The 132,600-nt window shown below is 31.7% G+C and overlaps 4 protein-coding genes and 1 pseudogene across 6 annotated transcripts; 2 read left to right on the plus strand and 3 right to left on the minus strand.

The window, feature by feature from the left end:
* Positions 1–1,476: 1,476 nt before the first annotated feature.
* LOC134705492 (uncharacterized) lies at positions 1,477–3,432 on the plus strand (annotated as a pseudogene).
* A 4,632-nt stretch (positions 3,433–8,064) lies between these two features.
* On the minus strand, positions 8,065–53,619 carry LOC134708233 (high affinity copper uptake protein 1-like). 3 transcript variants are annotated; one of them, XM_063568616.1, is made up of 6 exons: positions 53,521–53,619; positions 36,602–36,829; positions 17,770–17,836; positions 15,507–15,693; positions 14,413–14,457; positions 8,065–12,543 (listed from the first exon to the last, which is right to left on the minus strand). In XM_063568616.1, the coding sequence occupies exons 1-6, from the start codon at positions 53,605–53,607 to the stop codon at positions 12,342–12,344; spliced, it is 816 nt and encodes a 271-aa protein (XP_063424686.1). In that variant the 5' UTR covers positions 53,608–53,619; the 3' UTR covers positions 8,065–12,341. The 3 variants fall into 3 exon arrangements, with proteins under 3 accessions (XP_063424686.1, XP_063424685.1, XP_063424688.1); XM_063568615.1 differs by lacking the exon at positions 14,413–14,457 and adding an exon at positions 14,743–14,808; XM_063568618.1 differs by lacking the exon at positions 14,413–14,457.
* Positions 53,620–54,050: 431 nt separating this feature from the next.
* On the plus strand, positions 54,051–89,450 carry LOC134708234 (FK506-binding protein 15-like). The gene is made up of 31 exons (XM_063568619.1): positions 54,051–54,195; positions 55,005–55,102; positions 55,456–55,522; positions 56,485–56,554; positions 57,169–57,243; positions 57,597–57,695; positions 58,243–58,398; positions 58,628–58,696; positions 59,544–59,687; positions 60,537–60,671; positions 61,459–61,593; positions 62,180–62,357; positions 63,624–63,691; positions 64,421–64,493; positions 65,126–65,155; positions 69,610–69,722; positions 70,265–70,369; positions 72,892–72,986; positions 73,255–73,357; positions 73,818–73,989; positions 74,295–74,431; positions 74,814–74,897; positions 75,648–75,719; positions 79,337–79,489; positions 80,224–80,316; positions 80,971–81,168; positions 81,506–81,613; positions 82,324–82,561; positions 83,109–83,577; positions 83,917–84,028; positions 87,823–89,450. The coding sequence occupies exons 1-31, from the start codon at positions 54,143–54,145 to the stop codon at positions 87,898–87,900; spliced, it is 3,780 nt and encodes a 1,259-aa protein (XP_063424689.1). The 5' UTR covers positions 54,051–54,142; the 3' UTR covers positions 87,901–89,450.
* Positions 89,451–96,054: 6,604 nt separating this feature from the next.
* On the minus strand, positions 96,055–119,505 carry LOC134706071 (uncharacterized). The gene is made up of 17 exons (XM_063564781.1): positions 119,366–119,505; positions 117,781–117,955; positions 116,705–116,783; positions 116,004–116,165; positions 114,273–114,476; positions 113,457–113,563; positions 112,268–112,399; positions 110,131–110,224; positions 109,794–109,810; positions 103,377–103,516; positions 101,958–102,132; positions 101,589–101,664; positions 100,564–100,725; positions 98,266–98,472; positions 97,288–97,403; positions 96,743–96,871; positions 96,055–96,170 (listed from the first exon to the last, which is right to left on the minus strand). The coding sequence occupies exons 1-17, from the start codon at positions 119,458–119,460 to the stop codon at positions 96,069–96,071; spliced, it is 2,172 nt and encodes a 723-aa protein (XP_063420851.1). The 5' UTR covers positions 119,461–119,505; the 3' UTR covers positions 96,055–96,068.
* A 6,873-nt stretch (positions 119,506–126,378) lies between these two features.
* Positions 126,379–129,517, minus strand: LOC134708235 (actin, adductor muscle). Its single transcript, XM_063568620.1, has 2 exons — positions 129,219–129,517; positions 126,379–127,562 (listed from the first exon to the last, which is right to left on the minus strand). Exons 1-2 carry the CDS (start codon positions 129,342–129,344, stop codon positions 126,558–126,560), a joined length of 1,131 nt encoding a protein of 376 aa, XP_063424690.1. The 5' UTR covers positions 129,345–129,517; the 3' UTR covers positions 126,379–126,557.
* Positions 129,518–132,600: the final 3,083 nt, after the last annotated feature.

A 132,600-nucleotide genomic window follows, 5' to 3' on the forward strand; every position in this document is an offset into this window, starting at 1 on the left:
CATTCGATTGCTAAAAAAGCATGCAAAATACTCATGTAATACATTTTTTTTTCTAGTATCTTAAAATTACGTTATATATATATAAAAAAATAATCTTTTTCAACTGTGCACTTTATTGTAGAAGCTGCATGTGACATCATGAATGTTACATTTCATTTTGAAATAAACATGATAAAGGTTAATTTCAGTATTACATCGATATTGCTGTAAGCCAATTAAAGAGCGTATTATAATGAAACATACATGTATAAATAGAGAATAATACATGGCAAAATCCGTATCATATGTCGTATCATCCCGAGACATCAATATCAGCCCGAGGGCCTTAAGGCACGAGGGATGATATTGGTCGAGGGTGATACGGCATGTTTTATGTTATATGAACTGTTTTCTGATCCATAGCACTGGGTTACCTTCAGTTCTGCTTTTGTCTTGTTTCAAAGCTTTAAAATAACTGCTCAATTATTTATACGAAGCACCTAGGTTACCTTACAATCTGTTGTTTTGAAAATATTTTGTTTATTATTGTATTATTGAGTGTTTTGTATTTTTTATAGTTGCATTTAGTGTGCCAAACAAATTGTTGTAAAAACTTGATGTTCGTGACGTTACATACCAAACAATGACGTCATTCAAAAAATTGACCTATTTTTAGAAAAAAAAATCTTTTAATATTTTTATTTTTTTTTATTTTTTTTTTTTTAAAAGAAAAAAAATTCTTAAGCAAAAAAAAAACCCTAAAAAAATGACTTAAGTTTAAAAGAAAAAAAGAAAAAAAAAGGTATGCGATACGGGTTTTACCATGCGATACGGGTATGCGATACGGGTTTAGCCATGCGATACGGGGTATGCGATACAGGGTAGGTAAAAAAGAACTGGAAAAAAGAACCTTTATTAGATATACAAAATAGCTGTATTTTGTACTAAATATATGATAAATGTAAATATATGGAGATATAAAACAAAACACCAGTTATTCCTAGTTAACGAAAATGATTTTTTTTTAATATAAAAAAAGAAGATATTGAATGATTGTCAATGAGACATCTCTCTACCAGGGACCAAATGACATAGAAGTATAAGCATAGCTGCAATTATTTTGGGCACTCCTTATTACAGATTCTTGGTTGTTTGGCGGTCGATTCAAACCTAATTTTTTTCGGATTCAATATTGAATTGTTTGGACTATATAGAATTCGAAGATAAGGATACATCTACAAAAAAAACACACACATATATATAATATATATACGGAAATTTGTGTCTAGATCATATATTAAACGTAGGAAAAATAACTGTTAAAATAGCGGGTGCAAAACGGGTGGGTACCCCCACGTTAGACATTTTTCTGTAATGTTTATGTTGAAAAAGAGGATAAACAAAAGTAAACCACCTTATGCATCTGAATATTATTGTCATTATAATGGTGAAGATATTTTTAAATGTAAATTGACGTGACACGTTTGTCCTACCATACAAAATATTTAGAATACTACTGACCTACATTTGTTTTAGGTACGCATTCAAACTTTATCATTACATTCTATTGTCCTTGAGGTCTTTTTTATACAGATTTGTGCTACAAACGTATATTTGGATAATATTAAATGGTATTTAGAAAGCAATGAACGATTTAAACTTGAATATTATTCATATGCAGTACAATTTGTATGGAGGGCCATTTCGCATATTTCATACTGGATGTAAAGATCTGTAAACGCTAGGATTTAAACAGGATTATATATAAATCGTTGAATATACATATATAGGCAGTCAATCGAATAAACAAACATTTCATCAGTTTTCCATTAACCATACAGATCACTTTATGGTAAAAAAAAATATGCAATTAAAATTTTATTTGTCATGTAAAATTCATGTATAATTCATGTAAAGACCTACCAAAATGCTTGCATATAGATATAGTAAGATGTGGTGTGAGTGCCAATGAGACAACTCTCCATCCAAATAACAATTTATAAAAGTAAACCATAATAGGTCAATGTACGGCCTTCAACAAGGAGCATTGGCTCACACCAAACAACAAGCTATAAAGGGCCCCAAAATTACTAGTGTAAAACCATTCAAACGGGAAAACCAACGGTCTAATCTATATAAAAAAACACATGTTTATATTAATGTATGTGTCCGCCCGTGCTTGTCGGTACAACTTCAAATTTAAAAGTGGAAATCGTGGCAATAGTTTAATTTAGTCAACAAAATATATGCAGACGTCGGCATATGTTCTGATACTTTTTAATGTATATTTTTTATGTTCAATGCTATTGTTGACCGTTACAATTTCACCAGTACACTCCCTGGTACTGTCAAATCTTCCAATTGGCAATAGCAATTATTTGAAAACAGTACCGACATCCCTTATTTGACGCAGCAATCAATTAAAAATCAAATGCAAGTTGGCGACAGCTTTATAATATTGTGTCTGCATGTTCAACATGTTCAAGGGTAACGAAATTAGCTGTTTCTTACCCCATTTTTGTACTTTGTATACAGGAAAAAATTCAACATATGATTTTCAAAAACCATATGATTTGTATATGTTCAAAAACAAGTTTCAATGTGTTTTCAAACGTATATAAAAAAAAAACATGTAGTTAAAACGCATGGTTGTCGTGTTGAAAAGCCTGCGGTAAATGCAGTTGAAATTAACAACTTCGTGTTCTTATTCTACAGAAAGCATTATTATTTAGAAATTTAATAATTTTTGCTTCAGGAAAATTGAGGATGAGTGGAAGTCCAAGTTATGATGATGCACATGATCCTAAATACGGTGACCCCTATAAGGTTTCAATGGTGATTGCAGATGAAAACACTCTAAAAGGTTATGGCAAAATTGTAACAGATTATGAAAAGACAGAAGTTGAAATTACCCCCTGGCCTGTGAGTGGATGGCGGAAGCTATACCCTGGAACTGGTACTATGGCTGGAATAATGGGCGGTGAATTTGTTTACCAGTGGAAAGGTGACATTTGCATAGCCACTGACAATGAGGACAACGATCATTACGTCACTGGTCGTCTGCCAGCAGACATGTCTTTCGATAATCGGACACATGTACTAGTAAGAGAAGTTAATTACCATCCAGATAGTGGTCAAGTATTTTTTCCTCGGGACAAAGATCCGTTTGTTGCCTTATTGGCACTACCTGGGGATGATATCAAGCCAGAAAATCTTATTGCATTTTATTTTGATGGATCATTCGGAGTACAGATCCATGCCAATATATGGCACCAGCAGATCTACCCAGTGAAGGATCGATCTGTGTTCCTAGGGAAACAAGGATCTGTTCACGCATGTGTTAATATGGATACTGCTGAAGAGTGGGGCAAATATTTGTTAGTTCCACTTGGACCAGCGTCTTGACTTAGCGTGCATTTATTTTCTTGTGTTAATAAATTTAAACAAGAGATCAAATGCTTAAATGTCTAGCCTGTATTACTGATCATTGAATTTATGATGAAATTTAAGTCTGTAACATGAAGGCATTTCTACAATATCACATAGACTTAACATCATCAATGTTCTATGATGTTCTATGATAATGAAGTCATGGTCAGACTAACGAGGCCAGACAGCCATGTACACCTTACAATTAAATCATTTCATACACCAAATATAGTCGACCTATTGCTAATAGTATCTGATTAAATACAAAGTTACTAAAACAACTTTATATCATTGACAAATAAACCATAAAATGAGGTCAAGGTAAGATAATACCTATCTGACAGACATCTTCACCTTACAATTGCCCTATTAACCAAACATAACTGACCTATTAATGACTTTTTATAGCTGACTATGCGGTATGGGCTTTGCTCATTATTGTCAGAAGGCCGTACGGTGACCTATAGTTGTTAATGTCTGTCATTTTTGGTCTTTTGTGGATAGTTGTCTCATTGGCAATCATACCTAATCTTCTTTTTTATATTACTATTTGGTATACCAATAAAAACACAAAAGCCTAACATTCACCAATGATCCATGAAAAAAAGGTTAAGGTCAGATGATACGGATTAGACCAACATGTACACTTGACATTCATTTCATACATAATAGTTGACCTCTAGCTTAAAGAACTTGAAAATAGACAACACACAAAACTTAACATTGACCAATAGACTATAAAAAAGAGGTCAAAGCGAGATAAATCCTGCAAGACTGACATGTATTCCTTGCAACCATTCCATACACCACATAATTTATAGTTGACACACTGCTTAAAGTATCTGAAAAACGGACTAAATCGAAGAATTTTAAACTTGATCACTGTAACAACCATATATGAACTTACAACCATAACTTGGGATCTGACTCACTACAGACAATCATAACTTTGGATATGACTTGCTACAGACATGAACTTACAACCATAACTTGGGATCTGACTCACTACAGACATGAACTTACAAACATAACTTGGGATCTGACTCGCTACAGACATGAACTTACAAACATAACTTGGGATATGACTCACTACAGACAATCATAACTTTGGATATGACTTGCTACAGACATGAACTTACAACCATAACTTGGGATCTGACTCACTACAGACATGAACTTACAATCATAACTTGGGATATGACTCGCTACAGACATGAACTTACAAACATAACTTGGGATATGACTTGCTACAGACATGAACTTACAATCATAACTTGGGATATGACTTGCAACAGAGATGAACTTACAAACATAACTTGGGATATGACTCGCTACAGACATGAACTTACAATCATAACTTGGGATCTGACTCACTACATACATGAACTTACAAACATAACTTGGGATATGACTCGCTACAGACATGAACTTACAACCATAACTTGGGATCTGACTCACTACAGACATGACCTTACAATCATAACTTGGGATTTGACTCGCTACAGACATGAACTTACAATCATAACTTGGGATCTGATTAACTACAGACATGAACTTACAAACATAACTTGGGATATGACTTGCTACAGACATGAACTTACAATCATAACTTGGGATATGACTTGCTACAGACATGAACTTACAAACATAACTTGGGATATGACTCGCTACAGACATGAACTTACAATCATAACTTGGGATATGACTTGCTACAGACATGAACTTACAATCATAACCTGGGATCTGGCTCACTACAGACATGAACTTACAATCATAACTTGGGATTTGACTCGCTACAGACATGAACTTACAATCATAACTTGGGATCTGGCTCACTACAGACATGAACTTACAATCATAACTTGGGATATGACTCGCTACAGACATGAACTTACAATCATAACTTGGGATCTGATTCACTACAGACATGACCTTACAATCATAATCACTACAGACATGACCTTACAATCATAACTTGGGATCTGATTCACTACAGACATGAACTTACAATCATAACTTGGGATCTGATTCACTACAGACATGACCTTACAATCATAATCACTACAGACATGAACTTACAAACATAACTTGGGATATGACTTGCTACAGACATGAACTTACAAACATAACTTGGGATATGACTTGCTACAGAGATGAACTTACAAACATAACTTGGGATATGACTCGCTACAGACATGAACTTACAATCATAACTTGGGATCTGACTCACTACATACATGAACTTACAAACATAACTTGGGATATGACTCGCTACAGACATGAACTTACAACCAAAACTTGGGATCTGACGACTCACTACAGACATGACCTTACAATCATAACTTGGGATTTGACTCGCTACAGACATGAACTTACAATCATAACTTGGGATCTGATTAACTACAGACATGAACTTACAATCATAACTTGGGATATGACTTGCTACATACATGAACTTACAAACATTACTTGGGATATAACTTGCTACAGACATGAACGTACAATCATAACTTGGGATCTGATTAACTACAGACATGAACTTACAATCATAACTTGGGATTTGACTCGCTACAGACATGAACTTACAATCATAACTTGGGATATGACTCACAACAGACATTACCTTACAATCATAACTTGGGATCTGATTCACTACAGACATGAACTTACAATCATAACTTGGGATATGACTCGCTACAGACATGAACTTACAATCATAACCTGGGATCTGGCTCACTACAGACATGAACTTACAATCATAACTTGGGATTTGACTCGCTACAGACATGAACTTACAATCATAACTTGGGATCTGGCTCACTACAGACATGAACTTACAATCATAACTTGGGATATGACTCGCTACAGACATGAACTTACAATCATAACTTGGGATCTGATTCACTACAGACATGACCTTACAATCATAATCACTACAGACATGACCTTACAATCATAACTTGGGATCTGATTCACTACAGACATGAACTTACAATCATAACTTGGGATATGACTGGCTACAGACATGAACTTACAATCAAACTTCTGATCTGGCTCACTAGACATGAACTTACAATCATAACTTGGGATCTGACTTGCTACAGACATGAACTTACAATCATAACTTGGGATATGACTCGCTACAGACATGAACTTACAATCATAATTTGGGATATGAATCGCTACAGACATGAACTTACAATCATAACTTGGGATCTGGCTTACTACAGACATGAACTGACAAGCATAACTTTGGATATGACTCGCTACAGACATGAACTTACAATTATAACTTTGGATATGACTCGCTACAGACATGAACTTACAATCATAACTTTGGATCTGATTCACTAAGATCATGAAGAATATTAATTGTACAAGGACCTAATGCTATTAGATACTATTAGAAACTATTAATGGTGACAGAGATATGTCTTGCCTTTTTGTAATTTTGATAATGCAAATGTTGAGATAAAAAAAAAAAGAATATTTTATCATGTTAGTAATGCAAATATTCAGAGTCAATGAACCATGACTGACAGAACATGGCTGAACAATCTCCCTGAAAATGAGATGTGCCAATGCCAATACAACTGCATACCATATACCATTGACTTATCAAAAGGGGTTCACTTTCAACAAACTAAACACAAACATTAACTTGTAAACTGTAAAAGTTTCAAAGTCAATGAACCATGATGAGGGGGTGGGGCCTTTTAATATCTACGGAAAAATGACTTGCAAATGCCAATAAATTAGCATACCAAAATGTTGCCATAAAAAAGCTTTTCGTTATAAAAGAGAACTACATCTGAAAATCACTGATACACATACTTGGTTTTTTTTCCATCTGTTTTAAAGAAATGACATGCTAATCTTGACATCAGTATGGAAGCCTTTTTTGTAAATATTGATGTATTCTGTACTGGTATTATGGAACTACATAAAATTTGTGACAAGGTGGTTTTTTTTTGCATTTTACTCAGCCATACTAAAAATGGATTGTGTGCAGACTGGTTTCACCCTCCATCTGTTAATATGTTGTCTTGATGCAAAAACTTGTTGCATTTTAGGTCTTTTTCAAGTTTGTCCTTCAAAGCCAATCGAGACTGGTTAAGTTTGAGAGCAGATACATTATATAAACCACTTGCACATTAATGAAGACAATAATTTGATCTCTGTATGTATTTTGTTGTTTCATTGCTGTCTCATTAAAATATTATCTTAGTGTGTTTTTGTTGTGTCTTTTTTGGTAGTTTGTGAACGAACACATACTATTCTCAACGGACCGTGGAAATGGAGTCAAAACTTTAATTTGGCCATTAATAAGAAGGATCATATATTAAAAGCATTTGTACTGAGTTTCGATTTGATTGGACTTCAACTTCATTAAGAAATACCTTGACTAAGACAAACCAACTTACTCACAGACCAAAAAAACATAATACCTTAAATTGGAAAAAAACGCTACTTTACAGCACACATGTACACACATTGGAATTTTCTCATCATAGAACACATTTGATTTTTAAATATGCTTTTCATGATTTCTTTTTAATTGTATTTGATTGTCTAATCTTTTTGAATCAACCAGTGAGTATATTTTATTGAGACAATTAAAAAGAGAATTCATTCATGTAAAATAATTAAACAATATAAACTGAAAATATATATTTATTTAAATCAACAAATTTCTCAGTGAGAATATATCTCCTTCAGTTTTGTAGCCAGAAACTGTCTTACAAATTTCTACATTGCCAGAGCATTTTTGTTTGTCAAGCGTTCTGTTTGTTGACTTTTCAAAAGTTTTCTGGCCCTTAAGACATAAAAAAAAATTGTTGGTTAAGAATGTCTAAATATATCAAATATGTTAAATAAACTACCTGATTACATGCAGAATATATTTCATCATTGTATCATTTTATTTTTAACAAATTGTAGGCTTTATTTATTCATGATATATAGCAAAAAAGAGGGACATGCTGTTGACACATATCATTTATCTATATGGAATAGTTTGTTCCATTTATAGATTGCTATATATTTATATACAGTGAATATTCATAGACCAACATGAGGTGTTGTAAGACAGACCACAAATAAGCCAAATAATGGATCTACCCAAAATATGTTATATCAATTATCTCCCCTTCAATAACCCTGAGACAAATTGTAGATTTTGATTGGTTAATACAAGGGAGATAATTTACTCTATCCCATGGCAAATACTCTATTACTCTTCACAGAGTTGCTTGATCAAGTGTACACTTTATATAAAATACTGATGGTTGGTATGTGTAAGTAATCATAGTTTATTACTTTAAATTTGAAAATTAATAGACAGTAATATCAGAACATTCAGCATAATAAATTAAATATCTGAGAGGATGATGGAGCACCTTGCTACCCCTCAGAAAGACATTGGCAACCTTGGCTTTACCTCTTTATCGATGTTTGTCAGTAATGTACAAACCATTTCTACTAGCTATGATTCATTAAAAAGTATTTTATTTGTGGATAATAGCACCAACATATAGATACCAAAGTATTAGTACATCACACAAAACACAGGTTCTATTATTTATAAACAGTTTCAATATCTAATTTAGTTTTAAATGTTAAAACACACAATAATATATTTGATTTTTCAGGTCCATAGTAGATGTGTAGTTCTATACATAAACCTGTCTTTTTAAGTGTCTAATCTGAAAATATCACTAACAGATTAGACAACATGAAAGAAAATGGAACAATCTTGGTCCTAAATGCCCTTAAAAGCAAATGTCAGTTGACAGTAGAATACCAAATTTAGATTGTAAATTTTCAGAACTGTAAATGCCACAAAAGTAGGTGTCTCTTCTTCACCTGTTAATCGATTTAGTTTGAGGATTAAATACACCTTTTAATGGTTGATAAATATGCTCCTTTTACAATTTGCTAGGATATTTTTTTGTTCCATCCCTTTTTACCTAATTTTGAAAATGAGATATTTTAATACACAAGGTTGTGTATGTGTTAAGGAGGAATTTCATGCCAGCATTTCACATGATAATAATATGATATGTTAAAATATATTTTGTTTTCAACTATCATTCAATAACCTTTTTTTTTTAATTTGAACCATATAAACTATAATAAATTATATAAAATATACATGTATGCATCCTTCTAAATACTACTCAACTCCACAAAGTAAGTTCATACATGTAAGAACCTTACACATAAAATGAAAATACTGGTATCTTCATTGGACACATACATACTGAAGAAAAATCTAATGTTCACCGAAAAAAAATGATTTAAAAAATATGATAGAACATTGTATTTTATTAACAACATTTATACATGTACTGTAAATTCAGAAATAACTGTGATATTCTTAATAATGTTAGCGATCCAACAGAATGAGCATTGTGTTTATAGAAACTCCTCATTCTATTTTCTGTTCAAGTTTTTCAATCATTGCTCTAAATATTTTAATTGCCTGTCTGTAAATTTAACTGGTTGGGAAACCAGTGTCTAGGAAAATCATCTGCCTTGCATATTGTAGAATTTTTTTGCATGAAAAATCCTCCCTATTGTAGTGGTGATAAAATTGAAAATAATTGTACCTATAGATTTGAATTAATGAGACCACACACGTCATCAATGCCATAAATATTTTTGTTTGGTAACATTAAGAAAAGCATACACAAACTCATTTCTGAAAATATAGTACAATTTATACTATGTGTTGATATATTTTTAATACATTGATATAAAAATAATTATCTCTTCTGATGTAAAACTAATTTTCTATCAACAAAATATAAGACAAAATTTGTGACCTTGTAGCTGGACTATCACAGCCAAAAAAAATATATACCATAAACAAACAGATAAAATAAATCAATGGATGATTTCTTAATATTCTGTTATTACACTTAAATTTTCAAATTATTATTCGACTACTGATATAAAAAAAGACAAATTTATAACAAATAGCATTGCCTTTACAAAGTATAAGTCCATACAGCCATTGAAGCATTAATAGGGACAATTACTAAGGAGGTTGTCCGGTGGAAAGTTATGGTAGTTTGAGGACCTGGGTACAGCTATGCTCAATAAAGATTTATCATATACAGATTCAGGAAATTCAAAACAAAATTTTGTGCTTTATTTTTTATACTTTTTAGGATGGTTATTTAATTTTATTTTAGTATGCATAGAGACATTTGAATGTTAAACTACCGGTGGGTGTTTTACTTTTAATTCTGAACAAATGTAACTGTTACAAAAAAAATATATCTAATTCTACATTAAATCATTTAGTATTTGTTAATGAATTTTCCAACTGATAAATGGAAAAACCTAGGGGGAAAACAAACTAAAAATACAAATGCTTAAAATTGAATTAAAGATTAAAATGAAGACAGAAAATGTATAATTTTGTTAAAAATTGCTAATAAATATCATTTATAGCTTCAGAAGAGGTGATCATCTCCACAACACTTCCATAGGCGGATCCATGGGGGGCCCTGGGCCCCCCATTTTGTGGGAAAAAATTTGTTTGATTATATAGGGAATCATTGAAGCATGACTGGAGTGGGCCCCCTCTTAGGTCAGTCAGGGGGCCCCCCTTAGGAAAAGTTCTGGATCCGCCACTGAGTCTTCAGACAGCTAGTGGTATCCATCTATTATTATCATATTATCATGAAGGCTCAAACTAATATTTTGCAATGAAGGAACCTTTATGGTCAATCTCCCATACCAATTATCATTCTAATCCTCACATAAAAAACATAATGGATATTCACCAACAAAGTGAAACATTCTTTCCACTGATAACAATTCACAATAAAATATTGTGTCCCTTAATACAATAATCAATAGTAATACAATTTACCAAATTTTCCATATTACTACTGGACTCAACATATTCTATACAATTGTATATGCAACCACAAACAACCTAACAAATTAATCAAATATATATAATATATGAATATGATATGAATGAAATGAAAATTCAATGGCACAAAAGATATAAAATGGTCGGATAATGAAAAATTTATTGCTGCTAGATATATTGGCACTGTAAAGAATTTTACATATTTTAATCATTAGATGAGAAAAAACTTGGCCCCTTTTCATAAAATATATATAGTGAATGTCACCCTTCTTCAAATGGTTTAAAACTGACATGTCAATGTGGTTCTTATAAACAATCTAAAATTTCTTCTTTTAAAGATAATTAGCAGCTATTAAGAAAACTACTTTTTTTTTTTGACTCAAAATGATTATTTTTATAAAGACATGTCCATAAAAATCGCAAACACAGTAAAAACTCATGTTAAAATTCTCAGTCAATGTACATCAATAGCATACTTTATGAAATTGTTCACAAATATAATCTTCATGTTTATCAATATATAAAATCTATCATACAAAAAAATCACAGAAATTTGCAACCAACAAAATAATTTGTTATATATTAGTTAAATACTGAATAAAACTCAACATATATTTTTGAAATATATCACAAAAATGTAACAAACATGATTTTATTAACAGTATGTTTCCCGTACTTAGAAACATTTTGACAGTATGGGTGATCTCCCTTCACCAATTTACTGAGGGATGATAGTATGTAACAAACTGGTAATGTTTGCAGACAGTAATATGGACCAATGTGAACCAATTCATAAGCAAAGTTCCCAAACTTTGTCATGATTTATAAATAAAGTGATTTGTTTAAAATCATTCTTTTTTGTAGCTTGCTAAAAACCTTAAAATGAAGGTCATTTGTCCCTCTTGTCACCTTGACGGAAACACCTACTTATTTTTGCATGTGTAAATTGGCTAAAGGTTTACAACTGGCATCATTATTTTTCAAGTAATATATGCTATAATCTTTCATTATATATAACCAGGTATTAATAATGTGATTTGTGTTAATGACAGTGTTCGTTGACGTCGACAACAACTGCTCGTTTCCATCCAAACATGAAATAACCTGCCCCAGCTCCTAAGATGACCGCTACACACAACCATACATTGTAGGTCATAAAAGCCAACATAAGGCAATAGCTGATAAACACTTGTACTACATGAAGGATCGTCTGTATGAAGTGGGAGGAACTTATTATTTGTTGCCTACAAACAGAAAACAAATTATGTACAAAATGTAAAAAATTGATAATATGCAAATATCTCAAATTACCAGTATCATATGCATTATTTAGATGATTTCCTAACAAAATCAACATTTTATGAAGAAGAAAATGTACCAAGCTCAAACATTATTCCTAATTTCGAAATCAAAGTCCAAAACATTGTATCATCTTAAAAAGTGTTTTGGGGTGTTATGGAATGAACGTTGATCCACCCATCATTATTGAATTATTTCTCCAAAAAAACATTCTGACAGATGCAATATGTGAAGAGGAAAGATATCTATCAACACAATTTTCATTCAGTGCAAATATTTATTTTCATGACAAGCAGATAAGTGTGATGCAAAAAGTACAACTCTTTGCACAGAATCTCAATCAAACAATGCAATGCCAAGGTTTTTCGAAAATCAAATAATACCAATCTTAATGCACAAGTAATGCATTTAAAAAAAATATATCTGTATTTACTTGAAAAGTGAATTGTATGCTGTCATGCTGCAATCATTACGACAGAATCTAAGTTTAATAGCAAGATTTTCATTGTGATTTGACTGTATAGTTAAAATAGCTAAAAGAAGATGTGGAAAAATTGCAAGTAAATATTAACATCCCCTGATGATTAACAAGTTTGTAGAAATTGAAAAATTGGAAACAAAATAAAGTTTTACAGTATATAATTATATTAAATCCTAAATTATGTAATAAATGATCAAATGCACACCAAACATTTTGTGTCTCTTTTCAGGGATTACATTATAAAGTTAGTATATTAATTTATGCTGCATACATTATTATGTTAAATGCAATAAATATACATGTAGTTTGTTACTGGTTATATATGTTAATAACACATGCAAAATTATTTAAACTCACAGACCAAACAGATTGTTACTATAGAGACAATAACACTGTTAACCATTTTTCTTGCAACTAATAAGATCATTTTTTTTGGAACTATCTAGTTCTGCCCAGAGCTAAACAATTATTTAATAAGGAAATCATTTTTGCTAGAATAGAACAGGTTTTTGCAGGCCAATTTACTTTTATCTTGAAGAACATAAGTTCAATCCAATTTATCTTGGTCTCTACACTTTATATTTTTAAAACATGTAAAACTTTTTATAAATTAAACAGAATTGATCACTTTCAAGAAAATTGGTTAACAGATGTATGTTTTTTAATTTGGTTACAACGATTAATAATAACATGCTTTGTTAGTATGAACAAACACCATGTTTAAGATAGTACCAACATACACCATGCTAAAGTTAGTAGTATACCCCAACATTTATAAGCATGCTACTCAATCCAAGAGCAACTGTAATGTAGTAAGATTTTGTATCTATAGAACTTTTACAGGTAAAACCTCTTCCATCTTTTTGAGAACCTGTTATTTCCATAAGAAAAGTTGCTTGTAATTATTATAAGTCTTCTTCTTCTTATCATTCGCCTTTACAGTTTTTATTATTATAAGTTACCAAGCAAACAAAATTGAAAATATACCACTTTTGACTATAAACAAATGGAAATTTAAAATTGAGGGTAGTATTAAATACATGGTTTTTGTATATCAAAATTGATATTAATACCAGTAAAATAAATTAATCATTGTTTTTTAAACCCTCTACATTTGTAATCAAATCTTCAAACAAAAGATAGAAGCAATTAACGAAAGAAAAAAATCACATTGTAAGTTTCAGCTTATAATTCATTAAATTAGAAGCTATTCATGAAAAAGTTCTATAAATACACAATGTCAAAATCAACACTAAAAAGTAAAGTAAAAGGGAGTTAACTCAAACAAAAATAAAACTTTATATGACTGGTTACAACATTTCTGACAGTTTACCTTGCTATCTCCTTTGTATGATATATATTTCCAGAACATTCAAGTCTTTCAAAAAAAAAAATGTAACATTATCAACTCGTTTAATTTTATAGAAATGTATAAGTTAATACATTTAAAGAAAAAAATACATCATTATCAATAATATTTGTTTTAGTAGAAGTGTAGTGTAAAATTCATTTAAAAAAAAAATATATACAAAATAATAAACCCTTAAATTTGCTTAAGCATCAATCTGATTACTACTACATTTTGTACTATAACTAGCTTAGCATCAAAGCGTAATTTATTTTGGCTTCCACACATGCTAAATGAAAATTGTGAAAGAAATACCCGTTTATTTTATCTTGTGTAAATTTACGATACTCAATGCCATCAGCAAGTTTTTCAACTGTTTGCCTGTCAATATGTATCAAATCAAATTTTAACTTCTTCATAATACAATAAAGATATTTATAAGGAATATAATGTATTTTTTGTAAAAGTGATCTGGTTTTATCCAAATATTAACTCAAGAACCATTGTAAATTAGATAGGTTAAAAATGTATAAAACCCCATGCTTTCCATGCAGTTATCCATCTTTTCAAACACCCACAAGATGACTTATATCTGAATAAATATACCATTAAACCTTCTTAATCAACACTATAATTAATAAGGACCCAAGCTTACATTTACCATATTAAAAACATTTTTATAAAAGAAATATAAAGTCTGGTGGGAACGGATAAATCGCTATCATAAACATATGACCTAAAACAACAAATTTAGGAGTATAATTTGGGAAATAATCAATCTACATCATTTTAAAACTACATAAGTTTTATAGCAGTGGAAATTGTGATCTGAATTTTGTTTGTTTATTTTCTTAATTTAGATTTGTTTGAAAAAAGTAAACAGTTGGTTTTTTTCAAATTTGCGGCAGATTTGAAATTGTTTATCTTGCTATAGTCTGTACAAGAACTATTAAGAAAATAATCAAAAACATGTGTGAGAGATTTCTATTTTTTCATAATAGGTAAGGGAAGTAACCCCAACATACTTCTCCATAGTAAGGGAGATAACAAATGGCAAGGGAGATAATTTATACACCTACCCATTAGATTTTGCTGACTGTGGATCTATGACCATTGTATCTGTTGATGTATGAGTATATTTTGAGATGGTAGCTTCACTGTGATAGTTTGGTGTCAATGCCTTTCGTAGGAGATGTTCTCTAAAAACTTTCAATCCTTCATAGATTAGCGCTAGGATGAATATGACTATGCAAGCACCAACCATTTCTGAAAAATACAATCAATGACATAAGATTAATATATTTTTCTTCATGTTTAGTGTATAAAAAAGTTGAAATGAATGTATCTTTTTAACTTGAAGATCTGTATTCAAATAAAAATTGGAATGTCTTTGCCAATTTGTGGGGGAAATTAAAAGGCACTAATATGATAGCCTCATCTTATAATACATGTAATTGGGATGATTTCTGCAATCAGGAACATTATAAATCTCTAATTGACAGTCGATAATATCCATTTGATGATTAAACATGTATTTTAGTATATGTACCATGTGTACTGGTAGTTCTCACTGGGAATAGATTGTCTATTAGCAAACAATTTTCTATTGATGTATTTTTTTCAAATTTGTTTCTAGTCAAGTTCTTTATTTCTATTGGTATGTGATAATTGAAAATACAAAAATGAAAAACCAAAATAATGGTATAACAGTAATTACATCTTATAAAACAATGATTATTAGTATTCATTTAAAGACTTTTTTCCAACATAAAATAATCATTATTTGACAACACCTGTCTACAGTTTACATTGTATTACATAGAATAGAATTCAGTTTATAGGTATTTTCTGAGCTGATCAAGATTCTTGGGGTATATCTAAAATAAAGCATGAAGACTTTATCAAATTTTATAATAACAGATAAGCTTAACAACTCTATTGCAAAAAAAAATGTATTAAAACTGTTGAATCCCTTATATTGTCTAATTTCAATGGGCCAAACTCTACATGTATTATTCAACCCTAACCAAACTTATACTTAATCTACAAATAACTTCAAATAACATGATTTCAGATAATGTCTTTACATAAAGTCAGCACAATTATATCTCAACCTAATAAGAAAAGATAGAGCAGAACATTGAAACTCAATAACTTAAAAAAAAAAAAAGTGAGGGTCTATATCTGGACAGAAACATACGGTAACATATCCATGATCTGTAAATCTCATATACTTATCCCATTACATTTGCATAACATATTCATGTACGTGAATAAATGTTTTAGGGAAAAGTAGGAGAATTCAAAAGTGACTGATGTGATAACAATCACAGACATGTCAAGCTTTGTTCATAGTGGACCATAAAACAATGCTATAAATGTTAATATTTCCTATTTTCAAATAGAGCAGTCCAAAGCAGGAGTCCACTAAAGTTATACATGTAGTATGTTTTTGCTACTGATTAATTGATTGGTGCTTGCTTAATGTCCATTAGCAATTTTCACATGTTTTTACTATTGCTTGATATTGATTAATATTTTAATGTTTTTAATATTGTGAAGGGGGTAGGAGGGGTCCTGATCCCCGACTTAAGGGCATACGATACAGTTACAGGGAAGGTAGTGACGTTGCTAACATAATTTGTTATTTTCGCGACGTCAAACTGTGACATATCGGGAAAAGATGCATTTTTCGACTGATTTTTATCATTCAAACTGATTTAATTTGAAAACGAGTTCATGGACCCCTATTTTTTAAAACGGCATTTTGTTTCATTTTGGAGGGAGATTATGTGACCTAAACTTCGTAAAACTGTAAATAGAGGATTTTTTTTAATTTTGATAAACATGCAGTAAAAAATGACGTTTGTTCCTCAATTCATGAACATTTGATAAATAGGAGTTATTTACATATTTTTTTATGATATTTATAAAATACAGAAATTACCGATTATTTAACAAAAAAACAATTTGTGTTTATCTTTTATGACAAAAAGTTATGTCTTTCTTTCGAAAAAGAAATTACGGCATCAAATCTGATATTCGAGCAAATATACAAAATTTCGACCTCATTTTACTAAAAAAGTAGCACATGAAGGTATATTTTTTATTACATATTTGATTTAATCAGGTAAAAAATAACCTATATACAATTTTTTTCATGAACTTGTAAATACAGGATCAAAACTGTATCGTATGCCCTTAAAAACACGAAATCCTGAGGTTCCGAAATTCAATGATCCCGAAATCCTGAAATTAAAAACACCCGATCCCGGAGTCCTGATATAGGGCCTATACCCCTGTATTGTGGATATTTTAAGAAAGATATCTCTTTAATCTCACCTCCTGCTGAAGATACTAGAGCCTCTTTAAACAGAACATATTCACATGTCCCTGTGTGGAAATACATCTGAAAATAAACCATCAGTATTTAATAACCAGAAACTTAACAGCAAATTTAAACAGTAAAAGTATTGCTTGGTTGGTGTTTTAGACCATTTTAAGCACTATTGGTTATAATAAGAAAGCTAATTTATTTAGGGTGGTGGAAGCACTTGTTCCAACAGAGAACTGCCACCTCATGTAGGAAAATTAACAATCTGAGTGGATAAAGAATTTAGTTGAGTGCATTAAATTGCCATATGCAGTATTTGAATTCACAACCTCAGTGTTGGCAGGCTTGTGGTACAGTAGTATACATGTAGTAAGACTTCTTAGACCACAAGGTCAAAAAGACCCCTTTATATTTTTTTACAAGCTTGAAGTATAAATATGTTCAGTGTTGTTTTTTTATAGATTTTAACGTAACATAGTTATTGTCAATTACACAAATAATTTCATGTTATAGTATAATCAATACAATAAAAGCATAACAGCTTGTAATTTGATGAATATTTGCCCCTCATTAGACTATAAATTTCAGGCAGCTTAACATGTTCTTTTCACAATCATATTCCCAGAAATTATATTCTTTAATTAACACATTAACTTTTAATTAAAACAAGAATGTGTCCCAAGAATATGGATCTGCACTATCATTTTCTATGTTCAGTGGACCATGAAAATGGGATTAAATCTCTAATTTGGCATTAAAATTAGAAAGATCATATCATAGGGAACATGTTTACTAAGTTTCAAATTGATTGGACTTCAACTTCATCAAAAACTACCTCAACCAAAAACTTTCACCTGAAGTGGGACAAATGGACGGACGAACGGACGGTACGACGAACGGACAGACGGACAAAAGGAAGGACGCACAGACCAGAAAACATAATGCCCATAAGTGGGGCATAATAAATCAAAATTATGTGTCTATGTTTCATTTGAAACCTGAAGCCATTTACTAAAATAGGAAATAAATTAAATCTACTCATAATGAAAACATTTAATATAAATACAGAAATTATTGCAAAGTTTTCATTAAAATGCAAATAATGTAACTAGGTGAGTTTCGCAATAATAAGAAGTAGCATTTTGTTATCTGATAAAGGTATAGGAAGATGTTGTATGAGTGCCAATGAGACAACTGTCCATCCAAATAACAATTTATAAAAGTAAACAATTATAGGTCAAGGTACGGCCTTCAACACAGAGCCTTGGCTCACACAGAACAACAAGCTGTAAAGGGCTCCAAATTTACAAGTGTAAAACCATTCAAACCGGAATATATTACCAATGGTCTAATTAAGAAATAATTCATGGGGGCTTGAATATATCGTTATTTTACCATGGGTTGGCCCTTTAAGACAAATATTTTACCCTGAGCGATAGCGAGGGGTAAAATATCGGCATAAAGGGACAACCCGTGGTAAAATCTAGATATATTCAAGCCCCCATGAATTATTTCGATTCTAATAGGACAAATATGGCATTTTTTTTGGAACGAAGCGCTCTAGGTGGAGGCCATTTTTTGCCGTTCCCATAAATTAACGCACTTTTAGATTGGCGTAAAAGAACAGAGCAAACAGAATAAGTGACATGCTCAAACTATTCACAAAACTTATTTATATACATTTGGATGAATTTTAATGATAACTTATATATTTGTTCTATGCATATAAAAAACTAGAGGCTCTAAAGAGCCTGTGTCGCTCACCTTGGTCTATGTGCATATTAAACAAAGGACACAAATGGATTCATGACAAAATTTTATTTTGGTGATGGTGATGTGTTTGAAGTTCTTACTTTACTGAACGTTCTTGCTTCTTACAATTATATCTATAATGAACCTTGCCCATTAGTAACAGAGAAAAATATTTGGTAAAAATTTACATAAATTTACCAAATTAATGAAAATTGTTAAAAATTGACTATAAAGGGCAATAACTCCTTAAGGGGTCAATTGACCATTTAGGTCATGTGGACTTATTTGTAGATCTTACTTTGCTGAACATTATTGCTCTTTACAGTTTATCTCTATCTATAATAGTATTCAAGATAATAACCAAAAACGGCAAAATTTCTTTAAAAATTACCAATTGGAGGGCAGCAAGCCAACAACCGATTGTCCAATTCATCTGAAAATTTCAGGGCAGATAGATATTGACCTGATAAACATTTTTATCACTGTCAAATTTCCTCAAAATGCTTTGGTTTTTGAGTTATAAGCCAAAAACTGCATTTTACCCCTATGTTCTATTTTTAGCCGTGGCGGCCATCTTGGTTGGTTGACCAGGTCACGTCACACATTTTTTAAACTAGATACCCCAAAGATGATTGTGGCCAAGTTTGGATTAATTTGGCTCAGTAGTTTCAGAGGAGAAGATTTTTGTAAAAGATTACTTAGATTTATGAAAAATGGTTAAAAATTGACTATAAAGGGCAATAACTCCTAAAGGGGTCAACTGACCATTTCGGTCATGTTGACTTATTTGTAAATCTAACTTTGCTGAACATTATTACTGTTTACAGTTTATCTCTATCTATAATAGTATTCAAGATAATAACCAAAAACAGCAAAATTTCCTCAAAATTACCAATTCAGGGGCAGCAACCCAACAACAGGTTAACCGATTCATCTGAAACTTTCAGGGCAGATAGATCTTGACCTGATTAACATTTTTATCCCATGTCAGATTTCCTCTAAATGCTTTGGTTTTTGAGTTATAAGCCAAAAACTGCATTTTACCCCTATGTTCTATTTTTAGCCGTGGCGGCCATCTTGGTTGGATGACCGGGTCACGCCACACATTTTTTAAACTAGATACCCAAATGATGATTGTGGCCAAGTTTGGTTTGATTTGGCCCAGTAGTTTCAGAGGAGAAGATTTTTGTAAAAGCTAACGCCGGACGCCGGACGCCGGACGCCGGACGCCAAGTGTAAGAAAAGCTCACCTGGCCCTTTGGGCCAGGTGAGCTAAAAATGGGTTTATATCACATTTTAGCATCGTTTGTTAACGTTTCCTTGTTTTTATGATTTTCGGTATCAAAAGCGTGTATTTTCCCGTAAAATGCTTAAATTATAACGTCATCATTCTATGACGTCGGGTACTTCATTCATAAAAAAACATATGACGTGGGAGTACAATCGGAACAGCCAATGCAATATATTCATATTTTACCACGGGTGTGTACTCAAAGCGTTTGAAGGACGTCATGTTAGAATTATCTATCTAAAATACGAGAAACAAGAAACATGTATAAATTACATAAACAAAACGACAACTACTGTACATCTCAGTTACAAATATCTATATGGAGATGTTCTTGATATCATAATCATGATAATAATTCATCTCCCATTTTAGTCCATTCTTCAAAAATCGCAATAATAATTGAATGTGATTAATTCAGAATTCAAAGTATTGAAACATTCACAATTAGAATAACATGTGAATAATAGATAAGAGGCTATTTGTACAAATAAGACAGCAACTCCACAAAATTTCCAAAGCAGGTGCGGATATTGTGGGGTGTCCCGGGGGTTGGAACCCCCACTTTTTTTGGACGATCAATGCATTTGAATGGGGACATGTAGTTGGATCACCCCCCTTTGTCCTGGGTTAGGATCACCCCCCCCCCCCCCCCCCCCTTTAAAAATGGCTGGATCCGCCCCTGAAAAGACAGCTACATGTGTATTCTTTACCAATCAGAACCCCCCAATGAGACCCCCATCCATGTCAATTTCTAGGTATCATTCAAACTCTAGAAAAAGTACAAAAGTATATAAATTTAACAGATGATCTAAGATCTGTTACCAATGCCAAACAAGTTGATAGATGGTAAAACATTTAAATGATATAATTAAAAGTAATCACTCACAGGGTTCATGAACGAGGACAGACAGTCAGGGACATGTTGTGGCGGGGTTAAACATCGTTTATTAAAACCTCAAATAATGTTATTTTAACACATTACATCAATAAATCATGCATTTCATGTAATATTTATAATAAATTAATATTTGGCTTATTTATACTACAGAATTTTACTTTCAAACAAAAGATTGAACTTATTAGGTACTGTACAAAGTAAGACATCAATCAACATTTTTACTGTTGAATTTACATATATAGTAACACTTTGGGAGGATTCAAGGTAAATATAAGAATGATCAATGTGTTTGAGGACACAAGTGTCCATGCTCAATCTTTGAAATGTCTTAACTTCCCATGCTCAATCTTTGAAATGTCTTAACTTCCCATGCTCAATCTTTGAAATGTCTTAACTTCCCATGCTCAATCTTTGAAATGTCTTAACTTTAAGGAGTATAACTTAAAACAATAAATTACTCACTGCCCAAATTCAAACACTGTCTGCAATTTTTTTCTTAGCTTTGTGTATGAGTTTTATAAAATTTGGATGTAGAAAACACAAGTTAGAGTGCAGAAACCAAAATGGGACTGCGAAAAAACAGATGGAAGGATGACAAGGGCAACAAATCTTTTATTATGATATTATTGCACTCTTGACAGTTGAAAATATTTATAGAAGTATATATAGCAAAAAAGTCACCACATTACTTTCAAACTACATGCATATAGTCTTAGTTGTTTTATTGTTCAGATATTTATAGATTATCGTTGATCATCTCAACAAGATTGATTTTCTCGCTTGAGCCGGTACGGATGACCAATGATAATCTCTTTATCGCTATTTTACCTATGACGACCTTGGCAATTTCATGTCAATTTCATCAGCAACGCCACATGCCTCCTTAGTTTCTAGTGATAATTTTTCAACTCAAGCAAGTAGCATGATATGAAAAATTATCACAAAAAAAGATCAAAGGAAAAATGCACAAAATAGCGATAATTTATGGTATCGATGACTTTATCCATCTCAGTTCAAAATCAATCATATCCTAGCTGAACAAAGAAGTGTTTGATCTGGTATGAGTAACAGAATTGTTATATGACTAGTGTCAATGATCCAAAACAATGTACATTACACATACATTTCCCCTCCTCTCTTTGAACACAATATTTTAAAACATAAACCTAATGTAAAATGAGCAGATTTCGTGTTATCGTGATTGACAATCATGTATGAAGTTGTTACAATAAAATTTAACACCTTGTTATTAGGCTTTAGTTTACATGTTTTTTTTTAATGCAATACTTGTCAGTAAGTCCAGGAGCTAGTCTATGTCATTCACTTGTAACATATGACAAGGGTTTAAAATTGTTGCCGGTTTGTGAAAGTTTAGAGTGCAACCACACACAGGATTGCTCTATACAAACAAATATTACCAAAATCCCACTCCTGATAAAAAAGACTTTAGGCAAAAGTAAAGTCAGGCTACATGACAGATGTAGAATTTGTGTTCTTGTAACAACTCAACATTATAAAGCTGCAGACCAAAAATAAATCATTCCCTTTCATAGGTGCCATGAAAACATTGAAAAACAAAAATGTGTCCCCAGTACACGAATGCCCCACTCGCAATATTGTTTTCTATGTTTAGTGGACCCTGACATTAGGGTAAAAACTCTAATTTGGCATTAAAATTAGAAAGATCATATCATAGGGAACATGTGTACTAAGTTTGAAGTCGGTTGGACTTCAACTTCATCAAAAACTACCTTGACCAAAAACTTTAACCTGAAGCGGGACAGACGGACGAACGGACGCACAGACCAGAAAACATAATGCCCCTCTACTATCGTAGGTGGGGCATAAAAATTCATTTGAATAGATGAACCAATGGACAGAGTCAAGTTCAGGTTACTAAGCCGCCTTCCACTTTTGGGGAGAAAAGTATAGATAGAATCAGAGGCTAATCGAACGGAATGAACACAACACTCATAAGAAATCAACACACACCACTATTTATATAACGTAACTAATGACACAGAAATTTGTCTCCCTTGCAAAAGTTGCAAATAATTTTGATATCAGCAGTGTTTTCCATTCGCCATTTAAGCCGGGTGTGCCGACCACCTTCTTTTCAAAGCCGACCACCTTTCCATTTCAGGAGGTGGTCGGCTTTTTTTTCAAATTCCGGATTTTTTTTCGGTTCCGCACCGTAAAATTTTAAATACTAATCGCGCCTTGAAGTTTGTTTTTCAATGACAAAAATGGCGGATCGTCAAATTTCAATGTTTTCTTTTATTAATCGGGAGAATGGAAAGGCAGATGACGATGGTGCTAAGGAAAATTCTAAGCCATATAATTCATCTAAAACGGATAGTTGAATTGAAATTGTTGAAATTAAAAAAAAAAGTATCAAAACAACAGAAAAGGCACACAGGCGATCGCGAAGATAAACAGGTTGGGAACAATCTCAAAATGGGGGATATCCCTAAAATTAGGGACTGTCCATCAGGCAATGGGTCATATAACTGTTTAAGAAAAGATAAAGAAAAAATTAGATTTATTATCTTAAAAGGGGGAAATCGTTTTATTTGATACAACTTTTCTAAAAGATTGTCCATAACACAGGCACATGTTTCTATCCATTGGAAGACCCACTATCAACGTCTCTTTGAATGTACCCCTCTTTAAAGAGATATTCATTACATTGAGAGGTTACCCCTCATCTGTTTCTCTTTAAATGTACCCCTCATAAAAGGGATAGTCATTACATTGAAAGATTACCCCTCATATGAGGGTCGGTGATAAATATGAACAGGACTTTAAAATGTATAATCGTCATAGAAGGATAATACTGTTCTGTGTGCCAAAAACAGGACAGAAACTTGGTTGGATAGGCCATGCATTAGCAGACTTCGTAGGAAGAGGAAGTCCTGCCAAAGCCATTATGATCTGCTATTCGAGATGCACAACACTAATTTGTCAAATCCTTTAATGAAAGGCTAGCAGTGATAGCAGAAGAATGGTTTAATTCCATTAAATGTGAATACAATTCTTATCCTTCTATTTGTGACCCCAACCCACAGTAAAAATCAACCCGGTTGAAAATATTAAAAAAAAATCAACCGGTTGCAAGTATTTTTTCAAAACACCCACCTTACCTTAGTGAAACCAGATGCTCCGCAGGGCTTAGCTTTATACGACCGCAGAGGTTGAACCCTGAACGGTTGGGGCAAGTATGGACACAACATTCAAGCTGGATTCAGCTCTAAATTTGGATTGTGATTAAATAGTTGACACAGCATAGGTTTCTGACACAGAATGAATGTGTTCTTAAAATAACTTAATTTTTTTGTTTTCTCTTAGAGCAATTCACTATGCTGTTGAATATTAATCCTCTCAAAAAAATGATTGAAGAAATTTTCTTTTTATTTATGAAATTTCAAATGAGAAAAATTGAACCCAATTTTTTTAATCACATCCCCCTTTCCCTTATTCCAAAACTAATCTCAATTAAAATTTCTAATGGAGTTTGCAACACTAACTACTCATTTAAATACATCATAAAATATTAAGATGTAAAAAAAACTGCTTGTTATCACTGAATGGTAAAGATTATTTTAATTTATCAGTTGGTAGTAAAAAGTGAATATACATTGTATATTGTATATAACAAAGATTTAAGTTGATTCTGGACAAAGAAAGATAACTCCAATTAAAAAAAATCTTGCTATTGCACAATATTGTGCAATTAGATATTTCTTGCTTACTATTCTGGACAAAGAAAGATAACTCTAATTTTTTTTTTTTAGCTATTTCACAATATTGTGCAATTAGAAATTTCTTGCCATTGCGCAATACTGTGCAATTGAAAAGACTTGCTATTGCACAATACTTAATATAATAATTTTAGATCCTGATTTGGACCAACTTGAAAACTGGGCCCATAATCAAAAATCTAAGTACATGTTTGGATTCAGCATATCAAAGAACCCCAAGATTTCAATTTTTGTTAAAATCAAACTAAGTTTAATTTTGGACCCTTTGGACTTTAATGTAGACCAATTTGAAAACAGGACCAACCAGATGCTCCGCAGGGCGTAGCTTTATACGACCGCAGAGGTTGAACCCTGAACGGTTGGGGCAAGTATAGACACAACATTCAAGCTGGATTCAGCTCTAAATTTGGATTGTGATTAAATAGTTGACACAGCATAGGTTTCTGACACAGAATGAATGTATTCAAATGAACTTAAAATTTTTGTTTTCTCTTAGAGCAATTCACTATGCTGTTGAATATTAATCCTCTCAAAAAAATGTTTGAAGAATTTTTCTTTTTATTTATGAAATTTCAAATGAGAAAAATTGAACCCAATTTTTTATTCACATCCCCCCTTATTCCAAAACTAATTTCAATTAAAATATTCTAATGAAGTTTGCAACAATTACTACTCATTTAAATACATCATAGAATATTAAGATGTAAAAAAACTGCTTGTTATCACTGAATGGTAAAGATTATTTAAATTTATCAGTTGGTAGAAAAAGTGAATATACATTGTATATTGTATATAACAAAGATTTAAGTTGATTCTGGACAAAGAAAGATAACTCCAATTAAAAAATATTCTTGCTATTGCACAATATTGTGAAATTAGATATTTCTTGCTTACTATACTGGACAAAGAAAGATAACTCTTAATTAAAAAAAAATTTGCTATTTCACAATATTGTGAAATTAGATATTTCTTGCCATTGCACAATACTGTGCAATTGAAAAGACTTGCTATTGCACAATACTTAATATAATAATTTAAGATCCTGATTTGGACCAACTTGAAAACTGGGCCCATAATCAAAAATCTAAGTACATGTTTAGATTCAGCATATCAAAGAGGCCCAAGAATTTAATTTTTGTTAAAATCAAACTTAGTTTAATTTTGGACCCTTTGCACTTTAATTTAGACCAATTTTAAAACTGGACCAAAAATTAAGAATCTACATACACAGTTAGATTTGGCATATCAAAGAACCCCAATTATTCAATTTTTGATGAAATCAAACAATGTTTAATTTTGGACCTCGATTTGGGCCAAATTGAAAACTGGGCCAATAATCAAAAATCTAAGTACATTTTTAGATTCAGCATATCAAAGAACCCCAAGGTTTCAATTTTTGTTAAAATCAAACTAAGTTTAATTTTGGACCCTTTGTACCTTAATGTAGACCAATTTGAAAACGGGACCAAAAATTAAGAATCTACATACACAGTTAGATTCGGCATATTAAAGAACCCCAATTATTCAATTTTGATGAAATCAAACAAAGTTTAATTTTGGACCCTTTGGGCCCCTTTTTCCTTAACTGTTGGGACCAAAACTCCCAAAATCAATACAAACCTTCCTTTTATAGTCATAAACCTTGTGTTTAAATTTCATAGATTTCTATTTACTTATACTAACGCGATGGTGCGAAAACCAAGAAAAATGCTTATTTGGGTCCCTTTTTGGGCCCTAATTCCTAAACTGTTGGGACCGAAACTCCCAAAATCAATACCAACCTTCCTTTTGTGGTCATAAACATTGTGTTTAAATTTCATTGATTTCTATTTACTTTAACTAAAGTTATTGTGCGAAAACCAAGAATAATGCTTATTTGGGCCCTTTTTTGGCCCCTAATTCCTAAACTGTTGAAACCAAAACTCCCAAAATCAATCCCAACATTTCTTTTGTAGTCATAAACCTTGTGTCAAAATTTCATAGATTTCTATTAACTTAAACTAAAGTTATAGTGCGAAAACCAAGAAAATGCTTATTTGACCCCTTTTTGGCCCCTAATTCCTAAAATGTTGGGACCAAAACTCCCAAAATCAATACCAGCCTTCCTTTTATGGTCATAAACCTTGTGTTAAAATTTCATAGATTTCTATTCACTTTTACTAAAGTTAGAGTGCGAAAACTAAAAGTATTCGGACGACGACGACGACGACGCCAACGTGATAGCAATATACGACGAAAATTTTTTCAAAATTTGCGGTCGTATAAAAAGGAGAACACTGTATCAGGTTCAAAGCTGTTGAATTATTCAAAATGCAAAGAAAAAGCAGGATCAAATAATGTGATTTGTTTGTGTGTCATTTTTTAAATTTGTTTATCACATAGAGCATTACATCACCTACTAAAAGACAATTCAAATTTGGTGTGACATAAATAATCCAAAGAAAAAAAGCAGGATCAAATAATGTGTGTCATATTTAAGTATCTAGTGCATTAAATCACAGACAACTGTCAAAATTGTACTGGTATGCATTAAAAGTATGAAAATGATTTCAAGTTCAAATAATAGACTGTTGTACATTGTATATATATATATGCATTGTCATGCTTATTATTTGACACACTTTACAAAAGTGAAGTCATGAGGCAAAACATTAATAAAGGAGTTTTTAAGATTTAAAGATATTTTATTACCTTTCAATATATATGTCATACCAATCATGGCTTGTTTAACAATTAAATCTAAGTGCAGAAAGGTTCGCAAAAAAATCAATATATATATTAAAAGCAAGTGGGTTTTTTTTCTGAAGAAAACTTTCATGTAATAAATTTAACTTCTTGCAAAATATCAAAATTAGGATGGGACCATTAAAGCTTGGGGTACATGCACCTTGCAATATACAAAGAAAGAATCTGTAGTTAAAAAGGTATACTCTCTAAAGTTGAAAATGAGGGCAAAGTCTTTTTAATATAGGGAGGCCTTATTCAAGCAATAAGAAAAACAGTGATATATCATTTTTAAATTCCCAACTGAACAATGATCCCAAATATCCGATTTTTTATAATCAACGTCACAGTTTTGATGAGCAAAAATTGGACCAATGTTATACTAAAATTAGAAAATATTTTATGGAATGAATATTACTGACCAAAATGTAGCTACATGTACTTACATTTTTGAATTAGTTATAGATAGTTGTACTGACCAGATATAAATTACTTCTAAAGTATCGCCTTTGAAAATACCTCTGAAGTAACATAAAATGTTTGGAATAATTAACATTCTAATTAAAATAGTACACACAAATGTGTGTCAACAACCTGTAGGTCTGATATGCACTTCTATCATTATGAATATATTCACAATTAATGGATAGGGAACCATTTATTGCATTAAGATGTAAAAACTAAATAAAATAAGACTATAATATTACATACTTTCACAATTTAATGATAATATATCACTATGTACCTTCTCACTTTAGGTCACAAAGTTTTTGACAAACATTTAGAGAATGTACTGAAATACCAAAACTATATACGAAGGTGTAATATTAATGTAAATTCAGAAATTATTATGAGGTTTTTATAAATTCGAATAATGCGACTATAGGGTGTGTATTGCAATAATAAGAAACCACATTCTGTTTTGAATTCATTTCACATATGTGTATGAGAATTTTCCCTGCAAGCATGCTAAGGCATGATCAATCTCCAAGTTTTTTTCTAGGCATGCAACTTCACCAAAGTTGTAATCAAACCTGCCACCTTCCCCATTGAACCATAAGCAACCAACAATCAATCAATCAATCCCTTATTTCTAGGGGATTAATCATTATACCCCATGGGGTGTTGACCTGAATCTGGAACTTTTCAATTAAAAGCTGAATAGTCATCCAAGCAAACTTTCAATTGAAATAAACAGTATGACATTAAATCATATATTCTTAGTCAAAACCATTTCATATATGTATCAGATGCATTAGGTCCTTTGCTTTTAAGGTGGTACCTAACACTACAGGGAGATAACTCTGTAAAGTCAGCTAAACGTTTTAATTACGTTGCGTTGTAAAGGGAATATTAAGCTTCTCAATGATCAAAATTTGTGTTTGTCAAACTGCTATATAACCAGTGTAATTTTTCTGACAAAACGGTTGGTTCAAAGTTTTTGAAATTTTTATATGTTTGTTTGAGGGTCAAAGTAAATACGTTGTCAAAATTTTATGAAAATTAAACGAGGCAAATTAATTTTAGTGAAAGTGTTGGGTACCACCTTAAGTGCATAAAATTCCCAATGGTGATATTGGAAAGTTAGCAGGAATGTTATCTTTATTTCAATACATAATAACTTGCTTAATATCTCTAGTTGAAATCAAAATTGAGCAGATCAAATGTTGCCAAAAAAATTGTTGTGGTGGCCTCTACATGTCTTTGTTTAACCTTATCATTGGGTTAATGTCTAATATGGGCAAACACAGGCTGTTGTTTGATCTATGGCTGGGTTGTTGTCTCTTTGACACATTTCCATTCTCAATTTTACTCAACTGAAGCACCTTAAATAGTATATATTCATGAATATTTTAAGTTTGATGTAAATAAAATATAAGTGATAACCCATTTTGTGCCTTCAAGGTATTTTGACATACTGACATACATCAAATGTATTTCAATATCCTGGTCTACAAACATTTCAGGAGGAAATGACAGGTACCTCCACTATTCTTGATATGGTCATATTATATACATGTATAATTAATCAAGGCAATTTTGAAAAGAAAACATTTCTTTCAAAGTCAAACTTTCAGTTATCAAAACAAACATACAGGCCCTTCCTGACTCAGTGACTGAATATTTATTTTCGGAAGATAGAGATAATTAAATTGAAATTAATTAGTTCCCACATTTGTATTTGATTAGATAGATTGACTAATTGTTGTTTGCGTTAAGTCCAGCGGCATTTTGGATTACAATTTAAATATACAATTCTAATGCCCTCTAATGGTATTCCGGACGACTTTAGGAACTCTACCCTAATTTGGATCTAGACAAACACTAATCTATAAATGTACTTGTTTATCTCAATTTTCATCCTTCAAAGCTTATTTGCTTAATTTTAGATACAATTCTATTTGTTGAGTTAATCTTGATTGTCGACTTCACTTTGAATGGGATAATCTTAAAAGTGACGAGGGGATGTTTACAATAAGGGTAATGCCATTCCGCCAAATTACTACTTATATAAACACATAATTCTAACATCTATATCATTGTACTATCTCAAATATTTTAAAATGTCACTGAAACATTTAATTTATTTTGCAACTTTAAACAGAAAAGGTATTTAATCATTCCAAAGGTTCTTTAATTTGTTTTATATATAAAGAAGATAATCACAGCTTGTCTTTTGACATTTAGAAAATGTTAAGGGATTTATTCAATCTAGCAATTATTTTTAAATGTTGGGGAAGGGGGAGGGGGGGAATAATAAATGATTGTAAAGTTTGAATCACCTTAATTTTAAGCTCTGATAATGATATAAATTTTTCCTTGATACTGATAGAATGAAAAAAAATATGCTTATAGATTGCATTGAATGCATTTCCAAAAAGAAGGTCACTCAATCAAAAATAATAGTTTTAGTGAATTATTTGTATGTGATAGAAACCTGTCTACAAAGGTTAAACTTCACCAAAATAATTGTATCAAATTTTTGTAATTTTTCTTGGCTTATTTAGATTTACAAAAAATGTAAATATTATATAATATGATTGAACTTTTTCATGGATATTCTAGTCTTTCCCATTTTGTTGTCGAGAGCCTTTTGTATGTTATACTACATGTATACAGGTGGTGTAGCTCATTGTAGAACATGGACCTATAATTGTTTATATCAACTTTCTTTGGTCTTTCTAAAGAATAAAATTTGTGGATAGTTGTTTCATTGATCAGGCCAGTAGCCAGGAATTCAGGAATTTCCAAGGGGTGGGGTGTTGTTGGACTCACAAACTCGACTTTAACAGTCACAATTCGAACAGAAAATTGACTTTAACAGTGCTTATTTGTTTTCAAGGGGGGGGTCGTCCAGGCTACGGGTATGTTGGTTCTTATACCACTTGTACGTCTCTTTATCATATAAAACTATAGAAATATTTGGAATTTAAATTTCAAAACTAGCATTTAATTTTTTGTATTGGTATTCTGAACAATCCCTGAAGAACTCTATGAATGTGGCATTAAATCATATATTCTTAGTCAAAACCATTTCATATATGTATCAGAAGCATTAGGTCCTTTGCTTTTAAGTGCATAAAATTCCCAATGGTGATATTGGAAAGTTAGCAGGAATGTTATCTTTATTTCAATACATAATAACTTGCTTAATATCTCTAGTTAAAATCAAAATTGAGCCGATCAAATCATTCAAATGTTGCCAAAAAAATTGTTGTGGTGGCCTCTTAATGTCTTTGTTTAACCTTATCATTGGGTTAATGTCTAATATGGGCAAACACAGGCTGTTGTCTGATCTATGGCCAGGTTGTTGTCTCTTTGACACATTTCCATTCTCAATTTTACTCAACTGAAGCACCTTAAATAGTGTTCATGAATATTTTAAGTTTGATGTTATAAATAAAATGTAAGTAATAACCCATTTTGTGCCTTCAAGGTATTTTGACATACTGACATACATCAAATGTATTTCAATATCCTGGTCTACAAACATTTCAGGAGGAAATGACAGGTACCTCACTATTCTTGATATGGACATATTATATATAATTAATCAAGGCAATTTTGAAAAGAAAACATTTCTTTCAAAGTCAAACTTTCAGTTATCAAAACAAACATACAGGCCCTTCCTGACTCAGTGACTGAATATTTATTTTCGGAAGATAGAGATAATTAAATTGAAATTAATTAGTTCCCACATTTGTATTTGATTAGATAGATTGACTAATTGTTGTTTGCGTTAAGTCCAGCGGCATTTTGGATTACAATTTAAATATACAATTCTAATGCCCTCTAATGGTATTCCGGACGACTTTAGGAACTCTACCCTAATTTGGATCTAGACAATTTAATGTAACACTAATCTATAAATGTACTTGTTTATCTCAATTTTCATCCTTCAAAGCTTATTTGCTTAACTTTAGATACAATTCTATTTGTTGAGTTAATCTTGATTGTCGACTTCACTTTGAATGGGATAATCTTAAAAGTGACGAGGGGATGTTTACAATAAGGGTAATACCATACCGCCAAATTACTACTTATATAAACACATAATTCTAACATCTATATCATTGTACTATCTCAAATATTTTAAAATGTCACTGAAACATTCAATTTATTTGTAACTTTAAACAGAAAAGGTATTTTATCATTCCAAAGGGTCTTTAATTGTTTTATATATACAGAAGATTATCACAGCTTTTCTTTTGACATCTAGAAAATGTTAAGGGAATAAAGAATTATTTAAACTTGCAAATAGTTTCTGTCTTTCTGTCTGAGTTTTATTTGGGGGGGGGGGGGATTATAGATGATCGTAAAGTTTAAATTACATGTTCCTGAATTTAGCTTTGATAGACCAAAACAAAAATATGCTTAATATAGACTGCAATAAATGCATTTAAGGTGGTACCCAACATTTGAACTAAAATTAATTTGGCTCGTTTAATTTTCTTAAAATTTTGACTAAGTATTTATTTTGACCCTTTGACAAAAATATAAAAATTTAAAAAAAATTTGAACCAACCGTTTAATCAGAAAAATTACACTGGTTATATAGCAGTTTGACAAAAACATATTGTGATCATTGAGAAGCTTAATATTCCCTTAACAATATAACGTCATTAAAACGTTCTGCTGATTTTACAGAGTTATCTCCCTGTAGTGTTAGGTACCACCTTAAAAAAAGAATGTCACTAAAGCAAAATGAAAAGTTCAAAGTGACTTATTTGTATATATATGACTGAAATTAAACTTGCCTACAATCTTAGGTTAAACTTCAGGAAAATAATTGTATCAAATTTTTGTAATTTTACTTGGCTTTTCTTTTCCAGATCTACAGAAAATGTAAATATTATGATTGATTTTTTCTGGGATATTCTAATCTCTTGAAAGGTGAAAATATATTGTATTATTTCACATTTTGTTATCAAGAGCCTTTTGAAGGTAAACAGGTGTAGCTCATTGTTGGAAGGTAGAACACCAGGACCTATAAATGTTTACATCAACTTTATTTGGGTTTTTTTGTGGATGGTTGTCTCATTGATTCTGATACCAAATCTCTTTATTTATATATAAATACATGTATCAGCACAAATATTTTTCTTTAAGAAAATTTGGAATTGATATTTTCTTACTATCTCTTAAGTTTTTGTTTTGATTTTAACAGTTCTGACAATCCAAGAACTCTATGAAAGGTAAATGAAGTTTTTGCTGTTTACAGAATTATTAGCAAAAAACACAAGGGATTTAATTCTTAAATTACTATTATCAAACAAGGAATTAAGGTTCTCATGAAACTGACATTCAATAGATCCAAAACACTCCAATAAAATATAAATTTACATCATAATTTGTTTCTTATTTTCACATTTTCTCCACTTGTACGTCACATTACAGTATACAGACTCGAATACAAATGAACAAACATAGAATCAAACAATATACTTAAGTGGGGTGGTGATCTATAAACAAGTTCTTAAGTGACTTAATACAACTAAAGGAAGATATACCTTCATCAATGACTTTAATCTGAAAACACACACCTTACAACGAATCTAAAAGTTCATAAACTTCCTGACAAGGACACTTTTAATTTGACTTCATCTATTTTTAAAGAGTTTTCATTATGAACTGAATTTAAACTGTAACAAACTGACAATACAAGGTTATACAGTTATACCTTCCCATGCATTAAAACTTTACAACAAGAGAATGCTATTTTATGTATAAACATATAACAGTCATCTGTATAACAAAAGCAAGATTCAAATGTGATGTTTTACCAGTATAACTATCACCATTTTTATTATATATTCAATTCAAATTATACTATCATTGTTATCATTTGATTAAAAGTATTTAAATTTAGTTCACATTCTACCCATTATTACTGTATTTTCCAGACTATTAGTCTAAGGGGAGATTAAGAAGAAGGAACAATCTTTTCTGAAAATGCGACATTATCAAAAATTTCTCCAACTTTTGTAGATCTCATTTTAGTGTTAAATTTGTACATTTGTATTTCAAGGAAGCATAATCAAGTACTATGATAAAGTTAATTTGTGTAGATATATATTATCATTTTTTATACTGTACATGTTCTTCATTTAGAAAAAAAATAACAGATTGAATTGTATCCCTTGTAGGAGTCTAGAAATGTTTTGGTCCAGTTAAATATTTTATGATCAAGTTATGTAACGTTAGAAACAAGGAGAAGAATAAGGAGAACAGCTATGATCAAGTCCAACAGGGAGATCGCGATCGAGGGAGAATAAAATACTGTTTTTGCTTTTTTTCCCCAATAGAAATAGACTTCTGTGGATTCACTTATTTTCATTAAGGAAAAGGTACATGTTCATGGATATTTAATTTCATGTTTTCACCGAAGTCTGCATACAAGCCAAAGAAAATTTGATATTCATTGAACACTTAAATTGTAGTTAACCTGTACCCATGAAACCCATGAAAACTAGTATCCAACTAATAATAATGACTCCACAGTATATGTAGTTTTTGTCTTCACTTCCCTGAACAGTTGTTACACTAATGTATTGTATCTATAAGAACATTTATTTTCAGGTAACTTTGAATTTTTATGTTCTGAACCTAAATCCCTATTGTTCTTAATTTCTATATTGTCTATTGAAATATTGTTATCTGCCAAAATTATACAACAAATACATTTCAAAAACATGTACAAAGGTTGATTAAATAATTTATGGACCTGATGTAGCAATCGTTACTTTTCAAACAGTCATCATAGAAGGCCCAATACTCTTTGCTACAATTTGAAGTACAAAAATGTATATCTTTTCATAGTATAATTTAAACATTTTAATATCAATAACAAAAGTCCCTGATGCACAAAAAACAAAAATTCACTATTTAAATTTAGGTTAACAAATTACATATGTTGACCCATATTTATTCACCACAGTACTCAAGTAGCATGACCCTTTTCAGGTCAATGTCAACCTTGATTATAACTCAGCAACAATGACCTAGATTTCAATTCTACCCTGAATGTCTATATCATTCTTTAACTTTCTTTTTATCTCTTATTTACATATTACATCAATAAGCCATTATGTATGTTTAAGTACATAAGGATAGACACATGGCATACAATGCTAGATCACTGGAATTGCAGGGCTTTTTAATGACAACTAACCTTCATGCACATTTTTTAAATCATCATGTATTAATTGATGCCCTTTTTTCTAAAAAATAATTCATTATATCAATTGCAAGTAATTATATATATAACAACTATTTCATTGAAAATAATAGATCTGAATTTGAAACTCAAGAAATGGTAAGAGGAGTTACTTTTAGACAAAGACAAGTACATGGAGGTACTATCTACTGATTATACATGAAATACCTGCCAATGCACAATAAGAAAGGAACAGCCCATCAGGCAAAATTTTAGGTCCACAAGAACTCTCTTATTTATGAGATATTGCCTTCTTAAAAAATAATACAACCAACATCAAATTTTAAAAGATATATCACAATAGTAAGGACTGTACAGCCAAGCTTTGATAGGATAACTGGCTATTCTAGTTACATTTGTAAATATGGGTCTAAAACACCTTTTCAGAGAGGGGTTTAAACTCACAACTCACAAATGCTACATGTAGCTTGCTATCACATAAAACAACTCAATGGCTTACTTTTGAGACAGGACATGATAACCAATACATATGGTGCATATTTTTTCACAATCAGCCAACTTATCTACATCATGTAACTATGTCAAGAGCCTGTAACAGTGGTTGTTGTTGATTCATATCTGTCATATTTGTAAATCATAAATTGTTTTGTCATGAATTTTTCTCAATTGAATTGTCAATCATACCAGATTTACTTACTTTTATAAACATTTACAACAAGGGAGATAATTCACTTACCATCATTCCCATCATGCCATCACCACATTTTGTAGTATTCATGTGCATATCCATGCCCATATTATGATTCATGCCACCCATATTATGGTCCATGCCACCACCCATATTATGATTCATGCCACTGTGATCCATGCCACTATGATCCATCTCAGTGGTTCCCATATGGGTCATATGATTCATGTGCCCTGAATGATTCATATTCATCTTACTTATTGTGAATGAAGAAATCTGAAAAAAAAAGAAAGAACAGTAAAAAAAAGAGTTTGTTTGTAATCAATTTCTATTTCAATATCAAAATTGAGAATGGACATGGGGAAAGGGACATCAACCCGACAATAGAGCAGGAAACTGCTGAAGGCCACCAAATGGTCTCTTAAGTTTCTTTTTTTATCATTTACTAATGTACCATTAGCCTTATTTCAAATTTGTTCCCTAAAGCACCAACACTTAATTCTATATAATTGTGTTTTCAACAGGCCCAACTTTATCATCAAACTTTTCTTATTCGTGATTATTTAAAAATTCTAGGCCTTAACAGATCAATTTTATTTTTTTTAAACTAATTTACTATTACGTGAGAAATTGCTACAACTGTGCACTATGGTACATAAAATTGAGAATGGAAATGGGGAATATGTCAAAGAGACAACAGCCAAAGGCCAACAATGGGTCATCAATACAGCAAGAAAATCTTGCACCCAGAGGTGTGCTTCAGCTGGCCCCTAAACAAAAATGTATACTAGTCCACCTTTTTTTCAAACAAGGAAGTTTATCTTTTTACAATAAGGTATACCTGCTGGTAATTATGGAATCAATTTTCATTTGATGAACCATTCTGGTACATTTTTTAGACAAAGTCCTAATTTTTTATCGGACGTAACCTTACCAGAGAATGTTTGGTGGTATCACTTTCTTTCCAATAATATTTTCACTGATTTATATTTATCATGGATACAGTCATCAACACGAGTTTAAAATATTATCTAATTGTTATATATATGAACCTTTATCAAGTGGAAACACTTCATACATAGTAATAAAATTAGAAAAGAATTAGATGATATTTTAATCTTGTCATGCTTGTGTTGATTTCTCTGTTGATGACATAATAAATTAAATTTATAAAGATTTCTGAACCTTGAAATATGATCATCTATAGAATTTGTAAACTTGCATTGTATTTTTGCATTTAAATAAGTAAATAAGGATGTCAATTTCATCATAACTCAATTCATGTGAAAAATATGGGCATACAAATTGTAATGAAGCCATTTTTTCTTTAAAAAAAAGGTAGTTTTCTCGATTTTCTAGCCACATATCCTCATTTTATAACCTTTTACATGTTTTACATTGTTCCTTTTCAGTTGCATCATTTGACCGATAAGTTAAAAACAAAACAAATCTATCAAGACAAGTTTTATCACTTATACAGTCAATTCTAGGATTGCATGTTAAGGTGGTACCCAACACTTTCACTAAAATTAATTTGGCTCGTTTAATTTTCCTAAAATTTTAACAAAGTATTTACTTTGAGCCTTAAACAAAAATATAAAAAATTTAAAAAATTTGAACCAAGCGTTTTATCAGAAAAATTACACTGGTTATATAGCAGTTTGACAAACACCAATTTTGATCATTTAGAAGCTTTATATTGCCTTCACAACGCAACGTCATTAAAACGTTCTGCTGATATTACAGAGTTATCTCCCTGTAGTGTTAGGTACCACCTTAAGTTGGTAATTAACTTCAGCTTCCTTGTAAAAGGTCCAGCTGGATGTAGCCTAGTGGCACATCCATAATACATATCTTCTCATTGCACCTTGCAGTATATATATTATAAAGCAAATAGAATACCAGATAAATAAATGTAGCTTTAATTTCCTTATAATGTGAGAAGTCTTTCCAATATATCTAGCTATTTTCATTTCAACAATAATTGGTAAATCTGTGTCCATGTCATTAAGATGAAAAACATAATAATCGAAAGTAAAAAAAACATTACTGTAGCAGGTTGCCTTGACATTTATAATATTTTATTGCATCATTTACGTAAGACATTTAAAATGTACCAAATATTTGCAAGCTTTAACAAACTGTATGCGCTAGCATGAAGTTATAAACCAGGATGTATTCAATAAAGAAAGGATCATATGAAGAAAACATGATATACAATAATAATATACTTTAATTTCTTAGTAAGGTACCCAGAGGAGCATATACATGTTACATTATCTTAATCACTAAAATATGGAATATATATAAGAATGGCTTTTCCAGAGATGCTGCATTGGGTTGTCATTATTTTTTTTAAATCAGCTGAAGTAAAATATGGATAATATAAGTAAAGTATGTAAACCAACTATAAAACTACCACCTCCCTAAAGTAAAAGAAGACAACGGTCAGATCAACAAAGCATAGCACTATATATACTTTATTTAGTTATTTTACTATGACTTGAGAATAAGATAATTTATGTATCATTTTATCATATTAATTCAAAGTCTGCATGTTATATATAACATGTGTAGCTTAATGTCCAAATCCTGCAAACTTTAGATTTGTAAAATTTAAGATATTCAGATGAAATTCAAAACAATTGTTAACAACTTTCAGCAACTAATTGTTGGAATTAACATTAACTGGGTTAGATCTAAAATTCAATGAAAACAATTCAAAATTTTCATCCTTTTAGTAAAATCTTGATTTCATACAAAGAGATTTTTTTTCTAAAAACAAATCACTTACAAATTTTATTTAAATGAAAACCTTATAGTCACATCTCACTTGCTATAACAGAAGTTTTTATGTATATCCTGTATCTGTGAGAACATCAATCAATTGTTGGTGAAAAAAGTTATATTTTTTCCGTACAATCCCCTATCCCACCACGAATCCTGGATAATTACCTGGTAAAGACAATTATATTTTATCCTGAACTATGATTTAAGGGAGCTTCTCTGCATCTTGTATTTTACAATGTTTCCTACTATTTGGGTCCTGTTGACCATTATTTTAAAGGTGTATTTCATGTTATAATGATTAATGGCATTAAATTATATCATACGTCATTCAGATAATTGCAACATTTTTTTTCTGTTTAAAAACAAATAATTTACACTTGCTAGTATGTGGGAAAGGTAAAACAAAATTAATAGACCACTTTCGAGTTCATCCGTCACCGGCAAAAACTCGTCAATTATACACGCCTTTATGACGTCATTTACCAGATAGAGGGGCTCGCCTGTATCCCTGCACTATTTACGTTCATCAAGCGTCTTAGTGATCGTCTTTGTGCAGGATAAACTAGAAATAATGGTTGCTCTGTAGGTACTTACTGACATTTCCCTAATGACAGCAGTGTTGATTGTCAATTTTGAGAATTCAATTTGCCGAATAATTCATACAATATAGAATTATAGTTTTCCAACCACTCGCTCAACATTGCAAGGAAGTGACGACGCCCCTAAACGCACAAATGACGATGATAAAGGCGCGTATAATTGACGAGTTTTTTCCGGTGACGGATGAACTCGAAAGTGGTCTATTATCACTTGAAAGAAAAATGCACATGGATTTTGTTAACTTGTTCTGAAAAAAAAAAAAAAAAATATTTTAACATGAAAACATTAAACAAAACAAACTATTCTAAGTTTTAAAAGAATGAAAGTTTAAAATGTAAAGGGTGATAAAATATTCATTAGATTATAAGTGTTGTTTTTACTTTAGCTACTTCAATTACATATTCAACATTGATCAAGGAAACATCTTCATATTTCTTGTAAAGTCACTTAGTGTATGTGCAGTTTCATGCATTACCATATTTTACTTTGGAGGATTAATATGATTATCTTTTTTTAATGCACCCTATGTCAGTGAGTATTCATTTAAATGCATAATTTATAAGTTCAAGCTTAAGTTACTTGAAATTTGCCTTCGATAACAGAAAGGAATACAAAAATAGTGGGTTTTTTTTCATACTTATACCATTAAAGACAATGTTAGGTTATTAATTTTCTTTCATTGAAAGAAAGTAAGCAGTTTGCAAGGTTATTTTATGCAAAACTTCACTTTTTCCCAAAAAATACATGCAAAAATGTTCTTATTTACATTGGGTACCTATTGATTGATTAAAACATATTTGCAAAATCGGCAGATCACGTCCTCACATGGACCTTGACAGAACACATGTACTAAAACAAAAACAACCTTAATATTAACCTCTATTGTGTTCATAATTTAAATTTATTGAAGGTTTAATTTTATTTAAATAGGAAAGCTAAATCATGTTTCATATGAAGGGATATATATAATCTTTTTATAAAGTTAGATAAAAGTGTGATTACATGTACCTATTTACCTACATGTAACAAGAATTATACACAAAAATATATAGAAATCAAATTTTCTGACAGTTGATTGACTTGTGAATAATACAATATATATATACATGTATGTATAAGACCAAGAAATTCACATCACAATTAAATACATTGTAGTTTGGTCTAAAAAGAAAATGTTTTTAAAACAATTTTTTGTCCTGAAGGCTAAAGAAAGTCGTCAATCAATAAAATTACACGTATCTGATAAATTACTTTTACCGAAATTAAGGTTGAACAAATATGTTACCATATATTTCATATAATGATATAGTATTTTGCAGTTCAGTGAACCAACAAAAATTACCGAGAATAGAACAAGATCCATAATAATAAGAGTACAACTATTGTTTAAATATCACAAATATCATTTTCAATAAAAAAAAAAGTATGTGAAAAAAAACATCTTTTTCAAAAATTATAAACATTTTAAAACAAATAAAACAGACAGAAGGTAAGTTAAAGGAGATGATAATAAAATGACAAACCTGTTGTTATCAGAGATTACATGAAACTAATACTTCAACATTTACCTGAAACAAATTATCGACAGGTGACGATCACCTTGTTATATAAAAAGGACAGAGTTATCTACCCTATCTACTATGTATATTACTGAATGTTATTGGCTGACCAGTAACAAACTCATCATATGATATCATTTTATTTCATTTCTTTAACTGATAAACCTGAGTTACCTCATGCCTCTTCAAATAGTAAAGCCTTCCTAAACATGCTAATTATAAACACCAAATGTATAAGGATGGTTTGGAATAATGTCAACCAGAAAATGGCTATTGTAAAGGAGCTTTGATACAGCAAAAAATCTGAAATTTTGGTTAAAGTTTTACAGGATTAATATTTCTTTCATTAATATTAATAGAAAATATTTTGAAAAGATTCTGCTGTGTTTAAAAGATCATGACACAGATTTTACACCAATACCCTTCTATTAATATATTTAATAAACTTGGCAGCCATTCCAAATGTCATTGGCAAGTCAAATTGGTCCGAGTACATGGTTATCGTCCTTTGATTTTTGTTGTTAACAAATATAGTCCCTAGTGTGGACAGTGTGTTGCTTGCCAATTTTTTTTATACCCCTTCTAAATGTATTAATTCATGCGTTTTTTTCTCAAATAGCAAGAAGGGGGATGAAATTACACTGTAAAAAAATTGATGGGTCATGAATTTTAAAGTAAAGTAGAGTAGTGATTTGGTTCAGCTGGAAAAGGTTAAAAATTAGAAGCTGTCAAAATATTTTAAAACCCCTGTAACATAGAATTGACCATATTTTGAGTCAGAGCTGATGAAGTTTTCTATAATTTTGATACAATTTGTCCCAAAAGTAGTACACCACACTGGAAAAATATCATTGAGAAAGCGCAGATTGTTTTTTTTTTTTTTTCATTTTTTGTCTATATGCACTACAAATTCAAATAACTGTGTACTACATTGTACAACCAATTGGTTTGGTCCAGTTGTGTGATATGCATTACTAAACAAAATTACCAGTAAAATTTGTAATTTTGTCAAAATCATATGTATATTTACATGTATATTATCCTGTCAAAAATAGTCTGGACCAGGTTATAAGAATGGTTTTCTTGGTTTTCTTTAATAATTTAAAAACCAGTGAAAAAAAAATTATACCAGTATATATAAGGTGAGAATCTATATATATATCTTTATTCTCAATAAACCATATACATAGGTATAGAGAAGACATGCAATTATGTACAATATTTACAACAAGACAGAGCAAACAAAATAGTTGCTAATGAAATATCTGAAGTCCATTTTAGCCAGGAGCACATACACCTGTGTTAATAATCTTTATGAATTTACATAATTTAATCAATACTGATTTGTTTTTTGAAGACATAATCTCTTTGTATTTGACAATATTTGCATTTTGTAAATAATAATGTGACAGATAATGTTTCCTGTTTTCTATAAAGTATTTACATTCTAATATATAATGCATTTCATCACCAATATCATTTTTATTACATAGAAGACACATTCTATTGTTTCTGACTATATTGTTCCATCTACCCTGTTCAATAGGGAGCTTGTGATTTGTGGTCCTAAATCTACACAAATCAATAGACAGTTTGTTCCCAAGAATTTCAAAATAATCTTCTTTTCCAAAAAAATCTTTAAAAAGTTTGTAATTTAGTGCTTTTGGTGAGTTTTCTAGTAAAGAATGCCAGACTTGTACATACTGATCTTTAAGTCTAAGTTTGATGAATGAAACTAACCACTTGCAATTTATAAAAGATTGCGTTTCCCATACATTTGGGATACCACATTCGTTCAGAATAGTCTTTATTCTGTTTAACCATGAAAAATTCACATTGTCATTAATAGACATGTGATAACACAATTTATATAAAATATATGATAGTTTTGTCTCTTTACCAGAGTTTAATCTTCCCCAAAATGAAATCAATCTAGTTTTTATGTCCAAGTCTATAGGATATCTTCCAAGCTCCCCATAAATCATATAAGAGGGTGTAGATGTTTTCAGACTTAATAACAATTTACAAAATTTTAGATGTACCCTTTCAATCATGTCGTTATTGCCAACACCCCATACTTCACAACCGTACAGTAGTATTGGCTTTACCATTTTATCAAATAAATCTAGCTGGCTATATATAGAAAGATTATGTAGACGACCTAGTCTTAACACTTCGTAAAGACCCTTGGTAGCTTTTTCTACATTAAACTGTTTTGTTTTATTAAAATTGCCTGTTCTTGTTAGAACTATTCCTAAGTAGTTAAATTCATCAACAATATCAAGTTTGTTGCCATTAAATAAAAATTGAAAATCACATGATGGTCGTCTCCTTGAAAAAACCACGACCTTTGTTTTATCAACATTAACTTTAAGTTTCCATACATCTGTGTAATCTTGGAAACAATCTAAAAGTTTTTGGAGTTCAGTTTCTGATTCGGCCATCAAAACAGTATCATCAGCGTACAGAATGATAAAAAGTTTTAAAAAAATATCAAGTTTTTCCTCAAGCTCTTTTGACACTGATTTAAGGCCCTCAAGGTTACAGTTTTGCAAAAAAGAATCAAGATCATTTAAAAATAAAGAAAAAAGAAAAGGCGATAAATTTTCGCCTTGTCTAACCCCGTTACTACATGGGAAGAAATCAGATAAGGCATTGTTATATGAAATACATGACTTTGTACCTTGATACATATTTACAATCACATTATACATACATCCATTCATATTATTTAAAAGCATTTTGTACCATAGTGCATCTCGCCATATCGTGTCAAAAGCCTTTTCGAAATCGACGAATGCACAAAATAGTTTTTTCTTTTTTAACTTTAAAATTTCAAACAATGTATGAATCACAAATAAATTATCGGTGGTTGAATAACCCTTTCTAAAACCACATTGGTTTTCGTTTAAAATCCTGAATTCTTCAGAGAAAAGATTTAGTCTCTCGCATAAAATTGCGGTAAAAAGTTTCCCCATACAACTTAAAATGGTAATTGGTCTAAAATTTTTGGGGTCCAACTTGCTACCTTTATTTTTATAAACAGGCTTAATGTAACCAACTAGCCAACTGTCTGGTATAATACCAGTGCGAAATATAACGTTAAATAATTTTTCGTATAATTCAATGAATAAACTAGCTGTAGACTTGATATATTCGTTTATTATACGATCATCCCCAAATGCTTTATCATTTTTCAGGTTTTTGATGCCCTTAAGAATTTCGTCTTTAGAAATTCCTCTGTTTAAATTTTCATTAAGCCTATCGACATCATTCGGGTTTAGAGTTGGAATATTTGTATTTTCTTCAATTTCTCATACACACTATTTCCAGTTCGTTTTAAAAATTATTTTGATAAAGGAAAGATTTCAAACTTTTCATTTACAATATACTTAAACAAATATTTGAAATGGTTATATAGAAATTTTAGGTCTTACAAAAACACATAGAAGGTTATATTTTCCCTAGTATTTTTAGAACTACTTACATGACTTACATGTAATTTATCTTTCCAAATAAATATAGAAGAAAAATGTTAAATTTTGAGCTCTTTTTGAAAGGTTGGATATTAATAATAACTAAAAGAAATTTGACTCACCAAAATTTATTTATATAGATAATTATATTCTGGAAAACAATTATAAGTTTTAAATTCTTTTTTATTAAGTTACAAATTGTTTCCTGTACTTTTATTAAGTGATCAAAAATATCATATATTAAAATCATTTAAAAATAGTTATGGGTATGAAAACACAAATGTGCCTAACAGTGTAAATTCAACCTTTGGTAGACGTCACATGATTAATATGATGCTAAATACATAAATGACTAAAATGTGATCAATTAGAACTTACAACTAATGAATGAGGGAAATAAGTAGAGAATGATGATTGAACATTCATTATACAAGTGCTTTGAAAACAAAGGTTTTTTTTAAATACATGTATGTATATAGAATAGTTGTGCATAATTTGATTATTGTCCTGGCACCAATTGAAAACGAACATCTGCATCCTTTATTCATTCACTATCGTTTCATTTTTGAACTGACTAATGTTAAATTGTCAGACCTATAATGGGTTTTTTTTACAAATTGTGATTGGGATGGATAGTTGTCATGGTTGTCTCATTGCAATTGGTTCTCATACATGTCCCACATCTACTTGATATATTTATGATGTACAAAATGTATATTTGTACCGGTATATATATTTGCATTTTGTTTAGATTTATTTTCAAAAGTCATATGAAACAAGATTCTGGTGATATTAATGTTAATTAGGAAATCATTTCAAAAATATACGTGCAGTTTCAAGCATAACCCTATTTTATTTTGATGAATATGATTATCTTTAATTTGTAAAATGCATTCTGAGTGTCTACAAAAGTACCAGTCTGACATCTAGACGGATTAAGACATCCCTAATAATAAGTCTCTACCTGTACTGTATATCATAAAATTCAAATCATGTTGCTTAAAACTAGAGGCTCTAAAGAGCCTGTGTCGCTCACCTTGGTACATTTGTATATGTGAATATTCAACAAAGGACACAGATGGATTCGTGACAAAATTGTGTTTTGATGATGGTGATTTGTTTGTAGATCTAACTTTACTGAACATTCTTGCTGCGTACATATATCCCCATCTATAATGATTGGCCCAGTAGTTTCAGTTAAAAGTGTTAGTAAAAATTTACAAATTTTATGAAAATTGTTAAAAATTGACTATCGATTCGTCTGAAATTTTCAGGGCAGATAGATCTTGACCTGATAAACAATTTAACCCATGCCAGTTTTGCTCTTAATGCTTTTGTTTTTGAGTTATAAGCCAAAAACTGCATTTTATCCCATGTTCTATTTTTAGCCATGGCAGCCATCTTGGTAGGTTGACCAGGTCAACGGACACAATTTTTAAACTAGATACCCCAATGATGATTGTGGCCAAGTTTGGTTTAATATGGCGCAGTCGTTTCAGAGGAGAAGATTTTTGTAAAAGATAACTAAGATTTACGAAAAATGGTTAAAAATTGACTATAAAGGGCAATAACTCCTAAAGGGGTCATTTGACCATTTCGGTAATGTTGACTTATTTGTAAATCTTATTTTGCTGAACATTATTGCTGTTTACAGTTTATCTCTATCTATAATATTTTTCAAGATAATAACCAAAAACAGCAAAATTTCCTTAAAATTACCAATTTAGGGGTAGCAACCCAACAACAGGTTGTTCGATTCATCTGAAATTTTCAGGGCAGATAGATCTTGACCTGATAAACAATTTTACCCCCATGTCAGAATTGCTCTAAATGCTTTGGTTTTTGAGTTATAAGCCAAAAACTGCATTTTACCCCTATGTTCTATTTTTAGCCATGGCGGCCATCTTGGTAGGTTTACCGGGTCACCGGACACAATTTTTAAACTAGATACCCCAATGATGATTGTGGCCAAGTTTGGTTTAATATGGCGCAGTAGTTTCAGAGGAGAAGATTTTTGTAAAAGATAACTAAGATTTGCGAAAAATGGTTAAAAATTGACTATAAAGGGCAATAACTCCTAAAGGGGTCATTTGACCATTTCGGTAATGTTGACTTATTTGTAAATCTTATTTTGCTGAACATTATTGCTGTTTACAGTTTATCTCTATCTATAATATTTTTCAAGATAATAACCAAAAACAGCAAAATTTCCTTAAAATTACCAATTTAGGGGTAGCAACCCAACAACAGGTTGTTCGATTCATCTGAAATTTTCAGGGCAGATAGAACTTGACCTGATAAACAATTTTACCCCATGTCAGAATTGCTCTAAATGCTTTGGTTTTTGAGTTATAAGCCAAAAACTGCATTTTACCCCTATGTTCTATTTTTAGCCATGGCGGCCATCTTGGTTGGTTGACCGGGTCACCGGACACAATTTTTAAACTAGATACCCCAATGATGATTGTGGCCAAGTTTGGTTTAATTTGGCCTAGTAGTTTCAGAGGAGAAGATTTTTGTAAAAGTTAACGCCGGACGCAGGACGACGACGACGACGGACGACGACGACAGACGCCGGACGCAAAGTGATGAGAAAAGCTCACTTGGCCCTTCGGGCCAGGTGAGCTAAAAAGGTGATTTATCATTTAAATGTTAAGGATAACACTGTAAATACATTTTTTTATAAGAACAAGTCACTTTCAAATTCTCTAAAATTACAGAAAGAAGTACAAAAAAAACCCTTTTCTTCCTCTATACTTTTAAAATTATCAGCTTTAGTAATTCATTTGTTGTCATTCTCCTTTTTAACACCAATTGCAGTTTGTAAAATCTATAAAAATTAAACTGCAAGTCAAGCATATATCTTATTTACATTGGGTACCATTTTATTGATTAAGAAATATTTGCAAAATCGGCAGATCACGTCCTCACATAGACCTTGACAGGACATGTGTACTTAAAACAAAATACAATCTTAATTTTAACCTCTATTGTGTTCTAAATTTAAATGAATAAAGGTTTTATTTAAATAGGAAAGCTAAATCACGTTTTATGTAAGGGGATACATATGACAAGATATATATATATTATCTATTTTATCAAAACAAAATAAATTTCAATATAAAATTATTAACATACAATAAAAACAATGATAGGAATAACATGTAAAAGAGAGACTTAAGATACCAAATGGACACTAAAGTGGAAAATAAACTGACAACCCCATAGTTAAGAAAGACAAAAAAACAAAAACAATATACAAAACACAATAAAGAACACTAAACACTGAGCAACATGAACCCAACCAAAAACTGGGGGTATTCTCATGTACTCCAAAACAGTCAGCTGATTAACTTTCAAATACATTTTAACAGAATAAGGATAAAACAAATACAACCTGATGATAAAAAGTCATGCTGTCAGACACTGCTTTATTCTAATACATTGTATATATATATACACAAAAGTGTATCACAAAGATTGGTAGTTCAACTTAAAAGAAAATTTTATACAGCAACACAAAACAACATTACGTAGGAAGACAAAATATTGTGCAAGATCCAGTAAAGGTTCCAATACAGAAACATAAAATTAATATTTTATCTTTCTTTAAACGTTTAAATTTGAGGGCCAATGAATAGTCTTCTATATGTACAATTAAATGTTGACGAAAAGCCCTTCCGTCGTATCAAAATATACAAGGCCTTGTTTTTTTGACGCGTTTCTGTCGTATCAAAACATACTAGGCCTTGTATTTTTGACGCGTTTCTGTAGTATCAAAATATACTAGGCCTTGTATTTTTGACGCGTTTCTGTCGTATCAAAACATACTAGGCCTTGTATTTTTGACGCGTTTCTGTCGTATCAAAACATACTAGGCCTTGTATTTTTGATGCGTTTCTGTCGTATCAAAACATACTAGGCCTTGTATTTTTGACGAGTTTCTGTCGTATCAAAACATACTAGGCCTTGCATTTTTGATGAGTTTTCTTTTTCCAACTTTTTAAAATTCTGAAATTGTTGTTCATCCCCTAAAATACTGCTAACACTGTTATCCCAGTTAGTTTTAATAATTTAAGATATTTACTTTAAAAATATTTTTTTTAAATGATTCGCTGAGAGCAGCCTGATACGACAGCAGTGGTTGAACCCTGAACAGTTAGGGCAAATTTGGTCACAATTCAAGCTTGATACTGTCTGAATTTGGATTGTGATCAAATATTTGACATAATATAGTTTTTTGGACACAAAGATCTTTCAAATCTAATCTATTGCGCAATACTGCATTTGTACTGTGCAATTGAAAATTTCTTCTTTAAAAATTTTTGAATTTTTTTTTTAAATCCCTTATACAAATTGTAAACAAAAAAATCCCCCCCCCCAACTTATTGACACCCCCCCCCCCCCATGAGCAATAATCCTAGCATTTCCTTTGTAGTATGGAGCCCTGTAGTACAATTTCTGAGAGATCCATACAATAGACTCCAACTTCTCTTAAACTGAATTTTAATGTGCATATTGTTATGCGTTTAATTTACTTTTCTACATTGGCTAGCGGTATAGGGGGAGGGTTGAGATCTCACAAACATGTTTAACCCAGCCGCATTTTTGCACCTGTCCCAAGTCAGGAGCCTCTGGCCTTTGTTAGTCTTGTATTATTTTAATTTTGGTTTCTTGTGTACAATTTGGAAATTAGTATAGCGTTCATTATCACTGAACTAGTATATATTTGTTCAGGGGCCAGCTGATGGACGCCTCCAAGTGCGGGAATTTCTAGTTACATTGAAGACCTGTTGGTGACTTTCTGCTGTTGTTTTTGTCTATGGTAGGGTTGTTGTCTCTTTGACACATTCCCCATTTCCATTCTCAATTTTAATTACACACAAGTTTTAGTCTGGAAAATAGAAAATGCTTCTTTTTGGACCGTAATTCCTAAACTGTTGGCCCCATAATCCCTAAAATGAATCCCAACCTTCTACTTGTGGTTTTACACATTGTGGCACAATATCACAGCAATTAAAATACTTATACACAATTTATTATCCTGAAACTAGAAAAATGCTGTTTTTTGGCCCCTTTAGGCCCCTAATTCCTAAACAGTTGGCACCACCATCCCAAAATTTTATTCCCTAAAACTGAAGAAACCAATGTGTTTTTGCAGACGACAACGACATCATACCATTATTGGGTCCGAATAAAAAATTGTGGTCGAATAAAAATACACACAATATAATGTAATTAATTATTGAACATCAGTAAAGTAATCAAATTTACCAATAACCATTTTTTCATGAACCCAATTGACCGTGTAGAAATATAAAAGGAAATTTGAAGGACAGGTTTAAACATTTCATTTCTTTCAGATGATATTATAAATTAGAAATTATGGAGCAGTACAATGCAGGAAAAGGCACCCAATCTGTCAAGTGTACCAGAAATAGTGATAAATTGTGCAAACTAATTCATGTAATTAAAGTTGTCATTTAACTTCAGGAAACCAAAAGTCAATCAGGCTGTTGTTTGTTTTTTGCGCTTAGTAACAATTTGATGAGTCAAGTATTTCATTATACTTGTTATAATGTATAAATCAGGCTGTTAGTCTTCTTGTTTGAATTCTTTTACATTTGTCATTCTGGGGCTTTTTATAGCTGACTATGACATGAATGCAGTATGTGTTTTGCTCATTATTGAAGACTGTAAGGTGACCTATAGATGTAAACTTTATGGAATTTGGTCTCTATTGTAGAGTTGCCTCGTTGACAATTTGCAATCAAATCATTCTTATTAACTTAATTAAAATGCATGTACCTACATTTTTTATGCATGTACATTATATTGGTGGACTAATTACCTTTTTAATAGATTAGTGAATTCATAATTCATGTATGTTTGTATTATATATAAAAAAAGAAGATGTGGTATGATTGCCATTTTAATAAGACAACTCTCCAAAAGAGACAAAATGACAAACTCACAGAAATTAACAACTATAGGTCACTGTACGTCCTTCAACAATGAGCAAAGCCTATACCGAATAGTCAGCTACTTTGTATAAAGGCCCCTACACCACAGGCACTTGTCTCAAAAAAAAAATTCCTATATACCTTAATATGACACAAGGTACATGTACTTAACTAATTTTTTTGAAAAATGACACCCAGTCCCGAATTCCTGTTATTTTTTTATTTCTCGGTTGTCAAACCTACTTAAACTTAATATGCCGTAAATCTAAATTGATTAATCTACACAATGGTATATGACACGACTATCATTGTTGTCGGGATCATTAGTAGCAGGCCTGAGAAGTCGGTCAACGGGACGTTTTTTTGCCATCGTCTCAAACTTTGGCAACACCCAGTCTGCATGTAATTTTATACTGGCCCATGGTTTCTCATTGGTCAATTGTCTGGCTAAAGATAAATGTGGGAAATTTTGGTCAATTTATAACTCTACATCAGTGTCGTTGTGTACACGTGTGTTTCATAACAAACTTATTTGGATTTGTTTCACATAATCTGTAAAGAATTTACAATAAAGATAATAATTCATAGTCAGAGAGAAGCTGACAGTTTTTATTTTAATATTTTTTTATAATAATTCAATCACTGCGGGCTGTGTGTTGCCAAAGTTTGAGACGAATGCAAAAAAACGTCCCGTTGACCGAATACAATGTACATGTAATTACAAATGTCATTAAATTAGTATGATTGGTGTATAAAATTGTTTATGAATCAAAGTTTTCAAGTTGTATTTGATTTTATACTACAAACATGTACATATGGCACGGGACATACTACATGTACTATATACTACATTAATATTCCCATGATGTATTGAATGTATTAAAGTAACAATACCATAACAAAACCAGAGACACAATTTACTGTTACATTCATATATCTAATTGGTTCCCGACACAACCTAGCATTCCAGCAATAATCGCCAACGAAACAATATCATTTTTGTTATTTTTATGTTTTCAATATTATACAGGTTGACAGCCCCTCATTTGAGTAATCATTTCATAGTGCTAAAAACAATATTTTCTAAAAATGGGTCTTTTTAGTTAAAATGGCACCACTTTATAGAAAAAGGAACAACTTCTTCCAAAGAACTATATTTTTATTATGGATTTTGAAAAAGTTAGCAGCCTTGAAAATAGTCAAATTTTCTGATTTTTCATAGGCTTGTATCTTCTCAGTAAATCAAGATAGGGATAATCATCTTTCAGAAAATATGCTGCATTTTTCATGAATATGTGCCATTTTACGAAAAAAGACTCAGTTTAGAAAAAAATGTTTTTTAGCACTACCAAATGATTACTCAAATGAGGGATTGTTACTCATTTGAGTAACAGTTCCCCATTTGGTGGGTTGTGCCCAACCTGTTATAGTAGCAGCTAGCAAGTGCCAACCAATAACATTTTGGAGGGCATGGTACATATATGTATGTATCCCTAGCTGAGGAACCATAGTTCTTTAGTCTGCAAATAGTCAAGACCTGTATATTATTATAGTGTGCAGGTTAAAATAAGGCAGTGTCTGCGCGTACCCGCATGCGGGTACGAATAGTCAAATTGCCGTTCTAGGCTGCGCGTACCCACATCCGGTTTTCTAATGAAATGCCATTGGATCGGGTATAAAACGTGAAATATCTACGGAAATTATCGATTATATGGGAATATATCTTGTAGAACGAGTGAAGAGTATTAAAAATAATATTTTCAAATTGTATTTATTAAACTAATGATACATAATAAACATTGCACAATGATGGAAAATGAAACTGTACAGTCCCTGTAAGAGAAAAAACACGATAAAAATTAATACAAAAAAATAAGGATTATAAATTTTTAATGCAAATTTAAAGAATAAAATTATTATAAATTAAAACTGATTTATGATATATGATATTTTAAAATAATCTTTTAGTAAAATGTAAAACAGAAACTAAAATTTTTAAATATATAAAACAAACTACTAAAAATAAAGCTTGAGTTTATAAAAATTTAAATTTAAAGAAGCAAGTAATAATGAATAAACGTGTACGTAGGCTGGCAACATTTGAAATGTGCAGCCGGGTTGTGCCAAAATAATCATATTTGATATGTAAATTTTGTTCCAAATCTTAATTAGTTACATGAATCTTTTATAATTGGTTTAAATTGATATTATTACTTGCTTCTTTAATTTTTATAAACTCAAGCTTTAATTTTAGTAGTTTTATTTTACTTTTTTCTTTTAAGGGACTGTACAGTTTCATTTTCCATCATTGTTCATTTAATTTTGCAATATTTATTATGATGCATCATTGTTTAATAAATACAATTTGAAAATATTATTTTTTCATATTCTTCACTCGTTCTACACGAAATCCCCATATTATCGATAATTTTCGTATATATTTCACGTTTCATTCTCGATTCGATGGCATTTTATTAGAAAACCGGATGTGGGTATGCGCAGCCTGGAACGACAATTTGACTATTCGTACCCACATGCGGGTACGCGCAGACACTGCCTTAAAATAAATTATGACTTACATGAAAGTCTAATCCTGAATAAATCAAAATTGACAGTACAATAACTGGACAGGCAATTTTTAAAACAATTTTTTTCAGCTTAAACATAGATCTTGATTCTAGAAATAATACAAATTAAGTCTTACAAAAAGTACCTGAAGTTGTTTTCTCTACAAAGTTTTATCAACCCGGACCCTAGTAAGAAGAAGTTCTGAGGGCTGCTAAAAATCAGAAAGGTTAAAATTTGCTTGTTAGGAAACACGAACTCTTCATTGAGAATTTGAACTGTTTATTTCCTGATTCGGATCTACACAATAGTTTTACCAACATCCAAAACACTACATGTCAATTATGCAACATATGTTCCAAAAGTGCAACAGGTGACATAAACAACTAACCTCAACCAGTTTCGTACTTTTAGTGTAGTTTTTATTGAATATGTGGGTTGAAAACAACTTTTATTCCATCGTATTGTTCTAATCAATATAAAAAAAATATCTTTTTATTCCTGTTGTTCTTTCGAAAATTAAATACGAAAACAATTGTAAACACCTGTCTTTACTCGGTCTCATATGACTTCCGGGAGGGCAGTTCCAAAAAATTATATTTTTATGTTTTCTAAATAATTGTTCAGTAATGCATCATGTTTTTCAGTGCTGAAGATGACGATCAAGATTTTGTGTCAGGAGGGTCTAAGTTAGTTGAATGTATAAAATATATGTACATATGAATGCAACAAAAAGAAGAACATGTCGAATGACTACAGTGTATGAGTCTAGGAAAAAAGACAGTTCGGCCGTGGTTTATTCAACCGTTGTCATTTCGGCCATTTAATAAAAGTAAAAGCAAATGAGGCAACTTCCGACAAGAGACCATGTGACAAATACAGTTCGGCCTTCAACAATGAGCAAAACACCCTATAGGGGGTTGCTGTCAGCTGAAATTCGCAGTGGTTATCGGTCAAAATAATCTAAACTATCAACCACATTCACTCGTGATGTAGTTTTTCACATTTCATTCATAAATCGCCAAAAGAAAAACCGCAACTGACTTACCTTTTAAAGTGATTGCACTGTGATAATCCTGACCTTTCAATGGAAAGATCCGAAAGTCAAGAGGATTGTTTCAAATCATGAGTGTTAAGTTATGTACATGTATTTCCCATTACTGTGTATTGCTATCTTAAAACAGACTTATAAGTCTTTAGCCTTCACGCCCTTCAGTCGCCTGATAACATGAGCCCTGATTACACATCTGATTCTTAATTCATATTTGGTCAGTAGGCAGTATATGCTCTGACCCTAACAAACATGTACATGTAGCTAAATGCTGTATGCTACATGTAAGCTAAAAATTGAAAATGAAAAAATCCTGCTTGGTGTAGGAATGAACATATTGACTCCAATTTATTCTAGATGTACAAGACCAATCATAGAGTCTAAATATTTTATTTCACAGTTTGCAATATAAAACTTTGAATATGTAATTACTATTTTTTTTTTCAGATCAAGGTTAGCTAATTTATTTGGTATAGATAAGCAGAGTTCCCAAGGTGGTAATGAATCATTAACTTATACAGCACCTAAACAGCCAAGGCCAAAAGGTATTCAGATGTTTACATTTTAGCAAAGTTTTGCTTGGTCAATTTCTTTTTTGCCAACTCTTTGCAAAAGCTATATTTATTCAGCACTCTAAATTATCAACATGCAATTGACATGATTAAATTCAAAAAAACATAAAACTCTGATTAAAACAGGGTTGCTAAAACGTTTGCAAACATGTTTATGTTTAAGGTAAAAACAAATCGCTTTAAAAAAACAGGATCTCAAAATCTTATCAAACTACAAACTCAACAACTTTAATTAATAAGAATGTTGAGGTAAGCTTTCCTTATTAAAAGGGATTCCCTTACAAGTCTGATTTTATCTTAATGCATTTATGCACTATGTTTTTCAGAACCAGCACCACAAACTGATGGGGCACCTGGTGTTTTGTTTGCATCTGCAGTAAATGCTTATAAATAGTGAGTATAGTCATTCTTAACTGCCATATAGGACATAGGCAGCAAATGTTTGGTGTTATAAATAGTACCTTTTTTGCTGAATATAATTTTCTGTTATATTTTAAATGTTAAATTTGAGAGTCCAGTAAAAAGTTGAACTAAATGAGAATTAAAAATATAAAAAAGGTTTTCAGTTTTCATGATGAGATAATTTTCTTATTCACTTTTAGTGATACATGAGCTGTAATTTCTTTATATAATCACATTAAGTGTACAGTCATGACAGTTGGTAAAGTGAATAAATCTAGTGAAAACAATATCATGAATAGTATACACTATACAACTTGAAACATCACATAAGATTCCCAGCTATAACATATATGACACTTTTCATCCTTTGCAATATGAAAATATGTTCTGTAGTATAATATCAAAAATGAAATAGTTTTTATATGATATTAAAGTTTTAAATACTGTGGATTTATTTATTTTTTGTGGGTGCACTTTTTCATGGATTGATGTGAAATTAAAGCCTAAAATTAATTTAGAATTTCAATCATTTGCATTTTATTTATATATGTAGCTCAAAATTATCATAAGGTAAATAAAATCACAGGTTTTGAAATTCACTGTTCTACAAATGCAATCTGCTTTAAAATCCATGATCCCTTACAGTTTTTACAATAATGCTAGCATTTGAAACATGTGAGAATATTTGTCATGTGATGTTTCAAAATTTAGTGTCATCTTACATGACTTACCTCAAACATAACATCCAATAAAATTTAAGTATGATATATACAAGCTGAAACCCTGCCTATCTTGATTGCCATGCCTGAGCAAACTTTGATACAAGCAAAGAAAGCAAGCCAAACAAAGATTTGTCTTGCTAGTATTAATGTGAAAGCTGTAATTAAGAATTTATATGAATCCCATTCAAAAAAGTATATTTATTTAAAAAACTTTATACATTTGATTTTCAGTGTTGATGGGAAGTATGCTTCACAAGGTAAACTGGGAGCTGCAATACTGGCTAACCATACATCACTGGACGTAAGAATTAAAATCAATAGCTTTTGTTTACAGCACCTTTTTAGTATACACCTTATCACTATTTGTCTGCTATTACTGGATATCACACAAGTTCCCATAAAATTTTTTGACTTCATAAAACAAAATATCTGACGCCACAATGGAAAAGTGATTGTTGTATGCGTCAAAAGTTCAAGTGGCCGGGTCAGCCGGAATTAGCGATAAGGTGTATTGTATACTGGGTAAATTGGAATACATATATTGTCTTTTGAATATTGTAACTCCTTATACAGATAAATAGAGACAACAATCCACTAGAGTCAAATAATACAAATAGATGATCAGAGTATGGTCCAAACAATGAGCAAAAAGTATACTGTAAAGTTAACAATTGAAGGTCATTACATGACAAAATATGAAATAATTTATAAAACGAGAAAGCCAATGGCTTTATTTATGACAAAACTGTTACAGTAACAATACTTTTCTTTTGTGACAGTTTCTTTAATCTGACTTTGCTTTGGGTTGAATAATTTTTGCTTCTGATGAACCATTTAGCTCAAATAACAATAATCATTTAAGCCAAATCATTTTAAGTGTGTTTTGTAATTGAATTCTTGTTGTCTAATTTTCAGTACAGGATTTTGTTGTATGTATCCAAGCAACAGCAGGTGACCAATGCTAAAATAACAACAGCATTCACATTTACCGTAAGTAATTCAAACAGTTATTAGTTTGAAACCATTTTAATCAAAGTGTTAATCATGTTCTATCAAGGGTATTTTAGGTTTACCCTGCTCCTCTGATTATATACCTTATGACAATTATAAAATTGTTGCTATAGATTTCAGTAAGGCCACGCAAACTTAATACATTGTTTGTGGGATTCCCATGTGTTGTAAATAATTTGGTGTGACCTAAAGATTATGTTGGATAAATTTTCTCTATGCCAAATTCAAATTTGGCACATACATTTTTGTTAAAAAGAAACAATATTTGTAACAGGTACATTATTGTTATATAAATGCATTTAACATATAAATAAGGAAATCTTTATTTGCAGGTCCAGCCAAATAACTATGCAATTATATATGATGATAGTAGACTGACATGGTCCTTAAATTTTGATTCTGAACAAAATGTACAACTGTTTGCTAAAAATGTAAGTACTTAGTATATATGTGATTTATAGAATTAAGATATTTTGTCCCAATATTTTACTCTATATTTTACATTGTAACATAGAAAGATTAAATCTGAAATTAATCTTAACAAACATGTGGTTGAAATTTGAATATAATTATAGAAATTGTTGATCTTTCCTGTTAAAACAGTCAGGATTCTACTTTGTCAAAATTATCTCCCCATTACACCAGCTAATTTTGAAACCTGATAATTTTATTCACATGGCACCATTACAATCCATATATGTCAATTGTATCTAATAGCTATTGAGCAACTTTTCTACAGTTAATCAACTCAAAAACAATTGTCAGATCAGTTGTCATAGGTAAGAATAAGAGGGCATTTGAAGAATTGCTCATTTCAATGAAAAATTTGACTTTCTCGCCAGTTAAACTACAGATGTGCTGTAGTAACATTATACATTATTGCTATTTTCATAAATCTGTGTATGTCTTTCTTACCTTTCTTTCTTAAAATTCAGTGTACAATGTAATAGACTTATAGATTTTCCTTTTTATTTTCAGGTTGCTCTTGCTAAAGCACTGAGTGCTGGATCTGCCCTGGAAACTGTTATTTCCCAAGACTTGAATGTAGGAGAAGGTAGTATCAGTGTAGAGACTGGTTCATCGGTAGAGGTCAAATATACAGGCTGGTTACTTACCAACAATACTTTTGGACAGGTGCGTAGTTATTTATTTATGTTTTATATTTAACTGTGTTCAAGAGGACCCCTTTGAAATAAGTATATTGGTGAAAGCTTTTGGAAGCTTTAAAGTTTGAAGTAGGTGTAAAATATTTTAGTGACAGTTGCTGTAGGTTTTTTTCAGATTTAATGTCCAACAACTGTCATTGTATGTTGTATTAGAAGATATAGAATTCTTATTTCTACTTTTCTCTCTGTTTTTTCAGGAATTTGACAGTAATGCCAAGTCAGATAAAATGTTTCGTTTCAAGACTGGGAATGGAAAAGTTATTAAGGTAAAGAACATACTGGTATTTTAATCATAGAAAACAGAGCAATATATGTATGTCAGCTTGTTCAAAATTAAATAGCGAGACTTTGCTATGGAAAGTGATGTGAAAAAAGTGGGGAGGGGGGGGGGGGGGGGGGAATCCAAAGGGGCCAATAAAAAAACACAAGTCTATAAAAACCACTCAATTTCCAAATGCAGAAATCAGTCCTGAAAGCCTTGCCCAGAGAGAAGATTTAGAAAACTTGGACCATATAAAAAAACTAGGAAGGTGAATTCAGGTGCCCTGACAGGTCAGTCATGAATCATTATTATGATATACATGATTCTATGATAGTTATCAAAGGTACCAGGATTATAATTTAGTACGCCAGACGTAGTTTCGTCTTCATAAGACTCATCAGTGACGCTCATATCAAAATAGTTATAAAGCCAAACAAGTACAAAGTTGAAGAGCATTGAGGATCCAAAATTCCAAAAAAGTTGTGCTAAATACGGCTAAGTAAATCTATGCCTGGGATAAGAAAACCTTAGTTTTTCGAAAAATTCAAGGTTTTGTAAACAGGAAATTTATAAAGATGATAGACATTATATTCTAATAAACATGATAATATTTTTCTAAACATGAAATTAAGGTAAACATGATATTATTAAACATGATATTCTAAAAAAAATACCATTCAACAAACATATTATCTTGATAAATAGGATAGTCTGATACACTTTTCATATGATTATACACCATATATGTGATTTAGGTTACATTTTATATTGCAGTATTAAATTGTTTCATCATTTTCTGATATGCTTCTTATTGTCTTTAAAGATAATTTTCATTGTATTAATTATTACAGGGTTGGGACACAGGTGTTGTTGGTATGAAGAAAGGAACTAAGAGAATTCTAGTTGTCCCCCCTTCTCTTGGATATGGTAGCAAAGGAGCAGGAAGTAAAATACCACCTAATTCTACACTTATATTTGAAATCACCATTATGAGGGTAAGTTTCAAAATATGTTTCTATATATGAAACTAAGTTGAAAAGGTTTTGTTTATGATCACTTTGTTGTTGCTAGAATGTGAACTTTAGTGATCCCGACACAAGAAATTTTGCAGGGTGTATTGAGTTGTTTATTTTTTACCTGTCTGTATGTCATCTCTTTTAATTGATTATTACCAGGAATAGTGCTTTTGTATTTAGTCAAATCCATATTAGATTTGTATAAAGATTTCCTCAAAATGTGTTTGATAATCATAAAAATCTAAAATGGAGACCATTTGTCAGTAGGGAGAATGCTATAGTAATTCTTGTCTCAAGGAGAAGGCCTGAACTTAGCAGATTCTCTTCAAATTTGCATGAAGGTGTTCACTCATTTAAAAATCCACAACTTATATCCAATATATATATTATCAGACAGTTTAAATGGTTTATCATTTATTCAGATGGGGAACTTTTAAAAATATATGATAACAGAAAAAAAGGAAATATTAATTATTTCAGGAACCCCAATCATTTGGTAGACAATAGAAAAACAGCACTATAAGTGCTTCCTTTTTATGTTGGGAGGCAACACTACTGATACTTTTATTTTGAGAAGCATTGAGTGTTTGGAAATTGTTTTAACTTTTCATGGTTTTTTTTACTTTTTTTCCTGAGTTCTATCATTATGATGATATAAAGAGGGACATTTATTTATAATTTCTAATTATTCAACAAGATTGTATATATAATAGATCTGCCAAAGGATAACAGAAGATAAACATATATACAAATATAGTACATTATCATTGATGATATACAAACATTTTTTTTTTTTAATATTAAATAATTAATGATTTTTAATTTCAGATCAAAGGAGCTAAAGGGACATCACCTAGTCCTTCTCCTGTCCCAGATTCTACACATAGCCATGTTGATGATCAGGAGGAGCATACTGTTAAAGAAAGAACAAAATCCATCTCAGATCAGATGTCGGGTACATCGGTTAGTATACAAATAGAAATGGCTAAATTCTAGTAAGATTTGTAAAACAAAACCAATTGATATGAATTTTAAACATCAGTGAAACTGGCTGAAAATATTTGATGTTTTCTTCCATTTGGCACAATAATTTCTTTTTTTATGCCCCACCTACGATAGTAGAGGGGCATTATGTTTTCTGGTCTGTGGCTCTGTTCGTTCGTCTGTCCGTTCGTTCGTCTGCAGAGGTTAAAGTTTTTGGTCAAGGTAGTTTTTGATGAAGATGAAGTCCAATCAACTTGAAACTTAGTACACTTGTTGCTTAAGATATGATCTTTCTAATTTTAAAGCCAAATTAGACTTTTGTCCCCAATTTCATGGTCAACTGAACATATAAAATGAAAGTGGGATTTTCAGGTTAAAGTTTTTGGTCAAGGTAGTTTTTGATGAAGCTGAAGTCCTATCAACTTGAAACTTAGTACACTTGATGCTTATGATATGATATTTCTAATTTTAAAGTCATATTAGACTTTTGACCCCAATTTCACGGTCCATGGAACATGGAAAATGATACTTTGGACACATTCTTAACTCTTTACACTCCAATACAATGTTTAAACCATTATGAATCTAGTAGCACTAATATGCTATTGGAATTTATTGAAAAACTTTTTCAACCATTTGAAATAATCACTTTCCTGTTTGACCCTGGCATTTAAATTTTTATTTGAAATACATTTTACAGATAAGTTTGACCACTTGAATTAATAATAAACACATTTAATTTTTACATTTTTTCTCCACCCTTTAGACTAGTAAATCTGGGAAAGCCAGACTGATATCTAAGATGGCTAAGATGGGTCAGCCCATATTACCAATGATGGGAGGGGCCACACCTGTAGAGGTTGAGGATGACAGTGGAGAGGAGGAGGAGGAAGGGTCTATTGTAAGTACAAATTACAATTAGGATATTGTTGAGATTCCTAGTAGAAATGAGGTTGTTAAAAAAAAATTCAAACTCTTGGTCTGGTTGTTGTCTCTATGACACATTCCGCATTTCCATTCTCAATTTTATTTTTATATTTTGATATTGAGTTGGTAAAGTATCATTCCTTGGTATATTCTCCCCTGGCACCCACACAAACACAAAGTAATTAATTAACTGCTTGATTAATAGTTGATGCTGTAATAGCCAGCTGCCAATATTACAGCTGCATTGTACTTATAAATGAACAAAGTTTAAATTACATGTAAACCAAGTATGGAATAACAATCATGAAAAACTTTAGAGCAAAAACTGCATTAGAAGCATAACATGCATTATAAAAGCAAGGACAATTGATTTTCTGGCCAATGAGGCAAATTTCCATCAGAGCTCAATTGAATTGAATTTCAGCAATTACAAGTCACAGATAGAATGATTTATTATTACTACAGTAAAAAAATACTACAGTAAAACAGTTTCAAAACTAATTCTAGGAATAATGTCTTAATTTTTTTTTAAGTCAAAAATGAAATAAAATATATTTTAGGAACCCCAATCCCCACAGCCTATAGCAGAAAGTCCACCACAACATCATGCTACCAAACCAAAGTTTACAAAACCAAAGCCTGTCCATGCTCATCCATCACAGCCCATGGTACAGACAATGCCTCAACAATATATACAACAACAGCAACCAGGGATGTCCCAACCAGCATTTGTTCAGAGTAAGTCCCCATTTCATACAAAAACAAGAGAATTCTTTGAAAATAATTCCAGGAATCTGTTATAAATATTTTGAATTGGTGTTAAAAGAGTTTACATTTTTTATGCCCCATTTATGGGCATTATGTTTTCTGGTGTGGGCATTCATCCTTCTGTTCGTTTGTTCGTCCTTTCATTCGTTCGTCTGTTTGTCCTTCTGTCCCGCTCCAGGTTAAAGTTTTTAGTCGAGGTAGTTTTTGATGAAGTTGGAAGTCCAATCAACTTGAAACTTAGTACACATCTTCCCTTTGATATGATCTTTCTAATGTTAATGCCATATTAGAGATTTCCCCCTCATTTTCAGGTTCCACTGAACATAATAAATGATAGTGCAGAAGGGGCAACAATTTTTATACCCCCGCTTTAAAAAAGGGGGGGTATACTGTTTTATTATACCCCCCTTTTTATACCCCCACTTTAAATATACCCCCGCTTTAAAAAAGGGGGGTATACTGTTTTACCTCTGTCTGTCCGTCCGTCAGTCAGTCCGTCCCATGAATATTTTTCATCGCATTTTTCTCAGGAACTACAATACAAGGATTTCTGAAATTTGGTTTCAGGGTTTATCTAAGTCAGCTATACTGTGTGATGCGTTTTCAGATTGATCACTTGAAAACTTCCTGTTTACCGAACACTTGTATGATTTTACACATGATAGCCAAGTTGAAAATTTTTGTCACACTTTTCTCAGGAACTACAATACAATAATTTCTGAAATTTGGTTTCAGGATTTATATAAGTCAGCTATACTGTGTGATGCCTTTTCAGATTCATCACTCAACAACTTCCTGTTTACCGAACACTTGCCTATTTTTACACTATTTATATTATCCACTTGCGGCGGGGGTATCATCAGTGAGAAGTAGCTCGCAGTTTCACTTGTTGTTTATTTTGTCATTCCAGAGTTATTGGATTTTAACTGTTATAGCAAGATATCTCATATTGATCACAAATTGAGAATGCTTTGGTCAATTTGTTAAAATCTTTAACCTGTTTTGGATGGATAAAGGTACCCCCTTTTATTTTTTGTTAAGTTTATGATTTGTCTTCTCAGAGTCACAAGAATTAAACTGTCAAATATGTATGATAAGATTGATATACATGAAACTGAAGACTTTTTTGGAGTTGGATTTTAAAAGTTTTCCAATTTGTCATTTCATAGTTTTTTGGGACATTACAAATCTGTGTTTTATATTTCTCTTTAATTGTTTATAATGTAATATTTCAAGATTTACCAGTAGCCCAGCAGCTAGCAGTATATCAGCCTCAACAAGGATTTACACAGCCTCAAATGCAGGTTAGTTAATTATACATGTAGTAATATCATTCTCTGATTGAAAATATGACTCATATATAAAAATATCAGCAATGCAATTTATAAGTAAAAATCATGAATGTGCTGCACAAGGGAGTGAGGCACCATCAGAAATTCGCAGAAAATTTACTTTCATAATATTTACTTGAACACAATGTGAAATATAAGCAAAAGAGATTGGGTTCAAAGGATAAAGATATTGCAATATTCTAGGTAAAAGTGAGCTTAGAATTTAAACATTTGACAAAATTTTCTATTAGATTGTTTGCAAACTTCATGAAATCAAATATTCACTGAATCCTCAATTCTTGAAATTTGGGTACCATGAAAATAAGTAAATCCACAATATAATATGTGTGATTGTCAAATAAGGTTGCATTATAAAGCAAAACAAAAATTTTAATTATAGACCAAGAAAAGATTTTCAACAGATGATAGAAAAATGTTTATGCCCCACCTACAATAGTAGAGGAGCATTATGTTTTCTGTTCTGTGGGTTTGTTCGTCCATCTGTTCGTTCACCTCGCTTCAGGTCAAAGTTTTTGATCAAGGTAGTTTTTGATAAAGTTGAAGTCCAATCAACTTGAATCTTAGTACACATGTTCCCTATGATATGATCTTTCTAATTTTAATGCCAAATTAGAGTTTTTACCCCAATTCATGGTCCACTGAATGTCAGTTGTGTGATTCTGATTATCTTGTGTTTTACAGCCACAAGCTTCAATGGGTCAGTTCCCAGCAGGCCAGCCACCAATGTATAATCCTCAATTTCAACAACAACCAGGTATTACTGTTAATGCATTTATAGTCGCTTGAGTTTCTTAAATCTCAAAGTATGAAATAAATCCAATTTCTAGTAACTCCGATCTATTCTGATCTGTTATCAATAAACAAAGTTGAATAATTTGTGGTGTGCAGAATGTTAAATTCATAATTATCAACATGACTCATTGGCAATCATACCACATCTTCTATATTATATGTCTTGATGAAGAACAATGTTTATAACTATTTGTCATCAAATACTATGGTTTTAGTAAATTGGAATTTGGTACTGAACAAAAGTATATGATTTTATTTCGTTGATACTTTGCTAATTACAAATCATTTGAAAATTTCATTTTTCCTATTTATAGTTTGATTTTTTTGTTGTCAACAATTAGACGTACTATTGTAATATAAGAATGACATCACTTTTAGTCTTTGTTGATACAATGTACAAGAAAACAACCACAAAGTAAAAGGTCTTTTGATATTTTTATAGTCATTGTACATAATTCTGTAAAACAGACATTTTATGGTGAACTGGGAATTCAATATTTTATACAGAAAAAGCATAATTCATCTTTTAATAATCCAGTTTAACCCTATAATGTATTTGTACATAATAAATGAATTTTATTTAACAATTTATAGAACAATTACACACACAGTCGGTTGACAAAAGTAGGTCATTTCTTTCTTACACAGCCTTTTTACCAATGCCAACATAGCTGCTAGATTTCATATTACACTGTAAAAATATGGCTTGATTAACTGTAAAAACACTCCTTTGGATTAAGATTAATGATTGTCAAATGCATGAAAATATAATCAAGAAGTTGATTTATTAGTGTATATGAATTTAGAGTTGTCTTTCTTTGAAAATATTACCAAACAATTGTACTGTTTCAAAGCACAAAACAATTCCTAGAATTAAAAAAGTTAAAGTTAGCAATGTGAATAGATTATATATTTATAGGCAGAACTGCATCTACATTAATAGTTTTAAGCCAGCCATTTGTTTATTATCATTCATGATCACTAAAACACTTTTACCAAAAACCATTCCTACAGGATAGTTTGTTATTGAAGACTTATCCTTCTTTATCAGATACCCCACCAAACATTTATTGTCTGATGCAGCAGAGCAATGTCATTCCAATGTAAATCAATTAAATAATAGCTTTCACCACATGATAAATTCAAGCTCAGATGCAAAGCTATCCCATTTACAAATTTAGATCAACAATTATGAATGTTATTTCTAAATTCTTAAAAAAATTAACATTAAAAAAACATTTAAGATACCCTTAATTCTCAAATGTAACAATAAAACTATATTATACACTTCTTTTAATGAAGCATTATCTCCAAATGTAATGTTTTAGTAAAGTTTTACCAAGTGTGAGCAAAACTTTAAAACCTGTGCAACAAATATTACTTTTATAGCACATGAAAAATCCCCATACATATTGAATTCCATATACTTAGTAAGTTAAATCATAGTTGTAGGAATTTCAATGGAATAAAACATAGATGATGATAATAAGAAACAACAAAAATAGTAAAATTCATTTAAATACAATTCACACCAATAGAAGAATCTTGATGTGGAGCCAAACTTCCTGTACTTTCACAGAATGCAAATCCAGTTTTCCATACCAAGGTTATATCAGTCAAGTCCGTCTTTTGGTTATAAAATCTTGGATTTGTTGGCGAATCCCACACCAGATGGTTTGTCTGTGAGACATTATTGGTTGTCCTGTAATAATGTATAACAGGATGATAGTCACCTCCGTCAAACCGATGGCTAATGTCAGATACAGGCTGTGGGGTTACGTCATGACAACCATCTTGATCCTGAAATTGTATGTTATAATGGATATCACCAAAAGCAAGTTGTGGAATTTGCTCTGGAATCAGTATAAACTGGATAATCACAGAATTTGTTGTTTCACTTCTCAGAAAATTTTCACAATCACTTGGTCCTTTGAGCAGAGTTTTGTTGTTAGAGTTAAAATGAAAACATTCTTTTGCTTCTAAGATTGATTGGTTTTTCAGTCCAGAATGCCATAGTACAAATTTAGATTTTGTTGTATTATCATAGGAAAGTTTAAAAGTTTCGTTCTTTTTCTCCATAATATCGTAAATAGAATTTAATCTTATCCAGTTTATGTTAGAATTGTCAGTGGTGTTGTCAAATTCTAACATGGGTAAATTAAGATATACACTGACATTGTTGAAAAACTTCTCACTGTCATATTTTCCGTGATAGAGTCCTTTTGGGGTTCCAAACTTAATATATCCGTCGGGTGTGTGTTCAAATAATGTCAAGAAACATATGGCTATTGATGAGAAGAAGAGTAGGAATAGTCCAAGCATAATAAAGACTCTATAAAACAAATGTCTAAATCCTGTTTTAGATGGTTTATCTTCAGTCTCATCGTCATTTTGACGATCAACAAATCTGACCAAAGCCATTAAAACACGTGTTAGACTTCCAAGAATGATAACTACAGCTTTTACTACTTGATAGTAACTAATAGCATACTCTCGACACAAAGCAATAAATATATTTATAATAATTTGTGGTACATCTTCTATCCAGACCGTACACATACAGACTAATTCAGGGTCTATTAACGGTTGGTGATAGAAAATCTCCAGCCAAACATTGACTATTTCTACTGAAAATGTTATTGTTCCTAACACTGAAAAACAAAGTAAGGCATAAATAATTCCAGTTTCAGGAGGTCCAAAAACTAGGCCACTTTCAATTTTAATGACATCACAGAAAAGTGACCAATCAGAAAACATATCTGCCACATCAAAAAGCAAAACAAAACTGAAGAGAATAATCTGAAACCAAATTTTGTCTCTGTTAGTCTCTGTACATGCACAGCATCCAACAGTAGTTTTAATTCTGTGATAGGATGTGCCTTCCACACTTTGGTCATGTTGTATTGTCCTAGGACCAAGTTCAATACCTTCGTCTGCAGCCTTGTTGATTACTCCAGTTGATCGGTCTCTACAAAATAAAGATTAAATTTTTATTATATGATCTGAATTAAAAGAAATGTAGAGTATACATACAGCAAGGAGACATCAACCAAGCATTAAATCTGATAGAACATACCCGTTGCCAGGGGGGTTGGATGAACCCCCCCCCCCCTTGGATATTCCTGGCTATGGGCCTGTAGAATGTATCTGAGAGGAGTAGGTCCAGTAAGACACCTTTTTGGCCCCAAAATATAGCAGTTTTACAAAATTGTGATAATGTTATCAGGAAGCTATTTATTGGAAAGTAGAATGATTCTGCTACAAAAATATGGGCCGTTTTTGACAATACAATGCACATATATTGGGTTCTAGCATCATAAAGTCATGCTAAATTACTGAAATCTTCACAAAATTGGCATTTTCGTTAAATTTAAGACGGTTTCTGTCTTTAATGAAAGAGGCTGCATTCGTGTTCATTCATGATATTGAAATTTAAGTTGTATTTTACGATAAAACATAATATATATAAAGATTGAGGATAAACACGGATGCAGCCACTTTCATTTTTCACAAAAACCATCTGAAAAGTGACGATTTTTGGCAAATTTGATAGATTTTTCATATTTAAGCTTGAATCAGAGCGTTTTTCATGACTAAATCAGTAAAAATCTTTCACAAAATCTAATTAAATCAATTGAAATAGACACTTAAGCGTTTAAAAAGTGTCTAAAATATTTCGTCAGATGAAATTGAAAATTGAGGCCAAAATCGGCCCTTACCGGACCTACTCCTTTTAGCCAGTTCATTGTTTTTATATTGGATTTCCTTAACCAAAAATTCTATATTAAGAAACATTTATGAATAATGAATGACCTTTCAATCAAAATAAGATCATGTAAAGTGGTTTTGAATGTTAAACTACACAATGGATATATGATAAAATATCACTAAAAGAAAGTTTTATAATTAAATTACCTTAGGACATTATCAGTTGACCCTAATAGATATCTTCCCTCACCAGCCATCTTAGATTAGGTTTCAGTGATGATATTGAAAATTATAAACTGCTCTAGATTTTTGTGCTTGTATTTTCCAATTCATATCATGGTTATGATTCCTTTTCACTAAAACACAACTCTCTGCAGTCCTTATGTTCAAAATGTCCAATTCTAGTTCTATTGCCTTTTCCCAATTCATTAAGCACTCAGTTCCAAAGCTTAATAATCCTTTAGATATCCTAACTCACTATTATTTTAGTTCATCATTTATTTTTAACACTTTTTCTCTTGAAAAAGGTTGTCTTGATCAACAGTTAAATATTTTTCTAGCTAGAATAAAAAGAGATTTTTTATATCATTGTGACAGACTGTGTAAAAACTGTAATAGATTTATATATATATAATATTTCATAGTCGTCAGAATATTTACAAAAGATTATAATGTCTTCAGGTGCAGAGTTTTAACACTTGTTGTTGGCCATGGAAAGACCATGTGTTGCTTTGTAATTTATGTCAGGTGTGAATAATATTAGATCTGACTTTATCATTGATTTTTAATAACATACTTTATGGGCAATCAAGAGCATTAAAAGGTGAAAGAAATAAAACAAGAATTAGCTTAATAATATATAAATTGCTGTAGTATGGTGTAGGTAGTCCTCAAAAGTAGTATGAACTAGGTGGTTATAAAAGGAAAACAAGTTGGACCAAAATGAGTGGGCTAAAATTGATGAATTGAAAGTATAATTAACCAGTAATGTCAAAATCTGTAAAATATCTATATTCTATACCCTTATGATATCTATTAGAAAAAATATGAAGGCATCTATGAGAATAGTTCTCTTATTATGGGAATTAAGAATAACTGTTTTATAAAAGGCAATATAAACAGAGCTTTACATTTTCCTGAGGCACAGTGTAAAAAGCTTAACGAGTTCACTTTATTTGTAAGAAATAATGTTACCAAAAACCTCTTCCCTGAAATCATTTTAAAAAAAAAATACAAATTTCTGTATAGATATTGCAAGAAGCCCAGACATACAAAAAATAAAAGGCTATCTAAGCAACTTACAAATAATTTTATAAGGGGTCTCTTTGTGCAAACATTTCTCAATATAAAAATGATCCTGTATTTTCTAGCTGCACCTGACACTCAGATTTTGCCTGTGTTAACAGAGAATAGACAGCAGACGACAGAATTGAGAATTAGTATGGGCAAAGTCTCTGATAAAGTAGAGAGAATTTTGGAAAAGGTACATGTATAGATTTAATTTTTAATTTTTAGAGACTATTTCAGTAACATTGATCCAACATACATATCAAAAAAATTTTTTTTTTAGAGACTATTTTAGTAACATTGATCAAATATACAAATCAAAAATAAAGTATACTTTTTGCTCTAATGATGGAAATAAAAAAAAAGTTATACTATTATTCTTTTGTTATTTTTAGTACTTACTGTGAATTCATTATTGTTAGATACCATTTTTTGTTGGATTTCTTTGGTACAGATGGATGATAAATTTAAATGTTAAGTACAAATCTTCTTTAGATTTGTTTACAGACTTTGGCAAACAACAAAACCAAATATCCACAAAAATGCAAATTGTCTTTCATCCAAGAATCGGCATTATTCCAAAACAATATTTCTTTTATGTATGTGACATGTAAAGTCAAGAAGGTTATGTTTAAAGATTGTATAACCCTGAAATAAACTCTTAAAACCTATAAAAATGTCTGTATTCTCTTTTATGACATTTATCAATATGTCCATAATATATTTATATATTTTCAGGTTGAGAGTATGCAAAACCAACAAAATGGTCAGCTGAATTTACAGTCCACCCAACCTAACATGGAAGCCTCTGTTTTGATGCATAACGTACAGAGAATTGTCCAGGTAAAATGGTTGCTGATTATTATTAAGAATTAATATCACATCATCATTTATGGCTTTATGACTTCATAGTATAGGGTTCTTCTATTCAAGGAAAGTAGAATTGATGAATGAAATCACTGATTTCAAATCATTTAATTAATATCATTCTATCTCTGCATCAATATAATACAATATGTTTCCTGTAGAGACATTAAAAAATTTCTAATTTATAATGCATAACTTGTCCCTCATTAGGGGGATTGTTCCCAACCTGTTTGACTTTTCCATTGTTTTGATATTTTTTTTTTATCAATTTCAACAAATTCAATACAACTCTTCGTTTTAGTTGACGTATTTGACCTAGATATTTCCTTGTCACCATCATCATCTGCCTTTCTCTTCCCCCGATTTATAAAAAGAAACATTGAAATAAATAATTTGAAGATCAGCCATTTTTGCGAGTGAAAACAATCAGGAAGACTCAATCAGTATTCAAATTTTTACGGTGCAGAACCAAAAAAAATAGGGAAATTGTAAAAGTGCCGACCATCTCCTTGAAAGGAAAGGTGGTTGAGGAACACCCAGCTTAAATGCTGAATGGAAAAAAACTGGCAAAAAAAATATAATCCTGAGTCAATATTTGAAAGGGAGATAATTGGACTTCAATATTGCAACATGTGATAATAGTCTCTCAAAATGGCAAATCAGCCTAAATGTTTTACCGATAAGGTTTTCAAGCTAGAGAATGAATGTGATCAATATGAATAAAAAGGAAAGGTTGGATAAATCAATGTGGCATCATTTTTAAAATGACACAAAAACCATGAAATACCTTTCGGGCAACATACAGACTTCAACAACTGACAAAGATGTCTAAAATATATTGGCTCAATTTTTTTTATATCTATTTAATAATTTTCATATATTATTATGTCAACTGAATATTACTCCAAGAGTTGTAAACATATATTAGAGATACTTATTGATTATCGTTGATCATCTCAACGATATTGATTTTCGCGCTTGAGCTGGTACAACGAAAGTGAGAAAAGCAATCGAGTTGAGATGAACAATGATAATCTGTTTATCGCTATTTTACCTATGACGACGTTGTCAATTTCAATGTCAATTTCGTTAGCAAAGCCAGGTGGCCTCCTTATTTTCTAGCAATAATTTTTCCATCTCAAGCGAGAAGCATGATATGAAAATTATCACAAAAAAAGGATCATAGGAAAAATGCACAAAATAGCGATAATATAGGGTTATTGCATGAATATTGGGGAATATTGTCCCGAGTAGAATTTTATATTGCACGAGCTTGCGAGTGCAATATATGTTCTACGAGGGACAATATTCCCCAATATTCATGCAATAACCCTTTTATTGTATAGCAATATAATATTTGAAAGGAGAAATTGGTTTAAACAAAGATTTTGTTGTTGATGACGTCATTAAATTTGAAGACTTATTGCACTAGTGCAATAATAGAATTTATTGCACGCTAACTTTTGGTTACTTTCTGTAGGATATATTATATTGCTATACAATAATATCAATTATAGTGGTATTATTAAATTCAAGAAATTACCATAAAAATAAAACTAAACTGACCCCCTGTTTAATTGTGTTATTTGTTGTAGATAGTACAAACAGTTATATCATCATCTTACTGTGAATATCTCACATCTTACAAGCTAACATTGGTGAAGTTCTGTTGTTTTGTTGTTTTTTATCAGTTTTTTTCTCTAACATTTCTCAATGGCAAAAGTGTTGATTCATAAAACTGTCATTCTTTTTTAAATATAGTATAATTTCAGTGGCTCTAACACTGAATTGAACTCTTCAACTGTTTGTATTTATACACAAAAGTTCATGTAGTTAGCATAACTATACACAATGTAATGAAACTTGAAAACAAAAATTGCCATTATGGTGTTTCAGCTGCTGAAGTTGAACTATAGTTACTATTCCATTTTATTATTTTATGTTTATTGCTACTTTAAAATACATGCCTACTGTGGTATTTATTTGCAACTTTGATTGTATTTATGTGCCAATTAAGATTACTCCTATTCAAAGAATTGCCTAAATGTGTTCATTGCTTAATACTGTTCAATGTTTAATTTTAAGAATACCTGGGTACTGTAAATTCAGAAATTATTGCGAGGTTTTTATTATTGCGAATAATGCGACTGAGTAATATTTTAACTGAATTAAGCATGACTTTTCTCAAAATCGTAAAAATTAAAATCGCATTCAAGTGTAAAATGACAAAATCGCAATAATAAATGCACGCAATAATTTCTGAATTTACAGTACATTGCAAAATGAAAGCTATCTTTATCCTTCAGTGCTCACAAGAGCTTTGATTTTATTTATCTCCTCTCTCAAATGATTTGTTTCGTCACATAATGGAACATCACTCATTCAATTCCTGTGCAATAAAGCTTCCTGTATATTATTGTTCAAATTTCAGAAACTATTTGGATTGGTCATCAAAATTATAATAAAATTTACTGTAAACTTGTTTTTCTTATTTGTAGGAAAACGACAGACTTAGAAAAGATGGGTATGACAAAAGTTCTAAAATAGAATCACTAAACAATAAGATATCAGAACTTTTACAGACTAACCAACAGTAAGTATTCACTAGTTAAGTAGATAAGTACAAATGTACTTAACATATTGCAGTCAAAGATGATTAGGTTGAATTTTTAAAGGTGCATTAATAAAGAATACTGTCTAGGTGTCAATATAGTATGATAACTATTACAACAACTGGGAGAAATATAATCCTCAAAAATCTCTACACTATATGCCAACTTAAGTTTAGAGTTGAGGCTGTAGTAAAGAACTATGTCTAGTTTAAGTTAGGATAGAACATTGTATTAGTTTTCTCGTTGTAGGTTTGTAGAGAAGAGTCAGACATTAATAGAACAGAGAAATGAAGGTTTTATCTCAACAGCCTCACAGTCACAAGCTAGAGTACTGGCTCTAGAGCAGGAAAAGGTAAGTTACTGGTACTGATTTTCTGCATTTGAATGTTGAATGTCATCCATGTGCCAATCCCAAGTCAAAGAAAAACAAATGTACTGGCTGTAGAGCAGGAAAAAGTAAGCTACTGCAGTTACAAACCAGCATTACAATCAGAGGCCAGAATACTGATTATAGAGCAGGAAATATGAAGGTTTTTGCTTGAAATTTTGTAATAAAGTGAGGCTTACTCCATGAATTCAAAATTTAAAAACATTCACTCAAGTTAAAAAAATATGAATTTTTCACATGTTCGGTGAAGGATATTATTTATGTTTAAATACATTGTTACAGTTGACATTCACAGTAATTTGAGTTTTTCAATTTTATGAGTTGATATGTTAGTAATAATAAAAATACATTAAGCCATTCAAATATATTTTTTTCAGTTATGAAAGATTTTAATGACTTCATACATTAATTGTTTTAATTTCAGGTCCAGCTAACAACAGAATTGGCCAATGCCTCATCTCTGTACAGTAATCTACAATTAGAAGTGACAAATTTACGAAAGAAAGAGATTGAATACCAACAGAAAATGGGGCTTTCATCAAATGATTCTGTTAGGCTACAAGAGGAACTTGAGGCACTAAAAAATCAGAAAATTGGTAAGTATGCAGTTCAGATTCAGAATATGAAGAAGGAAGAATAATGTTGTTTAATTTGTTTTCTGTAAAATCTATACACAATCTGACACTATGGTCAACTTATAGCACTAAAAATACTCTGAGACTTGTCCTTTTGACTAAGTTTTTGAAAATTCATGATATGAATACCCCATCCAGGAAAGAATAGTAGAAAAAAAGAAAAAGGATGATTTACAAATATATTTGCAGACCACATATTCAAACTACTGGTTATAAAGTACAATGCAAATCTGCTCACATATATATACTGTCCATTGACTTTGTAGATGACAGTCAGAAAATTACAGAATTGTCAACAAATTTTAAGGAAGAAAGACAGAGACGAAAACATTTTGAGTCACAGATTTCACAAATACAGGAAGAGTTTAATGATATCAAGTCATCTAAAGAAAGCCTGGAAAAGGTATGTTACTTACATACACAATTGATAATGATAGTACTAAACACATTTTATCATAGAGGTCATTTATGTGTAAACTAGTCAAATTAACTCTCAAACTGAATTGATGTCAGTAGATATACAAATCTTATAAGAATTATTACTATGTTAAAGTATGCTACTTTCACAATTGTTTATTACTTCCTAAATTTACACTTCATTGTTTATTGCTTTATGGAATAATTCTGGAAATTTGGGGTAAATGGAATTTATTAATTCACACAAATTCTTTTAGTGGTGAATATTTATCAAATTAAGAGCTACATTAAAGTTAAAATTAAAGTTTGCTACTCTTTAGATACTGTGAATCTCTGAAGTAATTTCTAAAAACATCATTTATTGACAGAATTTAAGTGACAGAAAGAGGAAAGCAACAGAAGAAAAGAGAGCGATGGAAGAGGAATTTGAAGAAAATAAAGAACAAATAGAGGTTTGTTCAATCCAGAAAATATCTTAAATTACCTTCCCTAGACTTAGGAGATAACTGTATTGTATTTTAAGCTTCGACGGCATCAATTGGGGATTTGATAGTCGCAAATTAAGTTTACTTGCGACGCGTTAGCGGAGACAGTAAACAGGTATTTGCGACCATCAAATCCCCAATTGATGCCGTCGGAGCTTAAAATACAATATTGTTATCTCCATTCTAATGAAACTGACAGTAAAACAACGTTAAAACATGTATTTAAAATCTGTCATATGCCGTCTACGCTTGCGCGTACGTCCCATAGCATCAATTGTCAATTGATGCCATGTAAGAAAGTGACGTTATCCAATCAAAATGAACGTTACAAACGTTGTTGCATTAGAATTACAGTTATTTTGTTTTAAGTTTTGAATTTATTCAATATTGACTATCAAAACATCACTTCCTTTACCAAATACTTATAATACCATCTAAAAGTATTAACTTACCTGTAACTTACCTGCAAATCCAATTAGGAGAAAAAATAAAATCGGCCCAAATGAAAAAATTAAATCAGCGCAAATGAAAGAATGAAAATGTTCAAAATTGGCTCAAATGTCATACGCCTATTTTGCCTTGGGACTGATATATGAACTTATTGCAGGTTTGACCTAGGATAAGTTATCTTTTAGCAATTTAAAACTTTACTGAAATTTTAACTGAATTTCCTTTTTCTATCTTTGTCATTCATATTTAAGATCATATCATTTTCAGAGGGAAATCCAGACACTAAGAGACAAATTAAGAAAAGCCAAATCTTCAACAGATGTTGCTACAGCTGAACAAGTAAGTATCAAACACTGGTTGTTTTTGGAAAATGACGCATCAGCGTCATTCTTCCATTACTATTGAACAGAACAACAGGAAGTTGATTATTGCCTCCGCCTACCGCACTTGGTTTCATATTTACTATTTTACAAACTAACTGGTATCTGCTTGTATTCCGCTACACGTGAACAAAGTGTGTTAGTCGGATGGGAACCAGTTTACATACTTTATTTTATTTCCGCGCTTTTATTATCAACAATTGGACCTTCCAGTGGGGATGCGCACTAAATAGTACAATTAGCAAGAAATAAGAGTACAAGTTCAATATTCGCGGCGAGGTTGTTTGTTTACATTCCGCCATCTTTGTTATTGATATTGTAGAGGGTGCTCTCATGATTTTTCAAACTAATTATTTTAACTCGTCCATATTAATAAGTTATTTCAATTTAATATCAAATTAAAAGTGATAAATATAAAAACTAAACCTTTCATTACAAATTTCTCCTTTCTGTTCAATGCATTTAGAATTTGTAAACTACAAAACGTAATCGGTTATTGTTCATTCCGTTTTGATGTTTCATACCGACTTAAAATTGGTTTGTATAAGCTTAGACCCTCCAAACATTAATGTGATAGGTAGATTAAAGACTGTTTTACAAAAGGATGGAACTTTTTTATTTTCAAAATCGTATTATAGTGATATCTATCATGTACGGATTTCGACTTTCACCGGTTAATTTCTTCTTTTACACATGCGTTTTAAACTTCCTTTCAAAACATCGCAAAGTTTCAAAATTGTTTTTTAAGTGAATTTTACTTATTTCAACAATCGTGAAGCGTTCTAGGATCATTTTAAAATAGTTTCTACTTCTGTTTGATGATCGAAAACAGGGTTTCTCAAGAAAATACCACAAACGATCGCAGAGGATTTGAAATGTTCATCTCAAATCGGCACCTGGTTAAATCGGCATATAGTCAAATCGGCACCTATTTGAAGTCAATTTGGCATCCAATAATATTTGTTATAATATTTTCTATTCAATCAACTTATAACTTTTACAAAGTACATAGTTAATTAGTTGTTGTGTATAAAGGTAAACAACGAAGCCCTTACCCAAGCTGTTACTTAACAATGAAACAATTAGAAAAATAAAATGGAAAACTATGAGTCCCTTTCAATAAATCTAACTTTCATGCCAAATAATAGCTAATTTTAGGTGGGTTTTTTCAGGAAAGTTTAAACAACATCAAACCAACAATCCTGTAAAATGCTCAACTGGTTAAAAAATTCATAAAAAATGAATATTCAATACCTTTAATTCATAAATATACCTCATATATATAATAAAAAATACATGTTCCAGACCATGAGTATTTGGACTGTACGTTCCGGACGGTATACATATACTCGTACAGTCTGACAATACTCGTATGGTCGGACCGTATGAGTAAACATGTATGGTCCAGTACGAGCTAACCATTTATCACAATCTTTATTTTTTATTTTTTATAAATTTTTATCATTACAATTACTTTTAGATGAATCAAATGAATAATTGAACAATTGAATTTAAATATTTGTTTAATTGAATATCTGAATCCTATTTTGGTACTCTCTCCCATGGTGACTCTTACTACCACAATTAATGATAAATTATTTACATTTACATGTTTGCAGTTCATTCATGTTCCTTTGCATTTGCATTATTTTATAAAGTTTCTAATATTCTAAAATTGTAGTTCCACATCATGTTAACTTCCGATAATGTAAATTTCTATGATCATAATTCAATTAATGTATTACTGATCGACAAGCTAAATACAAGATATTAACATGATGAACAGATTTAATAAGCGTGAATTTTTGTTTTAGTTAAAAAATTAAGTTTTTATTCCAATTACTATTGGAACTTTTACATATTAATTTGTTAGTTTAGTTATGTTGAGCTGTAAATGAACTTTACATGCATTTGTAACTTATAAACTTAAGCAACTTCTTAATGATATTAATCAGATTATTTTGAAAAAGAATGCATACGGTCCAGACCGCACGCCTACAGTCCAAACACTCATACGGTCTGGAACATACACATTTAGTTGAGAAAAATAAATATATACAAAATGTACATGAACCCCCAAAAATGTGAAAGTAAATATTTTCAGACAATCCTTTCCTTAGGTACTTCACTCTTTTTGCTTAAATACTAAAAACAAATCTGGCAACCCCTTTCATATTTTTACTCTTTTTGCTTAAAATACTGTTAAAAATATATATTTAACATGGGTGACAAATTGACTATATAGGGTGTTGATTTGACCAAGTGCCAATTTAACCAGATGCCGGTTTGACTATAATTTTTTTTAAATTACCTGAGTTTCATTAGACCTTTGGTAACAGTAACAAAAAGATTATTTAAAATTAATTAAAATTTTCTGAGAGAAGGGACTATGTACCAGTGAGAAATATACAAGCCTTTCTACGGTATTTATTTTTACAATTCAGGTAGTCTTGACCTATTCATTTGTCTTAAAAAAAACAGTCACTTCACACACACACACATATATTCGAATATCAATTATATGCTTACAAGACATGTTGCATTGTTAAATTAATTACGGTATGTGAAAATCAGGACTTGCATAAAAAATATCCCAATATTAGAGACAGTGGCGTCATTTTTCCTCAGAGCTTTCAGCTCTTTGATTATTGACTTTGGTCTATAAGATACAAGTTAGAAGGAGAGTACTTTGGATTGATTATTATTCGTGAGATGCCTATTTTCTTTGATTTTCTTGAAACAGGTGAACCATGAATTTAAAAATGTCTGCTTGTCATGTTTTGGAATTTTTGTCAGATTTTTGGAATCCTCTGGTTTTATCCATTTGAATGCCTTTAAAAATTTTCCCCAAGAACCCCCATTTTCTTTTATAAATCTTTTAAATGTATAATTATAAGTCATATTTATTTTTTGATAGTGTTTGAAAACTTTAACTGGTCAATGATAAAGCTATGAAAAATCAAGAGAGAACATTTCCCCGCCAAAATTCAAATGGCTAATATCTCGAAAACAAGCACATTGACCCCTATATTTTTGATTTTTTTTTGATTCCTCAATTTATTCCCTATCAATATATACTAGTTTTAAGATAAGTTATTTATTTTTAAACTGAGCAGCGAACATCCTTAAATGTTAAATTTTCTATAGGCTTTAGTGCAGACTTTAGCAAAACCATGAATCAAATATCCATGAAAACATAATTTTATCTTACCAAAAAAATCAGATGAATCCACAGTATGGCTCTAAACAGAGAAATATATATTTTTTTTGTGTTAGCTATTTTAATGGTGAGAGTCTGTCAAGAAATTAATGAATAAGATACAGTTCATGTTTTTTAAACGCCAAAATTTTAAAATAAAACTGCTAAAAAAGGATCTTTTCCAGAATTGATATGTTTTCATAAAACATTGATGTTCCAAAATAAGATAAAATATTACATTTTGAAAATTGATGCTTTGGTTGCTTTTTTTAAACTTCTTGAACAAATAATTTTTTGTTGACAAAATATAAAAAAGCAAACCACATTTAATAGATCTTGTAGATAAATTATATTTCTAATGCCTTTATTAAATCTAGGTTTCACAAGTAGAGGAAGAATTGAACAAAGAATGGAAAGAAAAATGTGATAAAATGATGACAGCTCAACAAGAAAAACACAAAAGAGCTCTTCAGGAAGTGAGGCAAGAAAATGAAGAGCTTCAAACTACCATTCAGCAGCTTGAGAAAAAGGTATTCAGAAAGTTGTCTAAATGAAATGTATTCTAGTCTGCACAGCTAAATGCATTGTTTTGTGTTTGTTATTATTGTACTGTAGTTAAGACAATTATTTATTGTTTGTTTTGCTTCAAGTGGCAATCATGTTATGTACATTTATGAACGTACATCCTGTTCAGAACATTTGAATTAATATGTTTATTAAGAATTCCCTATTGCATATTTGTCAATAGAATCATAGGTAGAGATAATTATGTTTCTGGTATAAAAAACAGCAATGCAATTACCATAAAACAATAAAGATTTATAGTTTACATTAAGATTGGGGGTTGAATGAATGGTAATTATTTAGATTTTTATGTAAAAATATACTTTCAAATGTAGACGCTCAGCTAAGTCATTTAGTAACCAACGTATTTGTCATTTAAGGTGGTACCCAACACTTTAATTAAAATTAATTTGGCTCGTTTAATTTTCACAAAGTATTTACTTTGACCCTTTGACAAAAATAGTTTTATTTTTTAAAAAAATTGAACCAACCGTTTTATCAGAAAGTTTACACTGGTTATATAGCAGTTTGACGAACACTTATTTTGATCATTGAGAAGCTTTAAATTCTCTTAACAAAATGTATAGCTGATTTTACAGAGTTATCTCCCTGTAGTGTTAGGTACCACCTTAATGGAAAGAAAATTTAATATGCTTTTAAATCTAAGAGTTTAATCTAAGACATATTGTCTTTACTACAGATAAAAGAGATAAAATCTTCATCTGGAGGTACAGAAAGTCAGATAACAGAATTACAAGAACAGATAGAAGAAATGACAGCATGGAAAGAAAAGGTACTAGATGAAAAAACTGCATTTAATTTATCATATACTTTCATGTGGGTCTCATTGGGGTCTAAGCGTGACGCGGGATTGCCAATTTTTCGTAAGCGTGAAATGTGAAAATCAAATTATTGTGTCGTGTAGACGGGAAATGAGGTCTTGCAGGACACGGGAAATGACAAAAAAATGAAAATTGCTTACGTACATAGTGTTAGCGGGATACAGGAATCTGACAAAACACTAAGCTGAATCTGCGATCGGAACCCCCCAATGAGACCCTCTTTCATGTATGTTATGCATTTTTTATTTATTTCATAAATTATTAATTGACAAATAAAATTGCTGCATTATCTTTTGGTTTTCTCTCAATATGCAAATGTTCAGTGTTCAACAATTTCTAAATGTGTGAAAAAATTCATGATATACTGAAATACTGCAAGGAAGTTATTATCCTAACATGAATTACTGTCAAGTTTCATATGTATCTTCGTGCAATACTGCACTATGGAAAAAAAGACATCTGGTACTAAATTCTTTTTAGATGAAGCTGTTTCACCAAAAAACTTGCAAATATATTGTATTTACTAAATGATGAAACTCTCAGGGACACCCTTAAAAAACTTGTCATACAACACGATAGCTGAAGAGTTACTTTTCTGTTTTCAGTATGAAAATTTACGAAACCAAGCTACTGGTATGAAAGATAAATATGAAGATAGAATAAATGAACTTGAATCAGAAAAGGACCAAATGGAAGAGGAAAGAGATGAGGCTTTAGAGCGTGCCCAGAAACAACAGGAAGTAAGAGTGCCATCTGGTGGTGGTGGTGGTGGTGACGCTTCTAATCAATCAGTTGTTGGAGAGGTAAATAAAAACAGAATGAAAATAAAGGTTTTAACAATGACATAATTCACACCTAAAGAAAGGAAAGGACAACCTTATTGTAATTGGCTAAAGGTAGAAATCTTCTTTATTTATCAAAAACTAGTAACATTTTTTTAAAGACACATTTTAGATGAAAAACCAATAAATCCCATTAAATAATTTGGGAAATTTTCTTCTCAAACTTGCACCTCAACAAAGGATGTTTTACTTTTATATATTTTAATCTTTTAAAGAGCTTATATCTGTAGGTTTAACAATACAAATTGTATTGTTCCAGATTAAATTGATAAATTGAAAATGACTTTATTTTGTACAGGTTAAGAAGATTATGAATACTGTATATCAGGAGCTGAAGAACAAGTTTGATTCTGATGAATCCTATACTGGTGGTGATGTACTTGGTGCTATACTCAACTCTATAAAGGTCAGGAACCATTGTATTGTGGCTTGGTTTTTTCCTTTCAAAGAATCGAATTGATTTTATAACACTGAGCTGCATTTTTTTGCCTGACCTACGATAGTAGCGGGGCATTATGTTTTCTTGTATGTGAGTCTGTTAGTTTGTTCGTCTGTTCCTTCATTCGTCTGTCTGTCTGTCTGTTCCGCCTCGGTGAAAGTTTTTGGTCAAGGTACTTTTTGATGAAGTTGAAGTCCAATCAACTTGAAACTTAGTACTCATCTTCCCTATGATATGATGATTATAATTTTAATGCCAAATTAGAGTTTTTACCCCAATTTCATGGTTCACTGAACATAGAAAATGACAGTGCAAGTTTCATTTTTAAGTTTTTGATCAAGGTTGTTTTTAATGAAGTTGAAGTTCAATCAATTTGAAACTTAGTACACATGTTCCCTGTGATATTATCTTTCTAATTTATATGCCAAATTAGAGATTTATCACAATTCCACCGTCCACAAAACATAGAAAATGATAGTGCGAGTGGGGCATCCGTGTACTATTGACACATTCTTCTTTTTATGTGCAATAATGAAAAAAAAACAATAATGACAATAATGACAGTGTAGTGATTTTTATTAAATAAAAACAGAAACATAAAACATGCAATACAATGTAATGATAAACAAATATTTTTGAAGTATACTCCATTTATCTTTAAATCTATCTGTTTACAGTCCACAACATTAAAACTGGTACAAAGTCAAAGTGCAACCCCAAAACAGGAGGTGCAGGAAGAGAGTGAAGAGGAGTCAGAAGATGAAGAGGATGATGATGACGAGGATCAGGATGGAGATCAAGATGAGGGAGTTCAGGAGCAAGAGAAGAAAGTTGTAGATCAAGACGAGGAAGATGAAGAAGAATCAGATGAAGACGAAGAGGATGTAAAAGATAATGTAGAGGAAGAAAAAAATGGTATGATATAGATCTTAGTGACAAGAAGAAGAGGTCATTAAATTGTAAAACTAAATATGAAACTCTCACAACTCAGTAGGCTCTAGCAACTGAAGCACTCAATTGGTGTGGTAAAAATTAGCCTACACCCCACACAGGTTATACATCAGATTGATTTTTGTCTTCAATAAGTAAATATCTGTGTCGCTCAAGACAATGTCCAACACCTATAAGCTAAATATATTTTGTAGGATGTCAATAGGATAAGTGTCACAGAGTTGAAGAATCAAAAATAGCATTAAATAATAGTTTGAGCTTAGAAAAAACATAAAATTGAACTAGGCATTATTTAAAGGTATTCAAACATGATAATCTGATCGGTGCAATCAAACTTCAACAATAGTATTTCTAAGTTTTGTTATTCAGTATAGCTGCACCAAGATTGAAAAAAAAATTAAACAGTATAGTGATATGAACTTCAGATACTTTCATGGAAAAACTTTTATAATGGAATATCCTAAAGGAAATGATTGTTGAAATTATTAATGCATGCCTATTTTAATTTCAGATGTTGGTAAACCAGCAGAAACTGATCAAACTCAATCTGAAAATACAGTACTGCCCAGTCAGGACCCTCAAAATATACCTGAAGATTTACCAGAAGTATCCAATGAAATGGAAAATAACATTGAAACTGACCAATCAGCAGCCAGTATTGTTGAAAATTCTCAAGAAAATGTTCCTGAGGTCAATACAGATAAAAATGTTGTTAAAGATGAACAAGAAAAGGAAAGAAACCATGATGAAAAGGAAATAATTAATGAAACTAAGGAAGAAAAAATAGCAGATTCCAATACTGAACCTAACAAAACTGAAAATAAAAAGAACGTGGACAGTGGTTCAAAAGCTAAAGTAGACTTAAGTGATTTTGATATTCCTAAAATTGAGAAAAATAATAAACCTATAGTACCTCCTGCTGCCTCTATGGAGCCTCCACCTATATTTGATGAAGAACCAACACAACAGAACAATACAGAGTATGTTTGAATATTGAATTAAATTTGTCATCTTACAAAACAAGAAAATTATCTCCCCTTTTATTTAAAAAAAATATAATAAAAGGGTAAATTATCTCCCCTTGTCATGATTTTTTTTTTTTTTTCTAAAGTGTTAATGGATTATTTTTTTTTATTACTTATAACATCATATTTTTGTTTTCATATTTACAAGATTCATATTAATACAATATTAAGAATTACTAAATGGCTAAATGTTTGATTTATTAAAAAGCATGTACAATGATACCCATAGTTGTCAGTCAATAAATGTTGCTTACTCCCATCATTGTTTACATACTAGCATTGTTTATATTTCAGCTCCTTGTTTGGAGATGATAATCATGTAGAAGATACATTAGGAATATCTTTTAACAAGGATGAAACCAAAGATTTAAAGAAAAAATCATCAAAAGTCGATTTGTTAGATGATGTAAGTGTTTATTTATTGTCCTTAAAGTTTTCTATATTGTATTTTATTTACTGGTGTTTGTCTTGAGGTCAAATGATTTTTTTTTTGCCATGGCTATGTCATTTTATTTTCAACTGATGAGTTTAAATATCTGTTTGGTATCTTTTGTCAATCTTTTATCATGGAATAATGTCAAGCGATTTCAAGTCTACTTGACTTTTATTTACTATTAAATAATAAACATCTAGTTTATTCACAGCCTAGGAAAAAACAGGTCCAACAAAATATTAAGGATAATTCAAAAATGTTAAACGGGAGCTTTCTATTTGCCTATGTTTGTTACAAAACATTACTGTACAGCGTCTTATCTTTAACCCTTTCACGTTCCGCCAAATTGGACGTAAACTTATGGAAATACACTATCAAAGTTCAATCGCATATAGCATTCGCACTGAGGCTTACATAAAGGTCGTTTTAGGTCCATTTGAGAGATAAATGATAAAATATTTCAAAAAATATAATATATCAGAAATTTTGTCTTTTAAAGTCACGTGTTATCTGTCCAAAAGTCACGTGACTTGCGAAAAAAAAGTTAAAAAATACCAAAGTCTTGCGAAAAAGGTCGTGTGGAGACTTTTATAAGGGCTAATAGGATAAAGTTTAAGTGTCAAAGCAATGTCCTAAGTCTGATAGACACAGGAAAGTTACCATTATGGTATAGTTGGAGGAAATACGTGCTATATGCCCCCCAAACGTGGATGCCCGCAACATGCAAAATAACGGTTTTCAGCCGTTTTTTCGTCAAAATCTTATACTTGACACAAATTTTAGCTTAAATTATGTTTTTCCAAGCAGCACATGGAATTTTGACTTTGAAAATAAAGATTCAATGAATTACCAATAATTACTTTGGTGTTTTGGGCCTATGAGGTTTTAGTTTAAGGGGGGGGGGGGGGGTGCAATTAGGACACACATTTTTTAAAAACATACAAACATTGTTTTTAAGTTGACTTTTGTATGTATTCATGACCCTCTTTTTGAAATTGAAAGTAAAGTTAAGTTAAGTTTCATTTAATATAGGAAATTATTTTTTCACCTCCGGCTTTGAGGTTCGAACATGCAATCTTCCTGCTATGGACTAGTGCAGCTTCCCACTGGACCACGGGAGTTCCAGTTTAATACATCGAAATTTTAATACTTAACTCTTTCATAAAGTAACGAAGTGAAAGTAATCAAATAATCAGCCTGTTTACTGTTTTCGTTTAGAAATTAAGTCTCGATATAACATAGAATTGTTGTAAAACCCATTATTTTGAGCAAATATAGGATGATATCATACTTTAGTCTGCCATTTTTTTCTAGACGTTTACCGGTTTCTTTATTTGAACAAAAGTGTTTTCGACATTTCCATAACCAGGCACATCAGAAACAATGTTCTGTTACATCTATTTCAACTTCGAAAAAAAAAAATTCATGACTTTTTGTCTTTTTTGTCTTTTTTTCAATTAATTTGGAAAGAAATGACCACAAATTGAGAGTGCATTTCAAGTAAATGATTGCGTTGGTACACTTTCAATCACTTTTTTCACTTAAGTACAAGTTTTAATCATACTTTGAATAGTTTCCCTCAAAAATACACGGCGAAGTTAATAAAAAAAAGTCATATTGCCCCTAAAATCAACAGTTTATTTTCCAATACTCGACGGAAATATTAAGTTCAAATAAAAAAAAAAACACGGTTTTTACAGGAGAAAACGTTGTCCGTTAGGGGCGATTTGATACCAAACCGTACTCGGAAGAAGTTTTAGGCACCACTAATCACACAGCTGTGATATAGTGGATTGATTTGAGCCATCAACCACTTCTGTACGTCAACAAATGTCAAAGATTCAATACTTTGCGCAAGTTAGTTACCCAAAAATATAGCCCATCGGTACCAGAGTACCGATGGGAACAGGAAGGGGTTAAGAATGCTTAACCCTTTCACGTTCCGCCAAATTGGACGTAAACTTATGGAAATACACTATCAAAGTTCAATCGCATATAGCATTCGCACTGAGGCTTACATAAAGGTCGTTTTAGGTCCATTTGAGAGATAAATGATAAAATATTTCAAAAAATATAATATATCAGAAATTTTGTCTTTTAAAGTCACGTGTTATCTGTCCAAAAGTCACGTGACTTGCGAAAAAAAAGTAAAAAAATACCAAAGTCTTGCGAAAAAGGTCGTGTGGAGACTTTTATAAGGGCTAATAGGATAAAGTTTAAGTGTCAAAGCAATGTCCTAAGTCTGATAGACACAGGAAAGTTACCATTTTGGTATAGTTGGAGGAAATACGTGCTATATGCCCCCCAAACGTGGATGCCCGCAACATGCAAAATAACGGTTTTCAGCCGTTTTTTCGTCAAAATCTTATACTTGACACAAATTTTAGCTTAAATTATGTTTTTCCAAGCAGCACATGGAATTTTGACTTTGAAAATAAAGATTCAATGAATTACCAATAATTACTTTGGTGTTTTGGGCCTATGAGGTTTTAGTTTAAGGGGGGGGGGGGGTGCAATTAGGACACACATTTTTTAAAAACATACAAACATTGTTTTTAAGTTGACTTTTGTATGTATTCATGACCCTCTTTTTGAAATTGAAAGTAAAGTTAAGTTAAGTTTCATTTAATATAGGAAATTATTTTTTCACCTCCGGCTTTGAGGTTCGAACATGCAATCTTCCTGCTATGGACTAGTGCAGCTTCCCACTGGACCACGGGAGTTCCAGTTTAATACATCGAAATTTTAATACTTAACTCTTTCATAAAGTAACGAAGTGAAAGTAATCAAATAATCAGCCTGTTAATTGTTTTCGTTTAGAAATTAAGTCTCAATATAACATAGAATTGTTGTAAAACCCATTATTTTGAGCAAATATAGGATGATATCATACTTTAGTCTGCCATTTTTTTCTAGACGTTTACCGGTTTCTTTATTTGAACAAAAGTGTTTTCGACATTTCCATAACCAGGCACATCAGAAACAATGTTCTGTTACATCTATTTCAACTTCGAAAAAAAAAAATTCATGACTTTTTGTCTTTTTTGTCTTTTTTTCAATTAATTTGGAAAGAAATGACCACAAATTGAGAGTGCATTTCAAGTAAATGATTGCGTTGGTACACTTTCAATCACTTTTTTCACTTAAGTACAAGTTTTAATCATACTTTGAATAGTTTCCCTCAAAAATACACGGCGAAGTTAATAAAAAAAAGTCATATTGCCCCTAAAATCAACAGTTTATTTTCCAATACTCGACGGAAATATTAAGTTCAAATAAAAAAAAAAACACGGTTTTTACAGGAGAAAACGTTGTCCGTTAGGGGCGATTTGATACCAAACCGTACTCGGAAGAAGTTTTAGGCACCACTAATCACACAGCTGTGATATAGTGGATTGATTTGAGCCATCAACCACTTCTGTACGTCAACAAATGTCAAAGATTCAATACTTTGCGCAAGTTAGTTACCCAAAAATATAGCCCATCGGTACCAGAGTACCGATGGGAACAGGAAGGGGTTAAGTTAAACTTATTAAACCACTGAATCTGTATGGAATATTTGACTTATACATATTTCAATTTAAATAAGGTACCATTTCCAAATGAGACAATTATCCACTTAACTTCACAAGAGGTGGATGTAAGCAGTTGTATGCCAAGGTATGGCCTTCGACAATGAGAAAAACCCGCAATATTTATATCATTAAAAAACAGCTTTGTTTGGCTATCAATTCATCACCTTATTTATATTGCATATATTTTTACAGGATTTGAAACCACAGCCACCACCTCCATTGTTCGGTGATGATGACGACGACGATGATGATTTAGATTGGTTGAGTTAACACAAACTGTTATGAACACAATTTTATGTGCCAAAACTGTGATAGAACATTCCACTAAGTGTTGTTATGTATTGAAAGCAAAATTGCATTATTCATTAAGGGGGAGGGGATAAATCAGGTCTAAATGCCACTGATGGTTGAGAGGTTGTTTCCAGAAGACATGTTACTTTAATAAATCTATTTTTTTCTTCTTCATATACATGTATACCATGATTGGTGAGAATGTTTATTAGATATAGTAACGGGTGGCTATTTCAGACAAAATTGAATTTATATTCTATTTATTTTCAAAATTTTATTTCTAAATCTTTGAAAACACTGATTGATGAGTGTATTTTTTACAAATACATGTAGCTTCATTGAAAAGTCTATGCTGATTATACCTCTTGTAAATGCCTAAATAGATGTGCATTACATGCCTGTCAACTTTTAAAAATGCCCATGGTGGTTTTACGTGCAAGATGGCTGTCATAGTCCTAAAGAACCTTCAAGGGGGCCTGCATATACATATTAATGTTGTCTTTTGGCTTCTTCATACTTTTATAAGCCTAACGTCATTGGAAAACTAATTGTTTTGTTAAAATTGTGGACAAAATTGCTCTTTCAAAATTTTAATTTGGGTGCCTCCATGGGGGAAATCCCCCACAAATAGTGACAGTTGGCAGGTATGGCACTACCTGTCAGCAGTAGTTTTTTCATGAGATTTGAGATTGAGAAGATGTACATATAACTAGCTTAACTTGCTTATCATAGTACTAAATTTTGTTTTTTCCTATTTCTAATTTGACAATACAATAATCATTTAATTCCAAATCCTTATAATAGCAACATTTATTAAGACAAAAATCTTTTAGAATAAAATACAATTGTTTTAATACCTTAATTACTGTGTACAAATTTTGATTTTTAGTAATACTTTTCTTTGAATTCAGAAATTTTTTGAAAGCACTTCTTTTATTAATAATGAAAGATAAAATAAAATGGTAGATTAATTATTGCCACATCAAGGAAAGGTGCATTTAAATAATAGTATTACATTTAAAATGTGACTTTATTTTTGAAAAAACTATCCTGTAATAAGTTTGCAATAGTAACCACATTGTAAAAAAATTATTAATGTATGGTATTTAAGAAAACCCATTGCTATTGGGTGTTAATTTATGTTTCCATATACATGTGGCATAATCATATTAGATATTTCATTTATGTTGACAAAATGTCAGGATTAAAATGATAAAAACCCAGGCTATTTGATGGTTGATGGATGATAGGGGCATATTAAAAAGTTGGAGATAGAAGAAATAGATCAAATGTATTGTAAAATTTAAATTCATTTGTACTAACATTTTGCTTTTTAAAAAAACATTAATTTATTGTAAAGTTGATTTGTTGTTGAATGTAGAATGAAATTAAAATTAGTGTATCAGAAATTATTTCCCTTTATTACAAGCAGCAGTGTTGGTGCTTTTGTTGTTTTATTGTTTAAATGTCATACACAATAATGTGCAATGTTATAAAGATTACAGAGTGAATAAATTATTTTTATGAGACTAGAGTTTTATTGTGAATGTTACATGAAACTTCAGATACTCCCTGCATGTGCAATGGATTGTTTCCCTTGAGTACTAGATACTTAGCCAGCCATATATGATGGATTGTTTCCCTTGAGTAGTAGATACTTAGCCAACAATATATGATGGATTGTTTCCCTTGAGTAGTAGATACTTAGCCAGCCATAAATGATGGATTGTTTCCCTTGAATAGTAGATACTTAGCCAACAATATATGATGGATTGTTTCCCTTGAGTAGTAGATACTTAGCCAGCCATATATGATGGATTGTTTCCCTTGAGAAGAAGATACTTAGCCAGCCATAAATGATGGATTGTTTCCCTTGAATAGTAGATACTTAGCCAACAATATATGATGGATTGTTTCCCTTGAGTAGTAGATACTTAGCCAGCCATATATGATGGATTGTTTCCCTTGATTAGTAGATACTTAGCCAGCCATATATGATGGATTGTTTCCCTTGGGTAGTAGATACTTAGCCAGCCATATATGATGGATTGTTTCCCTTGAGTAGTAGATACTTAGCCAGCCATATACGATGGATTGTTTCCCTTGAGTAGTAGATACTAGCCAGCCATATATGATGGATTGTTTCCCTTGAGTAGTAGATACTTAGCCAGCCATATATGATGGATTGTTTCCCTTGAGTAGTAGATACTTAGCCAGCCATATATGATGGAAACTCTCCTTATATCAGTAGGTAAAGCATTAAACAAATCAAAGTTTTGATTCCCAGAGGTGATTTCCTCATTTTCTAGCCGTTCTCTGTGTTACACATGTTTTAGCAATTATGTATATCATACATTGTAAACAAGAGTGCAAACGCTGAAATGTAAAGCTTTATTTCAACTGTCACATAAACTTAGCATTAATCAAGAAAACTAAATAATGACCAATGAAACATGAAAATGAGGTCAAGGTCAGATGAATCATGCCAGGCAGATGTGCAGCTAACAATTCTTCCATAATAACAAATATAGTTGACCTATTGCTTATAGTTAAAGAACAGACCAAAACACAAAATTATAAAACTGAGCAATGAACTGTGAAAATGAGGTCAAGGTCAAATTAAACCTGCACGACTGACATATAGATCATAAAATATATTCATACACCAAATATAATTGACCTATTGCATATAGTATTAGGAAAAAAAGACCAAAATTCAAAAACTCAACTTTGACCACTGAACCCACGAAAATGAGGTCAAAGTCAGATGACACCTGCCAGCTAGATATGTACTCCTTACAATCATTACATACACCAAATATAGTAGACCTATTGCATACAGTATAAGAAAAACGGACCAAAAAAAAACTTAGCTTTAACCACTGTATCATGAAAATGAGGTCATGGTCAGATTGGACAAGTGCATCTCACAGTCATTCCATACACAAAATATACTAGGTCTTTTTACTTATAGTATCTGAGATATGGACTTAACCACCAAAACTTAACCTTGTTCACTGATCCATGAAATGAGGTTGAGGTCTAGAGAAAACTGTCTGACGGGCATGAGAACCTTGCAAGGTATGCACATACCAAATATAATTATCCTTTATAATTGGAGAGAATTTAACATTACAAAAAATCTTAACTTTGTTCAAGTAGTCACTGAACCATGAAAATGAGGTCAAGGACATTGGACATGTGAACGACTGAATTTTTTTTTTTACAACAAATAAATAATCCTATTCTTCAAATTGCTTGTTACAACTTTACTTCATTGTGCAAGCTTCAATAAAGTATTCCTGTGATACACTTTCTGAGTATCCAGGAAAATACACAGAATATGATAAAATATAAACATTATTGTTTTTCCATCAATTACCCATCTTTTTAACTTTATTAAAAATACATTTTGAGATACTGTTTTGTTCTCATTCATAAACCTTTGTAGCTCCTTTATAAAACATAGCATACACATCTAAAAATTTCAGTTTTTGCTCGGATACATAGTATGACTTGTAAATACAAAAATCTATAATTGTCAAAAAATAATTAAAACCGTTATACCCTTGATTGATATTATATGTTTTGCTAATACCTTGTTTTGAAAATTCATTTTTGCTAGAAGATAATGTAATTTCTCCCAAAAATCTTTCAAAAATGAACATGTAATAAAGAAATGCAAATAATCTTCTTCTTTTTGTTTACAAAAATTGCATTTATCTTTCTCAGATATTTTCCACTTTAATAGTAGCTGCTTTGTAGGAATAATATACTGAAGTAGTTTCCATCTGAAAATTTAAAATTCTTTTCCTTTAAATTTTAAATATGAAATTGCATACAAATGAAATATGTGGTACGCATTCTAATTTTGAATATCTTGTCCAAATGTTGATACTGATTGAGGCTCAATTGCTCAGCCATAATTTTTACTGATAAAACAAAAAGTAAAGCCTGAAACTTCATAACATGAAGCATCCAGGTCTCCAAACTTCTCAAATATAAAGCTTTTAAGAAGCTAGCCAATGCCTCCTCTGGATCACTATCCCTATGTCGAGCTTTCTGCAACAAAAGCCATAGGCTCGACAAAAAATACTTTGGCGACCAACCATTATAACAGATGGTAAACTCTGATAATTTTGGTACAAATAGAAAGATTGATGAAAATAAGGAGTGGTATGTTTGTCAATGAGACACTAATCCAACCAGAGACCAAGTGACATACCATATATTATAAGTGTTTCTGGTAATTTCACTTATTGGAATAGAGCATCAAATACACTTAATAAAATATAGAAATACCAGTGAAATATTTTTATTAGATTTTGACAGAAAAAAATATAGAAATATGATGAGATTACAAAATGAGAGAAAACGCTTAGCACCATCTTACATAAATGTACAAAAATATACTATTATTATAAAGTATTATTGTAAAAATCAATAAAAAAACAACATTGTATCAACTTAATACTCCCAAGAAACATATGAAGAAAGAATTGTTAAAAAAAATCTTTTTAAGGTGGTACCTAACACTACAGGGAGATAACTCTGTAAAATCAGCAGAACGTTTTAATGACATTGTGTTCATAAGGGAATATTAAGCTTCTTAATGATCAAAATAAGTGTTTGTCAAACTGCTATATAACCAGTGAAATTGTTCTAAACTAGATATCATTGAGATGGAAGCCATCTCTGTGGGCCCCGCTGTCAATAATGTTGGGTAAATAAATATAGTGTGAATCAAAATTGTAAGCGATGGACAGACCAACAGACAGACAGACCTTTGACCTAGGAAATTGTACATACATCATGACACACCCTCTGGTGTTGGTTAAAATGGATGTCAAGTATAATATTTGAAATCAAAACGGTTCCAAAGATATAGAGCGGACACAATCTTCAACTCAGGACACAGGGTTGTCAACTAAAACCAAAGGTTTTTTTACCTTGACCTTTGACCTAGGAAGTTGTACATACATCATGACACGCCCTCTGATGGTGGTTAAAATGGATATCAAGTATAAACTTTGAAATCATAAAGGTTATCCAGATATGGAGCGGACACGATCTTTACCACAGGACACAGGGTTGTCAACTGAAACCAAAGTTTTTGACCTTGACCTTTAAACTAGGCAGTTGTACATACATCATGACACACCCTCTGGTGTTGGTTAATAAACATGTTAAGTATTAAGTATAAAATCAGAACGGTTATCTAGATATGTAGCGGACACGATCTTCATCACAGGACACGGGGTTGTCAACTGAAACCAAAGTTTTTTACCTTGACCTTTGACCTAGGAAGTTGTACATACATCATGACACACCGTCTGGTAATGGTTAAAATGGATGTCATGTATAAACTTTGAAATCATAAGGGTTCTCAAGATATAGAGCGGACACGATCATCACCACAGGACACAGGGTTGTCAACTGAAACCAAAGTTTTTTTACCTTGACCTTTGACCTAGAAAGTTGTACATACATCATGACACGCCCTCTGGTGGTGGTTAATAAACATGTAAAGTATAAAGTATGAAATCATAATGGTTTTCTAGATATGGAGCAGACACAAAGTTAAAGTTTTACGGACGGACGGACAGACGGACAGACGGACGGACGGACGGTACGACAGACGGACGGACGGACAGACAGACTGATCACTATAGGGCGACCCGACTTTTAGTCGGGGCCCTAATAAACGGTTGGTTCAAATTTTTAGAAATTTTTCTATTTTTGTCAAAGGGTCAAAGTAAATACAGTGTCAAAATTTTAAGAAAATTAAATGTGTCAAATTAATTTTAGTTAAAGTGTTAGGTACCACCTTAAGCATTTTCAAAAATATCATAGGATAAAAAAAATCTGAGGATCCTTGTATCTTTTAAGGGATGTATAACCATGCATAATATTCTATAATAGGCAACAACAAAAATTGATAAAGAAATGTTCCTATGTTGCTATCATAAATAATTAAAGTAAGACATGAGCCAGAAAAAGACATGTAATCTTAAATGTGAAAATGTCTGAAAAGAATAAATAAGAAAAAGTGTAAAATATTGTGAATAAATAAGAAATAATGTAAAATTTCGTGAGTAAATTAGAAATAAGGTAAAAAAACAAAAAAACAACATGTACTTGTAAAGTGTGAGTTACAATCAGACAAGAACTGCTGGTGTTTTTGAAATATGTTTTGGTTTCCAATTCATCTGATTTAATGCCTTTCAAGTACCTGATAGTGCTAAAGTCTACTTTTATACAAGAAAGTAATAAAATGTGAAAACATTACTATACAAATCTAAGAATGTGCTTATAAAAATAACATATACAAAGTTTACAAAAACAGATCAACAATATTCATAATATTAAATACAAAATGGAATGTAATAATTACTGCATTTTTCTGTGAATGAGGTCACATCAAAGTTATTTGTACATTTTTCACTCTACACAGATGTGTGAGTATAGTTGAAATTTGAATCTATTAAAATATCCTTGATCTGTATAAGTTTTTTCCCAATATGAAACATGATATATTAATTGTGAGCCTATCAGCGAACTTGATGTGACCTAAGGCTAAGCACATTAACTATATAAAATAACAAAAAAGATAAATATAAAGATTGCACTACCATACTCTTACAAAAGCAGCAAGTGTAATTGTGTATAATATACACAGTCATAAACACCAATATATCAGCAGTTAATTTCAAAACACATAATCAAAATTAAGTGTTACAAAACAATATACAAATGGACAGTAAAGCTATTTTTTCTTGCATGTTCCTAATAAATTTTCCAGAACAATTTGTCCTGCTATTTTACATATGGTAAAATGTGAAAGTTGTTTCACAAATGATAAGTTCTTACCCTAAATGAGAATATATAACATTGACACATTTTACGTTTCAATTGCCAGTACATACTTATAGTAGACTTTAAAAAAATATTATCAGTGCATGCATTTATGCAATGTAAACAAAGAGTATTTGAAAATCAGTCAGAAGAGCTCATGATACGCCTGTCCTGTGTACTCTAAAAAAAAAAAATTCTTGCACTATAAACCAGAAACGATTGAAAAGAGAGCTTATTCTTATCCATCTCAGTGCTCAAGAGATGTAAAGTTTTGAGGAAAACCAATCCAAGTATACTGCATACATAAACTTATTTTTGATAAATTCTAGCCACATGATCAAATTTCAGGAAAGTTATCACATCAAAGCTGAGTTTTTGTACAAATGAGCAACAACTATTTTTTATGACAGAACAGCATAATATATAAAGCTACTAAAGGACTAGATATTCATCTCAGGAATCCATATTTGACACATTATATACAATCCTTGCATCCAGGATTCCAACAAAATAGGAGCTGCAGTCTCAAAAGAAGATATTATGTCTGTGTTATATTCAATCCAAATTTGGATTGTCCCTATAGAGTGGTCTCATTGCGGTTTAAACGTGACGTGGGATTGTCGATTTTTTGTAAGCGTGACACGTGAAAGTCAAATTGTGTCGTGAAAACGGGAAATGAGGTCTAGCAGAACCTGGGAAATGACAAACAAATGAGAATTGCTTATGTACATAGTGTAAGCGGGATATGGGAATCTGACAAAACAGTAAGCGGGATCTGGGATAGGAACCCCCCAAATGAGACCCCCTTCAAATACAGTGTTTAGTGGTATCTTATCTTTTAAAATCAACTTGAGCTTCAACAAACCCAATATTATATATAGTCACTCTAGTATAATTGTTGAAATGAAAAAGATAAAAAGAATGCCTAAGCTTTGCTGTGGTTTTAAATTTTCAGAGCCATGAATGTTTTGCAAATCATTTATAATTATACCAATATTTTTCATGCTTAACTATTTGTTTAGTTTAAATATCAGATCTTCGAGAGAAAAAAAAACAACAATTTATAGCCTTAATTTTACTGTTTTTGTCATTGTTTACATTTCCAATTCTGTGACAAGTTACAGCCTGGTGGTTCATGATAGAGCTATTAGCAATGTTCTGTTTGACTAACAAGATATCTGAAGATAATCCAACCAAGATAGATCTGGACTCGGTCAAAGATTTATTGATAATATTTGATCTGGATACTAAGATTTCTGAAGCTGGTCAAAGTCAGGTGAACTTGGATAGATTCATTGACAAGGTTCTGTTTGGTTAACAAGATTTCTGAAGCTTGTCCAAGCCTGGTGGTTCTGAAAACAAACCTGTGTACCTGCTCTCTTAAACTGGGTCATCTGAAAATAAGTTGAGAGATGTTTTTTTTCAGTATTTTTATACTTAATAATACAAATAAACATACCCACTCTTATGCCTGTATTGGAATTCAACTATAATTGTAACATTCAAATATATAATGATTCTTTTTATGCCCAATTTATGGGCATTGTGTTTTCTGGTCTGTGCCTTCATTTGTCAAACCGTACGTCCGTTCATCCTTCTGTCCCGCTTCAAATTAAATTTGTTGGTCGAGGTAGTTTTTGATGAAGTTGAAGTCCAATCAACTTGAAACTTAGCAACATGTTCCTTATGATATGATCTTTCTAATTTCAATGCCAAATTAGAGATTTTACCCCATTTTCACGGTCCACTAAACATAGGAAATGATAGTGCTGTACACTGGTCTTATTTTTCATAGAACAGTTAAGACAGAAAATTATTAGATAAAATGAAAACTTGATAGTTTGCATTGTGTTTCAAAACAGCATTGTATAAATGTGTAAAACTATTTACAATTACATGTCCTTATCTTCATTGAATACATGTATATTTGTCAACTATATAAAAAGAATACAATTATGCTAATTACCTGTCTATTGATGTCGCCTATACACAGCCAGTCACCCCCATTTTTTGCCACAGCCCACTTGGCATGGTCTTTAGTTGTTTTGAAAGCAATGTCCTTATCTGGGAATATCATTGTTTCTATATTGTAAACCTAAAATTCACAAATAATATATTATTTTCTTACAATTTCTGAGTGCTAAATTATGTTCCATCTAATAATATTTTAATATTAAAGGGAGTAGAGCCAGCAACCCCAATTAATGGGCCTGTAAAGTTGTTTTTTTAACTTCTATTATGAGAGTAAATTTAATGTGTATTCATGCATATGGCTAAATGTATGATATTTAAAAGCATAAAAATGAAAGTTGAATATCTGCTTTATATTTATAAATGCATTGGCCTGGAATGAGAAAAAATGTAATTTTATATGACCACAAAAAAAAGATTGGATCGTATAATGGTATGATGTTGTAGTCGTTTGCCTCGTCATCAGGAGACACATTTGGTTTCCAGACAATAACTTAAGTTAATGTGAATAGATATCTTTGAAATTCAAAAAGTGCCAACCTTATATTGTATAGAACAGTTAGACGGTAGGTCATTGTCTGCAGCACCATGTTCTCTCCACGTCTCTACCAACAAATCTTCTTGTAAGGCAGTTGACAGTAACCCATCATATAAATCTGTAATATATATTACAGTTTGAAGATTTCGAAAAGCAATTGTTTTATTAAAGAAAAGTTGTAAATTTCCCTTTTTGCAATTCAAACATTAATTCATAGGTAGATTATCTATTGTTTATGACATTGTCAGCAATCACGTTTCAGTACTTAACGTAAGGGTACCCAACTTGCACCAAGTACCAAAATTGCACCTATTTAGAATAAATAGCAACGATAATCTTACAAGATTTCCTAGAGAGTAGAGACTTAACAATTTGTGTTTTTATGATTTGATACTATGGACGTCTTTCAACATAGGTAAACATTTTTAGATATACACAAAACGTTCACAGTATTTATCAACTGATGGACTGTTTACTGAATAAGCAAAATGTACGAAAACGTCACCATGCGACTTCATCAAAAACGTCATCTTTTTAAAATTAGCAAATACAATATATTATGAGTATCCATTTCGTAAAATATGAAGAGTAAGCATGGACTTATATCCAATTGTTCAAAATATTTAAAGAAATCAAACAAAAGCTCAGTTATTAGACTTTTGACGATGTGAATTTAAGCATGGATGCAATTAGGGTACTCCTCATTACAGAATCATGGATAGTTTGGAGGTTGATTCAAACCCATTTTTTATGACTCAATATGAATTAAAAATTAAACTGGTGTGCCTATACAATAAAGAAGGATAGGGCTACAAAATAAACACAGTATGGACATTTTTTTCTTGATCATAAAAAAACGTAGGTGAAAAAACTGTCAAAATAGGTGCAATTTGGGTACGTTACTCTTGAAAATATTACCCAAAATGTATAAGATTCTGAAACTGTTAATCGAGTACTGAAATAAAATATACTTTACAAACCTTTATGGAAATCTGTAAACTTTTCATAACTCATGAATTTGTTATGTCCCTTAGATACAATCTGTGTAACATTATACCATGGTGGATCCATCACATGGTGTTGTTTAGGACCAAGGATCATATTAGATAGGACTGGATTGTCTGCACTAAACACACTAGGTAAAGATGTGTCATATATCTTTGGATAGGTATACATGAACACAGAACCTACAAACATACAATAGATTTCAAATAATGCATCTTCTCATAAGAAAACAATAAATGCTGAAATTTTAACCTGAGTTATCACCCCTTCGTTGTTCTTTTTTTTTTTAAATACTGTTGACACTGGGATATGTCACTCAGGTGTGTAATTTTACTAGTATGATGCAAATTGTGAAACCAAAATGGCATTACAGATATATATAGAATACTATGCAAAAATTATGAGCTTATTAAATCATGACTTAGGTGGTGGGCCATATAATCACCATGAAAATAGATGCGTTTAAACTAATTGTCGCCTGAAAAATGGGACACCAATGTGACACCAACGGTGACATAATGCATACCAAATATCATTGATTTACCTTTAGGCCAACCTTAAAAATATGTTTGTTTGCAGTTTTCCGACTGTACCTTCAGACTGAAGGGTCGGTAGGTAGGAAAAGTATTTTATTTTATCAGCCAAAATACAGTTTAAACAAGCAGTTACACTAAACCAAGTTTCTTGTGAAGAAAAAAAAACTATTTAAAACAACAAACACTGGACATGCTGAAAACCAACATCAAATGAACAGGCATTTTCAGATAAAAAACTTTTTAACCAAAACTGAAACTTTAACATAGTGTCATTATCCAATTTATGACATAAAATATGGTATAATTATTAAATACTGGAACACTTATAAACAAGGAATGTCATGACTAGAACTGTTTTAAAGAAATATATTCAGACATGTATGCTTCTTGACTAGAATGTTTTCATGAGTAGAGTATTTTCATCAGAAAAATGTATATATTATAGATTTATAAGACAATTATTAAAGAGTGTATTATTAATAAAAAAAAAATCACCATTGAATCTTCCTCAATTGAAAAAAAGTATTAAGACAACCGACTGTTTTCATATTTCTAACAATATTTAATTATATGTGATAAGGTTATATTTTTGCCAGGCTTTTATGAAAACCAAAGAAATCTAAAGTTTGGGGTGAAATCCATAGCACCCCATTAAAAGTAAATGGTCTGAACTGAAATGTTTTTAATGCATAAAAAAAATTGGCAGCATAGCTCCTAAGGACATGTTTCAATTGAATTCACACAGGCCACACAGTTTTGGTATATTTAATATTGTAAGAAAGAGAATAATTGCAATGAGTGGGGCAGCCCCCCTTATCCTAAAGAAGCATACTCATTGCAATCGAAGATAGATTTAATATAGAGAGAGTATATTTTTTTTTCAAGCTAACCATTCATTTTCTCTACATCTTTGTGTAGTTAAGGTTGCTTCTTATTGATTTGGCATGATCTATATCCATTAACATTTCAAACGAGCCCTTCCTCCGTACAGGCGTGTTTACAGATATCCATGAAGATTTAAGTCACCGAGGAGTGGTTTCATCTTTGTTGTCTTCACAACGATTTGTAGAAAATATGCCATACTTCAATCTGCTGTCGAATTATTTAACCACTGAAATCGGTTCCATAAAGTCAGGCTCCACAGATTCTGAACCCGATTTGTTTGAGACAGAATGGTTATCCTGTCAGTTATGAATATCCGCTGCATCATTGTCAATGATATCATCACACATCATTACATGTGCCTGAATCTGTATAAACAGTTTACTAATAAACTTTTTGTTTGGTATTTGTCTTAAAATTGACACGAGACGACAGCGTAAAGTACTCCTCCGTGACTTCATGGATACCTGTAAAAAATTTCCATGTGCTTTATCATTAAATGGTCACATGAACGCTTGACGGGAAGCTAAGAAAAACCGAACTTGAAGTGCGTAATTGACCCAGATTTTAAATCATTTCCGGAAAGGACACAAAGTTACAGATCGCTTCAATAGAGGTATTTAAAAAAAAATTCTTCAAATTTAAAGCAATAAAATTTTCATAGTCGGGAGGATTTTCAAGGGTCGGTCGGTAAACTGCAAACAAACAATATTTTAATTTAAGCCTTAGTAGTCAAGCTGAAACTGACCTGATACACAATACAGTATTCATTCTCTTATGTAAAGCATAGTAACTTACTGTCTATTAAGTTATTTTCTATAATGTATATTACAGTCTTGATTATAAATACCTTACCCATTCTGTCCATCATATTATAGTCCATGGAAATACAGAGAAATGTCTGACCAAATGTACAGGCTGACTTAGGCCAGGAATATCCATCTGACTTCATTGGTGGGAATTCTGGTGTACTATGTACCAACCAAAACCCTCCTGTCTTATCAAACGCTACTGTCCCTGCAGAAAGAATATAAAAGATTATGGCAGACAAGAGAACTAGAATTATATTTTCTTTAGTTTTTCTTAAATTTTCTGGAATAACCTTCACCATGACCATTATAAATATATTTCTCTAATTCTTCGTCAATTTATCCCTTTCTGCACCCATTGTATAAAAAAAATTTAATCAACGTGCGGTTCGTTTGAACTCAGTTCTTTAATGGTTAAAATCTGATTATGACGTCGAATTTTCTGGATTTCCTCTGAAATTCCTATTGTGGCGGCATGAAAAAAGGCGACCATACCTGATGACGTCACATAGAAAGAACACATCTTTTTGCAAATCATTGGAAAAGAAGGAATAAGTTTGCCTGCATAATGTTAGAAAATCATTAGAGAAACAGATTCTACCACCAAATCTCGTGTAATACGATATTTATCCACTCTCGACAGGTAAAAACTGTCTCGAGTGATAAATATCGTATTACACTCGATGCAGTGGTAGAATCTATATATCCCCATTTTGCTAAAAGATATTTTTAGCACATCTTGGAAATTTGCTTACAATCTAAATGAAATTTTTGACAGTTTAGTTTACCTCAAAAGAATTAATTTATCCTTCTTTGTTTATTTTCCTTGACAAAGCAGCTAAGAGATCTTTATATAAAACATGCAACTGGTCTGCATTCAAAACCTATCTAGCAAAGCAAAGATGTTTACATCCAACCGAACATCCCAAGGTCCCAAAAGTTGCACAAGCAGAGATTTTTTAAAAAAGGAGACTACAAAAAATATATATATATTTAAACCAAGACACAATAAAGGAATAGAATTTGAAGTGACTGCCATCTTACGTTTTATTTGATTAGTAAGATTCTTACCTTTAGAATGTCCATGGTTTAGACTAGGGTTCTTCTTCGGTGGCTGATCATTGTACATTATGTAGGCCATGGTGGTCTGTAATACAAAATCTTTAGAATCTGATACTGACTTTTTTCAATGATTTATAAACATGGGCTCAAACTGTAAGTATACAATTCATACCCTGTGCAACTATCCTTAGCAACTTTAACCTTTTTATTTCAATCATCCGTTGGTGTTGTTTTATATTCATTTAATGTTTTGTCATAAATCAGGCTGTTGATTTCTTGTTGAATTGTTTCATATTTTTTTATGTTAACTTAGGCCTTTTATTGCTGACAATGTGGTATTGTCTTTTTTCTAAATAATACAACTGCCTATACATGTACCTTGTTATCATAAATTTGTTGAAGGGTGTTGTATACTGCATGACCCGTATCATCCATGCCTTTATCAGATAAAACAAGTGATGGATTATTTTGGTCCATATAATAAAACCCTCTGCCTTCATGGAGGACTGGAGTTTTACCATGTCTCAATTCTGGTAACTTGTATACAGCAAACCTGAAAAATAATTTGAGCAGTAATCATTAAATCAGTTTAGGGGGCCTGCTGGTATAAATCCTTCTTTTTTTTTAATACAGGATTTCGCCATATTTTTTTAATAAATGAACTTTATCATATACTTAAAAGAAAAATGAAATAAAAAAATGGGGTAACCATTTGTTTAAGCTCACAATCTGCCTCCGAAAGAAGCATACACTTTGTTAATGTCCTATTTTTCTGTTGAACTAATCATGCTAATAGGAGAAATAGAGGTAAAAAAAAGTCAGGAGCCTCTGGCCTTTGTTAGTCTTGTATTATTTTAATTTTAGTTTCTTGTGTACAATTTGGAAATTAGTATGCGTTCATTATTACTGAACTAGTATATATTTGTTTAGGGGCCAGCTGAAGGACGCCTCTGGGTGCGGGAATTTCTAGCTACATTGAAGACCTGTTGGTGACCTTCTGCTGTTGATTTTTCTATAGTCGGGTTGTTGTTTCTTTGACACATTCCCCATTTCCATTCTCAATTTTATTTAATATCGAAATAAAAAAAGAACTAAATTTATACAGAAAGCACTTAAATTTTACATTTATTTTGTTTATGTACAGCTTATTTGAAAACAATAATAAAAATATATATCACTGATGAGTCTATAGTACATAAAATTTAGTTCGTCGTACGTAAGTAGTTCATGAATATTCATGACATGTGACCATTTGTCCGCACTTAAAACCCGTGCGGTCACCTTTTTGACCATCGACTGTTGCTTTAGCCTAAATTAGACACGTGTATTCACGGTTGATTTAATGTGAATTTGTAATTGGAATTATGATATTATTGTTATTATGTTTGTATGTGATACATACATTGTTGTATTATATAGAATTAAAGGTTATAGCGAGTAGCACACCTACTTTATGTCGTTTGTTCTTTGTTAAGGCCATAGAATATAAATTACTTTATATTCGGACGAACGTAGTGAGGGAGAATATAAATTCATTTACGTCAAATTAAGAAGAAAAGCTATTTTTCTAAAAAAAAAAAAGAAATTGATGTGACACTTTCCTTTAATAATTGGATAAGATCCATGGCTCTCATCTGGGCCATGGCTAATCAAGAAAAGTCTAACTAATAACCACATATAATATATCACAAGAAGATGTGTCATACTCCTAGTTCACTTCAGACCAGTTGTTAGCAAGTTTTTCAAAGGTAAAATAAACTAATAGACACCTAATAATAATTACCAAAATTCACTTACCAATCAACTGGCGATCCATTCTTTGAGAGACATTGCATGCCATTACAAATTTCAATAAGTATGGATAATATTAAACTGTTATAAATAAGCTTCCTACTTCCCGCCATTGTGAAAGTAAATTCGGAAGTCACATGTATTTTCTACTTTCACTTTCGATTGGCCTCCTTTAAAATGTGGAAACACGTTAGAATAATCAAATAGAGTTCTCCCTCTTTGTACAAATTCATTGTGAAAAAAATTAAAATCACAAAAATACTGAACTCCGAGGATAATCCAAAACGGAAAGTCCCTAATAAAAAAAACATCAAACGAATGGACAACAACTGTTATATTTCTAACTTGGTACAGACATTTTCAAATGTAGAAAATGGTTGATTGAACCTGCATGGTTTTATAACGTTAAACCTCTCACTTGTATGACAGTCGCACCAAACCCCATTATTTATTCTAAAACGAGTAAACAAAACAGACATTATAGTAAAATAGTCAAAATATGGATACAGCAGTCATCATTGTTTCACAATCTCAAAACAAACAAATGTGATACAGTTTTGGAAAAAAGTAAAATAAAAAATACCGTTCACTTGTATTTCGCCTCAAATTCCATTATAGTGTCAACGATTGGGGAATATTGTAAATAGAGAATTAATCAAAATTTAAATTATAAAGTTAACAAAATTGGTGTAGCATTTTAGTATCTGAGTTTATTGCTAATTTAAGTATTGTAGATAATGTATAATCATTTAAGCTATTCTTTCAGTACTCGTTAAATAGAATAGCTTGTGTGTGTTTCGTGTCTATGTCATGTCTTGTATTATTTCTAATTTAAGTTTCTTGTGTACAATCATCAAGTTGGAGTTTTGTAAGGCGTTCATTATCACTGATCTAGTATATATTTGTTTAGGGGCCAGCTGAAGGACGCCTCCGGGTGCGGGAATTTCTCGCTACATTGAAGACCTGTTGGTGACATTCTGCTGTTGTCTTTTCTATGGTCGCCGGGTTGTTGTCTCTTTGACACATTCCATTCTCAATTTTAGATTAACTGATTGTACCGGTATGTTTTATAAATTAGGCGGTCGGACTGAAATAAAGTATAACTTGTCTTGCCTCCCAATTCAATAAACTTTTTGTAATTATTAACATGATTTAATCCATGAATGTCATTTTTTTAAACATTACAACCAAATGGGTTTCGAATATTTATCTAGCTTCAATCTACTTAGATTATCATTTCCTGTCAGTTGTCTACTCTCTATACAGAATATGATTGTAAAAATATTAGAAGAGACAATAAAATGATCTTAAAATATTGTAGTTTTAAATAACACTAGAGCACACCCGTGATATCGCGGGTCCGTGACTGAATTAAAGTATATAACTATGCGCAAGCCTTATTTTAGTATTAGTATCGTCATCTGATGAAGTCATGCCGATAGTTTTCTCTGCTTTCAAATCTTTCTGTTTGAACCCGTCGAACTGGAACTTATCAATTATTGGTAAAATTAATCATTTGGAAACGTGACAAAAGGTCCTGGAATGGGGTATTTTTTAATCAACAGATTTGTCCACTCCTATATTAGTTATAAATAAAGTTGAATTCTTTGATTCGCTGTTTAACGTCAAAACTGTACCTATACGCCTTATTTTTATTCCAGATTTTTAGTATTCGTATTGTTAACTTCTTAAAAAGTATAAACTGATTAAAATACTACAATAGGTAACAATTTGACAATTTAGTAGTGTCAACCCTGTGATTATGACCCGTGAATATAGCATATTAATCCTGAATACACCGTTTGGTGGTGCGCCTGTCAGATGCGGAACGTACAGATAAGGTAACAGGTAACAGGTGAATATACTATTGGTATCGGTATCGGACTCGACCAGGAACTTCTTAATACACTAGTTCAGGGAAAGCTTGTTCGCGACCTAGAATTCTGAGTGGGTCAAGCGTTTAATTAAAATTCATACGAGAATATGCGAGATTTAGATCAACTGGGGGCAAAGTCATGTATGGTACACATCAATATTCGATGTTTAATAGGCGTTTATTAGGACGCCCGCCGCTTTCCCGTTTACCTGTGAAGTCGTTGAGTGTCATCTCTTTTTTGTTTGTTTATGTTTATATTAAAAAAAGTAAAACAAAAAAATTGTGAAAAATTTCGAACCATAGTGTTTGAAAATAACGGGAGAAAATTGGAAAAGAAATTTGAAATTACGGCTTGCAAATAACCAAAAACGAAAAATTTGACAAAGAAGGACCTCTAAAGAAGGAACGAGATCCTTCAAGTCACTGGAGGCTGTTTAGAACTTTGAGGAAGTTTATGTGCAGAATATCATTTTTGGCGATTGAGAATAATTTCCAGAAACATGCTGGTGTAATGGCATTAATTGACAAAACAGTATATCATACACTGGTGACACTACATTATTTATTCTGTTTAGCTTTTGTCGGGAAAATATAAATCAGCAATCTAAACCGGAGCTTTTTAAAATGTTGATGCTGGTCATCACACATAGTCGCAATGAATGATATTATGCGATGTATTCAATAAAAAATAACCATGGGTTCATAAATGTTATGCTTTTAATATTGTATAAATAATCTGATCGCTAAAACTTGGAACAGTTTATACGTTCCTTGTTCAAACCATGAAATATAAGTTCACATAAAATCGAACAGCTATAGGTCGTCATATGGAATGAAACTCTTAGCCAAAAAGCCGCGCTCACTTGATTTATACAATGCCTTTACTCTGACTGTTGCATTTTGAACAAACGAGTACAGTCCAGCGCAATGTAGAACAAAATAGTTTCAATATTCATATATCATTATCATGATCTTGACCTGCATGGATATGCATTTAACTTGCAACTGGACGTTTAAACAAAAAGGTTATTGATGAATGCATGAAAATCTTTAACCTCATACAAAACATGAAATTAACTGTTTAGGAAAAACGAAGTCCATCTTGTAGTAAAATACGGAAAATGTAAATAAATATTTGCAAAATTTTGCCCTGCATATATACTGTATTTTGGACATAAAGAAGCTTCTGCCCCAAAATCCCGAAATTCCATTATTTTTGACAACGATTTTGATGTAAAACAAAACTTTAACCACAGTCTGAACCTAAATGCTGAAGTAATCGGCGGAATCTAGGATCGCTTAGTATCGCTTTCGCGAAACTTGTCAAAAAGAAGGATCATGTATGCCAAAAGATCCAAGTAAGCAGATATTTCACTCTTAAATCTTAAAGACCTCATTGCTATCGACAAAATGACAACAATTGTTTTCTTTTTGTCCAAAAAGGGGGGGGGGGGGTAGCAACTGTAATATAACATTATTTTTTTCGCATTTAGTATCATTTTTCTACCTACTAACGTGAATTTTCTGATACAAAAACAAATATACGACAGAACTGTTCATTTAATGTATGTAATCAAATGCCAAACTATATATGTATATATACATGTGTGAAAATTAATTCACTTTCTGAAGGTACAACAACAAAAAGTGTCTTTTTTTCTGTTTAAAATCTTAATAAATCTCATTGAAATTAACTAGATATTCTGTATACAATATCATGTATGCTTCACAATATATCAAAATAAAATGCTGCACGACCCATGCATATACCCTTCCTTTAAAAACTTGTCAATGTCCGATGCATTTGAATTAAGCACAAAAAACTTACGTAAATTTAATACACGCATGCAATCAGGTCTAGCATTTCGAATATATACATGTATGTTAATGGTACCTAACTGTCAGAACATGATTATGATTTTTAAGGGTATATTAATTGTGTCTAACTGTCGCCTGGTGAGATTAATAGTTTAAGGTAAAACTTTATCATACCATATGGCCTAGGTGTTGATTGACTTTTATTTTTATGACCCAAGATCAGTACCTTCTTGAATATAAAGACAATCTGCTAAGTGAACATCACAGCATGAATCTGTCCATTTTTGCGTGAAGGTAATTTTTGTATTCACAAACGATATATATATACATGTAAACCAGTATTTGCGTAGCGGCACACTTAGATTAAATGTTGAAGTTGGTCGTTATCTGAATACTCAATGAGAAAATATAATATGTTGCAATATAAATGTTTTGGAGGACAAATATCATTTTGTTTTATTATGTCCAACGTATAGAATTTTATATTTATTCTACTGTTCTTGGCCACAAGTTAGATATTATTATTAATTAATTTATTTATTTTTGTCATGTATTGTATATTTTTTAGTTTGCCATAGCATGTATATGCTTCTTGAAAATTCATTAATCTGACTACAGTAATAACGATGCCCATCAGATAAAACTGATAATGCCCCCAGTTTATCAAATCTCGTATCTAATTAGTCGATAACGCAAAATCACGATCGATCTTGCACATGCGCATTGTTTCCCTGAACTAGTGTAATATTGGCAATATTAATTACGTGGAAAACAAAAGGACCTGGAGTGATGTAATTTTTAATCTACACCTTAGTACTATATTAGTTGTATATAAAGTTGAATTCTTTGATTCGTCGATTTTACGTGATGACGGCTGACAAATTGGACCTCGTCTTTTTAGTATTATAGATATCATTTATAAATAGATAAAAGTTCTACAAAAATAGTTTTTGAAAGATAATACAAAAACATACTGTCAAACATTTTAATCAAATATGAATGTGATTATCAATAAAACTTTTAGATAGTAAACGAAGTTTTTTGCAGTTTTTATCAAAAAGAGGTGTCAGACACATTTTTTTTTTTATCATACTGCTTTTATTACATTATAAATGTCTGGTTCCGTTCGATTCCGTTAAATACCAATTCCTCAGAGCAATTGGTACTTTGCGGAACGGAACGGAACGGAATAATAAATTTAAAAAGTTAAAATCAGAACCAATGTTTCTAATCATCGTCGGAAAGGACGACGTGAGGTCAGTCTAGATATCATAATGCATGACTTGCAAATGCGTTAATTTCATGATAATTTATCAGGACAATCCGACATATTCATCTACAGAATAGTTCCCGATGTTATACATTATTGCACATTTCACCTGTGAAGATGAGATTAAGTATACATTTGTGTTATTTGTATATGGAAAACCGTAAAACACAGAAATTTTAAAGTTTGTTTTGTTTTAAAGATTTTTCGAAATTTTGATAAATGCCCCCTTTGGATACCTTAAATGAAATTCTGTTCCGTTCCGTTCCGTTCCGTTCCGTTCCGTAAAGTACCAATAGCCGTTTTATCTTACTATAAGTCCAAAGGTTGTAGGATATAAACTCTAGGTCACCTCACGCCTTCAATGACCAACACTTATACCACATGTACTAATCTATGTAAAAACATAATAAAACGGTGAAACAATTCAAAGATGAAAATCAACAAATTGATTAATTGTAAACAAAAACAGAATAACAGACAGGAATCTACAACCATGCGTCTGAATTGGGACACTGAGCACATGAAGAATGTGACGGTTTATATTCGTACTCGCATATTGGTGTTCGTGTCTTTTGTTTTATGTAAATTGATTTAACATTGAGCCGATATCTTTTTATTAATCCTTCATTATTCTTAATGTTGATGTCCAAAGTAAAGAGCCTTGTAGTTTATTGTATGTCATATTTAATTTACGTAAGATGTTGGTTTTGGGTTGGGTTTCTTTAATGCGTCCGGTAATTGTCTCGTTTGAACTATTTCACATTTTTCATGTCTGGTTAATTTATAGCTACTATACCCGTTGTTAAAGGCTTAATACTAGTAATAGCTTATACTTGCTTATATTCACTCAATTTGAACTCTGATGACCACGATGTGACGGTTTGAGACATTCTCCTTTTTTTTAAACTAGTAAACAGAGAGGATTACTTCAAACAGCTACCCAGCGACAAAAAAGCATCTAGATACAAGTATAATTTGTATATTATAACACGCATCCATGCATTTGTTTAGTTGCTTCAATAATTAATGTGTGTGCATACATAGTTGAATCATTGTACACGTAGTATACATATACTATTGAAAGTGCTAACGCCATAGACATGTACACGTGTATATATGTCTCTGTATACGCTGATCAAAGATTATAGAGAGCGCCATTGTACTTGAAAGAAACCAATGAAAAGCGAATTTGTTGCGTCCGAAATCGACCTGAATGCAGTTATTGCACATAAAACGATTCTCGTATTCAAAAAGTTAAAACATAGCACTGGCAACTAAATGATGCTCCCCGAACTGCATACTCATTTACAAAATGTATTTTAATTTTAAGGGTTCAGAATGCAAGTTTGCTTTGCGGGATAAATAATGGAAAACTAGAACAAAAAGTAAAAGATTTTAAGTAACAGTTATCTTGATCTTCAACCCATTGACCCTCAGTACAATCATTTGACTATTTCACTTTTCTTATACTTCCATCTATATAGTATATCAAATTTCATTTAAAAGGAGGTGTTGAGTATATCATATGTAAATGAGACAGAAACAAAAAGACACAAAATAACAAAAGTCAACAAGACACATCATAGGCCCCAAAGATTTGTTCCAGTTTCTATAATAGAAGTTTCGTTTACTTATAAAACCCTACATTGACAAAAAAATACAGATATAAATCGAACATAATTCGGCAATACGACCAAAAAAACAAATAAGACCACTTTGATAGACATTTTATTCCTCCAGAACAGGCGTTGTAAGGCTATATAATCAATAAGCTCCTCATCCATTCAAAGGACTACACGTATCATAGTCTGTGACGAGATTCACGAAAGCTGTCCATACATGGCTGTTTTGGAAACAAACCTGACCACCTCCTCGTTTAAACTGGGTATCCTGAAATTAAAGACTTATGTAAGTTTTAGTTGGTCCATTCATGAAACATACATCCTTGGATAAAAACTTCATGCAAAATTGATACTGCAGACTAATTTTGTGTACATTAATTCTGGCCGTTAGTTTTCTCGTTTGAATTGTTTTACATTGTCTTTTCGGGGCCTTTTATAGCCGACTATGCGGTATGCCGGTGTTGAAGTCCGTAATAGCTGTTAATTTCTGTGTCATTTTGGTCTCTTGTGGAGAGTTGTCTCATTGGAAAACATACCACATCCTCTTTTTATATATATACCATGACCAAAAGCCCACGTGAAGGGGCGGATCCAGTTATTTTAAAAAGGGGTGGAGGTCCCAACCCAGGATAACAGGGGTTACAACTATATGTCCCCGTTCAAATGCATTGATCGTCAAACAAAAGATTGATTCCAACCCCCGGAACAACCCCCTCTGGATCTGTCACAGATATGCTTTACATTCCCTTACATGTAACATGCATTTCATTCGCGATTATCCCTGCATTTTAAATCAATGTTTATGTGTGTGTATGTGTTCTAATAGGATGTTGCCTAGCGTAAAATGTGACAAAATAACATCCAACTTTACTGCGAAAAAAAACCAAATCTATCTCAATTTCGAATCTTCTTATTAACTATAGTAGCTGTTCTTTTCTGTTAATACTAGAAACGCTCTTGGTTATAATAATGCTTGCTGTAACTTAAAGGAGCCATTGAAATCCAAGTATCCAAACAAGCAATTGTATCCTGCAGTTATTTGCTATACAACTTTCATACATAAACCTTTACTAAATAAATATTTGAAATACACAATCCTATTAAATTAGAAAACAAATCTACCAACTAGTACACATGACTCCCTCGTTTTTTTTTATCCATTTAGACATGTTAAAGATGTAAAAAAAATTATGAACAGATTCATGCTCAGCATTGATTTTCAGTATAAATATTCTTGGATCCTCCGTATTTTTTTTTTCTTCACCACGTTTATGTTCAGATTTCTACATGACTCGGTATTTCCTAGTCCATGGGGATCATGATAGCCTTTTCACAATTTTCACCTCTTTCTAATATTATTTTAAAAAATGAATATGAATATGCGTCATGACCGTTTACTTTTTTGGCTTTCTTTAAAATCCTATGGCTACTAGTGCTTTAAATTTATGCCTTTTATCATGCTGTGAATGCAAAATTTAAAACTATTCTCAAAAATTCATTTTCACATGATGTAAAATATTTTCATATTTTTCTACACCAGATTCATCCCTCAGTTTGGGAAAGTATGTTCAGTTGATACTGTATTTTTTGTCCAATCACAGTACTCGTATATTAAGGGGGTTCGCGGGTCTAAATCATTTATATAGGATTTCTCTATATTTTTCTACAAATGAAGTTTGTCTTATAGTTAATAGAAAAATAAAATAAAAAAGTGGGGTCACTGTTTATTTGCGCTCACAATCTGCTTTCGAAAGAAGCATACATTTTTGTAAAAGTTGGCTTGTCCTGTTGAAGTAATAGGAAAAATAAAGTTAATATCGAAATAAAAAAAGAAATTTATTACAGAAATCGCTCAAATTTTACTATAATTTAGTTTAAGTACAGCTTATATGGAAATTATATTAAAAAACATAGGTCACCGATGAGTTGAAAAAGATATTTCAATTCTAAAGTCAAAAAATGGCATTTTTCCACCAAAGGGAGATAATTTGGATTTTTTTCAATGATGTATACATTTTAAAAGTCATCTGGGGCCAACATAAATTGATTGTTTTGAATGATTTTTGTACAATATGATAAAGTAACAACTAAAAAAGGTAACAAATAAAAAAGGTAACAAATAAAATTTGTAATGAAAAACAAATGTTTGATTTTTTTCTGATTTTTTTATACCCTCGAGCCTCCTTAATACGAGAAACCTACATTCCGGAATGAAATACTACCGTGTTACCTTAAGCTTAGGTCTACAACAGCTGTTATTCTTTAAGAACATAAGAATACAACCATCCTTATACAATTCCCTTTTTATTACCTGTCTATTGATATCACCTATACAAACCCAGTTACCACCGGGTCGAGATACTGCCCATTTAGAATGATCCTTGTGGGTACTAAATTGTACAGATTCAGTATCCGTGAATGTTATCTCCTGGATATTGAATACCTGAAATCATAGTTAATGCATCATAAAAACATTGTCACTACGGACTATTCTTTTGATAAGAATAGTATACTATAATCATAATATAAAAGTGACAAGGTTCATAACTCTTGGTATCAAGGTCACTATGTACAACGTTTTAATAAAAAGGCATAATGATATCGAGATAACGATATAATTATATCGAGATAACAATAAATATATCGTTATAACAATAAAAATATCGTTATAACAATCAATATATCGTTATACATGTAACAATCTTGTTATATCGCGATAACGAAATAGATATTTCGATATAACGATATAAATATCGAGAGAACGATATTTATATATCGAGATAACGATTTAGTTTTATCGAAATAACGATATATATATTGAGATAACGATATAATATTTTTTTGTAGGTCCCCTATGGGCTTCCGTATAAAGGTGACGATGTACATCATTCTTAACAACATTTTTTTGTATTAATATGACGTTGTACAGAGTTATAATATAAAGGTGACGGTGAACATCAATCATTCTTTACAAAATCATGTTTTGCATCAAATTGACGATGTACAATTTTCTTATTGTACAGCAGTCTTACTTTAAAGATGACACTGTACAACAGTCTTACTTTAAAAATGACAATGTGCAACAATCTTTTATTATAAAGATGACATTGTGATTCTTACTTTAAGATGACAATGTACAAATTAACCTTTTACTTTAAAGATGACAATGTACAAATTAACCATTTTACTTTAAAGATGACATTGTACAATCTAACCTTCTTATTTTTAAGATGACATTGTACAAATTAACCTTCTTACTTTAAAGATGACAATGTACAAATTAACATTCCTACTTTAATTAAAGACGACATTGTACAAATTGACATTCTTACTGACGATACTGAATACAACCATAAACATATATATATTTAGCTGACACCTTTACATTTTAAGGACCTGCATCCATATTTTGTTAGGTTCCTCAGCGTTTTCCTGATTTGTGTGTACGTTAGTACTGTGGTTATATTTAGTGATCTAAATATAGTTAATGTCAACTATACCTTATAGCCTACTGTACAATTTGATCCGATGTCACCTCTTCCATTTTGCCAGGTTTCAACCAACAGTTCGTATTTCAGTCGAGAGGATAACCATCCATCGTATAAATCTAATAGAATATATACATTAAGGTTACACTATATGTCGCTATTTTTTGTCACTTGTACACTCTGTAATATTCTTTTTAAGTCTAAAAGTATTTGATATGAGTTATCATCTAGTATTTACTTTAATTTTATGTCATATAGTTATATTTTGCTTCTCACGTGTAGCTCTCTTTTCCGGTTCACAACTATTAGTGTTGTTTTTATGCGCAACATATAGATTGTAGTTACCCTCGGCGACAAGAACTAGCTATGTACTTTTTGAAATGACCCCCTTGAAATGGAATGCTATAATATACGCAATTTTGGCAAAGTACAAATATGTGTTTGTATTCTACAATATCACAATGACTACCATGACAATATATTTATGTTGAATTTGAAGAATATATTATCTACACTCTATGAAAATAAGACGCTACATATGATTGACAACGAGCATTTATAGGTCAAAGTGAGCCTTCAACAATGAACAAATATCAACCCAAATATCAAGTATGCATCTCAAAATCATCAATAGTAACTCGTTATTTGTATTTATATGAGTATCTTTACTCTCTACTCCTAAGTCTTTCTATACTATAGACACTTTTTTCTTTCCTATATATTTAACAAATGAACTCGGTGGTGCCTAGTTTATATCTGAACGATCTCGAGGAATCTTTCAAAGTTCAAACAAAAGAATTGTATCGTGTGATATAACTATACTTTAACCTTTGTGAAACTCCGCTGATTTGGCAAAACTTCTGAAATTATGTCTACCCTTGGACAGCAATAAAGTTTCATCAAACCAAGGTTCTTGCTTCACACGATTCTGACGTCCTGTGAGAATGCTGACCATGTTTGGATTTTCGTGTAAGTACGAGTTTGGAAGCTGAGAATCATATACAGTTGGATACGAATACAAAAACACTGAGCCTACAATAACAAAAAGATATGTTATCTATATATGTATGTTGACGAAACATCATACTAAGTAAGAACCAGATTGTCTATACAAAAGACGATGTCACGCAAACATGAAAAATGACAAAAGTCTGAAGGTTTAGGCAACTATCAGTATCGTTACACACATCCGTTCACTTTAACATATCAATGAATCTATAGACCATATATATATATATAGCTAAAACAAGATATGCAACTACAAACAAAATTGAGGATGAATAACATTTCCTTTATCATGTTTATTCATAGTGTAAAGCTAGACTATAATATTCTGTGTTTTTTTTTATTGAAGTGGAAACGTATAAAACGAAATCATAAGGATACGTGGTACAACAATATAAAATCAACTTATGAATGAAAGTGGACTTGATACTTTATTTAACTCGAAATGTATACAGATGGACTTAGCACCAGGTTTATTAGTAGTTTTGCAAAAGACATGCTAATGCAAAAGTACCAGATCACATGAGAAAAAAGCCGTAGAAGCTATGCCAAAACTCCGCACGTATATAGAGACTTGAACACCACATACAGTGTTCAGCCGTACCTAAAATCAGACATTTCACGCCATGAAAGATCAGCAATTGCAAGACTGAGATGTGGTGTTTCCCCCCTTGAAATCGAGAAAGGGCGTTATCGGGGAGTCCCAGCTGATAGACGACTTTGTAAAATTTGCAGAACTGGAAGCGTAGATGACGAAAAACACTTTTTATTACATTGTCCTACCTATTCGTTACAGAGAAATCGCATGTTTATGTCCCGTCAACAGAGATATATTATAAACTGTGATTTTTATAACATGTCTGACATGGATAAATTAAAATTTTTACTTAGTGCCGGTGTTAAAATAGTGTCAAAATTTATCACTAACATTTCTGATATTAGAACACAAACATTAATGAGAAAAAAATAACTTCTTATTTATTGTACATTTAAATTGATATTTGATAATTATAACAGATAACTATGGGAATTTTATAGGTACAGTGCATCAGAAGCATATATATGAAGGCAGGCTGACATAAAATATGTTTCATAATTGTATTATAATGTTATATCAGGCTGCACTTTAATAAAACAATATATCTATAGATCTTAATTTTTTTTCAACCTTGCTGCATTGGTGGCATAAGATTGTTTTCTGCTCTTTGCTTAATTTGTTGTGTCTTTGATACATTTTCCATTTCCATTCTCTATTATATACTTGGCCATTTATAGCCTTATACATATTGTATAGGAACTTGGAAAGCTGGCGTTGACCTCTATATCTCTTTCTTGTTATTTTGTAGGTGGTTTACTGTCTCACTGTAGATCAATATAGTATAACTATTTCCACTGATCCAATTAACATTCATTTTCTCATCGAGCAGTTACGTACCGAGGAAAACTTGGACAAATTGTTTACGAAACTAAATTTTATACTTTTTTATCATTACTGTTTGCGAGTGTTCGAAGACAGTGCCTTTTTTTTTTATATTAAACATTACTTATACTAACCCAGAATATCTAACATATCATAGTTCATAGATACACACAGGAAAGTTTGTCCGTATACATAACCATTGCTCGGAAATGTGTATCCTTCAGATTTTGGATAAGGGAATTTTGGAGTGCTGTGGACTAACCAGAAACCATCTGTTTTGTCAAAGCCAACTGCACCTGTTTAATAATTATTATTTCTATTTTTAAGATGATATTATTATTATTTGTGGCTTTACATAAATAGAATACAGATATACAATTTCAATTGAAAATAGTTTAGATATTCATTCACCCCTTATTTTATTGATTTTGTATTTACATTGTGTCATAGATCAAATTTATTATTTCAGTGTATGTTCACTAGTGATGTCTTTTTACAATTTCAATTGATATTTTATAGTTTGTCGTTCTACGATGTGAAGTTCTTTAACCTATAATGGTTTACTTGTTAAATTGTTATTTGAATGGAGAGTTGTCTCATTGGCACTCACACCACATCTTCCTATATCTAATTACACTATTGTTTCAGATAAGGCTGAAGGTTGGTACCTATTTAAACGTTGAAATTCGCTGCATTTGTTTGGTCTGTCATAAATCAGGATTCTGATGTTCAGAAGTTGATCCCAGAGTGTATGGTGGTTCATAATTGTATATTCCTTGTGTGTGTTTATGAGTCAAAGATCCCCGATTATGAGCTGTTTCGTCATTGTACATACCTTTTGTGTGTCCATGAGTTAAGGATCCCTTATGGTGAGGTGGTTCATCATTGTACATCATGTAAAAGATAGAATCATTCTAAAAAATAAAACTGCCGGTTATGTTTTAAAGTGCATATTAGTATTTCACATTGAAGATCATTTGATGATGTGAAAGCTCTTTGAATTGAAAGACAATATTTAAATAATAATAACGTCTAAGATACTGGTTCTGCCGTATGAATATGTTTTGTTGAAATGAAATAAACCCGTGGATAGGCCAGTAATTAAACATGTGGGAGAGCTACCGAACTAACCTGTGTACAGGCTCAATGCTCATAAGTAGACTCGAAAAGGACGTTTGTCGGCCATCATGCCAGGCTACTGTCAGACACATGTGTGACTTCGAGGTAGATCTTAACCAAAGTTGCATTTAAACATCACTCTTTGACAACTAGATAAGCTTTAATGTATCATTTAATTGTTCATACCAAAATCGCAAAATAAAATAAAACAGAACAGCCAGTATGTGTGAGTAATACCATTTGATTTTTAGGGGGGGGGGGGGGGGGGGGCTAGAATGAAATTTGAAAAAAATAGACAGGACAGGAGTTTGAGTAAAAAAAAAGGCAGGATGAGACACTTGCAAAAAAAAAGTCAGGACGACAATTTAGGTAAAAAAAAAGGCAGGATAAACTAAACTTTTCATCCTAGCCCCCTCCCCCTAAAAATCAAATGGTAGCTCCCTTATGTACTACTACATTTATTATTACAAATACAAATATTACTTTAATGTAAGAAAAAATAAAGTTTGTGCATTTTTACTAAAATTGTTATTAACTATCAATATTACAGCTTTTAGTAAATATTGAATTTGTAAGATTGATTCTCACACCGCCACGCCTTATTTAATGAAAACATTTGTCGGTCTCTTTTTTTTCTTTTCATTTTACGAAGTACCGAAAGCGAGTAATAACTAATGCACAAAGTACATCTTTTGGCATGACATTACAGATTTTTTTTGCATATGGTCAAGAATATAGTGAGACAAACGACAATAGTTTTGGTAAGAAGTTTACTGTAAATTTTGCACTTACTTTACTGTTGTATATTTGTTGTAGAGTATTATATACTGCATGATTTGATTCTGTCATCCCCTTGTCCGATAGTTTCCAATAGGGCGTATTTTCGTCCATGTAATAAAATGCAGTGCCATTGTGGACGACCGGATTCTTGCTATCCGAAATTTTTGGTAATTTATACAGTATAAACCTATAACGTGAAAATCTTTTTTTAACAATGATGATTCCATGTATTAATAATATATAGGTTATAATTTGCTTGTGTTTTTGCACGCCGTATTCATCACTCTATCAATCACTAGATAATTGTTACTTTCAAAAAAAACTTTTTTTATAAAAATGACGAAAATTTACCCGACACAGCTATGGTATTGCAATATTGATTACTTTCCCCTTTAAATTGGTGTACTATTGCTATTACGTTTAGTTAATACCGTATTGGGAAAAAATGACAAGGGTAAAAATCTATAAGATCCCATTGATTTTAGGAAAACGCCGTCCCTGATCAAAATGAAATAGATATAGTACGATTCCACTGCATCTGCATGTGGTTGATAATGAACACTGCGTTGGAACTCATCTTTCGTCACGCTTATTTTAATTAGGCATTTTCGTAAAATTCTAGCTGGCAAGATGGCAACATCTTTATTCCAATAACAATATGCATTCAATGAATATATGCCAACCGACAGTTGATATATTTTTTAAAGGAAACAACCTGACTTATTTCACATTCGAAGTCAAGAATTGTTCTTTCTTTAAACAAGATAAAGAAACTTTGCATTATATAATTTTAACCTACAAATTCAATTACATAACTTGTTTTATGGTTCTAAGTCACCTCACTGTATAACCTCCGATCATAAAACAGAGAATGGAAATGGGGAAAAGTGTCAAAGAGACAATAAGCCGACCAGAGAGTAACCCGAATAATTCAGTCGTTATATTCCGCTGATCTACGAAGGCTACATTAACCTCGTGTGGGAGAAAATCGGACACGGAAAGGGCTTGAACTATTCGAGTTAACCAGCGAGTTAAAAAACAACCGTAGGTCAGCAAGGAGTCTTCAACACAGATGAAAATCCCGCACAAGGAGGCGGACCTCAGCTTGCCCCTAAACAAAAACGTGTACTAGTTCAATGAAAATGCCGTCAAACTAAACTCCTTAACATATAAATGAAATAAAAAAAAACGAAAAAAACCCAACACATATATGTTCAAGACTAACAGAGGCTCTTGACTTTGGACAGGCGCAAATATGCGGTGGGGTTGAACGTTAAACATGTTTTGTTAGATCTCAACCCTCTGCCTCTACCTCTAGCCAATGAAGATTATACAAATACCCACACGGCAATACGCATATAGTAAAACTCAGTTCAAAACAAGTCCAAGTCCGATGTCAGAAAAGGTAACAAAAGAAACTAAGCAAAATGTATAAATTAACAAAAGACAAGAAACTAGTAATTGACTTCTTCTTTGATGATTTTGCTTAGATACATTTATGTTTTTTTCTGACAATGACATTTGTTTAAGCTCCTGTCGATCTACTAATTCTGTCGATCTACTAATTTCTTATGCATTTATTTATTAATGAACCTACCAATCTACTGGTGATCCGTCTTGATTTAAACACTGTAGTCCAAAACTAAGGCATATGTTTATACAGAAGACTAATATGCCTATCGAAGTAGCCATGTTTGTAATGGAATGTTATCTGATAGGCCACATGGACTTTACAAGAATTCTCACACCAGTATATACCAGTATCATAATTTCGGTCACATTGGAATTCTAATCAGGAATATTTCGATATACATGTAATATATGACAATTTACCCGATTTATACAATTGCCAGGACAAACAAAATATTGACAAAGACTTATCATTTTAAAGGTTTATATACCACTACAAGGAGATATGGAGTACCGTATACACACGGGTTGATCCTGCAATGTTTAAGGAGTTCAAACCCAGTATAAAAGGGTTGTTTCCAATCATATTTTCCCATTTAAAAACATTGATCGTCAAAAAGAGGGTACAGAAACCCCTGCCCCCAGATCAACCACTGATACACGTCAGTCAAACAGCAATCCAACAAAAATATGGACATATATTCATGTCAATTTAGATGAATGTTTACTGAATGAGACTTGCGGAATAGTCGAAGTGTTTATTAAAGTATTCTAAATATTCTAAAACCATATTGTATGGAACGCCGTAACTGCCTTATGGTACTTCATTCTTTATCATGATGAGGTTTTTCTTTATTATGATGAGCTTTTTCTCTATTATGATGAGCTTATTCTTTATTATGATGAGCTTTTTCTTTATTATGATGAGCTTATTCTTTATTATGATGAGCTTTTTCTTTATTATGATGAGCTTTTTCTCTATTATGATGAGCTTTTTCTTTATTATTATGAGCTTTTTCTTTATTATGATGAGCTTTTTCTTTATTATGATGAGCTTTTTCTTTATTATGATGAGCTTTTTCTCTATTATGATGAGCTTTTTCTTTATTATGATGAGCCTTTTCTCTATTATGATGAGGTTTTTCTTTATGATAGTTTTTCTCTATTATGATGAGCTGTTAAAAAGGAATCATAGAAAATTAAGAGAATCATGGGAAATTAAGAGATTTTAGATCAAACTCAAAGAAAAATGACAGAATCAGAAACGTTGAAAGTTCTTCGGAATGTTGGCTTGCTATGTGCGCGGGAAATCATTGATGAAGAAAAAATAACACCAAATATTGTCAGCCGGTTTTCAAACATGAACTGGAATATCTAAGAGTTACCATTCCAGCGCATATGATGACACTGCTTCTCACTTCTGCCACCAGCTATGCTTCTTACGTCTATGCATAAGTTAGGGATTTCGTTACCACAAATACTTAGAACCTTTACTTAATGTTTCCATATATAGATATAAAGATTAGGTTTTAAAGTTAGGTTGTACCTTAAAACTTATTTCAAATGGGATACATGTAGCGCATACTTTTTTTTTACAGAAATGTTGTTTATTGCACGGAAGTTTTCAAACAATCCTGGTAAACTTATTATTCATTTAGACAAACTCATTCTAAAAAGTTACCAATTCAGCACTGTAATTAGATCTTTGAATATTGTTTTATTGATATTGATATTGATTGTGTTATCAGTCAAATTTAAAGCAAACGAAATACTAGTTTTATGAGGATGGTAAAGGGTTATTTTCTTTTAAATACATATACACATTCATCAATCTGCAATATGTCGAATTCTGTATCTTAGCAAAGCACAAGGTCAGGTTTTTCTCCGACTTTTTATTGACGTCTTTGCACTAAATCCATTGGATGTTTGATGTGTACTGATTGATAATTTAGTCTTAAATACATGACTTTATTTATTCGTCTTTTTTTTTGTCTTTTTGTTGTTAGGATGTACAAGTATCCGACCATGTCCGCTTGTAAATTTGTACTATTTGTATGTTTATCCGTCTGATGAGTTCAGCCTTTTCAACTGCTTTTTTATAGTTCGTTCTTATGTTGTACCAGTGAGTGTTCCAGGTTAGGGGGAGTTGGGATCCCACCAACATGTTTAACAGCGCCACATCCGGTATGTATGTGTCTGTCCCAAATCAGGAGCCAGTGATTCAGTAATTGTTTTCGTTTGTTTATGTGTTACATAGTTGTTTTTTTCTTTTCATTTTTAGTACATGAATTAGGCCGTTAGTTTTCTCGTCTGAATTGTTTTACATTGTCATTTCGGGGCCTTCTATAGCGGACTATGCGGTATTGGATTTGCTTATTGTTGAAGACCGTAAGGTTACCTATACTTGTTAATTTTATATATCATTTGATCTCTTGTGGAAAGTTGTCCAATTGGCAATCATACAACATTTTCTTTTTATATAGGTGTACCAGAAGAGTTCTATGATAAATATAACAAAGACAAGACTAAAATTGGGAGGGGGGATAGGCCAAAAAATAGATAATATGATCATTTATAACATTGTGATTGTACGCCAAAAAATACTGAAATAGGGCTTGTGCAGAAAGGATTTCGACACAATTCCCAAAGTCATCAATGCCAAAGTTGGTACCTGTCCATATGCAATCTGCTTTCATTATTCGTCGGTCAATAATTGCAATGTTCATGGGCTAAACAATTGGCCTTTCATCGTCCTTATGATTAGCCGCATCGATGTTTCCCTCTAATCCATAATAAACTAAATTTCGTTCACTGAATTGTGTACCAACAGGATTTTGTATTTGACCTGCGATCCAAATATTGACAGGAGAAGCTTTTGTTGTTCTCAGTCTATGGCTTGCCCAGGCTTGAGTTCAAATATCAAGTCTTCTGTTAATTTCGGTCCTGTAAATGTAGTGCAGGGCTATCAGATGCTGTTCATTTAGTGGATCGGGAATTCCCTGGTCTCCTTAAGGATAGAATCAGTTGTAGAAAAAGCACAAAACACCCTCGTTAACGTCCCTCTACAATCTCTCTATTCTCTGACTGTGCGTGCTTGGGTCTGTAATCATACTGCCGTCACCATGTTTTGTCAATATGAAATCCGGTACAGATACATTTTGTAGTCCCTTATCTGACATGAGGTGGTGTTAGAGGGGGACCCGCCCCCATCTTTCTTAGAAACATTTGGTTGATTATATAGGTAATCACTGAAGCATGACCGGAGCTGGCCCCCTCTAATGCAGTCAGTAGGACCCACTTTAATATGAAAATTTCTGGATTCACCACTGCTGACAGAACCTATACAAAAACTCTATTGTTTTACAGTCTCTCATAATTCTTAATAGAATGGTACTTGTATTTTGTGTTTGTGTATTGTCTGTTTCATATTGTGTATATACTCTGTATCCCCCTCCTGGATCCGCCTATGAGAAAAATCTCTTTTCTGTAGTTCAAAATGAGCAATCCGTCAATATATTGTTCTCTCTGAGAGTTGTAAGAGATTTCCAATGTCCGATATCTTTAAGTCACAATCCAACAACGATTCTAGTACATTTTTGTCGACATGGTATTTTAATGGCCATCCAAACTATCAGTTTTCAGAGGTTTCATGTTTCCGTACTTGGTGCATTCCATTCGCAGTGTCAACATATGCGCTAGCATGGTAACTCCTAGATATTCCAGTTCATGTTTTAAAAGCAAGCTGACAAAATTTGGTGTTATTTTTTCTTTATCAAACATTTCCCGCACACAGAGCAAGCCAACATTCCGAAGAAGTTTCAACATTTTTGATTCCGCCATTTTTCTTTGAGTTTGATCTTAAATCTCTTAATTTCCCATGATTCCCTTATAACAGCTCATCATAATAGGGAAAAACTATCATAAAGAAAAACCTCATCATAATAGAGAAAAAGCTCATCATAATAAAGAAAAAGCTCATCATAATAAAGAAAAAGCTCATCATAATAGAGAAAAAGCTCATCATAATAAAGAAAAAGCTCATCAAAATAGAGAAAAAGCTCATCATAATAAAGAAAAAGCTCATCATAATAGAGAAAAAGCTCATCATAATAGAGAAAAAACTCATCATAATAAAGAATGAAGTACCATAAGGCAGTTACGGCGTTCCATAATATTGCATTCATTTAAAAAAAAAATATTTCGACGTACAAAATGTTAAGCCTTCAAGTCATTTGCAATAACAACAATTTGGAAATGTAACAAACAAACAACATTTTTATTTAGAAGAACTATAAAATTTGACTGCATTTCATTGAAATGGAACTCAAAGTAAAGTAAATGAATCAACACACTAGTCTTCAAAAAAAATCATAGAGAATCAGAAAACGACAGATTAATGTCCGTTTTTCATAATAGAGAAAAACTTTCTACACATCTACTTTTGTAAAGGTACTATGTCTGTACCAAAAATCCGCAGTACTGGAAATCTACTGCTAATATACTGTAACTCCAAAATTACTGTACTATTTATGTACCTGTATTTTACAGTACTTGATTTGTACTTGAAAATTTAAGTACTACATATTTTTGGTTACAACGTTACATTTTCAGCATTTTGATAGTATGTCTATTTCAAACTCTTAGAATTATGATTTCAAACATGGAATATTGTGATCACTTTTGGTATTATTTCTGTACCAAATGAAGTACTGTAAAATACAGGTACGTAAATAGTACAATAATTTTAAAGTAAAGAAAAAGTACTTATTATCAAAAGTAAATTTTCAGTACTACAGATTTTAAGTACTTTGCAAAATTGGCTGTGTATTAAACATTATTCACATCTTGAGCAAACACTACACTACAAGGTCGACGGTATAGCTTATAAAGAAGTTACATCATAAAACATTTGAATGTATAATTCCTTCCCTGATGTCGAGTTGCAACCAAGGTCACTTATGTGTGTATAATTGTTAAAGACAACAAATGGAAGTTTTTAACGACCTTGACTGGCTATACAGCCCTTGCACGGTCGGTAATTGTTATAGCAGAATTGTTTTGTGTTTGTTTCGGCCTGACGTAAAATGTAAATACTATCTGGTTGTATGCCAGAATTCCTAATTTGTTAAAAGATATTGACGTGTCGTCCAAATGTTAAGTACAGTACCGATATTTTGAGGGCTATATTGTTTCACATTGTGTCACGCTAGGGTCTTTGAAAGCGAACGTTTTGCTCATCGATGAAGGCCGAACATTGACTTTTAGTTGATTTAATCCTCATCGATTGAACTCGACACGATTCATTTCACATTGATTATCATACTATATATCTGTTTTGTATTATTTGTCTTTTCGTATATCTTCGACTTATTGGCTTTGAAAGTAATCTTGGTATGTGTCGCTTGTTTTTAATGTAGGAGTGTGTTTCTTGTTATTGTATTTTGACAGTCTGTCGTTAAACTGTAATTTAAATTTCCCTGGGGAAACTGTTCTAAAGCCAACATGAATTTCGTAAGAAGCGTTTTCTTTTGCAAAGGCCTTGATTTGGCTTTCATATAAAAGAACTGCAATCAAAATGCTGTTCTTTTGCGCTTTCTTCAAGGTGTGTGATGTGAACTTGTAGCACTATTGGTATACTATACACTTTAATTAATATAATCCTTTTTGTTAGGAAACATTTTATCATGTTAACTTATGGCTCATATCATGTTAACTTATGGCTCGTGTGTCGACCGTGCCAGTGGTGGATAAAATGTGTAATGGAATGGGTTTTTTTTTTTTAGATTTGTGGTGATTAAACATACCTCCCTATCACAGTGTGTTTTGTTATTGATTATTTACAAGTCTCCAGCAACATGTTTTTTTCTAGATTTATATCTTAACCTCGTCATTTTCTGTCCAGTTCTTTTGATTATAACAGAAAAATATGTACGCATATGATATATTACTTTCAAATTTGTTTCAAATTTCAGTTAAGGTTTTAATGTTTGAAGTGATCCAAGCTTACTCTAAAAGTGTCACCAAAAGATTCAAAGGTTGATTCAAACTCGCGATGCGAAAACCAACTGGCAGTGCCATGAACAAAAGACACACCAACAGTTCAAAGTTAAAAAAACATGACATAGAAAAATTAAAGACCGAGCATTACGAAAAACAACCAAAATCCGAGGGTGATCTCAGGTGCTCCAGAACTTGATTCAAGTTATTGTGAAGTTTGACCTTTCTGTTTAAAAGAACGGTCAACCAATCTTGTGTGTTTCATTGCTGTGGAATTGTCAACACGTTTATGTGTACACAAACAACATTGATCATTTAAATGTGTGTACAAAACACTTTAAAGTTGTCAAATTTGTGTGTTGTTAGGTTGCTGTTTCATTGACATTATACCCAAAATCTCATTTCAATCATACCAACTTGCAAACCCATTGAAAAGAAAATCATCAAAAATCTTAATAAATCACACTGTCAACACAACGTTACCAAACAAGCAAGATGTAACCTTGAAAATTGAGGCAAAGGAAAAGTATTTCACATTAATTTAAAATGACATTTTACCAGAAAAACAAACTTAACTTCGAAGCAAAAGTATAGTGAATGGTGTCGGTGTAATTTCAACAAATATTCCAGGTTGTGACACACATAAGGCAGACATGTTTATCTCATTCTTCAGTCTTTTTGGTCATATAGTCAAAGACCATAACCTAAATACCAAATTTTAAGCAGACGTATTCATTCAATTTTAATTTTTTTTTATCATTTTTGCTCATAGTCGAGGACCACAACCTAAGTGTATCTATACATGTTTTTCAAATATTTGTTAGTGGTTGACTTTCGTTTTTCATTTTCAATTCAAAATGCAGCAAAATTAAATTTCGAACATACATTTCCAAATTTAATAAAGCTAATTTTGAAATGTAGGTTTAACTATGATGAAGCTGTGTAAATTTTGCCATAACTCTCGTCTGAATATGAGAATGATATTCTTTTTTTATAAGATTTAATATAATTGGATGTATAAAGGTCATTTTATCACAATAATGCAGATGATTTATTCCACATGTACATCAAATTTTGTAGATAGTTATCTCCCCTGGAGACCTGAGATATGTTTCCGGATTGTTCAGTATTTTTATGTCTTTTTCACATTCAACTCTCCACATTCTTGCATTTGAACCACCAGACTTTTTCACATAAAACAAATAATAATTTACTGTCATATATTTGTACAAGTACCGTTAGCTCAATGCTAATACAGATCTGAAGTTTGAAAGGGTTAAAGACAGTTTGTATAAATTAAAGTCCATGTTACCAAGCACGAAGCTTTTTGTTTTAACGAAATTTGAAAATAAATTAATATAAGTCCTAGAAAACAGTTTAGTTTAGAAGCATTTCCTGTGGACAATGGATGGGCCAGATTCGTCATATTCCTGTTTGCTGATCCACATCTGTTGGAAGGTGGACAATGAAGCCAAGATGGAACCACCGATCCAGACGGAGTATTTCCTCTCTGGTGGGGCAATGATTTTGATCTTCATTGTGCTTGGAGCAAGTGCTGTGATCTCCTTCTGCATTCTGTCGGCAATACCTGGGAACATGGTGGTACCACCAGACAAGACGGTGTTGGCGTACAAGTCCTTACGGATATCGACGTCACACTTCATGATACTGTTGTATGTGGTTTCATGGATACCAGCAGATTCCATACCCAAGAAGGATGGTTGGAATAGTGATTCTGGGCACCTGAATCTTTCGTTACCAATGGTGATAACCTGTCCGTCGGGCAATTCGTAGCTCTTTTCTAGGGAAGATGAGGAAGCGGCGGTTGACATTTCCTGCTCGAAATCAAGAGCAACATAGCACAATTTTTCCTTAATGTCTCTAACGATTTCTCTCTCGGCGGTGGTTGTGAATGAGTAACCTCTCTCGGTGAGGATCTTCATCAAGTAATCAGTAAGATCTCTACCGGCCAAGTCAAGACGGAGGATGGCGTGGGGAAGAGCGTAACCTTCGTAGATTGGTACGGTGTGTGTGACACCATCTCCGGAGTCGAGGACGATACCAGTGGTACGACCGGAAGCGTACAGTGAGAGTACGGCCTGGATGGCGACGTACATGGCTGGTGCATTGAAGGTCTCGAACATGATCTGGGTCATCTTTTCCCTGTTGGCTTTGGGATTGAGTGGAGCCTCAGTCAAAAGGACTGGGTGCTCTTCTGGGGCAACACGGAGTTCGTTGTAGAAGGTGTGATGCCAGATCTTTTCCATATCGTCCCAGTTTGTGACGATACCGTGCTCAATTGGGTATTTCAGGGTGAGGATACCTCTCTTGCTCTGGGCTTCATCTCCTACGTAGGAGTCTTTTTGACCCATACCAACCATGACTCCCTGAAAACAGAAAAAAATAAGAGTTAAACATGACGAAATTTGCATCATAATTTTATTAAAAACATTATGTACATCGTGGATTAAATATATGCATGTAACTATAGTTTTCTTAATATTTTGCCTCTATTAGTGAATGTCATTGAATATTGAAATCTAAAATCAGACAACAGACATCAGGAACTGTGATTTGAATGTCAGTAAAACAACAACATTAGATTAAGGACGTGGAGGTAGGCAATTTGCTGAACGTCCAGTGGAAGATATTACTTGCATGTGCAGGCCGATCTACAGAAATTTGAAGCTTTTTCTATCAAAATGTATGTATAGGGGTAAAAAAAGTTGTACGTGCTGTAGTAAAAATATATGCATGTTCGTTTGTAATCTTATTCCTCGCGCCTTATCATTTTTCTTTATTTTTAATCTTTGGGTTTTTTTTTTAAATATACCAAAAAAATATGGCAATCAAATAAGTTAGATAATCTAGTTATATTATACAGCACCGTGATATTATTAAATTGGTCTCCGCCATCAAAGTGTCAAGGACTAAAAGGTTTCACCGTAGAAAAGTTTTATTGTGAAAGAGGACAGTAGTTATTTAATTCCTTGCCCCAAGCCCCAGAGCCATTATTAACGAAATGCAAATATGAAAACAAATATAAGTATTTATCACAAATCTTCTTTACAAACAAAGCAAGGGTCTTAATAATCTATCATGTCTAACTCTTGTTCTTTATATTACTGTGTAGCAAAAACTAATGTCTGCATGGTTTGATTCAGTAACGTTATCAGTTGCATAATGATATAATAGTATCAACGAAAATTCATTGATAAGTGTGAAAATGCTGATTAAGCCTAAGTAAATTTTCTCTAGTAGGATAACACGTGCATTCGAAATTTCATCATAACATCATCGCCGCATGATATCTAAATTATCAATTATCTCATCATAAAACATTAAAATAACAAAAAGAAATTTGGAATGTTAATCATCCCATAATCTGTTCAGTTCAAATGTCAAAACGGCACGTTACAAAAATTTGAAATACTTTCATGACCTCATGGTAGGAGCAGATGGGATAGCCATATTTGGTAATGAAGTTTGCGTCGTTTGGAATGTTGCAGTCATCATCGCCTTTGGGTGTGGGCAACACACGTGGTTAGGGTATCAAATTCAAGGCTAATTAGACAAAGCGCCTGATAATTGCGTTTTCCTTTTTAACTGGTTTTTTTATACCAATAAAAATTATTCTCAAAGAGAAAAGATAGGATAGATGTATAAATCATTTAATTAAACACATCGTATGATGTGTCATGCATAATTTTCAAATACAAAGAATGTGTAGAAAATGGTCCATTTCTCATAAATGCCATGAATGAATAATACGAGTTAATTATACATGTAGTTTAAAATCTACAAAACATAATTTACCAGGTTGTCTGTATTGTTATTCATATATTTTTTTTCATTTTGTACATTCTGTCTTGTCCATCATGTTAACATTTACTCAATATTTACGATACCAGTAGTTATAAACTTTGAAAGTTAACTTAAACAGTGTTCCGAAAAACATACAACTGAATAAAGTAGAAAAAGTCAATTTTGAAATATTGCTGTTCTTTCATATTAATTAAATATAAAGTAAAAAGAAAACTGACCTGATGTCTTGGTCTTCCAACGATGGAGGGAAACACGGCTCTTGGAGCATCATCTCCGGCGAAACCAGCTTTGCACATTCCTGATCCATTGTCTACTACCAAAGCGGCTACTTCGTCGTCACACATGATGTCTGTTTTATAAAGTTTTACTAAACGCTAAAGAGGAGTATCTCACCCTGACTTCTACAACAAACTGGTAAAGTGTCTTACTCACACACGCTTTTATGCAACGCGATCAAAGCTTTCCAAGAAACTACTACGATTAATTGACTGCGTTTGCCATATTTGGAAATCCCGTACTGGCAAAGTTTTACCGAAGTCGCTCGACGATTTCCGTTTTTGATCGGAAGTTCCGAAGATGCATGTGTTAGCCACATATGGCAGGCATCACTTCCGATCCTTGGCGTTCGGGTTTCCAGGCAAACAAAGATGGAGTTACATTTTTGAAAAAAGGAAAAGACAAAACCCACTTAGTTTTGATATTTTGTGTATAGAAAAGATATTTGATTACTTCACGAAGTGCGATGATTGTCAACATATGCATCGGAATTAAAATGTGAATATATGAAGGTATTTCAATTGTTTTATTTTATCAGGATGTTGAAATGAAAAGAAATCATATGCCGCTATGGAGGCTGACATGTTTGTTTACATTGTAAACCCCATTTTTGGACGCGAGTTATAGTGATAGGCGAATGATCAAGTAATACCTTTCAAATTTGTCATGTTTTTGTAAAACTTTAAGAAAGTATTTTTTTTATTTTAAACTGAAAATCTATTCAGATGTTAACATTATTTTTCAAAGCTTTTTGAATCAATATCTGCAGCGTTAAGATAACGTACCGTGAGAAGAAAAGGGGGGTGTTTTTGAACATTTTGAAGTTAGATGGGCTGATTGTTTTAGGGATCAAGAAAACTGGAAATCATATATATGTTAGTTGCATGACGGTAGGTCAATGAGCAAATGACGACAGGAAAAGGGCACTCTTTTCGTAACCGAATGATGCACGTAATGAAAAGTAAGAAAAAGGAAAGGGGGGGGGGGGGGTAGTTCAGTTTATTCTGAGATTCTAAATTCACAACTCTCTGACATTAAAAGTATATTCAATAAAATTGAGTTTTATTTACAGGTATCTGTATGTTGTTTTTATTCTGAAAACTACTGACATCTTTTTTGTCTTTAATCACTGATTGGAATTCGAACTTATAAGATATGCATGTTGGATAGAGAGTTGTCTCATTGACACTCATACCACATCTTCTTATATCTATGTATTCAGTTTGCTGTGAATTTTATTTTCAATATCTTTCAGAGTACTTTCAAATCAACTTTTGTATACATAGACATACGAATTTATTTATAGCGTATTATTGGTGTTTCGATAGACGTCCATAAATGGCTAGATTTCACTGACGTTTATTATGTTAAAACTCCATATAACATATATATTGGCTCTGTCCCATTATAGTATTTGTTCAATTATCTAAAATATTTCATTCACCATATATGGTACGGATTCTACGGTATTTATTCATTTTCGAAGAACTGGTATATAATAGATATTTTTAGACGAGTTATTTATATATCAATGGGATATTTTAAATGATTACTCAGATATTATTTTAGAATTGCGCTAGATCTGACTGAAATATTTAGGACAACTTATGAATTATGATATTGTATTAATTCTAGGTAACTGAACTGTGGGTTTGTGATAATTTTATCATGGTAAATTATATGATCAGCTTAGCAGTGTTCCTTCGACTTCTACTCAGGCTTTTTATTCTTGATCAAACTGTATGTTTTACTGATGGGGACATTTAGTTTTCATTCGGAATGGTATATTTTATGAATGGAGGCAGTTATTCTTGATCCAATGATATGTCTCCTGGTTTTGCCGATGGGGCAGTTATTCCTGATCGAATGGTATGTTTTTTTCTGGTGGGGACAGCATTCTCATTGGCAGATTTGTCAAACTACTAAATATATATCTTGGTAACAGGTCATGAGTTTATTGGAAATCTATTGAGCTTAGATTGATTGAATGTTGGCTGTTTAACGTCCATCAACAATTGTTTCAAGCATAATAAGGAAACATTAAAGATGTATCTCTTATATAACAAAGCATAACTTCTGCATTAGATAATTATTTCAATCTTTAAAAGGGGTTGTACACACAATGTGTGAAGATGTAAAAGGTTTAATGAAGTTAAATGGAGCTTTTCTTGTCTTAAGGTGGATCAAAGCTAAGTCTTGTCTTAAATGTGGATCAAAGCTTATTTTCCTACTTTCATTCAGATCAAGTGTGCATTTGTTTTGGCTCGCGTGCGAAGTGCATGTTCTTTTTTTATAAAGATTCAAACCTGGGACTCATACATTGAATGTATATCATATACTAGTAATTCATTGTCTATTAGTTCAATTGCAAAACATTGGACAAAGTATACTAAACTGGTTTCAAAAAGAGTAGTCTTCTTACACCCAAGGAAAAATAACTTTTAAATAAAATATATTTTGATTTATAAGAAGCCCATAAAACATAAGATAACAGCACAACGAAATGTGTTTGTCCGCACATGTGTTCTATTGGCACTCGATTATCTGTTAATTAGTATGTCTGAAAATGAGATTTAATATTACATAAGTAATCTTCTGTCAATTACATGTTGAGTTAATCTGGTTATCGATCTATCCTAATCAGGCCTGAACAGATTACACCTAATCGTGTAATGAATACTGGATATATGACCTCATGTTACCTCTCTCGCACATGTACGGAGATACGATACTGACATGGATGGGTAGGAAGTGTAATCCGTATATGAATGTGTAAATAGTGACCTTCTGCTGTTGTTTTTTATTTGGTCGGGTTGTTGTCTCTTTGACACATTCCCCATTTCCATTCTCAATTTTATTAAATGAAATCAACAAATCCTTGCAAAAAACATATTTCTACATATTTGTATGTTTATTTATAAGACATGTACATCATCAAAGATGCTAGCTGGATTTGATTAATTAGCGTTTTTAAATAGCTTCAAACTACGGAAAGATATGTAGTGAAAACATTTAACTTTTTTTACGCATGGTTTATACTTGATGGCTTGGAAGGGGTTTACAGAATAGAGAGTAATTGGTCAATACTATAAAAAATAGGAAAAACACTTAAAGAATAGAGAAAAATGTTGTGCTCAAATATAAAGAAAAGAGAATAATGGCTAAACAAAAAAAAGATTTGAAGGCCCTCACCAAAACCTTCGTGCTTTGTTCAACAATGTTTCAAACGTTAGTCATATTGAAGTTGAAATTATTTAAAGACGACCGGGTGATAGCGGAAACGATTACTGCTACACAACTGTGTATAACTCCTTAAACTATTAT

Source organism: Mytilus trossulus, chromosome 2, assembly GCF_036588685.1.
Source record: "Mytilus trossulus isolate FHL-02 chromosome 2, PNRI_Mtr1.1.1.hap1, whole genome shotgun sequence".
Classification (NCBI taxonomy): Eukaryota; Metazoa; Mollusca; class Bivalvia; order Mytilida; family Mytilidae; genus Mytilus; species Mytilus trossulus.

Bases quoted from the DNA above. Each gene is read 5' to 3' on its own strand.
- LOC134708235 (XM_063568620.1), bottom strand. From the start codon at position 129,344: ATGTGTGACGACGAAGTAGCCGCTTTGGTAGTAGACAATGGATCAGGA. The intron at 127,563-129,218 runs GTCAGTTTTCTT...TTCTGTTTTCAG, and splicing joins TTGGAAGACCAAGACATCAG to GGAGTCATGGTTGGTATGGG.
- LOC134708234 (XM_063568619.1), top strand. From the start codon at position 54,143: ATGTTTTTCAGTGCTGAAGATGACGATCAAGATTTTGTGTCAGGAGGG. The intron at 58,399-58,627 runs GTGCGTAGTTAT...CTGTTTTTTCAG, and splicing joins CCAACAATACTTTTGGACAG to GAATTTGACAGTAATGCCAA. The intron at 81,614-82,323 runs GTCAGGAACCAT...ATCTGTTTACAG, and splicing joins CTATACTCAACTCTATAAAG to TCCACAACATTAAAACTGGT.
- LOC134706071 (XM_063564781.1), bottom strand. From the start codon at position 119,460: ATGGCTACTTCGATAGGCATATTAGTCTTCTGTATAAACATATGCCTT. The intron at 116,166-116,704 runs GTATGTACAATG...ATTATTAAACAG, and splicing joins AACTCATGGACACACAAAAG to GTGCAGTTGGCTTTGACAAA. The intron at 97,404-98,265 runs GTTTGTAAAGTA...TATATATTACAG, and splicing joins GTTTACAGATTTCCATAAAG to ATTTATATGATGGGTTACTG.
- LOC134708233 (XM_063568615.1), bottom strand. From the start codon at position 53,607: ATGTTTAAGCTGAAAAAAATTGTTTTAAAAATTGCCTGTCCAGTTATT. The intron at 17,837-36,601 runs GTAAGTGAATTA...GTTTATTTTCAG, and splicing joins ATGGCATGATGGGAATGATG to ATGTATTTCCACACAGGGAC. The intron at 15,694-17,769 runs GTGAGATTAAAG...TGTATTTTTCAG, and splicing joins TCTAGTATCTTCAGCAGGAG to AAATGGTTGGTGCTTGCATA.